This window comes from Lachnellula hyalina (genome assembly GCF_007821495.1).
Source record: "Lachnellula hyalina strain CBS 185.66 chromosome Unknown contig00078, whole genome shotgun sequence".
NCBI lineage: Eukaryota > Fungi > Ascomycota > Leotiomycetes > Helotiales > Lachnaceae > Lachnellula > Lachnellula hyalina.
In genome coordinates this window covers 1-136,085 of record NW_022157192.1, presented here as the reverse complement: position 1 = coordinate 136,085, position 136,085 = coordinate 1, and the positions used below count along the sequence as shown (strand labels likewise).

The following is a 136,085-nucleotide window of genomic DNA, read 5'->3' as shown; positions in this document are numbered from 1 at the left end:
ATTCTTTCAGATGTCTCTTCTCCTCTGCGGGATCTTTGGGTGGGAGCCAGGAAGGACGAGTGCGTGATAGGACGGCTTCTTTTTCTTTTGAAATGGGTAAGGGGTCGATCATTATGTCTGTTCGGCGTAAAGGAGGCAATTCTGCAATGGCAGACTTGACTCGACCCTTTTCCGCAACTGATCGAGTTGGTGGGTTATAACTCCTCCGTGAATTGGGATCTCGTGTTTCCTCTTCTTCAGCATGTGCCTCCAAAGCTTCCGTCAAAGCCTTGGCTTCCTCGCTGAGTTCTGATAAAGCAATATTCCAACTCTTCGTACGCTTTGGAAATCCAGCATGATTGATAGGGAACTGGCCCATACTCGCTCCACGGTTCGCCCCAGGTCTCGGCGTACCAGGAGATCGCAGCTCGCCCTGTTCCGCAGGAATAGGAGATGTGCCATTCCCTAAACTTCTAACCTTCTCCTTGACCGGACGTTCCGGACTCGCAGACGTCGAAGCTGGTCGACTGGCAATCCTTTCCTGCGGCGGCCTTGGGGAAATCGGTACATTCTCAAGCAAACAATCATCTGGTACAGCATCATCGTCATCATCATCATCACACTCCTTCTCCAATTGCTTGGCCGTCTTGCGTTCCCTATTAGCCTGCCAACTACTCCTCCTCGCCTTAAGCGGGGTGACCCCAAGATTATTCGCCGGCATGTTCGGACTTGAGCTTCTATTGCGTGTTATTAATGCTGGACTGCTGGGGCTGGTCAATCCACGTCTGGGCATCATCGAAGAGTTATGAACGGTCAATCCTAGGCCTTCCACGGCAGTAGCGCTCTTGACGTGACTTTGTAGATTTGGATATGAAGGTCTGCCCAAGCCCATCGTCAATTCCCTCTGGCTTCGATTCCCATTCGTAACTTGCATCGGTACATGTTTTCTTTGCTTTGGCGTAACCCTGGGATCATTCGCATACGTAGCATTATACGGATTCGAGTTATTCTTGACCGTAAAGTCCGCAATATCGCTGTCTGCCCTAGACTCATCATCGAGGCCGATATCTTCAAAGTTCCCAACATCGGAGAGGATGGTATTGTCGTCGGACTGGTAGGAGGAGTGAAAAGACGAAGATTTCGAGGACTTGGAGCCTGTCAGGTCGGGTGGGGAGCCGGGCATGGTGCGATTCGAGACCGCATCGTCAGTGCTTGTCATGGCATCTTGGGAGAGCGTCGAGGGCGAGGTGAGGGCTCTTTGTAAAGTAGCTATTTTGGCGGTTTGGGGGGGTTGAGAGTGAGGGCGAGCGAGGTAAATTAAGAGGTGGAAGGCGTTCGGGGTCGGTGGACGGTATGTTTCAAGACCGAGGGGATGGGGGATGGTGTTTTGTTTTATCCTGTCTGATGCTACGCCTTCTTTTTACGAAAATATGCGAGATGTGTTTTCGGATTGGCCGTATTTCGTAGGATTATTGATGGATGAATTAATGGGTGTTCGCGTTCTTGAAGCGCGCGACAATTGGTGAGCTGAAAGAGGATGCTGATGCTGAACGAGCGGTAGAGTACGAAGTATCGTGGAGAAATGGATGCAATCGTATGGGCGGTGAAGGTGTTGATGGAGGTAGATAAGAAAGATTATTATAAAGACCGTGGAATAGTTACTATGGCTATTATTATTGGAACGAACGAGTGGTGCTGTCGAAGCTGTGGGTTTGGGATGATGTTCTGGTTGAGAAGGAAGTCTCTTTCTTTCTCGATGTACGGCAGGGCAGGGCAGGGCAGGGCAGGGCAGGTTCTGGGTATTTTGGTGTTCCTTCGTTCCGCTGGCTCCCCTGAATAGGTAAGCCAACTCCGACAACCAGTGGAGTGAAGAGGATGGGGCGATGCAGATGGAGCGAGATGAGGGACAATTTTATGAATTATAATTCATTGTAGTTTGTGCAACTGTCGTAAGTCGTAAAAGGTAGAGTTAGGATAAGAGTATGTATGAAGTACGGAGTAACATATATTTCTTATCACTAATAATAGCAATAGGAAACATGACATAGACATGCAGGTCAGGTCTCTCTCTCTTTCTCTCTCTCTTATCGCAAAAGCCTATTGTAATACTCTATTATCTAACTATGACGCCTACCAAGCCGTGGTGTGAGTACAATTCCCCCCTACTATACCACACTACTGCATCGATTTCTTGATTTTCCTTCGTTGGCGAGTAAGCATGAATCAATCAACCAACCGTCGTTCGTTAGACTGGCCTGGGCTGGCCTGGGGGGTGCGCTGTGCGGTGTGGATGCGGCGGGGAAAGAAAGGGGAAATGGAACTCACGTGAGGAGATGGATGAATGCGGAGACGTGGACGTGCATAAAACAAGCGTGTAGAGGGATGAACTAATTAGATGCCATTGCTCGTATGTACTATATGACACTATTATCTAGCCTCTCATCGCAAAAGGCACAGTCACGTGTTCCGCCACCACTGGCTGCAACTGACAAAGCCTCGATATAATAGGACTAGGTTTGCAGAAAAGTACCCTAGTAATTATGGAATACGGCAATACTATGTTTGCATCTAACATCCGGCTTAAAGCCAAATCACACAATATCAGAAGTACAGGACACTCCAAGTAACCTAGCCCAGCACCACACAACCCGACATCTCAAATCACCCTCCCATCCCCTTCCCCGCCATATCCCTAATAATCCCATCCATCCTCCTATCCCCCACCCCCATCCTCTCGATCTTCGCATCCAACCAAGCGATTATCTCCCCATACCCACTCTGCCGTTTCCTAAGCACCTTTATAAACGCGTGCATCGCAAGCCTTGATTTGCCGATTTCGGTGATTAGCTTGAGGTCGTTAAGGCCATTTGCGAGAGGACTTTGTGGAGGGAAGAAAGAAGCTTGATGGGAAAGGGTAGGGGAGGGAATTCACTTACCATTCAACCATAACCTTAGTAACTTTACACTTATACCCCACACCCCCCCTATCCTTATTCACCGTAGCATTCCGCCCCTTACTTTTCATCAGCACGAATGCTAGGTCGATTGTATCGATAATCGTGTCTATTTGATGAGAATCAGCAATTGCTTGCTTGCTTGCCATACACAAAAAGTAACAAGGGAAGGAATCAGAGGGAGGGGAGATAATTAATTACTTACTTTTCAACAATCCAGACCTGGGTTTTTTCCCAGGAGGTAGGAGACGGATGTACGTCCATGTTTTCATAGCGGTTTCGAGGAATGCGCTGTGGATGTTGCGTAAGACGGTGCTGAGGGAATTATAAGATGTGTCGAGGAACATGGCGTGGGCTTGGATTTTAAACGTATCTGCTCTCATCAGCACCATAGCTACCTAATACTTTTTCCAAGCCAGATAGCTAAGTCATATATATAAAAAGACCGTGATCATGATTAAAACGACTTGATCAATAGTACGTGTTAATTGTCTGACTTGTGGTATGGGGCATGGACCTCCAAATCAGGAACACCAAAATGTGAATTCCCCATACCAAAAGAATTGGCCTTTGCCTGATAATTTGGTAAAGTAGCAGGAGGAAGAAAAGGAATGTAAGAGTAAGTATAAGAGGGAGAGTAACAAGGTGTAAACCCCACTCCCCCACCCAAAAAAAGGCAAAAACATACAACAGCAGGTATTCGCTGGTGGTCACCCACCCAACTACTAATCTGCCGATCTGAGGCTTGTGTATGGCAGAGCGGACGGGATGCCCAATTCTCCTCAGTCTATGGTCGTATGTACAAGCCCTTTGGTTATTTCTCTACATAACCTGCTCTTGTACACACATTCTGACTTCAGAAAACGGAACGGGTCGGGGTCGGTATTTGGGTTGGGCCACAGGTCGCAGGGCACGAAGCGAGAAAATATTTCTGTGCGATGTGACAGGACAGGAAAAAGAAAACAATGAACCAAACTTACTTAAAATCTTTCTATGGAAAGTCTTTCCTGGGATTTTGGAGAATTCAACGGTCATTGAATCTGCGATCGCTGTATTTGGATTTCGACGTTAGTAAACGGAACGTCGATGGAGGGGAGGAGGGAGGAGGGGAGAAAACTTACAAACATCTTTTCTTCTCTCGCGATCTTTCGTAATATCCAGCGTCTTCGTATCCACAAAACTCCCACAATAAGGGAAACTAGTCGTCCCAAGCAGTCTCTTAATTCTCTTCTCATTAACAGTGACTTCGAAATTCACGAGCGTTTTATCCGGATTAACTTTTACGCCATAGGCAGGGACACCGTCATGCATTATTTGTAGGAATCGTTTGGCATGCGAGCGATTCGTGGTAACGAGCAAGAAATCATCCGTGAGGCGCATTAGCAGATTATCTCCACTGTCGGGGCTTTGGAGGAACGAGAGATGTGTAGATTCTAGATCGGCGTAGAAGTAGTTGCAGAGGAGAGAAGAGAGGACGGATCCTTGAGGTATACCGGCTGCTTGGCGGAAGAACTTCTTCCCTATCTTCACGATGTTCCTTTGGATGTGCTCTTCCAATAAGCGCAAGAGCGCATCTGTGTCTCGGACTTGCGGGACGATGTTTGGGACGAATATAGTGTTTTTCCTGCCTACTGCTAGGTCTGACGAGAGGATTTCGGAGAAGGTTTGGCAGTCGTCGAGAGGGTGTGCTAAGGCGGGGAATTTGCGGGTTGGTTTTGAGGAGGCTGAAAATGGGGCTTTGAATTCGGCGTGTGTGGAGATCAGGTATTCGGATTCCGAGGGTAGGCTGCGCATTAGAGATAAGATGGCGAATTGCGGGATGGTGTCGAATGCTGCCTGTACGTCGACTTTGACAAAGTAGAGGGGTGTCGAGGAGGGTGTGAGTGTGGATTTGAAGGCTTTGAGTTTAGTGTAAAGGTCGCCAACTGACCAGAGGGTTGAACCGAGACGGGTGGGGTTTGTGGCCTGGTATGTGTCAGTAGATCCACGTGTGAGGAAGGAATAAGTACTTTTTCATAGCTGAAGATGTTGTACACTGGCGCAAGAACAGAATTTATGCTCGGCCCAAGCGTATTATTCCAACTCTTCTTAATCATCCTCCGCTTTAGATTCATGATCGGCCGAACCCCAGTTTCCTTCGGTAGTAACCTCACTTGACTGAAACCCAGCGTTCTCGAGTCCAGCAGTTTTCTCGCCTGCCCTGCCTTTACTTCCTTAAACATGGTCAGCTTGAGGGCTGCTATTGCCGGCTCGGCTAGAGATCGCCATACATCGTGGCGGAAGTAGAAAAGGCGGTATTTGTGGATGCCGGATTCGGTGATGTGGAAATTAGCGCGGAGGAGGGGAATAAGAAGGGAATCAAAGAGGTAGTAGATGAACTCGTGGAAAATCTCGAGTCGTTTGGCTAGATCTGATTGGGACATCTTGGCGCCGGTGGTATTTGGAGATTGTAGCCATTCGATATCGGAGATCTGGAATACGATTAGAAGACCTCGATATGGAAGCGTGCGAAACTCACTTGTAGTCCTTGGGATACATCGTGAAGTGTCAAGCTTTCAAATCTTCGAAGCCCGATGAAACGATTAACGTTCTTGAGAAATGTCTTCTCATTGTGGGCCTGTACGTCTCCAGAGCCCCAAAATTCCTTGGGAACGAGCTTCAGAAGAACTGCACGGCAGAAAGCAGAGACCATTGGCTCAGGGGTCGCATAATTCATCATAGATGGTTTTTGAGGAGCAATTTCTTTGGACTTCAAAGGACTCACCATACTGCTGATGGTGCTAGGAGTCATTTGAGTTTTTAGCTGTATTGATGACTCGTTGCTTGGTTTAGGCTGAGACTTTGGGATAGGAAATTGAGGCGATCCATCAACCACCTAAGAAGTCAGCTTGAGATACGAAGTAGGAAAAGAAAACTTACAGGGCAATAGTAATCTATCAGCGCTTTATATGAACATCTGTCGTGTAGAACTTGCAACTTCCGCACCAACTGCGCTGCTTTCCCACGCAGTCTCTTTGGAATCTTGGGTGGTATGGCTGGCGGGTACTTCTGATTCATCTCATCCTCTCGAAGCGTATAGTCCATGAAAGGCTGGACTGTCTTTTTGGAATCAACCTCATTAGTAAAGACGTTATGGAGGCCAAATTGTCTAGGGAATAGGTACATCATCACGTGGATGGTGCTTTGTTCAGTCGAACTTGGTGCATCAGAGGTAGCGCGTTCGAGTGGATAGCGGTTGAGTACATCTAAAACAATTAGAAAGTGTAGATAAGGGCAGGCGCAAGCTTACGAATGTGTCGAAGCCCAAATCGAACCCCCCCTTTTGCGTTAAGAGCAGCTCGAGCATAGAAAATACGGTTTCGTACTAGAGTTATGGATGAGGGACCATGATTCACCACTTTATTCTGCTTAGATTTGAGCACAGGAGACTTTGCGGGTGGATTCTCGGCTGGTAACGTCTGTAGTTCACCCAGTGGAAGTCCTATTGCTCATTAGTCTTACTGTCTCGCCATTGCCAATGGTTGAATAATGTTAAACTAACCACATAATTGATGATATACCCCGCGTCCACTCTCAACTTCCAGAAAAATCCCACAATCAAGAATCAAATCAATCATTGCTCTCTCGCCTTCTTTTCCCATCAGCAACAAGACCTGTGGCCAGGGTGTTGATTTCATAGACGTCACGTGAATATTTGGATACACAGACTGCACTCCTGGTATGCCAGAGATATGATTCTCTTCATGTCTCATGGCACGGGAATAGATATCTTTCTGAAATCCTTGACACAACAAATGTTGAACACGTCCATTTGTTGCATGTTTTTTAGAGAAGAGTAACCAGATGGCAAAGTCAACAATCTGGACACGGTCAGTACGTGACTGCTTCGAGAAAGATTAACGCGTACCTCCGACTGTGAAAAGACTCCTGGCGAGCTCAGATTGATAAATGTCGATGCGGACTCATCAGCTCTTTGTGAGAAAGTAGTCCATTGCTGCCATCGCTCCTTCTGTGATGCCTGTGTACATACAGATACGCCAACCAACGTACTGTCAATGAATGCAGATAAACCCTCCTCTGATGGGTCGCGTCCAACTGATAATATCTTCTTTCTCCGGATTTTGGATGTGTTTGGGAGCCGTTGGAAGAGATATTCGCGCAGAGTGAGGACTTGGGGGTAATATTGGGAGAGCAAGATTTGTTTGATGATGGGGTCTTTGCTGTTTCCGGTGCCTGGGGAAGGCTTTGAGATCTTTTGGCGCTTCTGGTCGTGGTCAGAAGCGCTGTGACGCGTCCGTTTCCTTTTTCCTGCCATGGTGGGCGAGAGCAGTAGGATGAGGGGTTTGGACTCTTGGACCAGAGTTGATGTTGTAGGGATAGGTACCTAGGTACTTTTTCTATAACAAAGAGAGTTGCGGTGTTTGTCTGCCTTGTTGAATATTCGTGATGCGCTCGTCAAATAATTTGCAATGCTCAATTGTATCTTGAAGATCCGTAGCCGAAATGCTGAGACGTGATTCAAGGTTCCCAATCCGATTGCTCTTCGATTCCAGCCTCAATAGTTGGTGTCTCCTGAGTACCAAAGCGACCTAGTCGCGGGCAATCCTGTGAAACCGACTCGTGAAATCAAGCGGTACGTACTTGTAGCAAGCAAATAAAAATATTGGCATGGATGACTGCCGTGGGGGATAAAGTCAAAGTCAAAGTCAGTCCAACGGGTCAAAAGGAAAAGGAGGCGAGAAGCGCGACTCGATAGGCTGACATGATCGTTAACTGCAAACAGAATGTAGATGCCGTGATCTATTAAATTTAGCATCAACATGGGATTATTGAGCTTAAGATTGTCGAAATGAGTAAAGTCATACGATATCCACAGTGTTTTTTGTTTTGGAAGTCAGAGCGATAAGATTAATGTTGCGATAAAGGTAAAGCTCTTGTCTGAGGTGAAGTGGTTATAAAGGGTGTCTATAGGTACCTACCCTACCCTACCCTACCTAGGTACTATAGTACTACGGAGTGAGAGAGAGTTGTGGCAGCGCTGTGGTGTGGCTGAGCACTTGCCTCTCTCCCTCTCTATCTCTCTCTATCTCTCTCTATCTCTCTCTCTCTCTCTCTTAATTTCATGATCTCCCAAGGCACTAGTTGCCCTACGGCCGGCTAAATATGGACGGCGACGGGTTCTAGAGTCAGGTAGGGGTAGCGCAGGGTAGGGTCTGTCAACAATCAGGAAGAGCAGCATAAGGTTGTGGAGAACTCTCTCAATGGATAGATTGGAGTGGAGTAGGTTCTTTGAAGTATCCAGTACCGTCTAGGGAACACAACGTCAAATCATAAATACCATATTTTGTACTCTGTGCAAGTTCAATTTATCCTTATATCGACCATTACTATACTTCGTACTCTGCCATCAAATACCTAGTTCCATCCTGCCAAAACTATATCACTCCCCCCCCCCCCCCCCACTCCAGCAACACTGAACTTTTTCACGACCAGTTCCACGACTTCCAATCTTGCAGGCCCAAGGGACCTAGGTATAGACTGCACACTGCACTGCAGACTGCAGTCCCGTAGACTGACTGCACTAGAGCATACATCAGACACCGGCTCCTCTTACCCTATCAATTCCCGCTCTCCCCCCAAACGCATTGCACCCACCAAGGACCACGTCGATTCCTCAAACGGCCCCTACTTGCGAATCAAATAGCACAGCTCACCGCAGCCCACCCTGACCTGCTGTTACTACGCCACGTACCTTCCCCTACTCAACGCGACCCAGATCGACCTACCAACCCGGCAAGGTGCCGGCCTAATCAATGTTCAGTCATAATGGAGAGCAGTATCAATGGAGCAGATCAGAACTTTTATGCTAGGCGCCCTGTTGCAAATCAACATCATCCTCACTCCACCACTACCACCACCGACTTGCCCTCTCCCGAAAAGCCTCACCTACTTCTCCAACAACGCACCTACGACCCACCACCGCTCCCAGACTTCGACGCACCTTCACCGCAATCTCAATTGCCTCCCGAGCTCCCTTTCCTCACAACTGAGAATCTGCAAGCTGCCACAGCAAATGGATATAACGCTGCAGGTGCCTTGACCGATGGGGATGACCCGGCCGAATTCTACAGAGAATATCGCGGTGTACAGCAGCCTCCGAACGGCTACACAGATACGACAAACGGCATGGCGACTACCGACACGAGACCGACTCCCTCCTCGCTGAGGTCGAATGGGAATGGCACAACTGCGAAACACCCCCCGATCCCCGCACGAGGAGTCAAGACTTCCTATCGTTCCGCATCCTCTCCCCTCGACGACAGAATGCCTTTGAGCTCCGCCAAATCGTCACCAGCCCTGAATGGCATGCCTAGGCATGGGAAGAGTGTTAAGGATCTACTGAGACAATTCGACCAGAATAATGAACCATCGAGCTCAACAGTCCGCAAACCGGCCTCTCGCCTGGTCACGAAGAATGGCGCATCGGGTTCCCCTTACATGAAGGATCGAAATGGAAACGTGAGTCGCACGACGGGCATTTCTCAAAACACATCAATATCATCACGAGCTGGCACGTCTACGAGAGATGGAGCCGGACGAAAATCCCCGGAGAAAACGAGGACGACCCAGAGAACACGATTTGCAACAGAAGACCAAGAATCGAATAATATCCTCTCGGGTGTACCCCGCCCAACTCGTTCGCGCAACCCAGTGTCGGGGAGTAGCTTCCAAGCTTCCAAGTCCATGACCAACCTCTCACCCACCTCGCCAACCTCGCCAGACTCCAACCTCCCCCCACAAACGCCCGCGAGACGACCTCTGTTCGGGGAAGTTCTACCTGCTGGACCGGGTTCAGATGATATTGGTTATGGTATCCCCCATGTCGCAACTCACAGAACTTCTGATTCTAATTTACATCCAAATTCGCAACGCCAACGGAGTCGCTCTGAAGTGGATGTTTCGCCCTCTTCTCCCACTGCTTGGTATCTCGGTGTCACACATACCCTGGACGATGTTGAACCAAACAGACAGCTCCGCCCCTTACACGGTCATAATCGAAACCACAGCGATTTCGCAGACCCCAAGGCAAACCCAATGAATGGCGTGAGTCCAGATTTCGAGAGCCCAGTTATACCAAGTCTCCCGAAACAGTCTAAAAGGCAAAGCTCTCGCTCTCGCTTACCTAAACCCTCCAAGAGACTAAGTAACTCATCCGAATCCTCGAGTCAGACCTCGACTCGGGCTAGCTCGCCTTTGACGACTAAGTCCTACTCGAATGGAAAATTGCGAAAGGCTGAACAGAGACCGTGGAGCCCTGCAACCCACTCGACAAATACACTTACGCAAAGATCTCCCCGGGGCAAGGTAACGAGAGCTGAACCTGCGCCGAGTGGAGCGAGTCTCAATGCTTACATTTCTGCCCCTCCACCCAGAACATCCCCACCTCTGCGAAGCTCTCGGCCACGACAATCAGTCTCGGCAACTAATAATTCAAAGCAAAAAGCAAGCGCCTCACAGCAGGTCCCCACTGGCATGAAAATCACTCGCAGTAATGGCCCACCAGGATTTGATGATCCCCAGCCTCGAAAGATAAGTGTCGGACCAGTTAATTTTGAGGAGCGGAGAATTAAGATAAAAAGAGCTTATACCAAGTCGATCCACGAGAATGAGAAGAACAGAATATGTGCGGAAAACTTAAGGCGTCTGCAGGAGAGAACTGCGCGGGGCTCTCCCGAAGCGGATAATAAGGACTCCAATGTATCACAGTCAAGACCAGAAACTCCTCCACCAGTACCTGCAATAGGCCACCAACCGAACTTTGGAAGCTCACCACCGCCTCTTCAAACATCACCCACGCCTTGTCAAACCTCACAGCAGCCCTTGCAAATAAGTACTACATTCTTCAATGATCCGTCCCCCCTGGAAAGAAACGTCATGGAGTTTCAAGATTCCCCAACACTTGGCATGCCTGGTAGTTTCGTTGATGATGACGAGCCACCACAATCTGCAATATCGAATACGACTGCAATCACCGAAATTGAAAACGAACCCCAGACAGAAGTTGCACGGTTGAGGCGACTACCCTCGAGCAGGCTATCATCTAATGTTCTTTTTGTTCTAGATGATTTAAGCCCAGAGCAGGCTTTATACGGCATCGGTCAGGATGAAAAGATCGACGTTAAACTTGCTACCACTCCTATTGAAGAAGCCGAGTCGACTCCAACAGAAGATGTTGTAACTCGCTATCCTTCGCCGCCGGGTGCTTTCCAGGATGGACTTGATGAGCTAGTACACAAAACTAACTTGCCTAATATGAGTCCGGACGCAACATCAGCTGCGCCGTTGAGACCTGCCCCAATCCTTGAGTCTGCTGATGAGCAAGGGTCCAGCACGGCCGAGCACCCAAAAGAGCCGACTATTGCCGATGAGCCTACCATTCCTCAAATTCAGGGCCCTCCCGAAATTTACTTGCCTGACGAGGCTGGATTCACCAGCGTTGATGACAAGGCTGATCCTCCTCGGCTTCCGCTTCCCGATTTACGGACAGCCTTAGCGCCACCATCAGTAGCCTCAAACGAAGGTGGAAATGACTACTTGAATACACCAGTGACAGATATGGATTATGAGAGCTCGGATGGCGTAGGAGCTACAAATCTGAGCGAGCAAGCGTATCAAACGTCTTACGAAACTAGTCGCGACCCTATTCCATATTCGCGCGGTCATCGTTCAAGCCATCAATCGTCGTGGACGGATTATTCTGTTGACTCGACACTAGATTTTGCTGAACAGGCAGAACGTCAAAAGTCACCGCCACCAGTGAGTGTATTTAACAAAGACCTTCGAGCTGTGTCGCCTATTGTTCCACCAAAGCCCGAGGGCTACAGTCCCCAACCGTCTCCTCGTCCGTCTCCTCGCCCGTCTCCTCGCTTCTCCATCACCTCTCCTTCAATTAGTAGCCCAAATCACGCTCAAGAACCGGCGTTCTCAGCACATGATGACTTTGGTATCGGATTCAAGGAGCCAATCACCAGCGTACCTTTATGGCCAGAGTATGCACCACCTCCAGTCCCACAAAAGTCGTTGCCGTTGCCCCCGAATCGCGAGCCACCTCCTCCAGTTACGCATAACGAACCGCCCCGCGCAAGTGTTGACCACCCCCGTCATATTGATGCTAGCCAATCTCGAAGATCAAGCAATGATATTTACTCGCCGAGACCTTCTATATCCACCCCACGCTCAAGTACGCAAATTTCGACCGAGGATGTTGCGAATGCAGCATTCGGGAAGAAGCATGCAATTCCGGAAACTGAGTCTGAGCGAGAGGCATCCGAAAAGTTGACGAAGCGCTTGTTCCAACGAAGGAAGGCGATGGAAGAATTGATCTTGACGGAGTCTAATTATCTGAAAGACATGAATGTAGTTGAGGAGATATACAAAGGTACGGCTGAAGCGTGTCCGAAATTGGAGCCCGGCGATATCAAAACGATCTTCAGAAATACCGATGAAATTGTCGCATTTACCACTACCTTCCTTGATGAATTAAAAACTGCGGTGGCACCCGTTCTACCTCAGCGTGCGCCCAAGTCGAGATGGAGCAGGGCAGGTAACGCAGAATCGCCCACTCCAACAGCGTCTGATAGATTCTCGGTCGCTGCCACGTTAAATGACTTGAGCGAAGAACAAAAGGACCGGCGGACATCTGTTGGGGCTTGCTTTGGGAGACATCTTAAGAAGATCCAAGCAGTCTACTCTGACTTTTTGAAGAATCAAGAAGTGGCCAGTTCCCGCCTAACAATCCTTCTAACAGATGGCTCGGTTAAAGTCTGGCTGACCGAATGCGACACCGTTGCCAAGGACCTGACAACAGCATGGGATCTAGATGCGCTACTTGTGAAGCCGGTTCAACGAATCACCCGCTACCAGCTTTTTATGGCTCAATTACTTAAAGATACCGATGTCGATCACCCAGACTACCCATATTTGACCGCTGCGAATAGCGACTTATTACTGATAATCAATAACATTAATGAACTCAAGAAGCGGATTCATATGGTCACAGAGATTGTCGGCCGCAAGCGCAAGGAATCCAACGTTCGAAAAATGAGAGGGGTTTGGCCAAAAGGCCCTAAAAAGGATAAGGACGATAACCCAAATCAGCTGACTTCAACTGGGACGGAGGACGATCCAGTCTATCTCAAGCTTCACGAAAGGTATTGTGACAATTATCTTCGCATGCAGGTAGTTCTTCGGGACGTTGAGTTTCATGTACGGCAATGTATCACCAATGTTAGTGATGACCTGAGATATAAATCGGCGATGGAGCTTATTATGCGCTTGAGTGCGAGTCCTTGGCCGGAGATAGAAAGCAAGTGGGCTCGGTTTAACATGTCCATGAGGGATATGGGAACTGTAGCTTTAGACCAACACGTAAGTCGTCCGACCCTTATTTAACATGCCCACTAACAAGGTTTAGACTGGAGCCATCCGAACCCAAGTAATCGAGCCTTTTGAGAAGACTATACAGCTGTACGGACCACCTGGGCTTGCCATGAAGAAACGCACGAAACGACGTGCCGAATACGAGAAGATTTCTGCGGCTAAGAATTCTGGATCCAAGATCACAGAGAAGGACCAAGCCAAACTAGAGCAATACGAAGCACTGAATGAAACGCTCAAACTTGAGTTACCCCAGTTGTTCGAGAAGACCGAGGAGATTGCAAACCTCCTTTTGGGTCATTTCATTTGTATACAAGCGCGGTGGTATGATGTTTGGCAAAAGAAGGTGAGGGTTGTCTTGGAAGAAAGTCAGATCCCCAAGGATATTGCAGAGATTGTTAGTGCATTCAACAGGGACTACAAGTTCGTTGAAAACAAAGCTCAAGCATTGGGCATTGTCAATGGTACCATGAACTTTGAAGAAAGGGTTCCCAGCTCAGGAAAAGCATCGACAGATACAACCGAGAGGAGCAGGAAATATTCGGAAAGGAAGCCACGTCCGTCGGATCTTTCAAGTCGCTCTCGCGGGCTGTCGGTGACTAGCGATCATTCCCCGAGTCTTCCGACTCCAGATTTCGCCAAGCGTCTAAGCGGCAGCCAGTTCACATTCTCCCCAATATCTGCAACTACGCCAAATATTCCTCAGTTTGCATATCAAAACCAATCATACCAAGGCCAGCCGTATTCAACAACTCACTCTCGCCAAGGTTCTGGATCTCCAGCCACCCCTGATGTTCGACCAGGTCTGGGTCGGCCAAGCACGAGCCGTAGCTTTACGTCGGATAATGGTGGCATGCGAATGAGCAATGATTACAACACGCAGTATCGACGGGAATCTGGTTCAACTTCTTACTCCCACCATCAGGATGGACCATCCATCTCATCTCGTCCTTATTCTGGTATCTTCCACTCGGCAATGCCTCTTCCCGATGGCCCTGAAGACAGCGCGCGGTCTTCACGTGCTTCATCACGAGATCGAAATGTCGCAGGTGGCTACAACGTTCTGTACCTCGCCGCCAGTTTGTTCGAATTCAACATTGCTGCCACGAAGTCTGAAGCTGGATACCCTTACTTAACGTATCAGGCGGGCGAGGTTCGTACCCCCACCCTCTTTTTAGTTAGTGTCTCTAACCATGAATGTAGATCTTTGATGTCATCGGCGAAAAAGGCGAACTCTGGCTCGCCAAAAACCAAGACGATCTTTCAGAACAAGTCGGTTGGATCTGGAGTAAACATTTTGCTCGTTTAGCAACTGATTGAAGTTTCTCCTTCATAAAAGCCTTCCCCACTGTCTCTACCTTGACCGAATGTCGAATTGGAACTTTTCTAGTTTGAGTTGTATTTATTGACTGAAATGATAATGGGCGTTTGAGCGATTTAACGGAATGGAATGGCGAAGCAAAGCCGGCAAGCAAAAGATACACCAATACAGGAGTTAGTATATTATGGGGATCGTTGATATGAGGCGTTTTTTAGTTATTTTTAATTTGTCTTTTCTTGAAAGTTCTTTTTTTCATGAGAAATGAGCGGGCAGGCGCGAAAGAGGCGTCAGCTGTTCTTAAATAGAATATTCGATGGATGTTTATTTGTTTGTTTATATTAAGAAAGAATGAGGTATTTGGTATGCAATAGGGGTAGTGGGATGGATGGATCGATGGATGGATTGGTAGGAATGGGGTGAAGCGGAGTTTATATTTGAGATGGATGGATGAGGTGGAATGAAATGGAATGGATCAGAAACATTATTGTCGAAAACTTGGTCTATTATATGATAATACTTGTGCTTTGTGATTGATTAGGCTGCATTCCGATTTCATAACTAATCCTGGGTTGCCCAATACACCAACACCGTCAACTCATAACCCTCGATAAGCTCAGCTGCTTTTCACTCGCGATTGTCAATCTTCAAAAGTTAGAAGTGAAGTTACCGTAGGGTATTTCCCCCTTCCTTTCTCTCTTCATACTTTCTCACTACATTTCTGCATTTCCACTAATCCATCCATCTATCTATCTATTGACACCCTGGGGCAGACGTCACTCTACAGACTATAGTATAGTATTACCCGTGCGCAGAATGGTAGCTCTGTAAGAGGGAGATAATTATATAAGATGAGTTGAGATGAGATAGGAAGTTGGGGCTCTCGGCTGCTTTTCTTCCAGCTGCCAACTTCGAAACTTTCACTTTTATGCTTATTTTCTTAGCCACTTTCTCTTTCTTATCTTGAAGGTCCTAAAACTAATAAAAAAATTCCATCTTGTCAAGTTTGAATACGGCATGGCTCCAAGTAGCCCCCTACATGCGATCCGGACTGCTCATTTTGAGGCACCTGAATACACAATTAAGTCAAAGTATCCAGAGATATTTTCTATCTTCCTCTTAATTTGTTATGATTGAAAGAGCTTGAATTTCTATGATAGATACTGTGTACTTTCGATATCTCAAACTGTGGGAGACTTATTGGTCTCGCCCTCTTTGCTATATTTACCGCTGGACAAGCCCTTCGTCACATCCAATATACGAGGGTCGATGCGGTCAGGTCTGTAGTAGGTTGATGAGCTCATACCTGCAGCACGGCCTTCTTCAGTTTGGCACATATGCCGGCCAATGCCCATGAAGGCATATTTGTTTTGTTTCTATACGGGATTATATCCAATTAGTGAAGCTCAATTGAATGAAGAAAAAGACGGGGAGATTTACATTTATGTAGTCAAGATCCATGTCTTCCCACCGTACGTTGGAGATCATCTCATTGTAGTGGACGGTGGAACCAGCATAAACACCACTGAGGCGACCAGTGTCATTGTCCTTATACCTGTTACCACAGTTAACTTGGCCCTTTACGAAACACTGGATTATTTTACCAAGTGCGACATCCTTTACCCCAGACGACGAGAGGAGCCCATGTCTGGGTATGTTCGTTGTACTGATCAGAAGCTTCCTGCTTAGGACAGAAACTTTTGATTTGATCATTTTGTAACTTCTGTAAGCATCGGATGGCGTAGTCCCCATTAGTATCAAGCCCACCCATGATACTGCCCACAGCAATCGGCCTAGATACAGAACAGGTCAGACGGAATTGGGTTTTTGTAAGGCAGCGGTGGTTCTTTACCAGTTTGGCCCGATGAACGTAAGCCAATTCGGCATATCAGCACATGCGAGTCCGAAATAGGCCTCAGCGGCATATTTCCATTTGTCTTGCAGATTCACTCCTCCACGGCCAACTACGGGGAACCGTGGGCGATATGTAGTGTCAAACCCTAAGGGACCTGTATTAGCTTTATGGTTCGACCAAAGGTTGAGAATGTTTGTATCCTATACCAGTTGCACAAACAATCACATCACACTTGCGTTCTACGCCATCGTCTCCAACTACACCGTCTTCTGTGATACGTGATACTCCCGTGAAGCGGAGATCAACGTTAGGCTCCTGGATTGCTTGCAGATACGGGTCTCCGGGGGTCATCCTCCTACAGTTGACCGGGAAGTCGGGCAATAAACCTAGGTGGCATTTAGCAAGATTGACACCTTTACATCAGTATAAAAGTCGATTACAAACCTTCAAGAATCTTCTCATCTTTGATTATGCTCCGCATGCGTTCTTCAACCAACTTTCTCCACGCAGCCTGTTCGGCACTACCCATAATGTTCTGGTCGAAGCGTCCATTTACCTCATTTTCCAATTCCTTAATGTGGGCAACGAGGAGTTTCGGGTTGTCTCGGTAGAATTGTTGTTCTTCCTCTGTATCTATGCTTATAGTCAGTATAAAACCGTTACTGTCACAAGTGGATTTACACTTATGATTGTTTCCAAAGTTGTTCATGATCTGGACAAACCAAACAGGTGTTCTGACATAAACGTCCATGTGCTTTACATGCGGCTGAAACGTATATGGATGGTTATTACTTGATCGTATGGCATCATATTTGACTTGGAAAAACTACAACGGGGAGGCTGATTTACCTGCATGGTTGGCACCACCTGTATCGAACTTGCACCACTGCCAATGACAACGACCTCCTGGTCCTTCCAAGCTTCAGCCGCGAAATCATCAGGCCAGCCTGCAGTGTGCACTAGCCGTCCCTTGAAGTCCTTCAGTCCAGGGATATCCGGGTAGTCCCATCGGTTCAGAATGCCCGTAGCATGCATGATCATATCTGCCTCGTCCCAGAACTCACTTAAGACCTTGAGCGGCTCGACCGATGACCAGTCCGCCTTGGGTTCAACGATTTGCACCTTGACTCTCCATTTGCCCTTCTCCTCGTCCCACCAGCAACCTGCAACTTGGTGGTTGAGATTGATGTATTTGGCCAGATCGAGTGTATCAACGACCGATTGAAGATATGTTAGGATGTCTTTTGACGTTGCCAGGAAAGCCTTCCAATCAGGGTAGGGCGCCCAGGGGTATGTGTACGAGTGAGACGGGACATCGCAACTGTTCCATTCAAAGTCAACACTTCGTACTCAGTCCCAGATACTTCACACTTCGTAATTCGTAGTGTATCGTCGACGAACAATGTACTTTGTACATTCTTAAAATGAAAGAGTGGAATGCTTACGCGCAACCAGGATAGCGATTTTCAAACCAGCTGCAGTCAACCTTTTAGTTACAGTGCACTTTATTTCTGGGATCTTATATCAACTTACGTGCCTCCAATCATCGGATTGCGTTCATAGATTATATGCTCGACATTCTTCATCCCCTGATCGATTTTGTATGCCATCATGATCCCAGATACGCCACCACCGATAGTGATAACGCGCAATGGGCGGTTGGCTGGATCATTAAGGGTGGTTTTTGGCACCTCATAAATCTTAGAGGCTTGTATCCATTTTGGCTTTTGGACGGTGGGCACAGGGCTATTGTCAACAAGGTCTGCAGTGGATGAAGGACTCATGATGGTGGTATAGTAAGTATATTGCAATACAATCTTGTATCAATGAGAGAAGTTAGATCGAAGATAATGAAGAATTTACTTGATGAGTTTTGTCTTATATCTACATCTAGAGCACCACCCCGATCCGTCCTTGAACTGGGATACCGGACCTCGGGCCTGAGGTGGGGAAGGAATTCTGATATTCCAACCGAATTAAGGCGGGGAACTACCGTGGAGCCCTACTATAATCTCTACGATACTACGTGACTACGGTAGTTCCTATGTGACTACCGTGATTACGATTCAGCTTACCGTGATTTTAGCAAAGAGGAGGCAAATTACAGCTTTAAGTCTCCTTTACTCTTACATTGCTTTACTCTCTTCAATCATCACTCTACTGCAGCTCTTACTTTACTATAGCCCTTACTCTACAGCAGCGGGCGCTCACTCGATCAAGGGTCCCCATGCCATGTGGGGTTGGCACTGTGGGGAAAAAGTTTGGACCACCACTAGGCCTAACCTCCACACTATAAAGGTCAGGGGACACCAATACTACATATCTCGGAACAAGATACTTCTTAATAGTTAGTGATTCTGTATAAAAATTAAGTACCCACTAGTCGAGTAAGACCGGCCGTGCCTGCCGTGCCGTCCTGTTTTTATGCTTCCCCATTTTTACCCTCATATTTCGGACCGGTTGACTTTATACTCCGCATCTAACTAAGTATACCCCGCTTTCCACAAATATATTGCAGCTAAGTTACGATTGATAATTTGCTACTAACGGTCCGGTGGTATCTTTGGCTAATGCCTAAGAAAGCCATGTTTATAGACATGCCCCAGAGGTAGCAGAGTGGATATAAAATATCCCAGACTATCTGTTCTGATCTTGCACCTCATCTTCTTTAAACAAAAAACCACCAGTATTTTCTACAATCATGTCTAACGCCGCATCACAACATGCGGATTTGTCCATTCCGGATCCCGAATGGGTAGAGGTGCGCTTAGATGAGAGCCTACCCTTTCACCCTTCTAATAATAATCGCCCTGTTTAGTTTGCCAGCAGCAATCCTATTCCAAGCCTTGTTGGCTCGGCCACGGAGCTGCGAGCAATGATCAACCAGGTCAAAAAGATGGCTCCTGGTATCAGCCCCGTTGGTTTCACTATCAGCGAGAAAGAGATAACGGTTGATGATGGAAATACCATAACTCTGCGCATATATACACCGGCGCAGCTGCGGGCTGTGTATCCACTGTTGGTGTAGTTAGTCTAACCATTCTGCCAATTTAGTTGTAGTATTAAGTGTTCGACGAAGCTAACGAACGGGCTTGATCAGCTACCATGGAGGTGGCTGGACTGTAGGCAATCTGGACACGGAAGATAATGTCTGCCGGTCGCTCTGCATAGAAACCACGTCTGTGGTTGTGAGTGTCAACTATCGAAAGTTGGTATTGCGAAGATTCGAACAGAAGCTTGCTAACAAAGTTAACAAGGGCGCCGGAGAATCCCTTTCCAATTCCTGTAGAAGATTCGTGGAATGCGTTATGCTGGGTAAGTCTTTGACGATGGTCTAAGTGTCTAATTAATGACATTCAAAGGTTGTCGAACACGCCGAATCGCTGAAAGGGGATCTTGGCTCCCTCATTATTGGTGGCAACAGCGCTGGGGCTAATTTTGTAAGTACGGAAAGAAGGATTCGAAATTCGAATCTTATACAAACTACGCTTCTGACACTTGCTTTTAGACGGCCGTCTTGGCTCAACGAGCAAGAGATACCGGAAAGTTCAAAATCCATGGTCAAATTCTGCGTAATCCATTTGTGTGTCATCCTGATGCTCATCCAACCGGCATGGACTTTTCCAGTTGGAAGCAGAATGCCAACGCTTCCATCCTACCTGCAGAATCTGTACGCCAATTTCTCGGATTCTACAACCCGGACCCAAAGGACATTCGTGTTTCGCCTCTGCTCGCCAAAGATCTAGCTGGACTTCCTCCAGCATACGTACAGATATCCGGTGCCGACGTGCTGCGGGACGAGGGGTTGATATATGCGCAGAAACTCAAGGAGGCTGGGTAAGTCACTTACAACTTTCCAGAAATCTATCTGCATGGTTCTCGTCCTAATTTCAAGCCATTATAATAGAGTGCGGGTGAAAATTGACACCTATCCGGGCTTGCCGCATGGGTTTATGATGTTCCCGCAGCTCCAATCATCACAAAAATGTTCCAAGGAGCTGATTGAAGGGGTGCGTTGGTTGACTAGTTAGAGATGATGCTGTCTAAGTAGGTATTCATAAGCTCAATGAAGACATTTATCAGAGTTATAGTAGTCAGCAGCCCACTCTAAATAGTTTATAAGTTATGTATTTTTCATATACTTGTATACTTTGCATAACTCTTTGCGGTCCGCTTCCGACGGCATTTGTACTTTCCCAAAGAAGTTTGGTACGCCAGAACTAGCATGACACTAGTGGCATTTACGGACTGGTTATTTGCCGATAGTGCGGGGTGGGTGCGGGGGAGATTAAGTTAGACGAAGCTAGATGAGGCTATGTAGACGAAGCTGAAACGACGAACAACACGAAAACCTCTCCTCTACACTTCGATCCAACACATACATTTTATCACCGAACATAGATATATATATATCGACAAAGAAAATTCAAGCATTTTATAGGAGCGTTTGGCCATGTCTTCAGATCAAACGTTCAATCAGGAATCACGGGGCATCAAACGAATACAGCAAGCCTGTGCAAACTGCCGGTAAGGCCGTCGATATCCTTTTATAGTAATCACATTTACAAGAATCCTATCTTTAGGCGGAAGAAGGCAAAGTGTAGTGGCCAACGACCCGTCTGCGAACATTGCAGACGCCTTTCGCAAGAGTGTCTTTGGGAGAGTGCCAGTGCAGCGAAATCAAATAGTGATCAGGGGAGTGTAACTGCATGTTCAGGCACAAAGGAAAGTGGAAGTCAAGTTGATCAGGAGAGCACTAAAAGCAATGTGGGTGACTCTAGCCTCTCAAATGTACACTTTAAGCTAATTAGACTTTCATCTTAGGATGTTTTGTTTGTACGAGTGGCAGCAATCGAGTCGAAACTTGACAATTTAGTCAACACTATGAGCGCGTACTTGTCCCAATCTATGATGAACCTTCCAAAACGTACTCATTATACTATAGAATTATCCCTCAGCTGGTAAATCGACAAAATGCCGACCTACTTTCGTCTCCCAGCAATAATCTACGAAGGTCCACAACCCCTAGCGGACAAGTATTTGTGACAAGTGAAGCGAATGGCTCTTTTAATCCCCAAGCGTGAGTTGCCGAGTCATACATAGAAACTTCTGTTTTCTCATTCAAACAGGTCAAGTCATAGTCTTCCGCCTCCCCACGTCTTATCATCGCTGGTCGATACCTATTTTACCCATGTCCAGAACCAGCCATATTGTTTCTTCCACCCTGGAAGGTTTCGGCAACGACTGAGTGACGGTCTCCTACCCGATTACCTTCTATTTGCTGTCCTAGCTTCTGCATTAAGGTTTTCAAACAATAGTTACTATAACGGCGCTTATGCCGAGGCAACGACTATGTATGCGAGAGAATCTTGGAAACAGATAGTTATGAGTTGGCTTGCGACTGAGAGCGATCCAGATATTTGCCTATGTCAAGCGATAACATTACTTTCGGTTATCGATTTTACAGGTAATAACTCCTCTTGCGCATCTGGCTGTGGCCGATTCCTGCTAAACCTTCGTGATCTAGCTGGCAGAAGACACCAATCTTGGCTCAAAATTGGACTCTCTATTCGGATTGCGCAAGATCTCTGTCTCATGAATGAACCTAACCCTTCACTACCATATGAGGATCAGGAAGAGCGACGCAGAGTGTTTTGGTCTATTTACATCCTCGATAAGCTGTGCTCGTGTGGCAGAGCTAGACCCGCTGCTAGTACGTACTTTTCCGAGCATTCTATCTTTTATCCTAAGGGACCCGTGTTCATCTTTGTGAAGTATCACCTCATCCACTGTTTTACCTCCCTCACAAACAACCTGTTGACTTTTGCCATTCTCGTAGTTGCCGATGCTCATTGCCGTGTCCAGCTTCCCTGCGACGATGCTGCTTTCCAGGATAGTGTCTATAAGACAACATCAACTCTGGACCGGACACTCTGCGCTGGAGACTCCTCCACATACTATCCGGAAGGAGGTTTGGCATTAGTGGTCTTAGTAGCCTGTATTTTGGGAAGATCAGCACAGCACAGCATCCACGAAAGCAGCAATGGCGAGACTTGGCTGCCTCCATGGGATTCAAAATCCGAATTCGCAACAATCTATTCTGTTCTTCTCCAATTGGAAGCACGATTTGAGTTAGGAGGAAGTATCAATGAGGCTATACAGAGGAACTCTCTGCCAGGAGGTGGACCTAACATGCAGGTCGTGGGTTCACTCATTTTTGCAAAGGCCATTTTCCACACCAGCCAATGTATCCTGCATCACCCATTTCTTCTCTCACTCCAGCTGAAGAACAACGGATTGAAAGCACCTGCTAGTTTCCTGAGTAGAGCCTTACAGACTTGCAGAGAACATGCATGTTCAATGTCAGAGCTTGTCAGTGATTCAAGCCGAGCAGGATGCACAGCATTCTACTCTTTCATAGGCTATTGTACAACTGTAGCCAGCGGCATACACACAATGTTTCTTAACAATACCGATGTTTACATCCACCAAAAGGCAGTGGAATGTATAAAATCTGACAAGGTCTTTCTCGGGAAATTTTCTCGTTTTTGGGCCAACGGGAGGATAATGGTAAGCGCAGCAGCCATTCTGGTTTATTGTATTTGCTAACTTGGTGGCACTAGTCTCTGATACTGCAAAATTTGACTGCGCAATCTATATCATCAACATCCTTAGTGACTAGCCCACCAAATACAGCGAATCTGGACCAGAATACGACGGGCAATTTATGGGCTGCGGTTGATTATACCACAATGTGCACCAAGAAACCTGCGCCGGAGCTGGAGCTGGATTTGTTATTTGGAGAGAGCGCTGTGAATGGGCCGTCCAATTCCAACCATTACTTCTCGCCCCCCGTAGCGCTTCTGGACGAGCAATCGCCTTATGCAGATCTGATGTTTGACAGCACGTCCCCCATAACAGCATTCTTAAGGGGCTCGTCGATGAATTTTGGGGGATAGAGGCACACCAGCTGCTCTTGCAAAATATGTTTAAAGTAATTATTATCAATATGTACTATGATACAGTGAACAATACCATGCCTTCTTCCACAGCGTCTCCCTTACTAAAGTTCGCCTTGAATATTCCCTTTGCTGCTGCCAGAACATTCATCTCCATTTTCATGCTCTCAAGAACCATCACATTCTCTCCAAGCTCCACGCCCTCTCCGTCTTTCTTGAGGACGCTCAAAACCTTGCATGGCATTGGAGCCTTTGCGTTGCCGTCTGAAGCTGCATCAGCTGCCCCGGTAGCTGTCCGCAAAGATTCACCGTATGACAGTCGTGAGTACAATTGGTACTCTATATATGTTCCCAAGGATGGTAAGTGAGCGAAAACTTGCTGATGCTTGCCCGCGTCTGACGCTGCCAATACGGGGGCACTGGCAATATAAGCTTGGAATCTTTGAGAGTCGACCTCAATGGAGACATCCTGGAGCTGCCAGTCTCTTGCATTGTATCGGAGAGCCTGAGTTCTGTTGACCTGAAGCTTTACACGATGCGTCTTACCCTTACCCACTTTTGCGAGAGCATGGATCTGGCTGCTGATGTTGTTGTACTTTCGAGCTACCTGAGCACTGGGCTTCATTTTCGTTTGGTGGGGAGTAGATTGTTCGTCACTGTATTCCTTGAGCGGTACGATGTTCACTTCGTGTGATTGGCCTGGAGTTACCATCACTGGCCATTCCACGATGACGGCTTTTGCTTCCCGACCAGGAATCTTCACAATATCTACTTGAGTGCTAGCAGCATCTGCCTTTTGATTTCGGAACCCAAGCGGGAGACTTGAGAATGGCCTCCGAGCCGATGAACTGGCGGTCGCTGTCCTCCAAAGCATGGATGGAAAGAAGGACAGTAATTCCTGGAGCTCCTGGAAGTGTTCTATGTAAGGATTTCTCACCAGAGTTGGCAAGTTGTCTGGGATAAAGCTTGTCGTGTATTGGGGATCGTGAAAAGCCGGATCGTTGAGGCAGGATTGGAGGAAAGACTGATTTGTTCTGATTCCAATACAAACTGTGTGTGCCATGATCTTGAGCATTTTCGCAATGGCAAGGGGTCGCGTTGGAGCCCAAACTATAACTTTTGCAATCAGGGGATCAAAATAAATGGAGACGTGAGAATCCGTTTCGACTGCCGTCTCGTAGCGCACATGTTGAGTTTCAGATGCTGGCAGGATATCGGTTGCAGGAGTCCATCTCCGAATCACTCCTAAATCAGGTACAAAGTCGCGCGATGGGTCCTCGGCGCAGAGCCGACATTCGATAGCATGTCCAACTTGTGCAGCCATCTTATCCTGAAAGTATCCCAGGCTGTCAAGCCGTCCGCCACCAGCAACAAATATCTGCAACGCGACAACATCCACTCCCGTCGTCTCTTCCGTAATTGGGTGCTCTACTTGAATGCGCGTATTAACCTCGAGGAAGTAGAAATTCGCGGTATCAACGTCCACGATGAACTCCACTGTCCCAGCACTCTCGTAGCCTAGCATCTCTCCTATCTCAATTGCTTTCCCGCTCATCTCCTTCCGGAGCTGAGTCGAGAGCCATGGCGACGGTGCTTCCTCGATGACCTTTTGATGGCGCCGCTGAATGGAACATTCTCGATCCATAAGTGATACGACATGACCGTGGGAGTCCCCAAGAATTTGTATCTCAATGTGCTTGCTTCGCTCAATATATCTTTCCAGAATACAATCAGAGGATCCGAACGATCGTTGTGCTTCAGACTGAGCTCTTGCCAACTCGCTTGCCAAGTGTTCCCTTTCGCGTACAATCCTCATGCCTTTCCCCCCACCGCCAGCGGAAGCTTTGATCAGGATTGGGAAGCCTATACGATCGGCTTCGACTACGAGACGGTCTATGCTTTGCTCAGAGCCATTATATCCTGGAATGAGAGGAATAGAGGGTGCATTCTTGAGTAGGTATTGCTTTGCGGATCGTTTGTCTCCGAGTACAGCCATGCTTCTTGGCGAGGGACCAAGAAACACCAATCCTGCTTCCTGCACCTGGTGAGAAAACTCCGCATTCTCACTCAAGTATCCGTATCCAGGATGTACCGCATCTGCTTTGGTTTCGTGAGCGATGCTTATGAGAAGTTGTCCGTTTTGATGTGGATTTCCCTGTGGGCCGTCGATGGGGCCGAGATTAACTGCCTGGTCGGCTTGTTTGACATGCGGCGATAGGGCATCTCTGATTATTTTTATTAGCGAGAGGTTATGGATTAATACTTGGAAGTTGCATCGGATCAAGCTTACTGGTCAGTGAAAACAGCAATCGATACGATGTTCAGCTTCCTGCACGACTCTATGACTCTACATGCGATTTCTCCTCGATTCGCAATAAGAATGCGCTTGATTTTAGGACCGCCAGAAGTCGATATGAGATGAGCGAATGTCTGCAAAGGTAATTTATCAATTGAAGACATGACTAAACAAGTGATTGAACCTGTTTTTGTCTTTGCAAGACTGAGTCGGCTGGGATTCTTCAAGTTTAATAATCTTGCATTAATTGATGTAAGAATATTCTCTTTTACTGGAAACCGGCAAGACTGTGCTCTGTACTTTCCTGATAGATCATTGCGTTAGTATAAGTCGGAACAAACTGCTATAAGATGGGCGCGGGATTGATAGGCTGCCGATCCGCAACCGGTCCGGCCATTCTTACCCGGCGGCAGCTACCTCGGACGAAAGAGATGGCCCTGAAAAAGATCCTTGCCAATACTCAAGTTCACCATATGCGGGCAGTTTAAGTTTGCGCAAGTCACAAATTACTGTGATTATGGGCGATATCACGAAGAATTTCTGAATTTCTCCTATGGCTCCTCGAAGTGTTAAGATTGTCGAGGTCGGTCCCCGCGATGGTCTTCAGAATATCAAGAATATTGTACCAACACATACGAAAATAGAACTTATTCGGAGACTTGCAAAAACTGGATTATCTGTCATCGAGTCCACATCCTTTGTTTCACCGAAATGGGTTCCACAGTTGGCAGATGGGCCCCAAGTCCTGACTGGCCTTCAAGCGATAATCTCAACAAGCGATACTATTTCATTTCCAGTTCTCGTCCCAAATGTGAAAGGACTAGAGCTCGCATGCCATAATGGAGCAAAAGAAATCGCAGTGTTCGTGTCTGCGAGTGAAGGATTCAGCAGGAAGAATATCAATTGCAGTGTTGAGGAGTCTTTGGTCAGAGTTCAAGCCGTGGCCACAAAGGCCAGAATTCTTGGCGTCAAAATCAGAGGGTGAGCAAAGCTTCTTCTACTACTCAGTTATTCAGTGTTCTAAATTTTAATAACAGCTATGTTTCATGTATATTCGCGGACCCTTACGATGGCCCTACAAAGCCATCGCAAGTTATCAAGGTCACACAAGCTCTTTTACAAGCAGGCTGCTATGAAGTCAGCCTTGGAGATACTACCGGGGTTGGGACTGTCGCCGAAGTGGAATTGCTCTTGAATGAGATGCTCAAGGTTGTACCAGCGGATAAGTTAGCAGGGCACTTTCATGATACGTATGGACAGGCAATCGCCAACGTGATCAAAAGCTATGATATGGGACTTCGGACATTTGACAGCAGTGTTGCTGGTCTAGGAGGTTGCCCTTTCGCAAAGGGTGCAAAAGGAAATCTTGCCACAGAGGACCTTGTCTATACCATGGAAAAGCTAGGCATTCAAACAGGCGTTAACTTGGGCCAGGTGGTCGCAATAGGCTCATGGATATCACAAGAGCTTGGTATTCCAAACAGCAGCCGAGCTGGAGCGGCACTTGCGGTACATTTACCCAGCCCCAAAGTTTTGGAAACCGGAAAGAATTCGAAACGCGCCTGGAAGATGTTAGAGTCCTCACCGGGTTACTCTGTATACCAGAGTGGAGCAAACGTCAAAGTTCTCTTGACAAATGAAAAGAGTGGCAACGCGTTGACAAGCTCAATGGTTGAAGCTATCACTCGGCTCTTCAAGCACTTTTCGACTGATGATAGCGTGTTTCGAATCATCCTCACTGGAAAAGGAAAGTACTTTTGCACAGGCATGGATCTCAAAAGCGCTGGAACTCCGGAAGAACAATTTTCTGGTCTCCGTGGTCTCTTTCACACTATCGACACATGCCCCAAGACAACGATTGCAGCTATAAATGGTCCTTGTCTTGGAGGCGGCGTTGGACTTGCATTTGTTTGCGATATACGACTTGCTACCTCTGGGGCTACATTTAAACTTACCGAAGTCCGCCTTGGTCTCTCCCCCGCGACCATCTCGAAATACATCGTTCGCGAATGGGGTTTCGGCTTTGCGCGGTCGGCAATATTGACCGCTCGAAATGTCTCATCATCAGAGCTGGAAGGCCTTAAAATCGTGCACCAAGTCGCGGCAAGCCAAGAAGATTTGGAAGTTAAGCTTGATGACATGTTAGATGAGATGCGCTTCGTAGCGCCAGGAGCATCATCCCTGAGTAAAAGCCTTCTAGGAGCAGCTTGGACCGATGCTGGTGGAGAGTCACAGGCCAAAACTATCGAAAATGTCTTTAAACGCATGATGGCTCAGGATTCGGAGTCTACTTTTGCACGGAAGGAGTTCCGGCGAGGAGTCAAGGGGGTGGATTGGGAGGCATTATTGAAACAACCCAAGTCTAAACTATAGCAAAAGGGAAATGTCAACGATAATTAGTATTGCGTCTTCATCGTGTAATAGTATCTCTCGTATACTAGTATAGGAATCATCTTCATTGAGTTCTTAAGTGGTTACACGTGGTCTAAATCCCGGAATAAAATCTAGCAAGATAGCCCTTGAAAAAACATTGCAGTCTAACTTGCTACTTGGTAGTTCACCTCTTTGTGCCCTCTGCGGGTATGTACTGAGGCAGTGTTATTTCGATTTAAGGTGAAGACTTGATTTTATTAAGTTCTACCGATGCTGCGATGAGATAACCTCAAGCATGACTAAGCTACTCCGATGGTCCGTCCATCACGTGGCCCATAAATTACCTCCACAGTACCTCGGAGTACCTAGGCTAGGTATGGAAAACCGACCGTCGTTAGAGTGATATCGAAGTGGATATCACTCTTTAGGACCGCTGCCGAACCCGACCCCACCCACCCGACGGGACCGGACCGTGTGTTCGAGACAACACATCTTCCACTTCCAGACCAGATCCCGTAAGCTACCTACCTAGGTACCTAGGTAATTATTGTAAAAATCACCCCTCCTTGTAGGCGAGACGGAGTTGCAATTCAAACTCAAATAATTTCCGACGTAAAGTTTTGATTGGTACGTTAAGAGTGCGAAGCCAATGAAGAGTGATCCACTCACATCTACAACGACATAGTTCAATTCGAAAGACACTCACTTCAAGCACCAGTCAATAATTTCAGCATGTCTGCCTTCGACTTGGCATCTGTTACTCCTTTCGCAGAGCCGTTATGGTATTCACGCGGAAAGGGCGTTTATTATGATTCTTCTCATGAGCGTCTTCGCAAAGCCGTTCGAGCTTATATAGACGAGAAGATCACACCGAACTGTGCAGAATGGGAAACGCAAGGATTTGTACCAAAAGAAGTGAGAGTCCAATCCCAAAGCTTCCAAGTCGTATGCTGAGTCCCTAGGTCCTCAAGGAACACTCGAAGCGTGGCTTCACGGCTGTGGCAATCAACCCTGCAGGAGTCTTCAATCACATGGGAAACATAAAGTTACCCGGAGATATTGATCCCCAGAAATGGGATGGATTCCACGATTTGATTTGTATCGACGAAATCGCTCGTTGTGGTTATCTTGGGGTTGTCTGGGCACTTGGTTGTGGCGACTCTATCGGCTGCCCTCCTGTTGTCAACTTTGGCTCGGATGCTCAAAAAAAAGCCTGGCTGCCTTCCGTCATCAACGGCGAGAGCCGGTTTTGCTTAGGTGTTACAGAGGTAGATGGTAAGTTACTTATGAAAAGAACTACGGACCAGTTTAGTGTGTTATTGCTGACGCAAATAGCCGGATCTGATGTTGCCAACATTTCAACGACAGCGGAGCGCAGAGGAAATGTTTATATCGTCAATGGTGCAAAGAAGTGGATTACCAATGGAATGTGGGCAACTCACTGTACAGCAGCAGTCCGTACTGGTCTGCCTGGGAAAAATGGCATTTCTGCTCTTGTAATTCCACTCAACTCTAAAGGAGTTTCCCGACGGAAGATTCTAAATTCCGGGGTTGCAGCAAGTGGTAATTTGAACTCAAGTTCGTTCCGATTTCAAATGGCTAACTATATAGGCTCGACATATCTCGAGTTTGATGACGTGGAAGTTCCGGTTTCTAATCTCCTCGGTGAAGAAAACAAAGGCTTCAAGATCATTATGTCAAGTCAGTTATCTTCGCCTAAAAAATTGATTTCTTTTGCTAATATCTTAAGACTTTAATCATGAGAGGCTCTGGCTTGCATGCACAAGTTTACGCATGGCCCGCATTTGTCTAACAGACGCATACAGCTATGCACTTGAGCGGACTACCTTCGGTAAACATCTCATTGAACATCAAGCTATCAAGACAAAATTCACCACAATCGGGGCCGATATCCTCCCTGCACATGCGTTCATGGAATCCTTAGTCGCAATTAATGACATGAATAGGCAAGCAGAGCCACGATACGGAGGTTTGATTGCTCTTCTCAAGGTTGTTGCCGGAAGAGCTCTGGAGAAAACTGTTAGGGAGACGCAGCAAGTCATGGGTGGACTAGGATATTCGCGCACGGGAAAAGGGGCGCGTATCGAACAGATCAGTCGTGATATGAGGGTTATGGTAATTGGAGGAGGAAGTGAGGAGATTTTGAGTGAACTGGCTTTTATGCAGGAGAAAAAGGACCTTGGTCTTATCGGGGCCGAGAACTTAAGGTCAAGTAAGCTGTAGGAGTATATCATAAGAGGTCATAATAGTATACAGTATTTATATCAGCAATACGGAATTTTATCATGCTTTTATCCAATTTTCCAAATATAGATTTGTTTTACCGGTTTTAAACAGCAAATCCCAAATCATATATCAAGTCTCGCCATTTTGCCTGTTTTAACGTTGCTTCATCTTCTCTTCCTAGCGTTTTAATTGCTCCTATATGGACTGCTTTTATGCGTTAGGGTTTCCTTGCTTGGGTAACAAGAGATTATCCGTGATTCCTCCTACCGAGCTTGATTGTGGCAGAGTATACAAACTTGGGCTAAATATATTAAGAAACCGGTGTTGGAGAATGCTCAGTGATACTCTGGGAATAATGATGATTTCAGGAACTTGTTTCGATCTTCTTGTTTAATAATATGTCTGCCTAGCTAGCTTACTTCTTAGGAAATCTACAGTAAGGAAATGTAACGCTCTAATGAACTTGATTTACAACGCATTTGTCGCAACACGCTTAGAGTTTAGCTGACCGCATGTCTTTCCTGATAAGCTCAGCTCCCTTTTCCTTCAAGACATGTTTCTTGATCTTCCCGCTTCCAGTCTTAGGGAAGTCTTCATCCACGCTTAACCAGAATACGTGCACAGGAGCTTTGTGCCAGCCCAACGTCTCCCTTACAAATTTTGCCAGTTCTTCTTGTGATGGCTGTTCATGTGTTGTTCGATGCTGGAGGAATGCACCCACTGCCTCACCATACTTCGTATCGGCAATCCCAATAACGCTTGCTTGGATAATCGAAGGGTGTTGCACGAGTCGCTCTTCGATTTCCAAGGGAAGAATATTCTCCCCGCCTAAATGTGTGGAACAATTTTCAGCAACAGTCAGCTTGGAAGAGAGAAGATGCCTACCTCGAATGATAATGTCTTTTATCCTCCCGGTGATGCGGCAGTAACCCTCATTGTCGAATACTGCTTCGTCTCCTGTATGCATCCAGCGTATTCCATCCTGATCAGTCCGCATCGCCTCAGCTGTCTTTTGGGGATTGCGCCAGTAACCAAGCTGCAGAGCAAAGCCCGCAACGCAGAGCTCTCCTCTGGCTCCAGTCGGCACGATCTCACCATTCGCATCAATTATTTTTGCTCGCATGTGGGGAAGAAGCTTGCCGACTGTCGATAACCGTTTCTCAACCGGGTCGTCTGTAAATGTCATAAAGCTCGCGGGAGATGTCTCCGTCATACCTTTTCATAAATTAGCCCTTTGCAGATATATGAAATACTGCCAATTTCTACTTACCATATGTATTTGTGATCTCGGACATATTAAAGGTTTTTTGCAAGTCCAACATCATCTTCCGAGGAACTGGAGCCCCTGCAGCAATGCCAGTGCGAAGCCTGGAAAGGTCTGCACCTGGCTGTAAAAGCTCGAGTTCTGCAGAAAACATCGCTGGAACTCCATGGAGAGCCGTGCAACGTTCTTTTGAAAGTGCTTGGAGGACCTTTTGAGCTTGGAATGTCTCGCTAGGAAAAACAATGCTGCTTCCATGGGTCAGGGCTGCTAACAGTCCAAGAACGAGGCCGAAGCAATGAAACAAAGGAGGCGGACAGCATATGATATCTTCTTCAGATAATCTCATCCGATCTCCAATAAATCGACCATTATTGACAAGATTGCTACAGAAGGTCAGCGTGTACTACTTTCACCAGGGGTTCCTAGGCGTACTTATGAGTTAACATAGCTGCTTTTGGCGCAGCAGTTGTTCCACTAGTGAACTGAAGATTGCACATATCATTTGGCTCAACCGTAGACATTCTTGTAGCAATCTGACTATCGCTTATCCCTTCACCTCCACGAACCAAGTCCGCATACTCACGGAAGGCCCATTGACTGCTCTTCTGCAGAAGGATTACTTCCTGCAGCTCAACTAGGCTCGCACAACTATCTTCGCTTTCTAGCATCTTTAGCACCTCTTGGCTGGATATCCTCCCGATCCTTGAACTAATAAACAACAGGCGGCATCCTGGTGTATGAGTTAGTTTGATACCATTGCAAATATTTGGAAGTGCCAACCTGAGTGCTTCAAAGCAAACCTAAGCTCCGAGGGGTTGTAGGTGCAATTTAGAACTACTAGAGCGGCACCAATATGTGAAGCAGCAAAGAAAAGCTCCACATATGGAGGACAGTTGCCAGCGAATATTCCAATATTGTCTCCACGGCGTATTCCAGCTGCCACCAGACCTTTGGCGACAGCAAGTGTACTTTGATAAAGTTGTTGGTATGTTGCTCTATATCCAGCTTCAGGAAAGACAACACATTGACCTGAAGGAGTAGTTTCTGTTTGCTGCTTGAGTAGCTGACTGAGTGTGATATTCCAAAGGGATGGCTCGGTCGGCCCAACAAGAGTAGAGAGCTTTGAGAGGTCATTTATCTCCGTTGAAGTGTTCATGATTGTCAGATGGAAGGTGGTAGGGAAAATATCAGACACAACAATTTCATCAGTTTAGTTCTGCTTAATTGTAAAACGTTATCAAGCATTTGATTCATCATTTTTCACTATTTTACCCATCCCTCTTCTTTTAAAACAAACAAAATGAATACCCGGCAAACAGCATCTACAGAAGCCGTTAGGCTTGATGGGTGGTAAGTGCGACGGTATAATTCGGGATTGTGTATTACTGCAGTCCCGGCCTCGGTCCGCAGACGGCCCCACAGCTTTTGCCCATACAGCCGGCCATTATTCGCAACAATTATCTCCAAGAGGAGAAAGTCACAACTCTTAATAATCAGACTTTTATCTTCCATGGATTTGGATTATGAAGTGTTAAAAAATCTGAAAGCATTCAAACAGCTTCCAATATTATATACTACTCAACCTCTCCGATATGGCGACCTTCCCGCAGTACCCAACTCACATCAGCGACAAGTCTCCCAAATTCCAAGAAACTGCTTCGAAATGGACCAATATTCTTGCAGAATTTGCTGGAGCTTCCTTAGAGGCAGCTTCGGAGAGTAAAACGTTGAGTGCGCTTGAAAAGCATACCGCGGCACAATTGCTTGGTGAGCTCGAAACGAAACTTTACCAAAAAGTACTCTGCTGAAGCACAATTTCTAGCGCGGGATAGGATTGCTCTTCTACGGGATCCAGGAACTCCATTTTTGGAACTTTGTGCTTTTGCGGGGCATAGGCTAAAAGACTCTTCTCCTTCAGCGAGCGTAGTTGCTGGCATTGGCGTCGTAAGGTAGGTTCATGTTCAATGCTTCCAGCCACCTTCAAACGGGACTAATGTATCCATTTATAGTGGCATTATATGTGTGCTTTTCGCACATATCCCTTCGCTCCAAGGAGGAGCCTGGAACGAGTATACGGGTAAAAATCAAACACATCAGCTTCTTTCTCAACTAGGGAACTAACTCATGATTACCTCAGTCCTAAAACAAAACCGTATTACAGCTATCGCCACGGAAAACAACTTGCCTCTGATTGCACTTGTACAGTCTGTGTGTAAACCCTAACAGCCCAGAAGACACTTACTTACAAGTCGTAAACCAGGCTGGTGTCTTTCTTCCACAGCAGTTCAAAGTCTTTCACAAAGGTGGCCAGATCTTCCGGGACCTCGCGCTTCGGTCCAAGAATAAGCAATCAAGTTGTGCGGTCGTCTTTGGCTCATCCACAGCGGGAGGTGCATATCATCCTGCTCTTTCAGATTATACAATTTTTGTTCAGGATCAGGCTCAAGTATTCCTTGGCGGCCCTCCTTTGGTTAAAATGGCTACGGGAGAGGTCATAGGTGCTGAGGAGTTGGGGGGTGCGGATATGCACTCCACTATTACCGGACTTTCAGATCAGCTTGCAGTTGACGAGTATTATTCTCTCTCTCGCTCGTTATTCCTAGGCTTATTTTCTACAGGTTTGATGCAATTCGGAAAGTAAAGGAATGGGTTTTCACGACTTCAGCGGCCCAGGCTCAGCTATCACAGACTAAACTTGTTCGGGAAACTGTCAATCCAAAATACAGTATGGAAAGCCTTTTGGGTATCATTGATCCTGATACGAGACAATCGCTGGATATGATGGAGGTCTTATTGAGAATTGTGGATGACTCGCGCATCGAGATCTTCAAACCCGCATATGGAAAAGGCATGATCACAGCTTGGGCATACATCCATGGTATTAAATTGACAACCTTCTATGTAGGATATTAGCCTGACTAACATTACTAGGCCATTTGACTGGAATCATCGCGAATCAGACTCCGATTATCCTCCCAAACGAGGCGGATAAGGCTACGCAGTTCATCCGTCTGTGCAACCAAGGGTAAGCTGCATTAACATGTCGCAACTGCTGCCACTTAAATGCTAATGAGTTCTGATGCAATAGGCGAAACCCCATTGTTTTCCTTCATAACGTAACGGGGTTCATGGTTGGGCTGAAATCAGAGCGAGCAGGTCTGATCAAGAAAGGTGCCCAACTCGTGAGCGCAGTCAGTACAAGTTCAGTGCCACATATTAGCATTATCTGTGGCGCATCTTACGGCGCTGGAAACTATGCAATGTGCGGACGGGCCTATGCTCCTCGTTTTCTATTCTCTTGGCCAACGAGCAAGTGCTCTGTCATGGGTCCAGACCAGCTAGGGGGAGTGATGGAAACAATAGAACGAGGGGCTGCGGCTCGTGGTGGGCGAATGGTCGATGAGTCTGAACTGAAGGCAAAGGTTGAAAAGTTCAGCGCGCAAGTTCGAAAAGATTCGGAATCTCTCCGGACATCGGCACATTTGCTAGATGATGGAGTGATCGATCCTAGGGATACGAGAGATGTGTTGGGAATGTGTCTAGAAGTCGTCAAACTCGACCCGATAGAAGGCAATGTAGGCTTCCGTGGCCTTGCAAGGATCTAACAGTCTCCAACATCTTTATAGTATCGAGGGTTCTGCTGCGCACACATTTGTAATATAAATAAAAACTTATTTACTAATTACCTCCTTTCCTCTAAGTTGATGCCGTTCTAGGAAAGTTCTTGTATCCAGACGCTTTGCCTCCTTTCTTTTCCGCTGCGCGTAGTAAGCCACAGTGGGTCCCACCTCGTCACGTGGCAAAATAAGCCATCCGCTACGCCGCACCGCATTCTAGGCTAGGTTCAACCTCAAATGTTTTACGGGTAAGCTGGAAATCGTCTTCTATCCTGGACCAAAGCAATTGGCTTTAATATACCTTCCATCATCTACAAAACATAGAAATATGCATGCTAGCATTACCGAGATGTAGATGCATGGATCTGATGCAACCTCGGAATTATTGACATGGAAACCCAGTCCCCACCCAGCTCAATTAAGACCGAACAGGCAGACAATATAGCATCGGGGAAACAAGCAGCATGCTTGAACTGTCGTCGGAGCAAAACTAAGTGTCTCCGTGATCCTGGGGAACTGAAATGTAAGAAATGTACTCAGACTCGGGGAGATTGTGTTGTGCCAGAATATCGGGTTGGCCGAAAGAAAGGAATCAAGAAGTAAATGCCATCGAATGTCAACTAGCAAGTTACTAACACATCCAGTAAACGAGATGGACTCGAAAAGGCTGTTTATCGTATTGAGCAAGCTATCAAAAAGTCCAAGACCGATGGTAGCCAATCTGAGGATGGCGAAAATGTTCACCATCTGAAAAATCTCTTGAATGATGCAAACCACATCTTACCTGGAAGTGCTTCCGGTGGATTGTACAGGTCTTTTAGTGCACGAGGCTCTTCAAGTCAAACGCATCAATCTCCTCGGAATGATTATTTTGTGCCCCCTAAGTCGGAGCCAATACCAGATCAGAATTCGGATGATCAATTCGCTGTTGACGATGCGGAGAATCCTCTTCAACTACTCGCCAGGGCATCAGATCTTTCTGTTCCGTCGAGTGCCCCCACTACCTCTAATTTCGCCTCTCGAGGTCAACGTGGCCATTCGAGAGATCAAGATCTTGAGGCTTTCTTTGGGCCATTTCACCCTAGCTTAGATATCGGGCAAGATATCGACCCAATTGAGATGGGCATTGTGACAGAGGATGAATCAATCGGGTTATTTTCATAGTAAGAACATATCTTCTCCATTCTGCTTCACGCTGACTCTACGAAGCTTCTACGAGAATCTCTCACATACTAGATGGGGACTCGACCCATTGTTACATACCCCTCGTTTCGTCCAACAACGATCAGCATTCCTCTTCACGTCTATTCTGGCTGCTTCAGCTCTATTCATCCCAACAGCTGGCGCTCTCTTTAAGCGTCTGTCAATACATTGCAAGTACCTCTCACGCAAGATCATTGCAAGCCGGAATCGATCGCCAGAAATCGTGTTAGCATACATGATCAATATCCCATGGATGAGTCCCGGAAAACATTGGTCCGATGATGAGACATGCTCGTATATGGCCATGGCTCTCACTATCGCGCTGGATATTTTTCTAGATAAACTCATTGTTCCTTCCCCTAGCGATCCACACGGGAATTTCCAGGCGGGGAGAGCCCAGTCGGATTGCATTACGGCCAAGAAGGCGCTGGAATTGGATGGGTTTGGGGATGTGGATCCGCGTTCGGACTTTGGGAAGAGGCTACTTCGAAGAAGAGAGAGAATCTGGCTTGCTTTGTTTGTGCTTGATAGAGGGTAAGATCACGTGTGGCTTCCGACCGGATTGCGCTAACATTTGCAGTGTATGTCTCGCCAGAGGAAGGAGTTTCATTGTTCCCGTCACGCCCCTCATCGAGACCTGTGATGATTGGCATAGGTGCCAAATTTCGGATGGTTGGGATGGGTCCATCGTATCTTCTGCAATATTACGGAGAGATCTTGTAAGTCGACATATTCATTATGATGTTTACTTGCTAACATGTCCGAGGTCGACCTTATATCTGAAGTGAAAAGAAGCTGCGACAGCAACCGCACGCAAAATGTAAATGGAGAAATGATTGTTCAGTCGTAAGCCCCCATAAAGCCCCCATAAAGCCCCCATACAGCCACCATATCACCTTTCCTGACCATTTTGGGCAGGCTCCAGCAAATGATTGATAACTTCTTTGACCGGTGGTACACAACCTGGACCTTCACCATCGGCGGCACTAAAGGTAATCAACTCCATCCTCCAAATGCGTCTATCCTAATGGGCTGTGCAGGCAACTCCATACCACCCTATGTAGAGATTCTCGTTATGCACGGGCGTCTCTCAATCTACAGCTCCGTCATAAACCACCCCACCGCCCCCGTCGAAGTAAAGCGCTTCTTCCGCGCCGCCGGCCTCTCCTCATCCCTCAACGTCATGCGCGCAGCCGTCCAAGGCGAGTCTCGTCTAAAGTCCATGCCGAACAATACCTGCATCATGATATCCTTCGCAGCATGCTTTGCCATCTACCTGAGCGCCAAAGGAGGAAACGGGACGACCGGGCTGGCGACGAGTATCAAGGTACTCATCGAGGAAAGCGCCGGCGTGCTGGAACGGATCGGCGGCATAACACCACATAGGAATGGAACGAGCCGACTGTATGGGCGGCATTTGAGGGATGTGGTAGGAAGCGAATTAAGCAAAGTCGATGGAGCGCAAAGCGCTCTCACGTTACCGCCGCCTCAAGTCACGCGGCAGCCATACCCAACTGCAGAGCAAAGCTCGCAGCTCCCCCCACATACACAAGCGCAGATGTATCAGCGATCAGCAGAGGTGCCTCGCATGCAGATGCAGTTCTCGGCCATGTCGGACGATCAGATCAACGAGGCGATCAGCAATGCTGGGCCGGAGTTGGATATGAGCCTGTCGAACTTCCAGATGGATGATAGGACGGGGTTGGATTGGTTGAATTGGTTTAATATGGATGTCAATAGCGGGATATGATAATATTAATTCGAGGGCCGACTTATAAGCAAGGATTTCTGTCTATTGTCATGCTTCAACCTTTCCAGTCATCCCCTTACTGCTCATATCTTTTTACTCCACGGAAGGTGCCCAAACGGGAATCGCGAGCAGGCAGACCAGGCAGACTATTCGAATTCTCCGCGTGACCCGTCCCCACCAGCTCAACATACTAAGCGAAGTACAAATTAAAGCCAGCAACACAAACATCCCTCCCTTTTCTGCATTCATCTTCCGTCATGCCATGGTATCAGCATACACTCAAACAAGTAAAACCAAACCCAGCCTCAGTAAACAAAGCGCAAGTCTCGCGATCGTCAATTAATCAAGCCGAATACGCATACGCATATCCAAAAAGCCTAGCTTCCAATATAAACCAAGCAGCTGAGCCCTTCTACAGTACCATCAGATCCGCACACTCTACCTCCACCTATCCCATCTCTTTCCAGATATAACTCTGTAACAACAAGTCCATAGCAAGCTATCTACAATACAATACAATCCTTGGAAAAAGACAACGCATACATAGGATCGTCCGACATGCCTTTATTTTCTCATACTCAGCTTCAGAATAAGAATTATGCACCCCTCATCTCGCATGTCCTAGACACAAACACTCTTTCCTGAACATTTAAGAAGAACCCTTGGAACGAGTTACGTCTATCTGTATAATGCAGTCAAATACAACTTTAATCGCTGTCAATCAATTAACCCGAGATTAACGGATTTCGTTCGTTCGTTAATAAATTATTAACATAGTAAACGAAGTCTACTTAATGCTATCCATTCATGCTCAACAATCCTCGTACTCATCCAGCCAGCGCACGAGAAAGATATTGACGAATCTCCTGCTTAAAGTCATCGAGCAGCAGCCACGAGAGATGTGCGCGGAATAACGGGAATCTGTATTTAAGTTCTGGGGTGCTGGCTATCCTCACAAGAGGAATGCATACAAGGGTGCCGGTCGGGTTAGACTGGTACAGTATTTCCCACACCGTTGAATTATAAGGCTTAAGTCACCTGAAATTGCCTTGATACTCACTCGATCGTAAGTGTATAGATTCATGAACACCGAATTGGTGAGAGATGTTTTTGTTCTTGCCGCTTAGTGAGTGGGTCATAGTGGCATGAGATGAGATGCTTAGTTGTAAATACTATACTATACCATATAAAAACCAACCTCGACTCATAATCTCCACAGCATGTCCCAACCGCATTTCGGAATCCAAGCTTTAGCTCTCGAGTGTGTGCCGCGGCTGCTGTGGGGTGTTTTCAGTAAGTCCACATCCCTTCACTCCAGCAGGGTCTCTTCCCTTACTCCGCTCCGGAATAGTTAATTAAACGTTTCTCGTTTCTCTGCTATATGTATGTATGTATTTAATTTGTCGTTAAAAAGAATCTGCTGTCATTTCCTATGCATGTATCGTCTGATAGATTATCTTGGGTAGGATGGATTTACTTATCACTAGCCGGCGTGGATCGAATAGAGAAAAAGAAAGGAAAGGTATCTCCGTATCTAGGTAGTGTTCGGGGATTTTAGAGGATTATCTATCTTAGCACTATGCTGTTTGGACAGCCACCTATTTAATTTGCGAGGTAGGGCAGGTCAGGGTTGGGTTGTGGGTTATGTTATGTTATATATGTGATGGATGCTATGATACTGGGTACGATTTTTTATATACAGGGGAGTTTGGGGTATGCATATGGAGAGAGAGTATGTAGTATGAATACAAAATTCTTCTATATAACCAAGTTTTCAACCTTTGGATTTCGAGGTTTAAAGGCAGCTACTGCACGGGTATCCAAAATTCCGCCATTTTAGCTGTATTCATCGACTGACATTACACATATGCTCCTCGCATACTAGGATATGCGGTTCAAGCGGAATGCGGGGTAATTATTGTACCACGGGCTTCGATCGGCTCTGGGGATACCTGACGGCTAGGAAAGAGAAGATCGAGATGAGGATCTGTTGACTTGCTTAACTCGGCATCGGCATCTATACTTCTGAGAACACGGAAGTATTTAGTTTCAATAGGATGTTTGGTGGCTCTTTGGATGGATGTCATACCTGGAAGGAAGTGGAAGGCACGTGATAGTTGTTCCTTTTACAAGCAGAAGGTAATCGAATTACGGAGACCTTCGAGTCTGGCTAGCTCCTTTGATGATACTACGCATGTATTTCGTACGTGAATTGGGAGCATGTCGAACTTTCTCATGAAATACGCTTCATCCCATACCATGGTGACCATTATGTGGATAAGGCGGATTAGGAAGAACTTGTCCACGCCCCCTCTGTTGCTGAGAGAAAGGCGTATCGATGGAACCCCAATGCGTATAAGCCGCACCCGGCGGCGGTACCATGAGGTTATTATCAATGATCGGTGGAACACCATTATACGCATTTCCGAAAGCCATGGCCGGTTCTCGGGAAGACGTAGTGGTAACGGGCGCAACATAGCCATCGGCGCCGAAGAAATCTTTCAGATCCCACGGGAGATCAACAGGGGCTCTTTGGAACCACGAGTCGAGTGCATTTACAGCTCCAGGTTGTGTTACTTGGGCGCCATAGTCAAAGGTAAATGTCGTGGATTGCTGCTCCATGTATTGTCTAAACTCCTCGGCTTTCTCATGCTGTTCAGATCGAGCGTCAAAGATGCCGACAATTTTCGCCATCTGTAAAGCGACTTGAGTCAAGATTGTAAAGGTGGGACAGATCTTGACGTTTTCGAGAGCACCCATGACATCACGAACTATTTGTTTGCGAGCCAGATCCTCGTTGTTGTCTTTCTGGTCCCACGGCCGAGCGAAGAAATCTAATGCCAGTAGGAAAATTGATATGAAGACGTAATATCCGTCTAACCATGCCACACCATCAAAACTCCCATCTACCAAAAGTTGGTGGAGAAGTTTGGCGGCTGATTCGGAAAAATTACTGCAGGCGCTGCTCAGTCGCATTTCATCCTTGTCGAGTTCCTGGGAGCGTACATGTCTTCCTAGGTGGCGAGCTAATTGTAATCCAACCTTTCGCAACATGAAAGGTCGCGTAACAAGGGATTGCGCGTGGTGGAGTTGGACGTGTAAGAGAATAACCGCGCGGCGATGTTTTGGCAATGGAGAGAGACTTTCTAAGCGCAACTGCTGTGGTAGGCTATTGTGCCAGGTATCGAGGTCGAGTAGAAACTGTATTGCCATTTGGGCCTTGGGAGAGTCGCCGCGATCCATAGGACTGCTTGAGACGGCATATATCTTGCGTCTGATCTCCGAAAGGAGCTTGACCAAACGCACCAAATGTTCCATATACCCAGGTGGTACCGACTCCCCGCCATCCAACATGATCTCGTCCGGAAAGCTTACATTGACTTCTGCTTCCTCAATTGCACATGGTCTACCAAGGATGGCGCATTGGTATTGCTCAAACACGTATGCTGTCCACCAGACGCGTTTCCGAACTTCCTTTTCCAAGTCATTAAACCCAATAGACGTCCCCTCGCGATGCATGCCTAAAGCCATAGCCATTCGCGAAGCACAGCCCAGTAGCATGAAAGCGCTGTTTCGCTCAGTGCAATGGTGCTGGTAAAGTTGAAGAAGTAAAAGTGCTTGTACATTTATCAGTGTAGTGGCGCTGATAAGTTGGTGCATCCTCGACTGAACAAGATCCAGGTAATGATGCTGGATTTGCTTGGATTGAAACGTATCTTCGTTTTCAAGTGCCTGGGCTCCAAATACTAACATCATGAACAAACAGCAGATCCATCCTGGTTCTGTGTCCCGCATTAGCATGAGGGGTTGGTTCCACATCAATTCATAGCGGGTTTGAAAGGTCGGCTGGTGGAATAGAAGATAGTTCGGATGAACGCGGTTGAAAAAGGCTTCAACAAAAGTATCTGTAAACTCTTTTGTTGGGAGGAAAGATAGCGTGGTGGCTCTTTTCGACCGGCTGGTACTGGAAGGTAGTCTTATGGACCCGGATGGGAGCTGACGACGATTGACAGCCTTTCCGGTACTGCTAGACTCGCTCATTTGTCGGTCAACATTTCCATCAGAAGAGTCTTCGCTCTCTTCTTTTACAATGGGATCAAGTGCTTTGCTCCAAGTTGAGCCAGCAAACTCGTGGGCAACCTTGGACCGTTCATCATCGGGTTGAAAGTTTTTTAAAACTACATTGAACTCTGCAACCATCTTCCGCACTGTGAGAACGAAGCCAAAGGATGAGGATGGCCCAATGTAGTGAGATTTTCCATTATGTCCCTGCGGCATGGGAACAAGCTTCTCCTCAACAGACATGGAGGGCGTTCCATCACGCTGGTTTAGTCCTTCGGACTCTTTGGATGCCACAGATGGAGACTCTGCATCCCCACCAGACTGGGGAGAAAGTGTGGTAGGCTTTGGTGGGTTGCTAAAGACCTCTTCAGCAACATCCTGCTCGTTGAATGCAGGCAGCTGGATATTATGAGCCTTGGCAATATCGTAGAGTTCTTCAATATCGTTGGTATCTCTAGCTGGAAATAATCCCTTGATCAAAGTATCCAGAGCGCGATAACGAACGCTGAGAGTCTCGACGCTCCCGTATATTCGGGTCTTGCGGGGCAGGGTGGATTCGCACTTTGCCCCCACTTCCGAGCAACTTTGACATGCCTCTCGTGTATCTGTGCCACTTGAACGGGAGCAGCGGATTCTCCTCTTCTTGCAACGGTCACAGCTGACCAGAGCTCTCCGACGAAGGTGGTCTGGGATCCGAGGTTTGCCCAACTTTTTTACCTTTGCTGGATGGTCCATTTTGATTGGTGTACGAGGATGACCTCAAGACTATCGGCACCACCACACGTGCCGTCCGTCGTACAGCACAGGACAGTGCAATACCGGTGGACCTGGAATGTCAAGAAGGAACAGTTTCAGATGCACAACTGGAGTCATGTGCAGCGATGAGGATTGGGTTTCTGTGAGAGATTAATGATCAGTAGCAAAGGCTGGCGTTACGGTGAAAAACACGTCGAAGCGGAAGCTGAATGAGTGGCTAGCGGCAAGGGACCTGGTGGACGAGGGGAGGCGTTCTCGGTCTTTGGCTCACCAGGCCAGGCTCCTTGACGACGGAGTATAGAGAGGGGTGTTGATGCAAGAGATACCTTACCTCAGGTGTGATTAATAATTTAATAATAATTTCCCCTATACTTTAGCATATAAAGACCGTATGTACCGTGACGCGCAAGCATATGTGGTGAGCAGCGGGTATTACCAGGTGTTGCTGACTGGAAGCTTTGTATTGCTTTAATAGTACTGTACTGTATGCATCACACACACTACCCCTCCAAATCCGATGATAATAGTAATAATAATAACAATAGCATAAAAGATAGCAGTGTCGGGGAAGCCTTTACACGACTCTATTACAAGATGACACTATTACAAAGAGTTTGGTTTACAACATACAGAAGCTAGCGCATAGACTCGGCCTGGCCATATTCAGCGCTCTGGGCTGACAACGACCTACCCTACCTACCTAAGTAATATTCTTAGGGTCGGTAAATCCCTCAGGGGTCTGCAGGTAGCTAGGAATAGTCTTTCCATCTACTCCGAGAACTTGGTACAGCACATCAAGGCGTATACTGTACGAGCATAATATACCAGACATATAGCCTCTCCAGGGTACTATAATCCTTTCCTAGAAATGTCATCGCGAGTCATGCGTGGCCACCGTTTGTGTTGTGCGCTCTCTTTCTCGTAACCCAGGACCAGGCAGGCAAAAGAATCTTTACCAGTTCACCAGTTCACCAGTTCACCAGTTTACGCTATCAAGAGGTCATTATTAGGTACGAAATTACGATAACCATAACCAAAACCATTCATAGGTACCAGGCAAGTACCGTCTTCTGGGCAGTGGCACAGGCACAGTGCACATCCAATGAGGGGTTCCTAGACCGGTGTCCCGAATCCACGGCTCTTGGCTTGGGGCTTGCTTAGGCTGGCTAGATGCCACAGCACCTTTTTTACTTCTGGGGAACATCGAAGATCTTGCAGCGCTTCTAATAATCATGCCCACGCCTCAGCACGCGTCCCGTCCCTACTGTAAACAATCCACCCCCACAGTCATCCTACGAGTACCTACGAGTACCGACTCCATGCTGATCATTCGAGCACGGGAACATGTCGCGGGCTGGGACTGAGGAGACTGAGACTGAACCCAGAACCAGCACCAGCAATGATTCTCCCGTGGAAAAGCTTGGCGATAGCCCGGATTGGCATCCGAGTACGATTACCGACCCAGAACTGCGGTTCGAAGACAAGGAATCCGAAAGCAACTGCAACTTCAACTGCGACTGCGACTGCAGCCATGCGGCAGAGTTAAAGCGGGATTCGAATGGCTTGCCCCTCGTTCCTCAACCCAGTCAATTCAAGGATGATCCACTGGTCAGTGTTATCAAGCTTATCAACCGTCAATCATCAAGACAATACAATCCCGTCAACCGCATCGTGATTTAATTTATTCATCTCAACTAACACAATCCAATTACCTACAGAATTGGCCAACATGGTTGAAATGGACGGTATTGATCCAAGTCGGCTTCATGGCCTTTCTAGGCATCTACACCTCAGCCCTGATCAACCCCAGTCTCGTCCTCCTATCCAAAGCCATGGAGGTTGACTCTAAAACTGCCGCATACTCTACTACAACTGCTATTATCCTTGGAGGAGTCTCTCCCTTTATCCTAACCCCTATTGCCAACGTCTACGGCCGTCGCCCAACTACTTTATTCGCCATATCCATCACCATGTTGGGAGGCGTCGGCTCGGCCGTGTCGCCCAATTTCTCGGCGCTGTTGGGAACCAGGGCCATGGCGGGGTTTGGAATGGGGGGGATGATGAGTGTGGGGACGGCGTGTGTCAACGACATGTTCTTTTTGCATGAGAGAGGGGAGAAGATGGGAGTTTATTCCATTTTTGTCACGAATGGAGCGCATGTTGCTGCATTGAGTAAGTACTCCCAGCTTCGTATTATATGACTTTCAACTTACAGTATCTTAGTTGGTGGGTTCCTAGGCCAAGCAGCAGGTTGGCAATGGGACTACGGCCTCGGCGCCCTCTCCTGCGCTCTCTCCCTCATCCTCGCTATCTTCCTGTTCCCAGAAACCCTTTTTCCCCGCGACGCCTCCTACCTGGCTTCCCGTACCCACACGCGCACCTACACGCAGCTACTCTTCGACTTCCGCGGCAACGTCCTCCCAACGCGCTCCCTACACGCCCCAGACTTCCTCCAAACCTTCCGCATGCTAAAATACCCTTCCATCCTATTCCCCTTCTGGTACTACACCACGGCCTGGACCTTCTGCAACGTCCTCCCCGCCATCACCCTAGCCACCATCTACACATCCGAGTACCATCTCAAGCCCGGCCCTATCGGTGCCTGTCTCGGAATATCACTTACCATCGGCTCGCTGCTGGGAGAGTTCTTCGCGGGCCGCGCTAGCGACGTCCTTATATTCCGCCTCGCGTTAAGGAATGGGGGTGTGCGAAAGCCGGAGTACAGACTTTACCTATGCACGCTCTCGGTGTTCTTCATGCCGGCCGGGTTACTTATTTTCGGTGCAACGGTGGGGAAAACATATTATATACCTCCTCTTGTCGGACTTGCTATTTGTAAGCAGCAGCAGCTTTCACTCTCCTTTCTCTCCTTTCTCTTCCCTCCCAATAATTAACCCCTCCTACCAAACCCTAATATCCCCTCTAATCCCCTCTAATATCCTCTCCCACCTCCCACCTCCCACCTCCCCAATATCCCCTCCCTAATAGTCCTCCACTAATCCCCACCACAGCAGTATTCGGCCTCCAAATAACAACCACAACCCTTTACACCTACACCACCGACGCGTACCCCACCCTCGCCCCCTCATCCGGTACGCTCTTCAACGCGTCCCGCGGTCTATCCTTCATCGTCGGCTTTTTCGCCCTACCGTACGCCGCAAACATCGGGTATCTAGGGGCGTGGGGCACGTTTGCCGCTGTGGTGGCTGTCAGTTGGGTGCCGGTTGGTGGGTTGATGGTTTGGGGGGAGAGGTGGAGGAGGAGGTGGGGATAGGGAAAATTATTTGTTCCAAATTAATAATCAATAGATCAATAGATAAAGCTACCTAGGTATCTGTGAGGATCTACTTGCATACACCAATCATATGTATATAAAGTTACAACTAGAAATAGAATCAGAATACATGATAATATAATCCGCATAACACACACACACAACCTAAACCACCTGCACCCCACGCCCGGGATTTTCTGCCGGGCTGACCGATGCGGTGATCAAGGGTCGGCTATTCTTTTATGACCCGGGCCTGCCATATACAGCTCCATTCCGTCATACTATACATCCACACATCTCAATTGCCCTTTCCAAAAACTTTTCTATTTTCCAATTAATATTAATCACTCATGTAATCATGGCAACAAGAAGAATAACCCCCATCTACTTAGCAAGAACCTCAATACTATCTCCACTACCCCGCGCTCGACAGGGGCCCCTCACGTGCACCTCCCCACTACATCATCACGCACGCCAGCTACGAACCACGGCTGTTTGCGCTGGCTACGACCAGAAAGCAAATGTAGGCGCAAAGCGCGATGCGGCGCCGGACATAGCCAGGGGGGCTTCGAAGGTGTTTAGGGATGCAGATGCAGCTGTAGCAGATATCCAAAACGGCAGCACGATTCTCAGTGCTGGATTCGGACTATGTGGCACTGCTGGTAAGTACTTTCCCATACATAAATGCATACATACATACCCCCCCAACGATTCGTCCTCTCGTAAATCTCCTCATACTAACGCGCTACTTGTACTAGAAACCATCATAGCAGCTCTCTCTAAACGAGGGAAGAGTGGACTTCACTCTCTCACTGCCGTTTCAAATAACGCGGGCACGACAGCGGGCGGTGGACTCACCCCCCTCGTCAACTCCGGACAAATCGATCGCTTGATCTTGAGTTTTCTAGGCGCGAATAAGGGGTTGGAGAGCAAGTATCTTGGGGGTGAGATTGCTATTGAGCTATGTCCGCAGGGTACGATTGCAGAGAGGATACGTGCTGGTGGGGCGGGCATTCCGGCGTTTTTCACGCCGACTGGGATTAGTACGTATAATGTTGATTGACGCTTTGGAAGGGAGGGAATTCATGCTGATTGTTGTGCGTGCGGGCAGATACGTTACTGCAATCTGGAGAAATCCCAGTGAGGATGGGTCCGGTGGATAAGGCGACGGGGAAAGCTACAGTTCTGGAGGCTGGAAAGCCGAGAGAGACGAGGATTTTTGGGGGCAAGGTTTATGGGATGGAAGAGGCGATTAAGGGCGATGTGGCGATTCTACGAGCGTGGAAGGTAGACGAGGCGGGGAATTGCCAGTTCAGGTATGTTGGATCAATCAAACTCGAGATAGAAGTATGCGAACTGAATCACTTAGATATACCACCAAAGCATTCGGCCAAATCATGGGCAAGGCAGCAACAGTCACCATCGTCGAAGCGGAAAACATAGTTCCAATTGGAGATATCCATCCGGATAGTGTTCATCTTCAAGGAATCTATGTAGATCGTATCGTTCCTGCGACGACAGAAAAGATTATCGAAATAATAAAGCTGAAGGAGAGTCGAGGTCAGCCAAGTGGTGAACAATCGCCATCTCAGGTGCGGCGAGAGAGGATAGCAAAGCGGACTGCGAAGGAACTGAAACATGGATACTACGTGAATCTTGGAGTTGGCATTCCAACTTTAGCGCCTTCGTTCCTGTCTCCTGAGACGAAGGTCTGGATTCAGTCCGAGAACGGACTATTGGGAATGGTGAGCCGAAAGCCCAGGTTCGCTTTGAGAGAAAATGTGCTTACAGTTTCTGTTTCTGTTCAGGGACCATATCCGACCGAGGAAGAAGTCGATGCGTAAGTCTAGTCTCCCTTAACAGTATCTTGCGTGAAGCACCTCGCTGATATATACCTCAGAGATGTCGTCAACGCCGGCAAAGAAACCGTCACGATAGTCCCCGGCGGCTCAACCTTCGACAGCGCGGAATCATTCGCCATGATCCGCGGTGGGCACATTGACGTCTCCGTCCTCGGCGTAAGTACCCATATCCCCCCTCCCCTCTCTCCACCCATCCACTCATACAACCCACCACAGGCCCTCCAAGTAAGTGCCAACGGCGACCTCGCGAACTTCATGATCCCCGGCAAGGTTTTCAAAGGCATGGGCGGCGCCATGGACCTAGTCGGGAACCCAGACCAGACGAAAATCGTCGTTGCCACGGACCATGTGGCCAAAGATGGTAGTTCGAAGATCGTCGAGACTTGTGTGTTGCCGTTGACGGGGGCGAAGGTCGTTAGTACGATTATTACGGATTTGGTAAGTGCTGTGTTTCTTATTGTTACTGTTTTAGGATTCTAGACGCTTTACGGAGTAAGGGTGCCAAATGCTCTCAGGGTGTCAAATGCAAATCCGGTGATTGATTGATTGATTGAATGAATGAATGCTGATTTGGCGGTGATACTATAGTGCGTCTTTGATGTCGATAGGGTGAAGGGCGGCTTGACGCTCATTGAGCTGGCGCCAGGTGTGGATATTGAAGAGGTTAGGAGGAAGACTGATGCGAAGTTTGCGGTTGCGGATGTTGTTGGATCTATGGAATGAATAAATCAAGTGATGAACCTAGTCCTATATGCTGGCTGATTGAGCTTCGATAACGAGGAATGAATTAACTAGAACTAGGGATGAAAGAAGGTTAGGTTAGACTGTGTACAATATGATACCTACCTTATCTACCAGTACTACGTAGGATTTACTATTTCCACGAAAAGAAATATATTCAGACAGTCTCTTCCTCCATCTACAATTTCGCCTTGAACCCCGGCGCGAACGACGTCCCCGCTCCCCCACTCAACGCCTCTACAATCTTATCCACGCCCCCCAAAAGCCAAACACACCCCTCATCACCCGCCAACCACTCTCCGCCCTGCACAACCGCCTCCCCTTGCGCGCCCGCACTCCCATCCTCGTACGCCTTCCGCAGTCCATACACATGGCTCGTGACCTGCGGGCCGACGCCCGTCTGCGCCCTCAGTCCCGCGATGGCCACGATGCTCGTCAGCACGCGGCCCACCTTGGCACCGGGCACGTATTGGACCGAGGGGTCTGCGAACAGAGCCCCGTACTCGTGGTCTACGATGAAGGACGGGAGGTCTGGGTGCGATTGCGCTAGTTTGGCGAAGAGCTTGGAGTCGAAGGGACGGTAGATGGATGTCCAGAGGGAGGCGCCGCGGGCGAGGATGGAGGGGAGGGTGCTGGGGGTGGTGTGTCTGGCGTGAGTGATCAGAGTGAGTTGGAGGATGTGGAGGAAGGTATAAGAGGGGATAGATAGGTAATAAATGGATGGATGGGTTTACCGTGTGGGTGTTGTAGATAGCGAGGAGGCGATTTCACGGGGTAGATTGGCGCGGAAGGCTCCTAGACAGTTGATTGTACGTGGTACCTGTCATGACAGTCACATGATCAGCCTCCTCCGTCCATCCAAGTGCGTGCGTGAGCTGCCGAGTAGGTATACGCACCCCATTGAACCCTATACACTTCAATCCCACCTCCCTCATCAGCTCAGCAGCCAGCACAGACTGTTCTTTATCTCGCGACGACGACGTGGCGATGTTATATAGCTCCGTCAGTCCATCCGGGGAATTCATCGTCATCGTTGTTGCTGTCTACGCTCTTCTTGTCAGAACTGGTTTCACAAGATTTGGAACAGGCGGGTTGTGAGAGTGGGAGGGGGAGAGAGACAAACTGATAATGTAAGCCAGGCCGGCAGTCCTACATTCTGGGCTACTGCTTCTTGTCTTAAGCGCTCGTATACTGAGCGGACGGCGGGCGGCGCGGGGAGTGTGTTTGGGCGGGCGTGTGGTGCGCTGATGAGCACTTTTAGGGTGGGTGAGAGTTTGGACATGTTGGGGGGTAGGTGGGTGGGTGTGTTAGTTTCAAGTTACGCTTGTGTGGGTTTATGGTCCATGTGGATTTAGATATTGGATCTGGTGGATGAGATATGAAGATATTCATGACCGAGTGCAGTATACGGTCGGGATCCAGATGAAAGACCGGTGGACGGTTTCATGGCGCTTACATAATTCTTTACTCCAGTCAGGTACAGACCACGTGATGTATTAGTCTATGGATTATTGGCTATGATCCTTGTGCATCTTGTTCTTAACTACGATTCACGTACCTACACATAGCTTTGAGCAGTTTAGAGCTGGACGAGTTATGATAGTGTTTTGCTTTTCCCTATCCGAATGGAAGATATAAAGAAGAACTACGTGTGTACAGAAGATAAAATAAGGTACCTACTATACAGTACTAGGTAGTATTATATTAAATCTCCCTTATTAGTGCAACTTGTTTCCATATGGAATAATTAGAACGAATTCGGTCTTCAAAAAAAGGTCCGTTGTGGCACAGCCGGACCCCAGATCCGCCGCCTTGGTCGCCTGTTGCGGTAGCGCTCCCCTCTCGCAAACCAACAGCTACCTAGTAAATCCCCACGTTTTTACCCCGGACTCAGGGACCACACTCCATCCTCTCTTCATCTTTTTAGACCTCATTTTTACTCGTATCTTAAAAGATCATGCGCTCTTCAGTCGAAAAGGTTGATATCAACATGGAAGGCAATCACGTTGATGAGAAGCAGCCTGCTCACGATGCTGCGCCTCTTGGCGACAAGGCTTTGACTCGAAGGATACTTCTGAAGCTTGATTTCAGGTATGAATTCCCTCTCTTACCATGGCTTTCGAAGTTAAAGTATTAACGGCAAGATACCAGGATCCTGCCCGTCTTGGCTCTTCTCTTCTTGTGCTCATTCCTGGACCGCACGAATGTCGGAAACGCGAAAACTTATGGGCTGGAAGCCAGCCTCAAGATGACGGATCATCAATACGATACCGGTTTGGCTGTATACTACGCGACGTATATCGCGAGGCAAGTTCTGTTCCATGTTTGGCGACAATCTGTCAGATCTATCACAATATTTGATATGTTGGTCCCGTCTCGATATGGCGCTAACCTTTTTCTTTAAAATATAGTGAGATACCGAGTAATCTTGTTCTGAAGAAAATCAGTCCTAAAATATGGCTGCCGGCTTTAACAGTTATGTGGGGTATTGTGACGATGTGTCTTGGGTTTGTGAGAAATTATTCGGGGTTTCTGGCTGTGAGAGCTGTTTTGGGCATTACTGAAGGTGGACTTTTGCCTGGGATTGTAAGTCTGAAAATAGACATGGGTAGAATAACTTGCTGACTGATTCTAGGTTTTGTATCTGTCGGGAATGTATACAAGAGGAGAAATGGCACTGCGATTGGGACTTTTTTATACCGCTGCTTCTCTCAGTGGTGCCTTTGGTGGCCTTCTCGCACGAGGACTCACAGAGATTGGGAAAGTTGGAGGCCAGGCGAAATGGAGTTGGATTTTCATCATCGAAGGCCTTCTTGTAAGTAATATTCCTAGGAAGTTAAAGATGGAAGCTGACAGTCCTATTGCAGACTGTGGTTGTAGGAGTCATCGCATACTTCCTCCTACCCAATAGCGTAGACACAGCTTCCTTTCTGAAAGAAGATGAGCGTGTATACGCTCGAACACGCCTCCACCTCGATCTCCCATCACGACTTGCTCAGGATGGCAGGTGAGTCCGCACTAAGCGCACGTCTAGTATAGCAAAATAAATGCATGCTAAAAATTAATCCACAGCATGGATCAACACGAAGTCTTTGCGTGGTCCGAAGTATCACGCGGAATCTTCGACCTCTCGACATGGCTGAGCGCCGTCGCGTACTTCGGCATCCTAGCCGGCCTCTACTCATTCGGCCTCTTCCTCCCCACCATAATCGTAGAACTGGGCTACACAGCCAACGAAGCCCAGCTCTGGTCCGTCATCCCCTACGCCGTAGCAACCGTCGTCACGATCTTCGTCTCCTTCATGTCGGACCGCCTGAAACTGCGCGGCGTCGTGATGCTCATCGTGCTCCTCCCCGCCATTGTGGGCTACGCAGTGATTGCCAACATCGGCATCCAGCATCCCAAGGTCAAATACGGCATGACAATTTTAATGGCTACGGGCATGTATGCCAGCGTCCCATGCGTGTTGGTCTGGAATTCCAATAACAGTGCTGGGCATTATAAGCGTGCGACGACGACGGCGCTGCAGCTTATGATTGCGAATAGCGGGGGTTTTGTCGCGACGTTTATTTATCCGTCCAAGGACAAGCCGCAGTTTCACAAGGGCCATACTGTGATCCTTGGGCTTTTGGTGTTTTCTTGGTTCACGTAAGTCAATCTACACTCTAATATTATCTCTCTCTACCTTCACATTTCCTCTCTTCTACACCTCAACATTTTCCCTCTCTTCTCCCCCTCAATCCTCGATAAGATAAAAAATAAACTTAACTTTCATGCTAATGATGCTGGAAAAAAGGGTTGCTCTCAATGTCCTGAATTGCTGGAAGGTTAACCGGGATAAGAAGACCGGCAAGTATGATCAGTATACTGGGTACGCGGATGATAGGGATCCGGATTTCTTGATGGTACTCTGAGATGAGATGAGATGATTGATGCTTTTCAAGCTAAATATCTATTTATTATTTTGCGGGTCCCCTGGCGGAAATTAAGTCGAATGGTAGGAATATACTTAGCTCGCACTTTTCGAGTTGACGAAATGAACTTCTGTAATCTTACATCTGTGTTTTGGGATTTCAAATGTTGTAGAGTACTGGACTAGTAAGTCTTACAAGGAAGTTGGTGCGGGGGCGGGGTAATCGCGGGGTAGAACTGATGAGTAAATAAACGTAAGAGTTCCCTGGAGTCTGGCGATCAACTGCTAATTTATGAAAACTCCTCGCTAGATACCCTACCTAGGTAGTATATAACTGTGTCTTGATTGTTTAGTACATCTGATCTGTTAGGAACCATAACGACTAATACAACCGCGCCGCAGCCTACCTACCGTACATCCTCTCACAACTCCATATATCAACGTTGCAGTGCTGCAGACTGCCTGTTTGCAGACCCTGAAAGCCATAGCATCACAAGACTTCCGCTTCGACTAGACCTATACCTCATGTCAAAGCGCTGTATCTAGTATCCCATAGTTAGAAGCTGCAAATAGAATGTTCCAGACCCCAGAAGCCTCAAACTTGTCCACTTTGTAATGCAATTCATGTTGAGATTTGCGATACTTCCCTTGCCTCCAGAACTATCAAGTACGCTCCTGCAAACACGTGATATTAGATGACAGACGCTTTCATGACAGACCAGACCATACGAACCTCCAGCTCTCCACCTCTGCTCGCCAAAAAACCTCAACGCATCTTTCAATAGCAACAGCGAATCCAACGTCTCCTGCGTCCCATTCTCTCGATACAAGCGCAAGTTTGAAATCGCAGTCTGATACAACAGCGTTGTGAGAAAGGGCGAGGCTTCTTTGACGCACGAGACGAAGGGATGCACATCTTGTCTCTCCGGCCCCTTTTCGCTCGAGATGCGCACGATTTCGGTTGTTTTCGCGCTGAGGTGGACGACGTTGAAATGGTTGGACATGCTGGATTTCCGTGAACAGTGGGCTTCGTGGAGGAGTAACATGGCACTAGATGATCGAACACATCAGACATTTGTGTAATCTTACATGTGCGCCGGTGCGAAGGGGTGCATGTGGTACATACATGGAGCACATGGCTGTCTGGTTCATGATGATCAGACTGTCATAACGGCCTTCGTATGCGAGGACGTTCTCTAATGCCCGGAGCGCGTTGTTCAGAAGCAGGGCTTGTTCGCCGTGCGGGGGCGTGCCGAAGTCGTTTGAGGCCATGTGATCTAGCACTTGTCCGAGGAGTCGCGTTGCTTCTGCTGTCATTGCAAAACGGCCTAGCTTTCCAGGGGAGCGGGAATGAAGGATTCCTAGGCTTGCTGGAGGCATGACCTGCATGCTCACTATCTGTTAGTGAAACCCTGTTTGGGAGAAAGAAAGCAACGCACCCCTTCATCGAAAGCTAGATCATCAGATGGCAAGGGAATATCTGGGGATGGGTGCTCGATCAAGAATTGCCGTCTTTGATAACCTATCTTGATGAACCTGAAGAATATTAGTATGCATTGAAGAATATAGATGGGTGAAGCGGTGTGGCACCACCACGCGCTGCTTCTCACCGGTCCAAGATTACAATTGCCCACCATACTCTATTCTGCTCTTCTATATCTACCCATGAAAACGGTTTCTTTTCTGGAAATTTCGCACCCCAGTTGATGCCTAATTCCTGCCCATACCTGACAGAAGCCTCCACAGAAACGACCGCAGAAGGAAATATAGCATGTCCTAGTTCAAACAGTGCGATTAGTATACCCGCCTGTAATACCTGAATCGAGACGATGCCCTGTATTTCGAGTTCTAGATAAAGCTTCTTCAAGGCCAAGTAAGCCGGCGTGATCGGATCATGCTCGTGGGGCGTAGACATGATGACTTCCATGCCCAGAATCAACAGCGCATAGTCGGAGCGGATTTTACCAGCTGAAGGCCCTAAAACATGCTCCTGGAAACGTTTCTTGGAAACTATGGGGAACCAAGAGTGGATGGTGGAGAAATATTGAGAGCTGATTGATTCCCACTGTAAGGGTCCGCCGATGATCCTAGAGATGGAAGTTTTGACTCCCAAACTCGCCTTGGGGATCTCAACCTGGCACGCCCTAAAGACATCCCACTAGATCAAGGGGGGATTAGCTATTTCCTATTCAAGACGGTTTCGGGAGTAGAGGGAAGCTATGTTTCCAGCTTACAGCTGGAGGTAAAGCACATGAGACGAAACAAAACAAAAAGGGCTGGGGTAACATCAAAGAGCCAGTTATCCTTACGTCCAAGTAAAAAACGGGTGGAAAGCAACTCGGCGCTGCTTGCGGACTTTCAGCACCAACGGTGAGAGATCGACGAAAAGAAGACTGGGACACCCTATGCCGAGCCTGCTGCTCAGACCGTCGAGCTGGAGTTGAGACAGTCGGATATTCACAAATCAAGTGTTTCCTAGCAACGAAGTCAACATACAGCCCTAATAAGCTAAAAGATTAAACCTTCAGACTTCAGTTACACTACATATGCTTACTTTGAACACAAAGAACACTTAGGGAGCCCCTTGTCGCATTTTCTTTTCCGAGCTTTGCATGAGCTGCAGGATAATTGCGAGGACATCAGAGCGTAAGTTCGGTTTGATGTTAAGCTTCGTTATTGTTGTGATACTGTAACGGTTCCCTGCGGAGGCGGCGTGAAAACCGCCCCGCATAGCACGGCGGCCGCCAGATTCGGCGGGCCCGCTGCTCTGCAAGCTGACCCGCTTGTCCAATCAAGACATTGGTTGCCCCATTCCCAGAGAGGCAATCACGAGTTTCAAATCAAATCGCATAATCCACTTTGTTTATTTATAATACAAAGCTGCTGCGTAGAAGGTATAAAGAATACAGATCTCCTCGAAATTATGAAGCCTCCCAGCACAAACTTCCCTAGCCATCGTCAATTTGCCCCGGTGATCAATTTGATCCCTCAGAACTTCACAAGCACTGCTTCGAACAAATGAAACTTACAATACTTAACCTACCTATATAATGGCTCCTCGGATTTTCCTCACTGGAGCTTCTGGATACGTCGGTGGCCAATTCATCCCCAACATGCGAGCAAAGCATCCCTCATATCAAATCATCAGCCTCGTTCGAACCAAAGAGACAGGAGAAAAACTCACCTCCAAATACCCATCTGTACAAATCGTCATCGGTGATCTCGATTCCAGCAGTCTGCTAGTGGAGCAAAGCAAGTTGGCAGATGTGGTGATTCGTATATATGCTCGCTCCTTCATCCAGTCCCCTCTCTACTCGAAAGTAATGTACGTACGAAACGTCTAATACACCCATCTCGGAACCCCAGAAGCCGCAGACTGCGATCACCTCAACGCCATAACGTGCATCATGCGCGGCTTGTCCGCCGGCGCGAGAAACGCACCTCTCATCCAGCTATCCGGCGCAGCCAGCGTCCTAGATATATGCAATGGAGTCGGGCAGCGGAGCCCGAGAGTCTGGGACGATGGCGTGGACTTGGATGAGATCCTCAGCTTCGACGCGACGCATGTGCATCATGCTAGCGACAAGCTTGTGTTCAGCGAAGGCAAGAAGCACGATGTCAGGACCGCGATCGTGGCGCCGCCCATGATATACGGTAGAGGCCACGGGATCAAGGAGTGGAGCATGGGCCTGCCGTGGCTGGTTGGAATGTTTAAGAACCGTGGAAAGGGGTTTGTGGTTGGGGAGGGCAAGACGATTGTCAGTAGTATACATGTGAGGGATATTGCGGATGTGCTGGTGTATTTTGCGGAACAGGCACTGGGTGCGGAAGATGGCGGGAGGGTGGAGTGGGGTGAGAAGGGGTATTATTATTGTGAAGCGGGAGAGTGTACTTTTTTGGACATGTGGATGTTATTGCGAGAGAGATGAAGGGGAAGGGGATGATCGAGACTGCGGAGCTGGATTCGCTGACGTCTGAAGAGGCGGATCAATTGCATCCGTGGGCTACTTTCATGTATGGATCTAATATGAGGATTTGTGCCTCTAGACTGCGGGGTTTGGGATGGACGCCGAAGCAACCGGGGGTCATTGAGACGGTTTTCGAGATGTTAGAATGAACAGGCATGAAGAGGAAAAGAGCTCTGTGTGTCTTGATATTCCAGACAGACAGTCATGTCACTGATGAACATCCAACCTAATAAGTCACAAATTGGAGAGTATGAAATGCATGATATCTACAAAACACAACACGCCACTGCTCTTTCTCAATTGTGTCAATCTAGCCTGCATTGATATACTACTTCCCAGGAATTTAAAGACAGAGAGGCTTGAACGATTATCGATTTGTCTTGCTTTTGCTTCTATGATGATTTCTCTACGTATATTTCGTTTCGTTTCGTTCGTTTCCTCTAATCTCATCTCATCTCATGTCATGTCGTAAAAACTACTACATACGCTAGCCCGCTCGCTTAAAAAGGGGGACGTACAGCATTAAGCTAAGCGTCATCCCACCCCTCCTTCTCAACCTCCCTCTCCCAATCATCCGCCACCTCCTCCTTCTTACTCTCCCTCTTCCTACTCCCCAACACAGTAAAAGAACTCTTATGTCCAACCTCCTTCTCCCTCACCGCAAGCTTCCTCCCCGCCCCCTTCGCAACCTGCGACCAGCCCCCCCCACTCGCATTATCGTCTTCTCTCCTAGCGACGTTGAGACTGCTATCTACGGCGCAGAGAGCCGTGGAAGCAGCAAGCTCGAGAGCTTGGACTTTCTTCACGATCGAGGATTTGGCGGATGAGAGACTGAGTTCTAGTTTGTGCGCTGCAAGGAAATGGCTTGGGAGGGGTTTGAGAACGATGTCGCCGGATGGTAGGAACGCGACGTCGAATGCCTCGAATCCAGCAGCTGAGAATTCCGCGTGCAGGTCCGTGCGCAGTTCATCAATCGTAAGACCAAACTTTGGATTGCTCAATACGAAGGCGTTATATGGCTCCGCACTACTCACCAGTCCCTTGCTCGATGGCTCTGGCGCAGCAACAGGTATAGCCTTGAGCTTGATGCACTGGCTCAAGGTCTTCATAGGCGCCGAGACGAATCGAGGGGTTTTGAAAATAGAAACATGTCGATGAGGCTCCGGATCTTGACTCTCGCTGTCCAACCCAAAATCCTCAGCCAGAGCATGTATGAATGCGCGCTGACTAGGTTGCATTGGTTTAAACCGCAGCCGTTTCTCCTTCTCATCCGCCGCAAAGACGCGGAACTCGCGCTCTTGTACTTGTGCGAATTTTGGGGCCTCGCGAAAGAGATCGAGTGTTGTTTGGGAATAAGGGATATGGTCATTGAGATGTGTGGCGGGGTCGATGTTCAAAGCAGCAGCGAGCTTGGCGTTACGTTGCAGCTTTAAACAGTCGTCTGTGCATTCTAAAACCTTGCCGGTGTTGCCATCGCTTGTCTTTGAAGCGAGACATCTGATGTCTTTCTTCTGGTGTTGACACACGCAAGTGATGAATGTTTTGGCTTGGCAGGGCTGAAGTTCTTTACACGGGTAAGGAGCATGGCAGGGGTCCGAGCAGGAGTGTTCGCAAACTGTCTTCTTGCGGCCGCAAGGCTGGGCGCAGGGTGAAGATGCGTCTTCGCATTGGCCGGGGCGGTGGCAGGGCTTTTGGCAGGTGTGAATTCCGCATTTGAGTTTCTTGCCGCAGGGAAGGCCGCAGCGGACTTCAGTGAACCAGCAGGGTTGGTTTTTGAGGCTCTTCTTGCCACAGATGCAGGGCTTTTCGACCAGAAATGGGCATTTGGGACAGGATTCCGAATCTTGATGGCATTGGTGCTTGACTTGGGGATGGCCACATGTTCGTCGGCGGGTGCAGTCGAAGCGGCATTCAGGGGGTCGAGTTCCACATGGCTGTGGTGGTTGGAGAACAGTTCGACCACAAGCACAGCTGATATCTTCGAATACAGCTTCAAGACAGCTTGAACAAGGACCTTTGTGGCACAGTTCTTGACAAGAGTGGTTGCTACACTTCAGTGGACGGCCACAAACCTTAAGACAGATGTGTTCAGCCTCGATATTTTCATCTCCCCTTGGTGCTGCACTCAAACCTCGATGCTTGCGCTTCAAAGCTTGTCGTTCGCTTGCCTTCTTCTCTCCAGGACAACAGCGTTCCCCACACTCATGTCTGCCACAGTTTAGAGTTGCTCGGCAGATACGCATGCAGGAGGGCGGCTCCTCAGTTCCCTGGTGACATATTGTCTTTGATGTGGTTCTTCCGCATCGACAGGCAATTTGGACTGTTTGCAGACAGGGTCTACATTCGCCCTCATGGCAAGTCTGTTGGCAGATATGTCCACATTGAAGCAAATTCTCGCATTTCTCCTTGCAGTGAGGAATTGGAGCCGAGCAATCTTTTCTGTTTTCTTCCAGTAGACTAGATAATGGTGTCTTTCCACAAGGGCAGTGGGTGACGACATCGGGCGAGTATGGACAGTGTGCAGATTGCAAATCTTGAACGTGACATGCCTTCTCACAAAAGTGATCCGCGTTACCACAATCATAGGGCCTCTTGCACTCAGCACCACAGTCAAAAGATCCCGTCCAGGTCTCATCCTCTGATTGACTCTGCCTCTCCTCATCCCGTTCAGAACAAGCAACAGGCTTCTTCACCTTGCCACAGTAACAGCGAGAATCTATCAGAATCTCACAGCCCCCACATAGGCCTTCATGACATCCTCTCTGACAATTATGTTCCCCACAAGGAAGGACGTCATCGCAAACCTGCCCACAGCTCCATCCACCGTCATAATTCGTATCCTGACATCGCCGCGTCGAGGTCTCCTTCCCACAGAAGCAAGGCAAAGAAGGGCCCATATGGCTACAAGGCAGACAAGGACCAGCATGGCAAATAAGCTCGCAGGGATGCGGACAATGTCCCAGTCTAGGCTTCGAACAGGTCTGTCCGCAAGAATGAGGTGGTAAGCCAGGGAGAGAACGGGGCTCTATCTCCTTGGCACACCAACATGTATATTCATTCGGCAGGCCATCTTTTGGTAGGTTGCAGCCCGGACATCGCCATTGTCTTGGCGGCGGCAGTTCTCCATTATCATTCGCGCGCTGTTGATGTGTAGAAATCTCATTCTTCGACCAGCGCTTCACGCACGTTAGATGTAAAACCGACCAGCACGTCTTGCAACTCCAGATCTTGGAATTGGGCAGGACTTCATTGGTACATATAGCGCATTCGTATTGACCGTTTGTGATGTCTTCGTGTGTTCTGGAAGCGATGTCTGGGGCTTGGGATTTCGACATTCTCCGAGGGCGGGGCACTTGATGTTGTCTTGCACGCGGGGCAACTGGTTGGCCTGGAATGAAAACTGGGGCATCGCCTGCCAATGAGCCTTCTGTTGAGGGGACATTTGAGGTGAGTTGGCCTCCAAATGCTCTTTGGCCATTGACCATAGGTTGTGCGCCACCTCTTCTTCCTCCTCGTCCAAGTCCGCCCCTTCTGCCACGGCCACCTCTGTTTGAATTCGAGGTAGGGGGAAGAGTTGATTCTGGTGCTAAGGAAGCAGGTCGAAGTACGAGTGGAGTATTTGCGGTCTGGGGAGCAGGATTTGGAGCAGTGGCAGTTCCAGTTGCCCCTCCTCGGTTTCCACCTCGTCCGCGACGATTGCGTGGTGGTCTGTTCCGTCCCGCTGGGGGAGGAGCTGTTTCAACAGCGGACATGGTTCGGGTATAAAAAAAGTTGGTGATTGACTGAAAAGCCGTCTTTGCTATGTGAGGGTTGTTAATCAAGATGTGTGTTGATATAATTGCTCGGTGCCTGGCGCTCAATTTATCTGGGGTTTTGTTTTTGGGGTGGTTATTGTTTTCTGTTTTTGTACTTTGAATAGCACAGCGTTGCGCCTTTGAAATACGGCGTCTTCGAAATGTAAAGAAAAACAGGAAGTCGAACGGTCGTGAACCGGTGAGGTTGTCTGTGTATTTACAAAGGAGCACAAGGCTGACCTTTTATCGACTGGTGGCAATTCAAACGATATCTCGAAGAGGTTAGCGGGGACAAGTGAGAAGAGTCACAAACTGAGCTGAGTCACGGTCATACGAAAAATATGTGCAGTCGATGTATCATTTACTGTCGAAGCAGCTACATGGATATCCGTACATAAATACCCATACACCTGCAGCAGGTAGTTCCATCTGCTTGGTCAAAGACAGCCAAGGCTTGAAAGCATGTTCCAATCACCGCAGCCAAAAATCTCATCAACAGCCTCGAGGCGCAAGGCTGGACTGAGTACATTAGGTGTCACAATTCAGAAACGAGGTACAGTAATTGAGTTGTGAAATTCGCAGTCTTTGCTGCAAGACGAGAAGCGCCTTGATTCCAAGTCTAACTATTAAGGTCCAGCTCCAGTAACCAGACAGGAGGTGGAATGCCACACATACATGCAATGCAATGCCAGAGCCAAACCTAGATAAAAAATGGTATCATAGAAACAGAACGATCTCTCCCCGGTCATTCCTCTTCATCCTCAAGCTCCTCCAGAGCTCCTTCTCTTCTTCCCCCTTGCTCAAGCCCACTCCTACGGCATTTCTGTCGCGGTGATATCTCTTGAGCGCCTTGTTCATGCTCACACCTCGCTCGCTGTCTGGGCCCTTGTTGATGTAACTCAGTAACAAGTCTGCGCGTGGCTTGTAAACGACCATTTCGGCGGCAGGGTCGTCTTGAACAGCGCGATCCTCATCCCTCGGATGGTACTCGATCATTTTGGGTCTCTCGGAAGCTTCTCGATGTCGTCTGTGCTTCCTCTTTGGTCTTTCCTCAGATGAGTGCTCACGGGATGGGCGTGTGCTGATCAGTGACATTAAATTGCTGCTTATGGTATCGACACGGCTACGGCCACGCTTGGAATGCTTCGTCTTCTTCAATGGACTCCCAGGGGAGGCATCAGCTACATCGCCGCCAGAATAGTCTGGAGATGGTGGGAATACTGAAGGACGGGAAAGTAATCGATTGAGGCCACCAGTTAACCCGGAATGAAGAACAGGTGGGGCATCAGTCATGACTTCGTCGGTTTCCCCACGTGGTGATAGATCCCGGGTATCGACATGTAGACGTTTGCGCTTCTTATCCTTCTTGTCCTTGCTCGTATGTTCGCGCTCCTTTTTCTCCCTTCGGCGTTCCCTATCCCTTTCTGCCTTGGGCGCTGGGGTTTTGAATTCTTCTGTTGGTATTGGCCCACTTCCATACTCGACGAGTTCCGATATATTGTGGCCTGCGTCCTCGAATCGTACTTTAACTAAACCCTGGTTGTTGTTCTCTTCCGGCGCTTCCTCGATCAGGTTCATCGGCTCGGGCGCAGGTAGTTCGAGTCGCGATGTATTAGGAGTGGCGTCAACAAGAAAATCAAAGACATTGACAGGATCCGAGTTGAATTCAAAACCAGGTGCTGCCGATGGAGGCTCCGGAGCCTCCGGCATAGGAGGGTCGACGATCACGATATGCGAGTTGTGGTGGTACTCATCATCCGCATCCTCGACATAAGCTTTGTGTGGTACGACGGCCCTCGAATTGTTATGGTGACTCTGCTTGTTCTTCCTTTCCTTGTCCGGTCTGTAGAGGGCGCCTTGGTATTTTTGCGCTTCACTGATACAGCTCTTTCAACTGTTAGTTCTATGCAAGACAAGTCGCGCAGTCAACTACGTACGGTATGAGCGCGGTACTCGTTCCCTTGGAAATGTACCATGCAGTCGAGACATGTAAACGATGCGCCGCGACACTGATTGCGATGAGGGTCAAGTTTCTTTTTGGTGAGGACGTCTCCGCAGGACTAGACAAGACAATAGTCAGTAGAGCGCATTTTATCACCAAGATATGTTGGTGGTGTTTCACGGCGCGTAGAGGTGAAAGGGTAAACATACCTCGCAAGAGAAGGATACCATGATGAATTTTTCGTTGGGCTTTGATTTGTGGGTTGGTTCTGGTGGGTTGAATTGGGGATAGAATTTGGGATGATTGAAGTAGAAGGGATGGTCTGACTGCTGGGGACCTCTGGGATATGGCGGGGACGTAAGGGGACGAAGTCTAAGGGGGTTTGCGTGGAAGTTGTAGGAGGATGTTCCAAAGTTCCTTTTACCGAGTAGCCTTCCTGGCGCTATCGCTGTTTATTCCTGGACGGTACCAAGGATTGCGGGCTGTGGCACTGGAACGAGCGCTGCTGCAAGGTCGCGTCGTCGTGTGCATGAGCAGATCAGCCCAACACGGAGAATGGGGGACCTTTGATTTGTTGGTGTAGTGCCAGGGGTGCGTTGCCTTTTCTCTCCTTTTGGGCGAGGGATGTGAGAGGAAGAGATGAAATCTCGGTTGTGAGCGAATGGTAGGATAGAACAGGCCACTCCGAATAATGGCATTCGAACATACGGAGGTACGGAGGAGTAAGGATCAGAACGAGAGGAAGGTCATGTGAGGTGGGGGAGTGGAGTGAAGCTATTCCTGTTGTAGGCAGATGTAGGCAGATATATGATTGCGATGTTCCTCTTATTGGACTGCCCTATCCTTCTAGACTCCTTCCACTTGGAGTGTACACGGGCAACTGCATCATCTTGAACACCTCCAGTCGGTTTCTTACCATCAGCTGGCCCCCTGAACGATGGACAGATCTGGTCATTATCCGGTAATCTATTCGGCACAGGAGAAGTAATACGGAGTATAAGGTAAACAATGCAATATACAGGTATAATGCGAGGTTTTGTGACTTATTGTAAGCATGGATCTGTTGCAGCATATAATATAGGTAATAATATTGTATTATTGTTCCTGTACTCCGTACACCGTGGATAACTCTTTTCGCTCTACAAGTAAACTGCATCGCTCTATTGGGCGCTGTACAATAACGCCGTTGCAATAAGCGGGCTCCCAAAGAGTATTTCAACAAAACTCGTCTCGCGCGTTTCATTCTTCACCTGCATCTCGTTTCTGTCCGCCACTACTCCACCTTCACCAACATATACCTGCCCCCAACAGGCAAAGAAAGGCATAATCCACTATAAGGATCTCCCACCGCCATCATTTCTCGCTGCTCGGCGAATGATGCAGATGCACCGCTGAGACAACTGTCAAGTGCAGCCTATTCGGGCCACGAGACAACATCACCAGGCAACCGAAAAGCGAAACCTGCGAAAACCCCCTTTATCACCAAAATGTCTTCTCCCCAGGACAACTCCAGCTCCTCTCTCCAGCAGATGACCTCGCTCTTCAGCTCCATGGCAAGCTACATGCGTCTGCCGGTTTTGATCTCTTCGGTACCTTTGCCCTCTCACAGTCCTTACCTTACTTATCTAATCACCCAAACCACACCCATCCCATGTCATCACCGTCGTACTTACTCTGGCGACAGGGTGTCGCTGCTGTGCTGAGTTCGTTACTGTATTTCAAGCAAAAGTATGTTTCTACCCCTTAATTCCCCACTTCCTCTCCCGTTATTCTTTGTAAAGCTAATATGCCTCTACCAGAGCCCTCATCTACCCCTCCCATATCCCCAATCTCGCCCGCACCGAAGTCCCCCGGCCCTCGCAATTCGGCATCACCGATTTCGAAGAACTCATGATCCCTACCCCCGATGGCGAAAAACTCTCTGCATTCTACATCCGGGGGCCCAAGGTTCCTTCGAACAAGAATAGGAATACAACGGTGTTGATGTTCCACGGCAATGCAGGAAACATTGGTCACCGAGTGCCCATTGCGCGTATGTTCGTGAAACGCATGGGATGCAACGTATTTATGCTCGAATACCGCGGCTATGGACTTTCAACAGGTTCCCCAGACGAGGTCGGTTTAATGATTGATGCGCAAACGGCGTATGATTATATACGGAAAAGAGCGGAGACCAGGAACCATGATATCGTCGTGTTTGGGCAGAGTTTAGGGGGTGCGGTGTCCATACAGCTGGCGGCGAAGAATCAGCATGATGAGCGGTTCAGTGGGTTGGTGCTTGAAAATACGTTTTTGTCGATGAGGAAGTTGATTCCTTCGTATGTCCACTTCCTTATCCCAAATCCCCTTTGTTTCAACGTGTAGACTGACCAAAACAGCATCATCCCACCAGCTAAATACCTAGCCGTCCTCTGCCATCAAGTCTGGCCATCCGACACCTTCATCCCCTCTATAACCGAACTCCCAATTCTCTTCCTCTCTGGTCTCCAAGATGAAATAGTACCGTATGTCCCCTGTCTCTTTCCCTCCCTCCCTTTTTGAATGATGACCAATTTACATCCACAAAACCTGAAGTCCCTTCTGGGACCTGATTTAACCATTTTTGAAACCTGTCTGACTTTTATACCCCTCCCCGCCCTCACCAATCCCTCTCATAATTGGCTTTGGACTAACCAAAGAAACACAGACCCTCACACATGCGCCGCCTCTTCGAAATCTCCCAATCTCCTACCAAGATCTGGAAGCCTCTGCCAGGCGGAGACCACAATTCCAGCGTACTGGAAGAGGGGTACTTTGAGAGCATAGAAGACTTTGTCGCAAATCTAGAGACGAAAAATGGTTAGATATTGCTTGCTTGCACTTGCTTAGCTTAGCGAGGCGTTTGGGTTGGTGAGGTAGATTGATGTTATAGCTTTCATGATAATGATAGATTGGCTCGGACGGTATTGGAGTTGTATATTATATATAGGATTAGCTGGCTATGTTGGAATAGAGATACACTTGCCCGTGAGGGCTGAATCTTCCGCTCTTTATTACTTTGCTGGAGGAAGTTCCTGCAGACAATACTTATAATACATTGGGCGCAGAATATCTAGCAAGAAATTTAGAGAAGTTGTTAGAGGAATGGCGCGTTCCGCAAGGTTGACTGGATAAATGTTAGAGTAAGCACGCCCTCTCATACAGTAGTTGAATAATATCCCTCCTCAGCGCCTTTCCCGAAATCGATATGCGTCTGATAAATAAACGTGCACAAAAGAACAATGTCCTCGGTCCGCGCAAAAGGCAATCTTCGACACAGATACGCAATACTCAGTTACATCTGGGGATCCAGGCCAGACAGCGGGAAAGTAAGAGAATCGAAATCGACGCAACTGTAGATGTTACTCTAGTGGAAATTGACCTAGCTCTTTATTAAGTACATACAACGAACTTCCGCATACGATCAAGGACGCCGTCACCGCCACGAGAGGGAATGGGGCTCGATTACCTGTGGGCAGATACTCTTTGCATTCAACCGCGTGTTTACGAAAACGAGGCAATGATGACAGCTGATAGGAAAAAGCAATTCGCGGACATGCACACGATCTATGGAGGAGCATGCTTCTGTATTGTCGCAGCAGGAGGTGAATCTGCCTCTAATGGTTATACAGTAGTAGGGCTCCGTCTACCATCTACCAAGGACCGAGAAGCCAAACAGACCGACATCGTGACTCGCTCAAAGTCCTGACCCAATCGGGAAGAAGTTTGTTTCCTAGCCAAGGATTGCGCTCAGCAATGATAGCTCACTAGCCGTACTGTACCGCTTCTATTGCCAAGTAATATCAGCAAAGTCAACTGGGCAACCCGTGCTCGGTGTCCGCAGGAACAGCTGTTCTCAACACGATATCTTATCATTTTAGACAACCAGGTATACTATCCATGTAAGAAAGGCATGTGGTTCGAAGATATGTCTCTGCAAACCAAACAACCCATGTTGCAAGCTCACGGTAATAACGGCCGAAATGATCTACTGCCACTCAGTCAGTCTTTGACAAGTCCAACACATCTTCGTACCTTGACAAGATGTATCACGTCCCTCTCCTTACCACCCACACACTCCACGGCAATTCCCCAATATCTCCTCATCCTCAGTAGACATACTCCGCACATCACTACTATTCTCAACAACGAAGTCATGGCTCGACCAGCAGCCCGGCCCCGTAGCGACTGGCGGAATAGCGCTCGCGCTCTAACGGTAATCCTCAGCACGTAGCACGATATGTCAAAACTCGCCAGCTGAACGAGGACTTGCACGTGTATACCTGGTCTGTATAAGGTACGTTTCGTAGCCTTTCAAATCGCATCGGGACATATGTATGAAGTCGCGTATCGCAAGGGTTTTGAAGGACTGTTGGATGACTGAGGGGGATGCTAAGCTTCGCTTCGGGGTGTGAGCTTGGAGCTTGGTTGGGTTGACGTGAGGGGGTGTCTTCAGGCCCTCAAGGTACTGGACGGAAGGGGAGGTAGAGTTAGTGAAGAGAAGAGCAGAGAAGCTCTATATAGGACAGTTATCTATATACATCACATAGTCAGCGTTCCTGCTTCCTGCAAGGTAAGAACAAGAGCCTAGACGTTCGTTGGTTGGCGGAGCGGAACGGAATGGAATGGATCGGGTTTTTCGAGAGCTGTTTCCATGGTATAGTGGTAATATAAGGTGAGCTTTATAGTCTTGGCTGTGTATTAGCATGGGATGAACAGAGATAGTATAGGAAAGCAGTAAAATATATAGCAGGATGTTGGAGTACTGCTAACTGGGATATATACCCGCGTTTTAGAAGCAATGAATGGCGTGCGATACAGATCTCATCTGACGTGGGCCCGGGCTAGGAAAAAATAACTATGCATTTGAACGACGTTAACAAATATCATATCTACACGACTGGAAAGTCAGCCACCAATTCCAAACACCGCCATCACCATGTTGCCGCTGATCCCAATCTCATCTCATCTCATCGCCATCAATCCATCCCATCTTCATCCTAATCCTTACAATGCCATGGCCTTCTTAATCTCCGCAATCGCATATCCAGGGTTCAAACCCTTCGGGCAAGTTCTCGAGCAGTTCAGAATAGTATGGCATCGGTACAGACTCATGCTGTTATCCAGCTGCGCCTTTCTCTCCTCCGTATGCTCATCTCTGGAATCCGCTATCCATCGGTAACTCTGCATCAGCACAGCCGGTCCAAGGTATTCCTCCGAATTCCACCAGTACGAAGGGCATGATGTCGAGCAGCAGGCGCAGAGAATACATTCGTATAGCCCATCGAGCTTCTTTCGCTCCTCTTTTGATTGTAGGTATTCTTTTCCATCTGGGGCGGGAGTGTTCTTTTGGAGATAGGGCTTGATGGATTTGTATTGCTTGTAGAATTGCGTCAGGTCGGGGACGATGTCCTTGACGACGTAGGTGTGGGGGAGAGGGTAGATTTTGCTTTCTGCCTTGACATCGGTTGGGATACGGCCTGGATGAAATTAGATATTGCTCAACATATCTGATAGGTAGATTGTACTTACACAAGCAAGCAAGAGTGTTAACACCATCAATGTTCATCGCGCAGCTTCCGCAAATACCCTCTCTGCAACTCCGTCTGAATGTGAGGGTGGGGTCGACCTCGTTCTTGATTCTGATCAGGGCATCCAACATCATAGGGCCGGTTTTGTTCAGATCCAGGGTGTAGCTCTGCATGCGTGGCTTGGTGGATGGCTCATCGGGATTCCATCGGTAAATGTGGAATGTCTTGATCTTCGAGTCTGCATCCGCAGCGGGTTCTTTAACTGTCGTGGTCTGCGACGGAGGCACAGCACCAGACGTAGCAGTTCCAGTGACAGTTGCCATGGTCCGCGTCCGTATTTGGGACTTAAAGGCTGGACGTGTTGCCGCGAACAGGCGCGAGGTTGTGCGTAGAGCTGCCATTGTTTGCGGCGGAGGGGAGTGTGGTGTTGTTGACAAATGTGGTGGTTTCTCACTTCAATCAAGAAGTCTAATACCGAATGCTTGGATTGGATTGATCAATCAGTGAAAGAGATATGTGGTTGCCACTCAATGCGAAGCCAAAGACCGTCGTCGTAGAGTCTTCGAAGGTCGTCCGTCGCCCATTGACGGCAAAACGATCGACCTCGGGAATTCAGAATGGCTTACCTCACCATTTCTGACCAATGAGAGCACTGCTGTTGATAATCGCGGGCACCAAACGGAGCTTCTCGGGAACAACCACCAAATAATCACGTGCAAGCTTATATTTTCATCCTTATCATCAGCTCTGACCTTACGACTGAATATATCCATTTTCAACACCTTTTGAGCATGTTAGCTCTTCTTCATGTTTCTGTTATTATCCTGCTTCCGTTAGAACATAAAGTACTTGCATATCTCAGACGCAAATTTGAGAACTTTTCAAGGCTTTTTGCGACTTACAAATAGCTGGTGCTATTGACATCCTCTCTTTCAATAGATATGTTATATAACCAATCTATGGATTCTATTATGTCTCTTATCATATGACCCCCTAAGTTGCTCTTTCTACTTTGTCTCAGCAAGCCGGTATCACCTCAACTCTCTTGCCATACCTCATGTCCGCTCGGATGTCTCGGCAAGAATAGGACATTGCAATGCACTCCTCGGTCAAACTGTCCAAATACTTCATTGCGACAAATGGAAAACCTTTATCCTTCATGAAGGTACTCTCGTGGTTGAACAATTGGCTTGAGGCTAGTGGTAAAGCTTTGTGTTGCCTTTTGTGCAGACTTGGGCCGCATTATACTATGTGTATGGAGACTAATACATAGATACAAGTGGGGAAGACGTTTCTCTTTGCCGGTACAACGCTATGCTCAAGATTCGCTAACAATGTCTCCAAGTTATCACTTTTTGAGTACACAATCGATGATATCGGAGTCAATCGTCTGAATATGTTTCAATATTCTTCCAATGCAGGTTCTTGGTTATTAAGTCAATGAGCGTCTCGGTTCTTGATTTCCCTTTGATCCCTGGGACTCTTGACTTAGACACAACAATATTTAATAACCCTGCATATTCTAACTAAGATCTCGAAACTCACAAAGTGGGGTCTATATTGCAAAGAGCAACATCGTCGTCAATACGATATCTTGAGCAAGTAGCAGATTGTACATCCGAGCTACGGAGTATATAACTTTTTTGCTTGATCGTGGCCAACGTTGCATTAAATCGTCGATGCTTGAGAAGTATCTCACATCGAGCTATACGTGAGGATATGTTGGAAGCCCTCCAATTTCGCAGAGGTAATGTGGCTCAAGTTATGGTCAATGGGGTCGTTAGCAGCTTTCAGCAGAAGCTAGCTCGCACAAATTTAGATTTCACTCATCTTGTTTACTATGAAATCGTTACATATAGATCGACAGCCTCCGTCTATTCGAAGATGGCCTGCGGAATGGCATTCAGTTTAAGAAACATCAGTCTTCACTCGTATTACCCCTAATGGGGAAGATGCCGAACCAGGTCTACACCGTCTTCAGTCCGGTTGTTTTTCCAGTCCTCAGGCAATCGAAGAGAAGAACTCTTACCCGTTGGTCGACGTGTTACAGTTCACTACAACAAAAGGTGGGTGTGGGAGCTCCAAAATTGCAAGAAACGTTTCATATGCTAACCCTTGACAGATTCTAAGAATCGCGAGGATGCCATGTCTTCGTATATGGGTTCAGTCTACTGAAACTGCACAGGTTACATTGCGAGTTGGAGAAACAATATTCTCCTCGAAGACGCAACATTCCTACTAGGTTTACCAGTAGCGGCTTTTTACTTCTACATTCTGTTCATGCAAGCATAATGATACCACCCCACGGCAGAAAGTTGTCTTACTAGGCCTACTATCTTACGCGTAGAAACCCACATCACTAGGTGCGTTGGGCGGCGGCGAATAGTCTTCTATCCAAATAGTTCTTCATGCTGCCGAAATCGTCGAGTGGATTATTCACAAACAAATTAGAGTCATGCTCAATGGACGAAGATTCATACCCAGGAACTACATAAGGAAAATGGGGAATCCTGAGAATTTCAAGCTGAGATTAGAAGCAGCACTGGAGACTGGACCTTTGCTGCACTGCCACATAAGGGCATCTTGAAACACATCACCACCCTATTCAAGTTCCCTAATCTTATTACTCAACCGGCCATGGCGCCTTCAAATCTCAGGACGCATCTTTCTTACGCTGCAGTCATGGACAATGACAGCAAGGTACACTATCACCTCAACAGATGAGCTTTGCAAAACATGCCTATAGACTCGCGACTCTAAACTTTAGGGCAAAGTCTGGCTAGCTGCTTTTCTAGGCCCATATGGAATTGCATCCCTGGAATTCCTGTTCCTGTCTAAGGCCACAGGATTCGTTGAGTCAAAGTTTCGAGATCACAGCAGGACTGTCTTTTTGAGACTCGATTTTCAAAGTGAAGAGGAAGGCGCAAGTGAAAAGATCGGACTTACTTCTTCGTCATGCTCATTACAATAGACGCTGTGGCGCTAATGGGGCTGCTGAAAAGTGAGCATTGAATCGGTCTTCCAAGTCATCATTCGTTTTCAGTTGCTACTCCGGTCCTCAGTGGGGGAGATTATCCTGTTTTAGTTTATCCTGCAAAGATTTCAAGATTCGACATATTATTATTAATTATTGTTTTATCCCGAGACACTACCACCGATTACCCCTTCCACCCATTATAACTTCTACCAGACTACACATATGTTTTCTTCTTCTTTCCTCTCGTTCCCAGCTTATACATTACTATCGCAAGTGTCGACCTGACAGACCAGTTCCCCACCTTTCCCATTTCCATTTCAACTTCCAACCATACCAACCCAAAATTCTTCATCCTTTCCTCCACTCTCTCACCGCACCCACGTTCACGAACTCTTGAAGGCAACCTCTGAGCTCCCAATAACCTGATTGTGATAATCGGGAGACCGAGGCCGAAATCCCATTCCAAACGGCCCTCTCTGTTCTTCAGGATCGGCCTTCCCACATCTATATTGAGTCTTCTTCCTCACGCAGAATTTAATGCACATTATAACGCTCCAAGCCAGCCAATAGCACAATATCAAGGCGAGAAAGCTGAAGAACAGCCCGATAATGATCTTCGTGTGAAGTGGTAGCTCGGGCTCCATTGAGGATGACTCTACGTGCTGGAATTCAAAGGTGCGGTGCTCGTAGCCATTGTTTTCGTCATTGGAAGAATAGTCGTAGGTGATGATACCGTGTGAAGAGTAAAGGAGGGACATTTTGAGGGTTTGTTTGCTTGTTTCAACAAACAAGTGTTTGGTTTGTTTGAGTTTGGAGATGGATGAAGGAGAGGAATTTCTGGATGTGCTCGAAATGTTTTTCGGTGCGTACTATGTCATTGCCATTAGGGTTGAGGTCATGATGGGGCTTCCGGTTGTTCGCCTTGATGAGTTCGGGAAGCACGTGGCCTGTTCTTGAGGTCTCAACTTCTTCCTGTTAGATCCAGGGTACATGATTATCCATTGCTTTGGGCTATATATGTTGAGACCTTTGGTAATTAATTCCTTTCCTTCATCTAATGTTTTATTTTATTTTCCGTTCGTGTTCTTGAAGTTCTCTTTCCTTTGGCTTTTTGTGTAACTATCGTGCCCCAAGTCCCCTCTAGTCGCAAGCGGACTGAAGCTATAGTCTCCAATAGGCAGAGTAGTATCATGGCCCTAACTATTAGTGGTTGTCGCATGAGCTTTGGTGTTTAAAAATCTTGCATGTTTTTCGTCTTTTCCATCAATTTTACGGGCAAGAATCACCCACCCCTTGACTTTCAAATAGCACCGACTTGAACTTCTGTCAGATTCGATTTCACACCTACTAAGAACCCCCTCAAGCTGATTCAACACACCGCAATACAGACATATCATATTTGCCTTCGATTTACCCCAAACGATTCAGTGCTTTTGAAACTCTCACCGGTGTCCTCTCTATTCTCCTTCTCATATTACCAAAGCCTTTTCCCTGCTTATAACAACAAATAGCTCACAGACAACTTTAAGACAATCGGGAACGTGCTCTTATATTGGCGAAAGAAATAGGTCAAGGTTTGATTCCATTCTAAAATAAAGTGGCAAAGTGGGCAACCGAAAGCGGTGGAAGATGAATTCGCTATATTGAGGGATGAGATGGTGGCACATAATAGGGAGATGGAATTGAAGATGTCGAATAGACAATTACCAGCAATATTTCTAAGTATGGCTGTACCTGAAATTTTGCAAAGACAGAGTTTGGGAAAGGCTGTCATTAAAGAGGAGGATGTATTACGAACGCAGGAATCGCGGAGGGAAATTCAAATATGGATGAGGACGTGGATTCGTGATTTCCGAATAACCTCCGCCGACTGGATTCATTCAACTCATGAGTTGCTGAAGCACATTGACAGGTCCATTCGGACACAGCGAAAGAGTCTTAAGAGAGCAGGCAAACCGGTCCCGACTTCGATCCCATGTGACGAGCCGCCACCATATTCATATATGCCAGCTGCTTTGTATACAGAACTGCCACCATACGAGAACTTGGAAAGGACATCTCTGGTATGGGCTCGTGTTCAAAAACTAAGGCATAGAGACCTCTTGAGGATGGGCTACGGTGAACAGATGAAAAAGTAAAAAGCGAGAAAAGACATCACACCTAATATGATTTTACTCGCTTTCTTGGCTATACTTTTTTTCAACAACGCGTTTCTTACCCAACTGTGAAGAATTCACGCGGAATATGAGATTGACAGCAAACATCACCAACTATCGTTTGTATCTCCTCATAGACCCAACTTCCAGTTCAATAAGCCCGGTATTTTCCCGCTATCAAGTTATACCTGGAAACAGCTTAAGTCTGACAGCATGTAGAATTCGGCTATGGACACATCTAAAAACTGAAAGACAGTCCTCCATTAGCACTAACAATACCTCCAGTGCTCCACCCCGCATCCGGATCACAGAGAATAGCAACTATTCCCGCAATCTCATGATCATACGCCGGTCTCCCACCCAAACGATTCCCCAATTCTTTCACCTCAGCACTATCCGTATCCCTCACCGCAGCCAATGGCGTAACCGGGTTCCACACTGCCAGTCCCTGCTTCACTTCTTCCGCAGACGACAAATACATATCCGTCATGACCGGGCCCGGATTGATCGCATTCACAGTAGCATTCTCAGATAATTCTCGACTCCACACGCGGGTCATGGCCTCCATAGCCGCCTTGGTGCCCGAATAAAGCGTCGTATGAGGCGTGCCAATCTTGGGATTGATGCTGGACATCATGACGATACGACCTGAACGGTCGGTTGGGAGATATGGCTTACATGCTGCTGTGAGCAGTGCGGGACCGAGCACGTTGACAGCGTAGATGTGGTGGAACTCCTTCTCAATCACGGATTCAAGGGGCCCGACATAGAGGACTGCAGCATTGTGGACTAGAATGTCGACTTGCAACTTCTCATCTCTAGAGAAGTTCTTCTTTGCGGCAGTGATGATAGCCTCACAGCCTTCAGTCGTGCTGATATCCGCGCGTACTGTAGCGGTCTTCACCGAATAGGTGGACGTAAGCTCAGTCGCTAGGCTAGAAGCTAGGGCATCGGACGATGTGGTCGCGTAATTGATGAGGATATTGCATCCTTTGCTGGCGAGTTTGCGGGCAATGGCTGCTCCGATACCTAGTCAGATTGTGAGCAAGTATTCCAGCATTATCGAAGGGTTATCCCTGGGAAGCTTACTCCTTGCTGAGCCTGTGACAATGGCGAGTTTTCCCTCGTGGACGCGAGATTGAGTTGCTGCCATGTTCACGTTTCTTTGCTGTTGGACAATACCCACGAGTTACAGAATTGGAAGAGAATCAATGTCAAATTAAAAGGAGCTTGTGGTGCCCGTATTTCATCTGGCTTTACGGGTTATATTTCCGATCGGAGCGCCTTGGGAATTGGCAACTTCCCTCCCTCATACGGTGAGGGTCGGGGTATCAGGGTTCCAAGAAGAGGCCCATACTAAGCTACTTCATCGTACTTCGTCGTCTCAGGAGTAACTATTTTGCCAAGAAGACCAGGGTACGTTTCCTACCTTTCCTGTGCTGTAGAATTCTTGGTAGAATAGTTATGCTTGTGACGAAGTAACTCCGCAGAGGTCACATCTTGTAGATCTTAGGAATCTGGTGAGTATTCGCAACACTTAAAAAACTGCACTTAAGTAGTAATAGTGTATGCATCTCACTGTCAACAAGAGGGTCCAAGCAAAGAGCCACAAGACACCAAGTCTAGCGCGACTACTTTACAACTCCCGAACCCTTGTAGGTGCGTTTCGAACTTTCGAGACCCTGTGGCTACCCTAGTAGCTCACCCCTCGCTACGTCTTTATACCGGATGGTTTCCGGCGGGCAACTTGACTAACGTATGCTTGCTTTTTAAGTACAGTAGTGGACTCAGTGGAGACTATTTAGCGTGGATAGAGGCTTGGCCTTCCTTCATATCACTGGCTCTTTGCCGTAGTATACATCAATAATCCGTAGCTTAGCCAAGGTTCTCAATGGAGATATTTCGTGCAGAGCCGTAAGACGTCCTGTATTTATTTTATGGAGTCTGAGCTTTCTAAGTGGCGTGCAATAAATCAATACTGTACGGAGTAAACTCTATTTCTGCTATGGTAATATAGCCGAATTGAAAATTACGACGCGAGTACTTTAGGGAATTTCATGGGTATGCTGAAGATTCCCCAGGAATTACGCTGGGGAAAAGCGGCTCGGGCGCTCAGTACTGTCTTAGGTGTTGCCATTGTTGATCGCCCGATCGTGCGATCCAGCACCATAGAAAAGGGGCCGAACCGGGCGGCCCCAATTGCCGTCAAGGAGCTGGGACCAGGGAGGGACCAGGGAAGGACCCGCGACTCCGGATCCGCAAATCTTTCCTGACTGAGGCTGACTTGCATTGACGTTAAACCAACAGTGGGGACTGCTTAGCGTCTAAGGAATCAAACCGCTCGTTTATACGAAGTATGATTGGGGTTTTACCCTAGACTTAATCTTAATAAGATATTACGGTACGATTCTATTAGTAAGGTATATCTGATGCTGATAATAATCGTTTAATTATTAAAATGATAATGTATAGCTACTGGAATTAGCATAGCCGAGCCTAGCATATCCACGTTTCAAAAGACAGAATTTTTCGAATAGTATTCCCGAACTTTTAGGGAATTGGCATGGCAGATCACTTATTTAGAATTTCAAGCTATATTCGAGTTATCTAAAAGACAATTGTACTGTACCTTCGTATAGGTATGACAAATTCACTGAAAATAAGTTCATATAATTTAGAGATATTAGATCACTTGAGTAGTGGGCTATATACTGTCCGAAATGATGTCTCTTCCAAGTCTCAAATTCTACATTGAACTACGCTCTTCAAGGTGAAATAAGTCTACCCTATTTGGCCGTGAATCCTCCATCAACAGGCAAACAAATTCCAGTGACATAGGACGCATTGTCCGAAGATAACCAGAGCGAGGCTTGTGCAACCTCATGAGGCAGTCCAAATCTATTCAGGTAGCTCACATTCGGAGCAAACTCTTCCACCGTTGTTCCCATAATTTTCAATGCCGCCGCCGACATGTCACTCTTTCACATGTTAGTTGGCACTTTAGGGTATAGTAATTGAGGAAGTCTTACATAGATAGCTCCAGGAGCAATAGTGTTCACACGGATTCCATGTTGTCCACCTTCCATCGCAGCGTGTTTAGTCAACCCAATGATAGCATGCTTTGCGAGCGTATAGGCTGGCATGTTTGGCTGTGGCTTGAAAGCATTGATAGAAGCAATGTTGATGATAGATGCCTTTGTGCCTTGCTTGATCATCTGCTGCATCTCCCACTTGCAACACAAAGCCGAACCTGTCAAGTTGATATCGATGGTCTTCCTGAAATAACCCTCTTCAAAGTCAACAAGTGGCGAGTTGTCTGGTGACAGAGCAGCATTATTGACTGCCACATCAAGTTTTCCAAACTTGGCTACCGTTTGAGCCACGAGGCTCTGAACTTCTTCTGACTTGGAGATGTCGGCTTTGACGAATAGGATTTCCCCATATTGAGACAATTCGGAGACTGTTTTCTGACCCTCTTCCTCTTTGATGTCGGCTATGACGACTTTGGCACCAGCTCTCAAAAATACTGAGGCAGTGGCTTTGCCCATGCCTTGCGAACCGCCCGTCACGATGGCGACTTTGCCCTTCAGCAAAGGGAAAACTTCCGCCTCGGGTACTTCCATATCTGCGGTCTGATATTGCGGTAAAAAAAATAGTTCGTTGCGTTGCACTCTAAAAGAATTGCTTAAATCAAAGGTCTTGAGCTTGAAAGTGAGAGCGAAGTGATTGGATATCAAGGGGTGTTTATTGTTCCCGGTAAATAATCTAGAGGAACACTAAAGCCAACGGAGTGTTTCGGGATTTGAAGAGGAATATTTTTCGCTCCTGAGTCTCACTTTCCCGGTGGTTGGGTTCAAGCCAGGATCAGATATATTGCAGTATTGATCACACCATACGAAGCAAACGATCTACTCGGTATATGATTTTGAGAGGCTGCAGCGGAAAACAGTTTGTTGGCATTCCTTTCTCCTGTAAATCATGATTGGATGTCAAGGAAGTAATAATCACCAATCGGCGAATAGCTACCAACAGCCACTAATGTGAAAGCCGGGGTATGTGTTGGTACAGGGGTTTAGTAAAGTACACTGGCGGGCAGTCCAGCCTCGTCAGTGCACTGCCGTTGTCTCGCGTACGGAGTACTTCTAGTTTTTCCCCGCCTTCCTACTCTTTTGCTGCTATATTGAAGTAAGCCTGTATTCTTTTAGTAATTGATTTTTAAAGCCAATGCTTTTACCGTCTCAACTATTCATGTCTCTAGTGATCTTCAAAAGGGTTTCATCCTTAACTTAACTGATAAGGGATTCAAAGTTGACTACATAGACCCTGGCCCAAACTCTAAGCGAGTTATTAGCCGTTCAAGCAAGCCAGCAGCTGCCAAAGGAGATCATCATGCAGGATATGCAAGAGAAGCTCAGTGCAGTATAGGCCCCCGAGAAGTGGGTCAATATTCTCAATGCAGCATGCATTATCTACGAACCCAAAACACTGTGGAGAGGCAAAATCATTACTTCTTCGGTCCAGCTCGAAAGTTCTTTTAAGCTAACAGGTTACCATTTCTATCTCAGAAACAACTTCAAAGCTTTTCATAGGTCGTCGCTCTTTCCGCACATTTCTCAAGTCGCAGACTGTTACCAACAATTTACTTTAACTTTCATGAGACCCTCGCCATAAGTTTGCATTTCCCACGTGGCCCCGTGGTATATTTCATCAACAAACACCTGTTTACCACGTTTCTGTGACAGTTCCGCCATGACAGAGGTTTCAGATACGAAGATGCAGCTGCCTAGTGAGAAAGACAAGTCCTCGTTCGAGGCTACTGGGGCCAGCGAGTCTCAGTCTGTAGACATTCCAAGGCACACCAGCTTTGTCAATGTTGTGGTATGTTGCCATGTCATTTTCTCTTACAATAATAGCTTAACTTAATCTTCACAGGTCATTGCCACGGCCTGTCTTGGTGGGTTTCTTTATGGATTCTCAGCAAACACTATCTCGGGCACGCTTGCTCAAACCACATTCATCGCCAAGTTTCTCACGGGATCGAATGCTACTCAGATTACAGATGGACTCTTCGGAGGGTAAGAAACTCATTCCTAACACTGTTGACCCTTGCTGAGTTTGTGTTTAGATTCCTCGGTGGAGCAATGGTCGGATCTCTCGTTCAAGCTCCTGTCGCCAACAAATTCGGACGAAAGATCGCAAATGCGTGCGCTTCCATTATCGTGCTTGTCTCGGCAGCACTTCAAGCCGGCTCTGTTAGTATCGAGATGTTCCTGACTGCTCGAGTTCTTTGTGGAATTGGAGCTGGTATGGTGCTCGCAAACACGCCTGTTTACATGAGCGAGGTATCCCCACCTCACAATCGCGGTCTATTGGTAGGACTTCAAGGAGTTGGCATTGTATCTGCATATATCGTTGCCGCTATTTGTGCCCTAGCGTTCAGCTTTGTGAAGTCTGCTATTCAATGGCGGTTGAACTTCATCGTACTCGCCGTTATAGCATGCATCCACCTTGGCTCGCTCTACTTTTTGCCAGAATCCCCTCGCTGGTTGATGGAAAAAGGTCGCGACGAGGAGGCAAAGAAAGTGCTTGAATACCTCCACAATACCGAGAGTGATCCTGATGCGACTTTCGCCCAAGCTGAAGCTGTTCAGATCAAGGCACAGGTTGAAACTGAGAAGCTCCTTCCAAAGGGCTTTATCTATATCTTCAGCACTCCACATCTCAGAAAAAGAGCGTTTTGCTCCATTCTTCTCTGGATTATGGGCCAAGGAACCGGTATCACCGCCATTGCAAACCTGGTTCCGACTTTCATGGCCGGCCTTGGATTTGGCACTACTCTGCAGTTGGGATTGGGTGTTGTCTGGAGTGTGTGCGCGTTGATTGGCTGTGGCTTCAACGTAGTTCTCCTTGATCGTGTGGGCCGAGTCAAACTTCTAGGCAAGTAACTCAAATTCGCGTACGTGCCGTTCTAACATTATTTAGTGGTCGGTGGCTTTGGCAGCGCTGCGATTCTCAGTGTCATGGCAGCACTTGTCAAGTACTATCTAGGATCGACTAACCAGGCTGGAACCAACGCCCTCGTAGCTTTGTACTTCATATTTGGTGCTTTCTTCACTTCGACTGTCGAGTGTACCTCTTATGTCTACGGCTCTGAAATCTGGCCTACGCATCTCCGAAGTGAAGGATCGACTCTCGCCTATGCCAGTTTCTTTGGAAACGCAATCGCATATAGTGCTCCGGTTTCTGTGGCTCTCAAGAACATTGGATGGGAATTCTATATGATTCTCGTCTCAGTTACCGTTGTTAGCGCAATAGGTATTGCGTTTTACTTCCCAGAGGTATGTGGCCGCTCAATTCTATGTTTTGTTCTTTTGACTGACAGTCTTATTAGACCATGGGCCTGTCATTGGAAGAAATCAATCACAAGTTTGGAGATGCGGTGGAGGTTGAGCTCAAGGACGCCTTTGTTACTGAAACTCACGGAGCGGTTTTGGTAAACAGTGTCGAAAGTTCAAAGCCTGAATAGATTGATATCTATCAGCTGACAGTCTTTCAAGTAATGTGGTGGAAATCAAATAGATGGGTGTAGATAAAAGTAGTGTCATTTGTTTGGACGTGTCTATAAGGGCGGAATAGTATTAAAGAAATTGCCGAAACAGGGTTTTGATTCTGGAAGATAGATAGAATAATTATAACTAGACCTTTGTAAACAAGCTGAACCTGTGAACTCAAAATTGTTGTTTAGTAGATTGCTATTCACATGCCCCTTCGCTGCAAGTTGCAATATGCCCACGGCAATATCTAAGAATGCAGGCTTGCAATCAATCGAATTATGCCATCCTCACAACAAGAGTTGATTGGGTAGAGGCAGATTTGTTATTGGGGGTTCATTGGTTAGCTCTGCGCAAGTGCTTCCGCTAAGATTCCGGGGTTAGAGCGCTGGGTCCTCTAATCATCGACACTGACTCGACTGAGCTGTGTTGATTAGGCTAACAGCGCACGAATCCCTGATGGTAATATTCGTCACGCCTTTCGATCCGTAATTAAACACTCTAAACTAAGTATAGGCAACAATCCTCTGTCCTTAGTCTCAGCATACTAATTATTATCTTTCTATTATTGTTTAATTTAAAAAAGGTTTGGAATCTCTGAACAACTCTTCGCTTGCAATATGTAGGGAGGTTTGGCGATAGTAAGTCGATTAGATTCCCCACGTACTATGGAAGGGGCCTCTAAGCGACCTACTTTACGATCATGCCAAGAATTGGTCCACCAGGTCCGTACTTGTTAGTCATTAACGAGAGGATCTTGAAACCCTTACCTTTGCAATTTAGTCTGATTATCCGGGGGACAATACTCGCATCCCGGGCGACCCACTATTTATATTAGCACCGAACTTCAAAAGTAGAGAATATTCAAAGGATCATACAAAGTACAAAGCCAAGATAGCCAATGAAGTATCGGTGCCTTACAGATATTTACTACGGAGCAAGAAACTAATAGGACGGGAACTCTGCAGGGCAGTAAGTATGGCATAGCAATGATAAGGTACAACTTTCCCAGGGAGTCTCCCTGTCAGAATCTCAATGCAACAACGGATTTTTTTTCAATCGGCAGTTGCCAATGAAACGGCCAACTAGGTACCCGTGAATAGAACCGAGGGGCGAGAATATTCCTAGCGTTCTATGCATACCCATGTACTCGTAGCGTGATCCTTTCCCAGCGCCCCGTCCTCCCCGGCGCGAAACAGTGCAAGAAAGCCTTGAGTCTACCAAATGGAGCAATAGCAAGACAAATGCTCTACATTTCTATTTCCTATTCTTAATCTGGTGGCCGGTAGTATATGCCAAACCAACATTCTGGCATCTCCAATTCCCTGGGATTGCTATTGATTTAATGCATGAAGGAGAGAGTGTTCACTTGTCCTCATACATGTTCGCCTGGGAATTCTCCAGAATGTCACGACCCGTTTCATTAGCACCCTGTCCCTGATTCAAGCTAAAGATTCATAAAGGAGTATAGGTATCAACCTGCTCAGAACTCTGTGTATGCAAAGAGACGTGGCTTTGATCAACAAGTTGAACTCTATGATCATTAGTCAAGAGTACTGCCAGAAAGACTTTCAAACTTCGAGGTTCAATTCTGGTCAAGATGGGGAATAGCAAAATTGGCTATAAGGGGCAGCAACTACTCGCTGTTTTGTGGGTTGAGACCATCGTTGCTTGTGCGATTATCAGCTTGCGATGGTATACTCGAACGTTTGTGGGAGGAAGAGTAGGACCGGATGACTTTATTCTGATGGCTGCTTGGGTAAGAGCTCGAAAGTCTAATTGTCGACTGCTTGGCTGACACTCGAGCACCAGGTCCTGATGTGTGCTTTTGCGTGTCTGATCAGTGCCTCGGTCCATTACGGCATGGGCACCCACGTTGACCAGTTGGATATTGAACAGATTACGCATGGAATTCTAATGTTGCTCATCGGGCAATCCTGCATTGCCCTGGCCATGGGGCTTAGCAAGTGTGCAGTTGCTATATTCTTGATGCGGATAGTAAACAAGACTTGGTAAGAAGCATATTACCACTTCATGGAGTCTAAACTAATATTGGCCAAGGCACAAGGCAGTCCTTTGGTTCTGGATAGTTAGCATCATGTTCCTCAGTATCTTTCTTGCTATTGCAGTTTTTGCACAATGCACACCCACTGAGTCTATTTGGGACCCACGAGTCAAGGCTGCTGAGGGACAAGTCTGTCATATGAACTTGGCTCTTGTTGCAGAAATCATGTGCTGTAAGCTATTGCCTCCTTGGTCGTCGATATTATCCGCGCTCACTGATACTGACGACTTTATCAGCATGGTCTGCTGCGATGGACTTTTTCCTCGCTTTCTATCCGTGGTACGTCTTGTGGAAGGTCAATATCAAGAAGAAGGAAAGAATCACTATTTGCGTCTCTCTAAGCCTTGGGATCTTGTAAGTTTACCTTTGCTACAATATTGCAGGCCCTATAGCATAATACTGACTATTTAGTGCTGGAATCTGTGGTGTCGTTCGTACTACTGGCTTGGACGCTCTGAACAAGACTTCCGATTATCTTTGTAAGTCATCTCTACCCCTTTGATAAAAACCCATTATCTAGCTTGTGCTAATACTTTGCTTCTCAGTTGCTGTTAGCGACTCGGTGATGTGGACCATGTCCGAGTTGACCCTTACGATCATCTGCGTTTCAATTCCCGCCCTCCGACCACTCTACAACCGCGTTACGGGAGGAAGCTCTAGCGGAGGCGGAGGGGCAGGCCCCTACTACCAACAAAGCGACGCCAAAGGCACGGGTACCGGTACCGGTACTTACAAGATGAATACCATTAGGCAGGACTTACCAAAACAATACGACATAGAGATTGGTACTGGCCACAACAAGAATGTGGACAATAATAGCGACGACTTCATCCTTCATAGTTCGGACAAGGCCGAGGGTGTTATTCAACGCCATACTGAGATCACAACTACCTATGATGATGCGTTGAGTGCTGTAAGCACTAAGCAACATGTTTAAACAGAGTGGAGTGGCCTGGGAATATGAGATGTAATAGACTATGTATGATACTAGGGTTACCCATTCGTGCTTTCTTACGGCTACAGGCGGCGTTTTTGTTTTGTTTTACACAAGTACAGCATGTAAAAGACGAGAAATGAAAATCATGTTTCAATATTTTCTTTGCTTCCTAGTCATTCTTTGCAAATATGCCTTATAGATACAATACTATTGGAAATCAAGATCCGCTACTCCTTTTCTTTCAGCTCAGAAACACTACCCAATTAGCCCTGATATTTACTGCACCGATCTGTTTTCTATATCAACGGTTATTGCCACATGAACCCCTGATAGCACATGTTCAAGTGACTAATAGAAGTCAAATCTTCTCCCCGTTAAAACCGTCCCATATGGGTATTTCCATGCGCAGGCAGCGTGTGAAATGAGTTAGTCAACTTGAATTAAGTATTTGCTCCGGACGGTTTGGCACGCGTCGAGGAACCTTAGGCACACAAAAGTCGACACACTTGTTTCTGATACCTTCTTTTGTTCACTTCTTCTGCCTGACCGAATTTCTGGGAATGTAACTCGAAGTGTCTCCGGAGTGAGGAACGTTGCCTCTTCCGAAAGCGATCATAACTCATCGACTGCACATGTTATGATTCCTGGAGAACGCCTATTTGCAGAACCGATATGGCCAGCGCTGAGAGTACGGTGTATGCTATTCTCTCATTCCTCTAGTAGTAATTCGCTGGAAATTCTAGTTAGCACTTTAGTAGAAGTAGTAATTAAGTATTCTACTTCTACTATTATTGAAAAATCTTATATCGCGGGCGTAAACAACCTCTTGAATGACCCAGATTCTCAAGAACCATGGCCGGCAAAGGAAAGCTACTAAAGCACTCCATTCTGTGGCGTGGGGTTGAGGCAGCCCGTTAGAGAGGAAGTTCTCCGGCGACTCCGAACGGTCTCCAAACCCTCCGGCGTAACCTGGAAAATGTACCCAAACGTGCTCTGCCGACTTTGCTCCTATTTTTTATTGTAATTTTTTCCTCATTGGAGCAATTCAATATTCTTTGCGCAACATCTGTCTGTCTGAAAGAGTCTTCTCTCCGGAATGGATCAACGTTTCAAGACATTTATAGAGAAAATGGACTGGTCTTCAACTTTAATAGGACCCTTCAAAGCTTCTAGTTCTCTATATGCAAGCCACGCACTCGAATGGCGTCTCTCCTCTCAAACGAGTTCAGATAGCTCGTGTCTAGTCTTAATAACTTTCTTACTAAGCAAGATCCTTATTATAAGACTTTAGTAACTAGTAGTGCTTTAGAAGAAGGAATTGATTATAGTAGCATTTGTTTAGTTTCTGTATCCCAACCAAACTTATCTACATCTGTTGCCCTCGCGCCCACTGACGGCAACGCGCAAACACCAAAGCGATTCGTCCACAAAGAGCCTACAGAGGTAATACTGCGCGGCTTCACCATCCAACTCGTGCAGCTCCGACAAAAATCTAAAAGGAAAGACAAATTTACTAAGAGGGATCATAACATAGAATAATGAGGTAGATTGTAATTTGCTTCGATTCGAATATTTCAAACCCGCCGACAAACTACCCAGTCGGAGAGTTTTAGTTGGCGATCAATGAAGTGGTTATCGTACTACCAGTACTCGTACTAGACTCTCATATAAGTTACGAAGGGTTCTTCACACGCAGTCTTTTTTTGACGCCTACTCTTTGGCAATTCGCTTCTCCTTGGATACCATTAAGTCCGCTTTGCTCGGCGATGATCGCTATCTAGGTACTTGTTAGCCATCTGCTCTCTATACACGCACGTCAATTACGCCCTTCACTACTTATGTATATATTTATGATGATGGAGACATAACACTGTTACTAGAATAACTCGCGCGCATCATAAGCCTCTGCTCCAGCTTCCTTTCCAACTTGCCTTCTCAATCGCATATCTTGCCTCGCCTCGCCTCACTTCACCCGTGACACAACGCATCGACTATCGGAGAACACAACGTTAAACATCCCACAAGCTTTCTTTTTCTTTTGATGCGCAGTGTGATAGCGGGACGTACCTTGCCTGGACCGCAATGCAAGTGCATCGAGTGCTCCGAATCCCTCACTGCTACAGTCGCAGTCGCAGGGGCAAACACGGAGCCTCAAAAACAACCCCGCATTTCAACGTTGACCAGACGTCTCTTTAACCTCACCTCACGTCAACTCGACCCCATGGAAAAGCTTTTAAAACGCACGGTCCAGGAAAAATATCTTTCTTTACCAATGATTATTTTCCCGAGGCTTGAAGTAGGACAAGGTACTATAGGCAGAAATTGCGACATTCAAGGGCTGTCACCTGTGCTTCCAGTTTCCATTACGTTTAGGTTGGCTAGTTTTTTCCCCCTCCGCTTCTACCCTTCTCTTCTCTTCTCTCCAAAAGCACCACATCGCATGGCTGGAATGATGAATTGGCCGTGTTGACAGTCGCTTGGCTCACCGCCTGGATCATGTATTGCTTGCTTGCTTGCGGAAAAGATGGTGTGAGGCAATATGTAAGGGATTCCCAGACTGGGAGGTTGACGTTGCACTAATCAGGTTGCACTAGGAGGCAGGAGGCACAAGAAAGTAGGGTAGGTTGTAGGTACCGCATGCTGCCACATCATAGTGTGAGATTTAGTTACTGTATGGAAAATCCAGGGCTGCTAGTGAGACTTGGCTTTGTGGAGGGGAGAGAAAAAAGAGTCTTGCGTTTGCAATGCACTGTGCAATCCTGCCTTTGTTTATCAAGTGTGACATGCCCGCATTCCTGAGATTCTACACAAACGTCATACTTGGGGCTTCTTTGTGAGACCCATTCAATTTCTCTTTCATTCAACCCAATTCAATTCACAGTAGTCGCTTCAAGTCGAAAACTCCCCCCTCTCCCCCGCAACGCACAAACAACTCAACAATAATCCCAGCACAATCGCAAAGCGCAAAGCGAGAATAAAAAGCCAGCAAAAATGGCAGCAATACCATCAAGCGTCAAGGAGACTGAACGTCGCTCTTCATCCTCCCACCGCCGCGCAAATATGTCCCATGGACGGGGTGGAGCTGGTGAGTGGCCCTTCCCCGCATTCCCCAACATCGGCTACAAATGAACGTATCACTCACATAAGCAAAGGCAACATCGGCAACGCCGACTCGGACCTCGACCCCGTAACGCTCGAGACCCCGACCATCAAGAGCCAGATCTACACCACGGGCCGCGGCGGCAGCGGGAACATGGCCAAGAATGATAATCCGGAGGAGGCGAGACGTGCGCAGGATGTTGTTGGGTATGCCTAGCTCATTCCATTCCGCTATCACTAAGTGCTTGTCACGTTTATACATATATGGGGGCGCCATATACCATATCGGCATCTAGTCTATGTGAAAGCAAGAGGCTGATATAATCTTACAAACAGACACCCGCGCCGAGAATCCACCTCGTCCACACACGTCGGCCGCGGCGGAGCAGCCAACATCTTCAAGCCGTCCGCCGAGGAAATCGCCAAGGCGAAGACCGATAATGCGAAATGGGAGAGTGCACTGGAGGACGAGGAGAAGGATGGCAGCGCCCCGAAGGGGTTGGCGGATCGGGGCAAGGAGTGGTTGATGGGGAAGAAGAAGTGAAGTGAAGTGATGGATTTACACTACACTTGCGGACTGCGAGCTTGGGGCGATGGATGAGCTACGGCATGCAGGGGTGAAGCGGGGTGGGGTACTTGGGAGGCTCATATGATATCCGGCGTTTTTCTTTCGGTGGGTTTGCCTTTGGTTCCCTTTTCCTTTGGGTATGAGATTACGGAATGGGGACTCCTACGTTGATGACAGAAGCAGAAGCAGAAACAGGTATGGCTACGTAGCTAGTCCATGAATACCAGAAAATTCACCTCTCAAATCCGTCTACTTTTAAAACAGCTGCCAGTGCTTCAGTATTCTTGTCCAGGCCCCGAGGATGCAGAAACTCGACATCCAAGATCCAGGATGCAGTATTGCCGACTCAGAGTCAGGGATCATGTTCTACAGGCGATGATATCCTACAATATTCCAGGAACACGCTCCATGCCATGCCATGGTCCCGCAAACCGCAAAATGAAGCTATTTATCGCTTCCCGTTTCAAAAGAGCCTATCTATATACCATTACTTGCCAGCCACCTGCGAGATCTATCTCTTATCATGTAGCGAATTCCCCCTTTCCTTAACACCGTTACATTTCTAGAAGATTGTACCCGCATCACGTGACTGGTCTCGATTGAATCACTGAAACGCGTGGTCTTCTCCTAGGACTGCTCTCCCTACGACGTACCCTATGATCTATCTTTGTTTGTTTGTGTATGCGAATGAATAAATACGATAGGAGTGTGAGGTCAAGCGATCTTATAATCTATTTCTAAGAAATAAATGAAGTCATGGATATTTCATCATAAGTTTTAAATAGGACTGGCACCTCCCCGTTGGCTATCCATCTAGTTGAACACTACGGGCACTATCATTCGCACAGTACTTATTTTTCTCTCTGAATAATCCCAAATCCTTTCTCCATCCCCAATAAAATCCAAATCCAAATCCCCCAAAATCTACACGAAGAACTTGTTTGCGAACCTCCGCATTCCCCGTCCGATATACATCCACCAGCCTGCAATTTTTACCATGTCGAATTTCTTCAACATGTCTTCGAACGAGGACCAGTGGGACGCCTCACCGCTTACCGTGCTCTGCGTCGTCCTCGTGACGGTCACGGTCATGGGGCTCCTGTGTCTCTATCTGCTGTACCTAGCTGGATGGTGTCCCTTCGAATGCCCACAGACACAGACGGAAGCCGGAGAGCCGCCTATAGCTATATAGCGGTTGCGGTTGTGGTTAGGCTATATCGATGGGACGTGTTGTATACCGATTTCGTCCTGGGACTGCCGCCGCGTGAGTATACATCTGGGTTTTGGGGTTGAAGTGAAATGAAGTGGAGGGAGGTGATGCATGGTGTGCACTGTGCCAGCGAAGTGGGGAGAAGGTAGGAGGGGTGCCGAGTTCCAATGAGGGGAGATGTGATGTGCTGATATTCTGGCGCTGGATAGGTGCTTGGGGATAGATGTTTTGTCGATGGATCTGGACTGGGGGGTATTTGGAGACATTTTAGGGTCGAGGAGCTTCAGAGGAAGCTGCTGTACTTGACAAGAAAGCAGGATGGGGATGAGATATATCTGGGCTGTATGTATGCAGTGGATAGGTACGAGCGGGATTACTCGAACGGGGTAGGGGAAGGCTGTCTAGCGAGGTGAACTTTCAACTAAAGGCTGGACTTCTAGTCACTCGGTGAAGAGAGGGCTGGTCCGCATACTGTGGCAATGTGACGCGGGCCGGGCTGGAAACGAATAGGAAAACTAGTAGCACCTCAAGACAAGCTAATCTTTGACTCGAGATATAGCATGAATAACCAACATCCTCACTTGTCAAAATTGAAATAGAGATGTAGCGCGCTCAAGATCCTTTGAGCGTAAAGACCTGCGTCTTGTTATTTGACTTTCCGTATATGTCATGCATGGTTTCTTTCTTTTGCATACCGCTGGCGCGAATTACCTTAATTATACAAGTATAATGCATCCGAGAAAGCGGCCTTCTATCTAAAGTAGTCTTGTTGAGGATGGCTGGAAATTTGTACTCATATCGCCGCGTCACGTCGTCGTTGTTACAGCCACGCGTGCGTACTCTCTCCTCTCTGATAACCTTGAGGATTTTTGAGGAAGAGAAATCAATCTAAATCGAGACATTGGTTTGCTTAGCCTTTGAGATGTGTTTGAGATGTGTTCTAGAAGCGCCAATGGTATTCAAGTGAAAAGTGGCTTTCCGGTCTTGATCCAGCGTCGATAGCAATCCCCATATGGCCAGCGAATAACGTTCCCTACCGGTCGTCCACTCCTCTTTAATGTCTCGTTCAGCTTGAGACATTGAAGCTGTTGGAATTCCTCGAGCGAGTCTTCCCGCTAGTTCCTGCGCCTGAAGGATTCGCGGTGGCGGTGGCCGTGGCTAAAGGGAGGTATATGAGGTTGGGTTCAAGTGACTAGCTGTTGGTCTTTTCCGCATTTGCGCTTCGTCGAGACCACTTGCATCAAGAAAGATCAAGGAACAGAGCTTGCTACAGACGCGGCTGTGCGTGTAGGGCTGCTGTTGGGCTTCAGTTGACCTACTCTAAAAATGGAGTTTGGAACCATTGGCACTCCCGCTCTGGAAGTCAAGAGCACTAGGACGAGCAATCCCGGTTATGTCGGGTTAGTCTCCAAAGCGCAGTCGTATGGGGCTGTAGTTGTGTCTTAGGTTCTGATACGGAGCGTTGGAACTTGCTGCTTGACCGATTATTGGTGTACTGTGCTGTGCGTCTGGTTACACACGCGGAGCAAGAACGCTGGGTGTTGGGTGGGTTGGTACTCCGAAGGCCTACGTGGACACGGCCTTCAGTGTGGCGTCCATCCCGCAACCCGACAGCTTGGATCGGAGTCCCGAGCTGGAAGTTTGGGGTCGGCACTCATGGTGCTGGGATGTTTGTATCCCCAGAAGATGTATTTCTCCGATGGTACTGTTGGCTGTGTTTTATATGACATGATAGACCCCAAGTTTCTCCCGAGAAAGCTCCAAGCCAGTGGAAAGAGCTTCCTTTTGGAGGTGTACCTCCGCACGCAGCTTGGTGCCAAGATGGTTCAATAGTGGCAGTTCTAGTCCTGTGTAACATTGGCAGGTATCTGGCCAGGTCTTCGCCAAAACAAAGCCTGAAATAGGATTCATAGTTTTCACCCGCATTGGGTTCTATCTATTGTTAGACTCATGAGCGATGGAAGCCCAGTTCCTTGGTTTTATATTTTTCAAGACAATTGATACGAGTAAGCTGTCGATCTTGAGCATCTTCGGCTGGTTTACTTGTAACGCTCGACAGCTGAAGCGATATCGGCGTTGCCCCTCAGCGACATCAGGTGTGCTGCAGGTATGACGGCAGCCGGTGGGACGTCCCTCGTTATGCAATCCACATCTCTGGGAATGTAAAGGGGGTGCGGGGTTGGCTGTACTTTATCTAAAGCCGCCCAATCTTTTAGCTTCGCTGTCTGCGTCAAGCTCTCAACTTATCATCAATATTGCAGGGAGGGTGAAGAAAGGCCCTCGTCGCCAGGAAGTAACCCTACATGCTCAATGAAAAAATAAGGAGGAAAGCAAATGAGGACAAAGTAAAAGTAAAATCAAGTACGGTTACAAGACTGTGGTATGGCAGCATCTTTTGATACGGAGTATATATTCGCATCGGTTGTCCGAAACAAGCGTTAACAGGTGCACATATATAAAATACGACTTGCCACTTCGAGACCCAGCCCCGAGCCACTGGGCATCCGGATGACGGCCTGTCACCTCCGGGTCTGTATTCCCGCGGTACAGCTACAGCGTACCGGAGTCGATGTGAGATTGGACAGTTGACACTATAGAGTACCTCGTACTGGTAGGATGCAAACTACCTGCTTTTCCCATGCATTGGAGCCTTTCCGAGCTGGGGTTGACGTGCAGGAGGTGGAACTGCCATTACGCCGGCGCGCCTCCAGGATCCCGATTTAATTCTCCTCACCCCGTAGGCTTTACAACTGCTCATGTTCAAGCATATCGTTTTTGCAAGACAAGTCTCAGGTACTCTTTCTGTACCAATACAGGCGGGATGATGATCAGACAAGGAAGCTCCTCTGATTGTATCCATCCGAGATTGAGGGCGGGGGCGGGAAGACCAAACGCTGGGAAGCAGCGAGTAGTGTCGCATATTAAGAAAAGGAAAGAGAAAATAGTTTGGTGCATGATATTTGCAGCCGGAGAGATTCCGAGAAGGTTATAGCACGACGGAAATATAATAGCAAGGGAATTATATCCGATAGCAACTTTTGAAAGCCAGCTATGTTCCTTCGTACTTCCCATAGTGATCGGGTTCGACGACCCGTCAGTGGAATGGCAGCGGCAGGAAGCAACCCCATACAGTAGTTCTGGACAGTGACAGTGGTAGTGGTATCCCCTCCCCCCACAGGCATCCGCGGGTTGCTTAATACAGTACAGTGAGGCCACACACGTTTTGGAATTGGAGCTTGGCCGCCGTAAAGGTAAGGGCCACAACGCCCCACCTGCCCCGATCGTATATCTTACTCTGTCCGTGTAGGTATTTGTCCCTCTCAGTGTCTCTACGTAGAATTTCACTGCAGCATATATGTCTAGGAATCCAATCCTTCTGCCGTTCGCCACCAACAAAAACAGTTCCACGAAACCGATGGCGCCCAAGACAGGTACAGGCAGGCCATCCATTATTAGCTACCAACAGCTACTTCGTACCTAAGTTTAGTCAACGTAAGCTATTATGGGCGTCATGGCAATACCAATACGGATATAGCGATTTAACGATTCCAATCGGACGTTCTGGTGGGGTATTGCAGCTATCTTTTCCCTTTATGTCCAGCTACTGCACGCACAAAGGCTGCAATCATTCCGCTGCAGAGTCGTGAACCCAAGAGACTGAACTCTCCTGACTCAAACAACCAATCATCCGATACCAATCGAGTAGGTATACACAACAGATCCCCTATCTCGAAAGTCTAACGGCCTTGCAGCGACAGCGGTGTGCGTGATGCATGCATTTCCTGCGTCCATTTTCCCTTCTCCCGCGCGGGTATTCATAGCTTTTCCAAGCTTACGGAACAAGCACCTACCGACTGCGTGTCCACGGTACGAGTACAGGCGTCAGATACAAATATATCAAGACTCACTCACATGCTAGCTGCAGGAGTAGGGGGGTAAAGCTTCGTTTGTCTTTTACTTACTTGTACTTCATTTATACTGTATGCCTAGGGACTTTTCAATATTGCTGGAACGCTGGTGCACAGGACAGGGCGAGAAGCTAGGACCGAGAACCCCTCTCAACCTCTTTTTTAAGGTGCCGGGAGATCGTCATTGCTATCCCCCCCACAAGCCCGGGCTAAGCTACCGAGTGAGGCAATAACCCCCCCCCTAACGCCTAAGCCCCGAAGGCTACTAAGTTCTAAACACGCCCCCCCCCCCACAGCCAGCTACCAGTACGAGGTACTCCCTACAGTGCTGACAGCCTGACATCCAATTATCACGCCCGTCAAGCAGCCAAGTTCCCTGCCCGGTGAACTCGCTGGGCCCTGCCATTCTAGTAGCGCTCCTCACAAGCTTCAGTACTTATTTTATCGAATCGCCCGTCCACCTGTCAAACCTCGAACTTTATCTCACTGCCGATCCCCACTACGTTTATCTTATTAACCTTGCAAGGCTCCAAAGCACACCAAAACCACCAACAACGTCAAACGTCGCACAAGACATTGGGAAGTCGCGGTGCGAAGTATACATTATCTTCTCCAGATTGCGATTCGGCGCTCCCTCGCGACTACTTGACCGAAACTCTAAAGTCTGCGGACTAGCGGCGAGAAAGGAAGCTCGACTGAGGTCTGGTGCTAGTCTCGACGCAAGCTCGTTGGCAGCTTTCTCTCGACTCTCGAGCTCCAAACTCAGTTGACCGCGCTGCGTCTGCGTCTATACCTTCAGCTTCACGAGTCAAGATGAACACGCCGTATGCTCAAGTCACGATGAGCACCGGATATCCTCCACAAGCATCCCCTCCCCACGACATGCATCGCGGGTCGATATCGAACATCCCAGACGCCGCCTACCGTCCTGCGGCGGGCGGCCCTCAGTATCCTATTTCGCAGCACAGTATGCCAGTCCCCCAGCAATCGCAGATCAGCCAGCCCTACGGTGATCCATACAACCCGCTGGCAGTTACAAGAGCGGCTATCCCCGAGAAGATTCACGCAGAGACAGCCCTTGCACCATTACAACCTGGCACGCAACCTGCCTTGATAGATCCATTGCCTAGGTCTTGCGTTGATAATGGATGGAAATACGAGTGAGTTTTTCTTCAAGGGACATAATTCGCTCTTCCTACAGCCTGAAAACCTGCTCATGCGGCTATAGACTCAAGGTAGTACAACAGCCCCAGCGCGCTCGAATGTGCGGTTTTGGAGACAAGGTTAGTGGATGAATATATATATATTGTCTTGTCTTTCCCTGGAATTTGGACTCAGCTCACAATATTACAGGATCGACGTCCTATTACTCCTCCCCCATGTGTTCGACTGATCATATCAGATGTAATCACAGGCAAGGAGATTGACGTGAAGTAAGTCTCGTTGAACCTACAAATCTCGGATTATTGACTTTTCTTGCAGTGACATTGATCATGGCATGTTCGTCTTGAATGTGGATCTTTGGGATCATGCTGGCAACAAAGAGGTGAACCTCGTCCGCCATTCACAGACTTCCCCGTCTATCGCCTTAGGGACACCGGCTTCTTATGCACAAGTAGCACATGAAACTAGTGCACCAGCCTATTGTAGCAACCTACCTGTCCATGGCGGCGCACCGGTCAAATTTGAACATGGTCAAGGACCTTCGTATCAAACCCAAGCTTACAATCCATTCCCTGGGCCCCCACAAGTAACTCCTTACGCACAACCGTCACAAGGCCCTCCCCCTGCATATAATACACAACAACAGTATCATCCTGGCTATCCCCCACCTACCAATGGTCCACCTCCATATCAATCGCAAAACGGTCATGGCCAACCGCAAATGTACTATCAAGGGCCTCCAATCCAAGCAGGCATGGATTATCCCATCGCATCTCAGCCATTACCTTCACAATCATATGGAGGTCGACAATATGCACCTGCTGATATGAATTTGCAACGGATGCCTGTGAACACTACTCCACCGGGAGGCATGTTCACGCGGAATTTGATTGGCAGTTTAGCGGCAAGCGCATTTCGTTTGACGGATCCCGATGATCGGATTGGTATTTGGTTCGTTTTGCAAGACTTGTCTGTCAGGACCGAGGGCACTTTCCGGTATAGCAAATCCAGTCATGTTTTTCAGACGCCTTTTACTGACCTGTTTGCAGTTTACGTTTCTCCTTTGTCAATGTTGGCGTGCCTAGCAGCTCGCCTACATCCGCAACATCTGGAGGCCAGCCAGTTAACGGTCAATCCATGACAATCAACACCGGAAGAGCTCCAGTCCTCGCAGCCTGCTTCTCTGAGTGTTTCACCGTATATTCTGCTAAACGCTTTCCGGGTGTTGTTGAGAGCACGAACCTCAGTAAGTGTTTCGCAACTCAGGGCATCAAGATTCCAATTCGGAAAGACGGACAAGGCCCCGGAAGGGCAAGAGAGGATAAGGAATACGACGAAGATTAGAAGCCTCTATTATCCACCGCTTTTGATCTCTCGTCTCGGCCCTCTACCCCTCCTAAACTTTCAACCCTGGACACTTAGCGCCAGAAGTTCCTCCCTTGCCAGTCTCGCGCTCTTGGGTCAATAGAAGGCTTTGGCCAATCAGTGATCAGTTTCGGCCGCCATGATTCTGTCGCGCGTCTATTTTTATGGGTTTATTTGTACTTGATGACGAGAATCTTGCATTTGAAAGACGGGGTCTCGGCGTTTAGAAGGCGTTTTGCATAGGAGAGGGATACTATTTGTAGCATGGAAGGAAACTGGGAGGGTGAATTGCGGCGGTCCGTAAAGATGTGGCGTTAAGGGTTCTACATAGCTTGGTTCATCATCATCAGAGAATAAATTTACTTTTAGATCTGTATTCACATCAAGTCTAGTCTGGTTCCATGTATAACCGGTGGAAGTTCCAGAATAATCAATACTCGTCTGTCTACTTGTACAAAACAAAACCGGGTATTTGGTTCAATATCAGATCCCTTCTTGTCGCCACATTTCAAACTCCTGATCCCGCTAGCCTATGCACTCGGATGTATCAATCATACAAAAACCCGCCGCCAACACTTCCAAAAACACAAAACCGAGGGCCATTCCTCACTCATCGTCCTCTTTCCCACTCCCGTAATCCCCCAGAAGCACATCATCCTGACCCGGGGCTCCCAGGCCACCACTGCCCATGCCCGTATTCCGCACCCACTCCGTTTCGACGCGGAAGAAGATCCACATCCACCGCCTGCCGACCTCCAGGAACTCCATGAGGAAGATGCCGCTCTCGAAATCGGCAAAGTGGTCTAGGTGCGGGCTTAGCTTCAAGCTCCACGTGCAGCGCAGCAGGAGGTCCGTGACGATGACGGCGTAGTAGAGCTGCGTGCTGGGGAAGTACAGGCGTGCGCGCAGGCCGAAGGGGTGCGAGGCGCTGGCGCGGTGCGCGGAGAAGAGCGTCAGGTCCCAGTCTTTCGCTACGTCCCAGTAGAAGCTGTAGAAGCTGTTCACGACCACGGCGAGGACCCAGAAGCGATATACGGCTGTTTCTGTCAGGCCGATGTTCTCGTGATTGACGCTTAGATGTCTCTGCAGCGCCGAGAGGATGATCACGGGAAAGGCACTGAAATACTTCAACGCGTTGGCCAGATGCTGTCCGCCCCATCCTCCTGCGCCTTGGCCCCCACTCCGCGCATTGCTGGCGCGCACACGCAGGTACTCGATCATGCATTGCCGGAATCGGATGAGTGACGGGATGGCGATGACGATCGGCACGATGTATTGGCCGCCGCAGCCGCGGTCTGGACGTTTGGTCGCGGAGCCGTTGGAGGAGAAGAACATGCAGAGCGCGACGAAGAGATCTGCGATTACTTTCGCGTACGATGTGAGCACATCTGCCAGTAGGATGTCGCCGAATTTCCCTTCGTGCGCGAGTGCGATTCCGCCTATGCTGACGCGGCGCAGGGTGGTGAGGAAGCGCTTTCGCCCGCTGGAGGAGAAGCGGCGCAGGGGGAGGAGGAAGATGGCGGGGATGAGGCAGAGGTAGGATATTGGGAGGAAGTCGTAGTAGATTACTAGGGTTGGGTTGCGGTGCGAGAGGGCCCAGAAGAGGAGCAGCGAGATGGCGAGGGGGATGCTGAGGAGGGTAGCTAGGCGGTAGGTTGAGAGGTGGTGTGGGGTGTCTGTTCGTGGGGAGGGTCGCGCTGGGTATTGCAGGAGGGAGGGGACGTCCTGGGTGAGGTGTTAGATGCTTTGCGCCTGAGGGGGGAAAGGGGGGAGACGCACGATTTTAACGAGCGAGAGATAATGGAGATTTGCGCCCCATGCCCAAACTCCTATTTCCTGTTAGCAGACATACGCAGAAAGAAGAGGAGGAGAGATATACCTAATACTATAATCAACGCAACCCTATAAGGTAGCGGAAGCGTAAGACTGAAAGAGTCCAATTCTGGCTCTACAGCCGGGTCACCGTCCATTGTTACCGTAGGAAGCAACGCCGCATCGAGGGGGCGAATTAATCAAGGAGTGACTGTGGTGAGGTGAAAGAAATAATATGTTGAGTTTTGCTGGTTGTGAGGTGTAGTACATTCCGTTAAGATTCCAGAGGGATACGTAGGTGTTTCGTCAGAAATATATTTGGCTGTCAAGCCACACTTCACTTCGTCAGCCACACTTCTTAGCGCAAGGCTGGAAGGAAATGCCGAGGTCGACCGCTGACAACGACATATACATTATTTCAACAACTCGCTTGAAAGCTGTGTCTTGGTGGGAGGAAAAGCTTCAAACATGGGAGATCTAATATCGGAAAAAGCGGCGGAAGCTCCATCGTACAACTATCCATTCGCAGCAGCGCCCGATATCATCCGCTCCCACCAGAAAGATGCATACTTCGAAGGGGTCTTGCTTAATCACCTGTCGAATCTCCTAAGACGCCTCTATGGAGCACGATTCCTCCACACATATACCTCGGAAGCGCGAACATTTTCCGAGCTCCTATATCTAGGCTTAACGACGCTTATAGGGAACAGGACGTTGGGGGAGGAGTATTGCGATATAATACAAGTCGAAGATGATACGCTCAAGTTGCCTGCTATATCAAGACGCGCAGGGTATATTGTAACCTCAATACTGCTTCCGTACTCTCTAAATCGAGTCCTCCCATCATTCCGTTCACGAATCCGAACGAAACTCGAAAGCAACCTGCGGAGATTATCCCGCCATAAACAACAAAGCTCAACTTCCTTCAGAATCCAATCATACCTTCTAAACCACCTTTCAACCATCACTTCACCCTCGCCAATCCACGCCCTAACACTCACCGTATTCTACTTCACAGGCTCCTATTATCAGCTCTCGAAGCGGATCTGGGGTCTACGCTATATCTTCACCAAGCGAATCGCGCCGTCAGAGGCAAGAGTTGGATATGAAGTGCTAGGGGTGTTGTTGGTATTACAAATCACAGTCCAAACTTGGCTTCATCTACACTCCACCCTCAACACCCCCGCACCGGCAAACCCTCAAGCCATGATAGGAGGAACAGCCGTGGTGTCCGGCGGCGTCGAGATAAACCTAGACTTAAACAGCAATAACGAACTACTGTTCGAATCATCTTTCGCCTCGCCACTGCACCCTAGCGCCGACGTGGGAAAAGTGACACACACAACCGTGTTGAATAACCCGAGATATGATTTAAGAGATGATGGCGTCATGAAGTGGGTCAAAGGAAAGCAGCAACGGAAATGTACGTTGTGTTTGGAGGAGTTGAAGGATCCGAGTGTGGTGGGGTGTGGGCATGTCTTTTGCTGGGCTTGTATTGGGGACTGGGTTAGGGAGAAGCCGGAGTGTCCGCTTTGTAGGAGAGGGGTTCTGGGGCAGCATATTTTGCCGTTGAGGGTTTGATTTGTGGGACTCTCTTATTTGTTCGGTGGAGTCTTTGGGTTGGAATGCCTTTATGTAGGTTGGTGACCAATGAAATTATGATTCGCTATTATATATGAGAAGTTTCTCTGGCTCTGTTGCGCATTTTGTGAGTACCGGCATATTGTCGGGACAATATGGAACTTTGTAGTCATGTGACTTAGCGCAAGGGGCGTAAGCGAAGAGGCCTAACCTAACCTCAACCTCGTCCTTCATCAACAATGCAACAACCGCAGAACCAGTATCAAGTCTTACTAGCTAGTAAGAAGTGATCACCCCTGTGATACCTCAACACATATTCTATCATGGATGGCAAGTAGCTTCTCACAAGAACGCATGTATTGCCGACGAGATATTGTCAACAAGGTGTTGATGGTACAGTCTGGCTAGTCTGATCCTCTTTGACCTCTCATTGCAAAGTTTTCCGGTTTCCGAAAACAGTTTTTCATATATATTTAAGTTCGGGCAAAGTCTCGCCACTAATTTATTATGTGCCAAGTGGCGTGGGACGTTACACGTCGAGAAGAGCATGTGCCGCTTTTTGTGTCTAGCCCAAGGAAGTATCATACTAGGCAAGGCCGTAAAATATTATATGAGTTAAACTTGAGTTGGAATAGGACCTGGCAAGCTTACTCGTCAGAGACCTTTTGTTCTGGGAACTGCACATGCAATCATTCTTAGACGATATCTTATTCTGACATTGTCCTATCTCAGCCGCCTAAACCTTCCGAGAGAATTGTTTCTCCAGCTGTCCATTTCAATTCTGCATTCCACTCATTCAAATCTCCAATATCTAGGACCAAATATCAGTTTCGTTCATAGTGGTTAGAAACAAGGACGTACTTGAGAAGGTTGTCTCTATGTGCTCCATTGAGAAGCGACGCTCATTTCAGCGAACTAGATGTTCATGGAAAGTGTTGCTCCTATCCTTTTGCTTCTTTACAAGTCTGCGTGTGCTAAATCATCTCCTAAACCTTCACCCGCACTGTTATTGTGGTCCTCTTCATCTGTTAACCCAGAAGTCGCCGTCCCTTCCGATGAACTGGCGTTTTCTGTCCTCTCTTCCATCTTTTCAAGAAATCTAGCATACTCCTTCGCGCACTTGATAGTCTCTGGACGCTCTGCCCCCAGCGTGTTCCGGAAACCGCACTTGCACGTTGATACAGAGCATCCGCCCTGGTATATTCCTTCCGTCGTACTTCGAAAATTGCCAAACTCCAGACTATGCTTAAGGTGGTATAATCTTCGCGACCGAGCACTCTTTCCGACCTCTCAAGCGCTCGGAGCAACATCTCCTCCGCGGCTGCATCCTTTCCCTGGTCCCCAAGTATACGTCCGAGGTCGCTGAGTACGCCAAGAGTTTCGGGATCTTCCTTACCGAGCTTCCTTTCCATTCCAACTAATGCACGGCGCGTCATCGATTCTGTGTCATGCAGTCTGGCTTGGCGGAAAAGTATTCCTCTAAGTGTTTTTATAGCCTCAGGCCCTGGCAGCTTTTCGTAGCCTTCTAGTACCTGACGAGCAATTGGCTCTGCTTCCTCGAACTTATTTTGGCACTCGAGAATTTCAGCTAGAATTTGCAGATAAATAAGCGTATCTCGATGTGTTAGACCAAAACGCTCTTCACGCTTTACCAACGCACGGCGAAACATGTTTTCGGCGGCCTCGTAGTTTCCGGCATCACGAATCGGATTTGCTAAATTGTGAATAGTAAGAAGGGTTTCTGGGTGATCTGGACTGAGGGTTCTTTCCTGACTCTCCGCTAGTTCCAAACTACCCAGTTCAGAATAAGTGCTTGCAAGGTTGTTCATATAGAGTAACGTTTCGGAGTTCTCGGGTCCGAGGTCGCGTAACACCACGTGATGAGGGCCTGGGCTTGACGGGAAAGAGGCGTCGATCTTCCCTAAGGTGTCTTCTCGACCCACGAAATTACGGATCTGGCGATTGGGAACATGGTAGAAAGGATGCCGAGGGTCAAGTACATCGATGTCTTCTTTTTTCTCTAGCCTTGTGTCTAATCTGGACGTTACTGCCGCAAGACTTTCATAGACTATACACGATCAGGAACTCGATATTGTATTGATACGATAGCCAAGGATTACTGACCACTAGAAAGAACATCTCCAATCTTCTTCTCAGCTTCGATCTTATTCGGAGCAATCCGTTTTAGGAGATCCTTTGTATATGCCGCCGCCACCATCGCTGCATAGCCTTGCCACTCCTCATTCTTGTGTGTGTCTCCATAGTCGCATATACCCTGGATGACTAGGCATGGAAAGTGGTTCATCAACCCTGCCGCTTCCATTTCGAAACACAAAACATCCTTCTCCTTTGCCAGTATATCCCGAACCGAAGCGTCCTGCATCGACTGGCTTGCCGAAGCGATCAAGCCGTAATGAATTGTCGGATCATCTTCCTCTTCGGTCCGATCGGGTCGTAACACCAAACGCGATGGATCATCTCCGCAGGACTTAGCACAACTTTCTTCGCTGTTATGTGTTACGTCGCTTCGATATAATATATCGTTACTTCGGTCAGGTTGCTGGTATGTCTTCCGCAGTCTAGGCTTCTTCTCGAAAACCTCACTGATTGCTTCTTTCAGCTGGTGCCCGTCGCTCTTATACTGAATGTCGAGTCCATTCGTCGCCGCCCGCAGGACCGAAGGTGGCTGATTCAAAAACCCCGTATGTTGAAAGCTCCGGTCTTGTATTGTCTTCCCAAAATCGTACTGTAATACGCCACCCTTTCCATTCAGAGGAGCGCTGACCACGACATCGCCTAGACGGATATCGTTCTTTTGACTGGGTGCACCGCTGCCGACGCCGACCATCAGACCTATTCTGATATTGGGAAAGCTGCTTAACATATGGCTTGCGACGGTTGATGCAGAAGATATGCCGCATTCCCCGCCAGGCAAGACTGCCATGACAACATTGTGTCTTCCAACTCTGCCTAGTGTGTAGTCGTTGCTATCATGCATTGACAGACAGTCAGCCCCGTCGTGCTTCTCGTCGAGAAAAGCTTGTGCGGCTGCATATTCCGTACTGATTGCAGAAATCCAGCCGACAGTATAGTCATTGGGATTTGACATACTCACTGGTGGGCAGTCTCCAAGGCAGATTGAATGCGTGTGCTTCAGCGACGGAATCCAATACTTGGGTCAGTCCTTTCACTTTTGTTCGTGAGAGGATATGGTAGGGCGAAAGTATACTCGGGTGAGGTTGTCGTCTCGATCGCGTAAGAGCTGTCAGGGATGGGAGCAAGTGCAATGTAGCACGCTGATATCTCAGCTCACGTACAAATGGAAAACGGGAAATGGCGACCGAAAACAAGGTCGGGGCAGCTATAAGTCATCGAGATTCAGCCTCACGAGGCTGGGCGTCTACAGTACCTAGGTATGTTGTCTTATATGCATGAGAGGTTTCGGATGAAACCTAACACCGCTGATCAGGCAGAACTGGGTTCGTGCATTGGCTGTATCAACCTTGCGTACTGGGTTATGAACCAATTGATCCTGGTACATTTAATATGGTTGGGGATGGGTGTGAGCTTTTAGGCTCAATAGCTTTTAAGCATACCATCTTAGGCAGCACCCTCAGTGATTTTATGAGGCTGTGGTTTTATATCACTAGCATTACATACTTCTGAGGCTGGGAATGAACTTTAAACATAAAGGGTCTGGTATTTTAAGTACTGTTGGTATTTATACGACATGGTAGGATACTCTAAATGGTATCTGTGAAATTTACCTGTGCCTTATTCGTGAGTGTATAGCTCTGAGGCTGCGACGCCCTGTCACCTTGGCTGGGCTCTTTCAGTCTCAGCTGCGTTGATAAAGCTTGGGTGTGGCGGAGTGCATTTAGACCCACTCGGCCTTGCGCACCGCACCTGCCCCTGCATACGGAGGTACGGCGGTTAAGTACGGAGGTACAGCGGTTAAGTATTGTTACAATTCTAAATTAGTGCTTTCACCCCTCGATTCGTAATTGGGAACTTATGGTAATTACGGCCCCTGTAAGTATTGCCTTTAGAGGCTTAGAGCTTACACTAAGGCTCTATAAGCACTACCCTAAGAGGCTTAAAGTGCGCTCTAAAACCCCTGTTATTTTCGAATTGTAACAATACTTAAGCGCTGTACTTCCGTAGTTAAGCGCTGTACCTCCGTATGTATATTAATAGAAAATCGTTCTCTGACGACCTTCATTATGATATTTTGCTATCTGAGAGAAACAAAAATTTATGCATTAAAGTAAGATCATACAGAAAGAAGATTAAATCAGCGCGCCATCCTCTGTGAAATGTCCTTGCGTACATATGGCAAAGATGAAACTTCATTTTCAACATGCGATGATAACCGGCTAAGTGGCGCCGAGCCCCTAGCATATGAATCGACTCAATACGGTTCAGCCCTAATACTCGATATATTGAATCTTATCTGACCCGGGTAGGAAACAATAGCTGGATTCCGGGACAGCTCTCCGTAGAGGAACTTTGCAATGTAAGATAACTCCGCGATTCGTCGGACGCTGGCTGCTGCTAAACGGACAAAGCTAGTTACTATACCCAAGACACTTGTTATGTAAGTTTATATAACGATCTACTATAACATCAACTAATCTAAGTAGTTTCTTTCCCGAGGTCCCGGAACTTGCTACAGAAGACACTCAGAAGCTCTCAGGACGATTCAAGGTCCCTTTAGTCTTCTGGAAGTCCTTATCGGAAGCTGCAAGTGGTTTCTTTGGGTGTCAAGAAACAAGAGACTCTAATGGAGCGTTGGAACATTTTAGTAAGGCGAAGTCACGAGAAAGCTGTATATACTAATAAGTAGGCTGCCAATTTCGATTTCTTATCAAAGAACCTGTCAAACAAAATCCACGACTGTTTTATCCACAAGATGGTATATCCTACGGCTGGCATAAACTAGCGTTCTTCACATATTGGACACCCTCAAATACAACTCTCATTCTATGCTTTGGGCTCCCGCGGTGTATGCGGCAATCAATACTGCTATCTCACCCCCCAAGCCTTGGGAATCCTTTCTGGTTCCACGTCGTATTGATCGAAAATATCATTGATCTCTATGATAAGACAGTATGGGCATGGCGTGATCTTGTGAGAGGTCTTGAGCAGGTAAGTGTTAATCAGATTTAATATTAACGGAAAACGCTTATTATTAGAATCGCACCTGTCCTGAAGATCCGCGACCAGATTATATCAACATGCATGAGATTGCTCGACATGTGCTTCATTCCTCCGAGACTATAGCGATGGCTATAGAAACAATGACAGATATTACTCAAGAACACAAATTGTTCTACAAAGAGAACGAGTCACTTTCACCAGCAACAAGGGTAGCTTCCAGACAAACTAGCATGGCTTTCCGCTCACAGGTTTCAATACTCAAGTGTTTAAGCTTAAGATCAAAAGCCCTTGAAGAACGGCTGAAGAACGAGATCAATCTAGTTGTATTCCCATCCAAGATAACGCTTATACAGCACTAATGCTTCACTAGGCATTCAACACTGTTGCTCAGCACGACAGTCGCATAGCCGTGCGTATCGGAGAATCTACACAAGTAGACAGTGCATCCATGAAGACCATCTCAATCCTAGGACTTGTATTCCTGCCCGGGACGTTCATTTGCGTTAGTCGTACGTCCATCCTTATCACCACCTTGCTAATTCCTCTTAGGCATTATTCAGCACCAGCTTTTTCAACTTCTCGCCGGCAACCAGTACCGAGCCACAGCATTGGAGAGTTTCTGAGCAGTTCTGGGTTTATTGGGCTGTGGCGCTTCCTCTTACGCTAGTAACGGTCGCTGGTGTGCTCTTTTGGCAACGTGTATATACCAAGGAAACGCTGAATCGCCGGTGAGTGTTAGCCTGGAGTTAAGCGGGGCTTTGGTAGTAATGAGCGACAATTTGACACTGTTAGTAAGAAAGTTGAGGTATAAGATAAGTCTTGATCAAGTTTGCTTATATAAAGGACGAGAATATTAGAATATAATCTCAAGTCTTGCAGATGCTCCTATGATCCCATAGGATTTATGTGTAGTGTACCTAGGTAGTAACGGTAACCTAACCCCTTAAACTTATGCGATATGGCCCGTGCACACATATTATATTCCCTTTGGATAGGGGGGTAAGGCGGGTCAGTGAGTCACCAGGCATGTGACTACCAACTTATTGAACTGACAGGATCTCTAATTCGGACGCGACTAGTATATATAATGACGAATTCTTATAGTAGTAGCCGTATTAAACACTTTAATCAAAATGAGGACAAGTCACGAAAATTCAAGTCATCAAGTTTCGGCACTTGCGCTATTGTCTCTTGTGGTAAATGTACTGAAAGAACCGCCTTTCATCGGATTTAGCCTTGTTCATTCGAGGTAGAGTATTATGAGTTACTAGATGTAGCTTATGCGAAATTACCAGCAAGGCTTTTTTTAAACTTGCAACCGCAAACTCCAACGCTACCAAGAACCATCTAGGCCGTCTATATTCTTCATATCACATGGACCGTTAAAACGCAATCCCACTCTCCCACCAATGCTCCCCCGTATACCAACCAACTCCAATATGGCCCCAGCACCACCAGCCATCTCCTTCAACCCCGTAGCCTAAGCCTCTCAATGGACTGATGGGAACAGGCTCGAACAACCACACCCCGCCTCTTGCAAAGTCATCGCCCATCAACCAGCAGGTTGAGAAGAGGAAGAGTACTGTATACAAGAGATTTCCTACTTGTCTACACGCTTTCGGGAACCTTTCGATGAAGGGGCGTAGATATGAGCAGGCGGTGGCTTGCATCAAGATGCCGAACGGCTGGAGCAGAAATAGGGTCATCGAATTCCAAGGATAAGTCTGCGGCAGCTGAGAGACGGATCCAGCGAGATGTAGGAATCCTGATATCCCAAACGCAAAGAAGAGACCCAAAATCTTAGCGGCGGCCGATCGTGCTTCGATATATTTGTTCTTGATAAGGAAGTTCGTAGGAGCAGCGAATGCGAAGCGAAAGGTCTGGTGCCAGAAGCTGCCCCAAAAGCCATTCAGACCCTTGTTCAAGACGTTGCTTACAGATCCCCAGTTCGTCGAGTATTGCCACGCATGGCCTCTGAGACCTAATACTTTGGGCCCGAGGAGAAGACAGTGCATAATTGATCCGGTCAAGAACGCCACCTCAAGGGCCAAGATGAGCGCAAACCCGGTGGTAGTTTGACGGATGATCCACAATGCGGACGGAGAGAGGTTTTGAAAATACAGTGGTGGATCATAGGTAGTAGGGCCGAAGATAAAATACGGATCTTTCATCAAGAATGTCTTCGTAGCATCAAGGAGGAAATAGCCTGCTACAAAGCGCGGAACTACGGCCAGTTAGCTTTGCTGTTAATGTCCCAAAAGTAGTGCGGCATTCTTGCCTCGATCCCAGAAGAGCTGTTTACGTGTATCGAGACGTTTGAATCCAATTCTAGATACTCCAGTCCTAGATTCAACGCTGGGATTCTCTCCAAGTGCCTGCTTCACAGAGGGAGGATACGTAGGCAGGATTGGTATTGCCCAATTCCATCCTGGCCCACGGAAATTGAGTAAATGGTCCATGACCCAATCTATACGTTCACTGAGCTGTAGACGTTAGCTAGTGAAATGTACAAGAATGACCTGGGACCCATAAGACATCCTTGAAGTGGCGCTCCAGAGAGGTCCCGCGCCAATATCATACCTTGTCAGGGTACGACTGCCAATAGTACTCCGAGAGGTGAAGTGACCCTGTCTTTGGTGCCTCTTCTAGAAAACAGAAGTAAGCTTTACAATGTCTCGGCAGAAATGAGACAGTCTTGTACTCAGAATTTGCTAATCTTACCATGTACTCCCTCCTTCGCCTCTCCGTTTGTATATCCATTTGCCCCTTTCCGTCGCCGAAGATGCGAGTTTTTGACAAACACAGCGTCTCTATACGTATCAGCTTGTTCACCATCTCCTTCTGCCCTTCTGCCTCCATTGCCAAACCCACTCTCCATCCTGAATTCCACCCTCATTGAGTCGAATTGCGGCCTGTAGAACACCAACCACGTAACACTTAACACAAGCACCCATGCAGAGACCAGACCAGCCCCAAATGCCGTAGTAATACTAGCACTGCTGGTATCACACAATGTCTTGCACTGAAATGCTGCAATGGCCCCGAGAACCAACCATCTCGCCTTGTACAGGTATGGACGCTTCGTATGTGGTATGCAGAGGTAGGTGAGGAGTAAGAGGAGGCCGTAGAGGTGGTAGGGGAAGACTATAGGGCGGAGAGAGCCTTCTGCGACTTGCTTATAGAATTCTTGTCGATATACAGCAGCGACTTCGAGGTAAGTAGGCGCGGGGCCTGTGGCAGAGAGATGCGTGAACGCTGCCATTTTGGCTGAGAGTTATCGTTCTTGACAGGAGTAGGAGGGGAGAGACCATTTTATAGAACAATACAGACAATCCATTGTGTTGCGTTGTGTTGCGTGGCACAACTAATAGCCTTGTCGAGTCAGTCGACAGTGAAGTTTGTTCTTTACATTTCCAGGTACGAGGTGTCTTGACGTCACCCCGTGAACAGTACGATCTAATCTTATCTTATCTAATCTATAAACATATCTCAAGTGCTTGAACTCGGGCGAAGATTATATAAAATATACAATTGTATCACAGAACAGTGTTTCTGATACCAAAGTCCTATGCTTCCCCTTCTTATACTCTTACTAGACAGAGGTGGTGGACCCCTATTCTAAGCGGCAAACCGCTCTAGACAGCAAAGAAAACACAAAAAATGATGAACTATTTATATGGGGGAGAAGAAGAAGATACTATGGTAGGTATAAGTGCTGCTTATTATGTATTTTTGGCATATACTATCATGTTAAACTAATAGCTATATGTAGAAGTAGCAATGCCCATTACCAAAACAGGAAGGTGGGGCATCTTTGGGGGCCATGCACAGGCAACTTCGATCTTCGGAGTTGGCAGCTCAACTAGCCTAATCTACGTTTATAAGAATACACACGCAAAGAGATGCCTCTTCTCAACTTCTCAGTACCCTGAGCACCGTCAGTTGCTTGATAGCTCGGTGCAAAGATCCTACACCGGCAACCACACCATATTTCACCATGGACGAGCAGATTACAAGGCTGAGCCTCGGATCTATTCGATCGACAGGCTTGAATGTGCGCTCAAACAATGATATGTGGGCTCAAGCTGTCGAGCATTTAAGTGCTGAAGATAAAGCAAACATAAACTTTAGCTACGATAAGCTGGAAACTTTATCTAGCCTCCATACAGACGCCAAAGACGCCCAGAAGAAATGCGAGGACAACCGATTGCATTTCAAACGAAGAAGTGGAGAGAAAGTTATTTTGCGAGACTTGTTTGGCAAGGTCGTCAAATGGATCGATCTATTTAAACAGGTTGGAGACACAGCTGTGCAGTATGACCCTGGCCATGCTGCTCTACCTTGGGCACTGGTTCGATTTCTCCTCCAGGTGTGCCCCTCTTGTCATATAGACTTTACAACATTTTAACTTTAGTTTACAACAGGCAACAGTCAATGATATTGAGAAATACGAGTTCGTGGCTGAGAGCATTGAAGTTGTGTCAAGGTGTTTGTGCCGTTGCAGGATCCTCGAGCAGCTTTACGTCGACGGAACTGCTGCTGCCGTGGAACAACTCGAATCGGCACTCGTTCGACTGTACAGCGCCATTCTTCTTTGCTTGTCAAAGCTTAAAAGTTATCTTAATCGAAGAAAAGCAGGTTCGTGATTCGGTGCCCCTTTCTTCTCAGGTCATAAAGTTAAGGATACGTACCCTACCCATAGTTCGATTGATGTCCAGCACCTTCCGGGACAAGAGGGAATTCCAAGGACTTTTGAATGATATAATTAGGGATCAAGATGATGTTAATCAATGTGCCGTATTGATCTGTAGGGAAGGTAAATGCCACTGATCCTTTGATTTAAGACTAGAAAGAAGATAGAGACTGATTGCTACAGATGAATGCTCTCGATATCAAGAATTGAAACAGGCATTGGGAGAATTTAACAAACCATTACAGCGAATACATATACAGCTGCAGAATATCCAAGATAACCTCGAAGGTATCAATTCGCTTTTCTCAACCACAAAGGCAATGCTGATGTTAACTATGCTGCACAGATTCGAAGAGACAGAAAATTCTTAAATGGATGTCGGATATCGAGAAAATACCCTACTTGAAGCATCACAAGGAGAATAAGAGGCAAATGCTGTCTGGTACCGGTCATTGGCTACTTGAAGACAGAACATTCAAGGATTGGAAGGATGATAGCGCTTCTTCATTACTTTGGCTGCATGGTATCCCTGGGTCTGGAAAGAGCAAACTAACGTAAGTAATTAGCAATCCATATCACTGTTTTGGCTAACGTCAAAGAATAGATCACTTGTTATCGAGGACACTGTGAAATGCGCTATCCAGGATCAAATCCCTCGCCCGGCATACTTTTACTGCTCACGGAACTCAGCGGAGCCACTTCGATCAGACTCTAATGCAATACTTGGCAGCATAGCACGACAACTTGCTAGTGTCAATCCAATATCCCCACTATTACCACCAGCTGTTCAGAAGTACGCCGAGGAGGAAGTTCAAGGCGCGACATCTACCTCACTGGACGTCCAAGACAGCAGTGAGTTGATATCTGGACTTCTTGACCTCTACCCAACAGCGTTTATCATAATTGATGCCCTTGATGAATGTACTCCAGAGACTCGAATCGACCTTCTCGACTTCATTAAAGCCACACTTGACACTTCTGCGTGTAAGCCATTATTTATTCTTTTTTGATTCGTCTTTAGACTATTGAGAAGCCTTACTCGGCCTTGGACTTAAAAAACTTTTAGTGCCATCAGATTTTTAAATGATGCAACAAACCTGAAAACCAATATTGACTCGCCTTTTTTTATAGGTCTGGTAAAGTTCTTCATATCTAGTCGAGAGGACGGGGAGATCATGTATCAGTTGAACAAGTTTCCAAATGTTGAAATCTCTTCCACGAAAAACCAAGGTGACATTGAAGCGTTCGTGGAGAGCGAAACGACGAATCTTGTGAAAAGGGGGACGTTATTGAGAAACAGCCGGGGAAAGAAAGCACTCGAAGCAGAGATAACAAAAAAGTTGTCAAGAGATGCAGGAGGGATGTAAGTACACCATCTTGAATCTCAGGTCTATTGCTAATCAGACTCTCAAGGTTTCGGTGGGCTAGCATGCAGCTTCAACATTTGACAACCCTAAAAACGGACGAGGATATCCTACACCATCTAGGCAAAATTCCACCAAGCTTGGAAGTGCTATACAAAGATATATATGAGCGCATAGCGGCAAATCACGGCAGTATCTCTAAGGTATTAGCGCGGAATACATTCAGCTTACTTTTGCGTCTAAAAGAAAATCTCCTGCTTTCGGAATTTATAAAGTTAGTCCAGGACAACGAGGAAGGATTCTCTTCCGCCATGCCCTCGAATACAATTCTGGATATATGCTGTAACCTTGTGGTTTTGGACAAGACTCTCGATATATTTCGGTTTGCGCATCTTAGTGTTCGGGAGTTTTTCGAAAAATTACCTGAATTCAACCATGAGAGCACCCACTCTACTATCGCAATATGTTGCATGAAACACATCGACATGGCGGAGAGAAGCAAGCCCTATGAGTGGTGGAATCAATATGGGCCGAAACCCATAAAAATGATTGGGGACTACATTGACCTTTGGCTACTCCATCATTTACATTCGACTAGCTGTGATGAGCGAATGAAGGCTCAGTTCTTGAAACATACTACTCGCCTACTGTCCCGAGCAGACTTCTCGAGTTTGTTTCAAAATCCGTCATTAGACAAGATTTTACCAGTACCGAGGACCATCAACTCGAATCTATCATCTCTCTTTAATGCTTGCGCAGGAGGATTTTCAGAAATCCTCAAACTGACTATCTTTTATATGCAAGACTCGGGGCGCCTTCCATCGAGTATGCAGTTATCCGCAAAGTCGATACTTCCCCAGGACCTTGAAAGCTTGAAACGCACAGGGGAGCTCTTTTTGCCAGAAGGCACCCAGAACTTGGCACCGGACGTCGTTACGCTATTAGCAAAACATGCAATTTCCCACGGGAGTTTCGTTGTATTGCATTTTCTCTTACACGAGAATCTTTGTACAGTGACTGAGGAAATGCTATTACAAGCCGTTAATGCTTACTGCATTCGGAAGACTTCTGGGTCTGAATGGAGAGAACCTGCAGTTATAGTGGACCTTATGTTACAGTGCGTACCTCTTCAAGAGTCAGAATCTATTCAAGGCTAACCTTTTCGACAGCAATGCCGTCCGCCAGAAAGTTTCAGGGTAAATTCACTTAACCATCTAGTGTTTGCTTGACTAATATGGAATAGACTACTAAAACCCTACCCAATGGTGGCCTTTGATAAAGAATTCTTCCCAGGAAAGACTAGAGTTTCGAATGGAGCTGAGCGCCACATAAAGCATCTCTTGACACCCGCTGTGATAGAGAAAGCGGTGGCGACCATACGCTTAGCCTCTACCAGTGGAATACAGGTTCTTGTCACTCATGTTCTGATTAAATGGGGAGCTAAGATCCTCCTGACGAAGAGTCTCGATGATTCCATCTTGCGGTGGAGTCCTGACGAATCGGAAACGATCTTTCTGTTCTTAAAATCCCATGATGATTTGCATATTTCATGGGATTTCTTGGAACATATCGGGAGAAGACCTGGAGATTGGTTTCAAAATGATTCAGATTGTTTACGTTTAATTCGGAATTGTGCTCCAGCCGAAATAACTCAAGAAGTATTGTAAGTCCACCCTTACCCGTGTAAGGGTTCTGTTTCAGAAGTTCAAGCAGTTCTGACTTAGGGAACTTAAATCTAGACAACGTTTCATGGTGACATTAGGAGCCCTTCACCCTATAACGAAGACTTTGATGCAGCTAAATCCACAGCTGGTCATCAACGAACGGATCCTTATTTCAGCTGCAGCCTCAAGGAGCGACATTTTCTATCTGCTAGAAAGGTTCCACAGTAAGGATGACAAGAAACTACAACTCACACAGAGATTATTGCTAGCTGTTGCTAGAGCGTCTCCAGAAAGCCATATTATCATACATGTTCTGGAACATGGTGATAAACCTCTTAAAGTGACCACGAAATTTCTAATAACCGTGGTCGACAATCCTGTACTGTGGCCCTCCGAACTCATGAAAGTACTCTATCACATAAAGCAGAAACGCATGAAGCAGAAAGTGGGATTTCGTGTCACCAAAGAGTTGATCAACAGAGTCGCCTTTCAAGACAATTCATTGTATCCTTCTACATATAGCAGAGAAAATCGTCTTAACATACTTCTCTGGCTTATACAAAACAGTATAAATATCCAGATCAAGCTGGCTAAGAGAATAGTGATCAAATTGATCGAGGTGAATACTAAGGAGAGACACCTGAACACGGTAATCGAGTTGCTCCAAGCTATAAAAGAAAAATCGCGTTTTCGTTTTACCTCAAAAATGCTAGAAGCTTATCTCAGGACTCGAGAGTCGTTTGAAGGACCTTTGTTAGACTGGTTTCTGGATAATGTTAAGTGTTCACAGGACGGACAACAGATGATGGATAGAATGGTAATGACAAGGGATCCGCAGTGGGCGTTGGCAATAGCGCTACGCAAGCAGAAACAGCTGGATGGGTTGAAATATGACTCGAAATAAGCTTGATGACAGTCGCTCCGATGTATTATCCCAATAACATGATTTATCAGAAACCTCTATTTACTAATGATTCAATATATTTCCAGGAGAAACAGGAATCTGGAGAGCTAACATATAATGAATATCAAGCTGACTTCATGTTTTTTACCATCAATGACATATATTAGTCCTAATCTTTGATTCAGATGGATCTTCCCAAGCTTGCAGCACCTGTAGAACATTACGGTAATATTATCCTTCTTCATGATGGTTGGAATTATATAGCCTCCGATTAAAAACCCTGAAGGAAAGTACAGTTTCTACAAAGACAACTATTCCAGATCGCAGTATTCTGTCCTATGGTATACAATAAGAGAGAATATTTAAAAGTCAACGGAGATTTAGGGGTAGCCCTCGCTTAAGCTCGCTTACACTGGAAAGATGCATGGTAAGCACTTCTGCATTAGCGCATAAGCATAATCACCCCTTTTTGTAAGCCTCCATACGATTATTACCACAGAACCCTGTTGGATTGTTTTAATCCACGTACTATTACCCGTCAAACTTCTACTTACTCCGCCTTTAGTGTCGCAAAATATCTCATCCAACCTCCTATAATGAAACAGGCCCATAAAACCAAAAGGGGGTTCAAACCCCGTAACCAAGCCTGCCGAAACGTACGTAGGTAGAAGACATGCAAAGTAAGCATTATATGCCATGATTGTTATATATCTTCTTCGATACTTCCTTTATTTTCTTCCTCTTCGATACATATTCCTTTTCTTCATAAAGACTACAGTTACGAGATGAAAATGGCACCAACAATCGTTCTCATCACCGGCGCAAACAGAGGAATTGGCAAAGGCCTTCTCGAATTGTACTTACTCAAACCGAACCATCTAGTTATTGCTGTGAACCGCAATCCTGAAGGCCCTACATCTAAGGCACTTGCTGAGTTGCCTACAGCCAATGGCACGAGTTTGTTGGTGGTTAAGAATGATGCTACGGTACGTACTGTATAGCGACAGTGGAATTTCAAGCTTCCTTGCTACTTACACGGATATCCTTGAGTCTTTGTATATCCTCTATGTCCTGTAGCAATTCTAGAGTTCGTGCGATTTGTCACACGGCGTGAGAGATAACAAGGCTACTTACAAGATCTGCGAAAGAAAACCATGCTCAGAAGACACGTTGATAGCTTCCAGCCTATTCCTGCTAATTCGGTTATAGGTTCCAACCGATGCAGCAGCTGCAGTCAAGCTTCTCGCCTCGAAAGACATCCATCATATCGATATCGTCATTGCCAATGCTGGCGTAGCCTATGTATGGCCGAAGGTCTCGGAATTGAAGACCGAGGACATGCAGCGCCATATTGTGCCGAATGTGTATGGAAATGTCTGGCTGTATCAGGCAGTGCTTCCATTGCTGAAGAAGAGCGAGAAGAAGATGTGGGTTAGCATAGGATCTAGTGCAGGGTACCTTACGGTTGGTAGTCTCTGTCTCCTGAATTGTTAGGCTTGGCTAACTGTTTTCTAGTGAGTACCAGCAGTTTTATATCCTTTCATAAAGCCAGTTCTTTGAACTCCCTTGCAGTTTGAAATTCTCCCATTGTTATGATGGTACACTGACTAATGAGTCTTGTTTGTTTAGGAACATGCTTCCTATGCAAAATGCAGCATATGGCCCAACCAAGCTTGTTCTTCATTTCCTCACCAAGGCCATGCATATAGAAGAGCCCGAACTTGCTGCATTTCCAATTGACCCAGGATGGGTTCAGACTGACATGGGTATGTGTACTACTAGGCTGTTTATGCCCGAGCACTACTAATATTACATACAGGCAACCGCGGCGCGCATGCATTCGACATAAATGAGGCCAATATTACCACTGAGGATAGTGTTAACGGGATGATCAAAATCATCGATGTAGCGACTAGGGATACTCATGGTGGCAAGTTGTGGGAATACAATGGAAGCCAGGTGCCATGGTAGATGGCTCTAATCAGATGGTCCCAATCACGAATCATACTCCGTATTGTGCTGCCTTTTTTCTATGATGGATGCTATTGAAATACCAGGTTTGGCCACAATGCTGGATTCCGTTGACAATCATCGTCATTATTTCAGTCGCTTTTCAAAGTATGTGTTCTTTAAACGGAGTTGGTTTTATTGTGCTATAGGCTGTGAGTTTACTATATATTTGCTTTGTTCCATTTGCGCCTTCAAAAGAGTATGATCCATCCCATTAGTTGGTGTGCACTAAAACCCATGATATATTTCTAACATGTACCTGCAGTAACAAGTAATTGGCGCTAGCATTTTAACCTGTGAAATGGGTGGTTCAGAGGTCCTCGGAAGCTCGCTTAAAGCTGTAAGTGGAGCGCTCCTTGACGTACCTTTTCCTTGCAACTTATCTGATAAAAAAGAAGCTAGAATATGATAATATACGTTAAGTCTCTTCTTCTTGAACAATAGATTTAGCTCTTTTCTTAATTTTGACCCTTCTAAAGGACGCCATGTGAGAGAAGAACAATTCGTCGCTAAACTGCTAGCGCCAACCACATCTCAGCTAAGCTGAGTCAGCTGTGCGGTGAATTTCCGCTGCATTACTAATAGATGTTTTCACAATCTCATGTCATATGAATGTTCCCCAGAGCAAATAGAAATAACACAATACTGTAGCCTGTCTAAAGAGCTTCGGAATCTCGAACAAATTTCCCTCTAGGGTATCCCACCTTTCCTATTCCAGCTAGCCAGAACAAGTCAAATCGAGCATTAGCATTAGCATTGAACCAAAACTCAGAGTAATGGACCAGAGCATCCAGCTGCAGCTCCCAACTGACACCATCGAACGTCGTCGACTGCAAAATCGAATTGCCCAGCGGAAATTCCGTCGTAAGTCCTGTGCTCGCTGCCATTAGACTATCGTCACATTCTTATAGGATTTTATAGAAAAAAGACAACATAACTCCGCTGATGCTGTTGGCAGATCTGAGCTAGCTTTCCATCAGGGCATTAACACCATCGATACTCCAATTTCCATTGATTCGGGGTTATTTCCCTCTACCGAGGCCTTTACTTCCGAGAGTAATGCCCCTCATGTTGACACTGCCAATCCCGATCTAGAGAATGTTGATTTCGGAGAATGGAGCCTTGATGCCATGGACAGCATTTTCCCTAGCAATGACATCTCATTCTCAACAACTGATGCTTCGCCTTTCCACTCCTCGCCAGCTGCTAATCACACCTCCATAAACCCCCCAATCACTAGCACTATTACTCCCCGTCCTCATCCACGTGCACTCATCTCAGCGCAGCCCGCCGAGCTTGCCAACATTCCACCCGCACCCACCCAAGGCAATGGCTGGCTAAGCGCCGTACACATCGCCGCGCGCAACGGCAACAACCTCATCCTCAACATCCTCATTCAGCAAAACGCCGACCTACACGAGAAAGACAATGACGGGCGCACCCCGCTCATCTACGCCGTGATCGAGGGCCACCTCAGCACCGTCGCCTCGCTATTAGCCCATGGAGCACGCATAGACGAGGTGGACTGTGATGATCGGTCCGCGTTGCATTGGGCTGTGTTGCACCAGAGACAGGAGATACTCAAAATGCTCCTGGAACGGAAACAGGAACAGGGGCTGGATGTTGATGCGTATGATTTTAGCAGCTGGACGCCTATGCACATGGCTATTTACCTCGAGTTTGAAGAGGGTGTCAAGATGCTTCTGGAATATGGAGCGAATATCACAATCAAGGCGCGCAAGTGTCCGTATGCTGAGAAAGTGCTCCCGGGGGTACTGACGAGGAGAGTGGTCTGATTATCAGGCGAAGGCCTGGTTTGTTCACTTGATGTTTTAGCTTGCTGGCTCTCACATGACCGAATTGCAGTTGTAGGATCAAAACATTGATTTACTAAAAGTCCATGCCAGTACTAATGAAGTGTTGCTTAACTAGTTCAAACCACCTCCAGAAATTTTCGGGTATGGCCCTGGCCTCCAACTCGAGCTGAAAATCAAATAGTCATCTGGCTCAGTTGGTATGCCTAGTCGACATACCGCCCGGTAACTCTGCACGCTTATACCCATGTCTCTGCAAAAGCCTTCCATTGTAAAAGGACCATACCAGTAATCGGACGCAAAGCCACTTTCCTGATTGTCAACGTTGTAATCCATGTAGCAAACTCTCGTGTAGCATTCTGAAAGGCCTGCTGCAATCGAGTCGTCGCTGACGAAATCGCCCCTACCGGTGCATCTGTAACCTTCAATTTTACCAGTTGTCCAACAGATCGAGTCTCTTTCCCACCCGTAGCCATGGCAACAGGATCCGGCACCTTGTTTGAGTTGATTTAAAGCCCAGGTGTGCTGCTCTTGGCGATCTCTCCCAAATAAGGTATCGATGCGTGTCTGGCGACTTGCCATTTGCTGGTCATAGCTGCTGATGCATCTGGAGGCTACCCGTAGGCTTGAATCATACGTTGGTATTCTAGATGGTTCGACTGTCTGCGTGCGACTACTTTCTCCATATATTGTGCGAGAATGATTGACTTGAGACTTTTCCATGGGTCTCAACGTACTCGAAGAATCCTGTCGAGGCATCTGACTGCTTTGTCCGTGTGTCCTGCGAGAAGGATCAATTTTGGACACCAAGATGGGCTCTAACTTGCTCGAAGAATCCTGTTGAGGCGTTCGGTTTGATCGAGAGAGCTCAGTGACCTTTGGCTTACTCGCAAAATCGAGCAGAGGCATGCGACTACCATTCTCCGTTTGGGAGTCTTCATCGACTTTCGGTTTGCCAGAAGGGCGGGAAGTTGAGCCGCTTTCCTTTCGGCTAGTGGAGTGCTTTCGCGATGTTGATATCCGGCGGTCAGACATGATGAGTTGTTTGTGGTGGTATCTTAGTGATAAGCGTCTGAAAATAATATTGTGTTGATGCAGAGAAAGATGGGAAGGTTAAGTTGGAGCCACTTTTGTAGACGGTTCTATGGGTTTTGAGATGTTATTGTGAAGAGTTGATATTGTGATTATCAGCACAAATACACTTGTGAATAGCTAATAACAGGACGGATTCACCACAATCACTTAATCATCTTGCCCCCTTCTGATGATGGAAAGTTTGAAGATAGTGGCCAATAATATCATATCGTAGTACTTACCCACGGAGGGAAACTAAAACAGAAATAAATTTATATAGCTCATGTAGCAAAAGAGAGGGTCGAGTATGATTATACTAGTCATCACAAGATCTGAACTCTATTATCAACTTGGCTGTGGCGTGGAACTGGGAATGACATGTCTTACACTTTTGAAGTTGACCCCGAGAGACATGCAAGATTCTAGTGATTGATAAAATGCTCGAGGAGAGGCTTAGCTAAAGCTAGGCGCTAATCTCAAAACAGATCCCAATAGATCTTCTGGGTTAGTATATGCAAGTAATCCAACGCCACTTTATTAGATGCTTTCAAGTTAGGGTTTGAGATCTCTTCTTGGCAGGCACTAGAAGTGAAAATTTATAGATGCTATAAAGTGAAATTCACACCAAAAAAAACTTTAGAAGTAAAATAATGGACAAAGAGTTGCCAAATTCAAGCTATGTAGACTATGCTTTTATCATCTATGCACGCATGTCTTCATAACGCATTAACCACCAGGCTTTTATTGCCCTATGTATCTATGCAATTGACAACTCCAACCACCAAAATAAACGAAAATGTATCATTTAACAAGACTTTATCCCACAATCTCCTCGGTCTCCTCAACAATCTCCTCCACAATCTCCTCAATAACCTGGTCTTCGCTCTCATCAGTCTTCTTGATCAGGTGCTCAACAGGATCCGCCGGCAAGCCCAAGGCTTCACGCTCATCCTCGAGATCTTGCTCAACAGAATGTCTCCACGCCATCCACTCCTCCAGCAAGCGTCTCCTGTGCTCAACGACAGCGAGATCAGCGGAAGCGCCGCGGTCGGCATCTTCTTGCTCGAAGACTTTGCTGTATTCGCGGAGGTTCTTGCGGACTAGCTTTTGCTCTTCCTTGGTGAGCATAGTTGGTGGACGTGGGCGCCAGAGGAATTGCTTAATCTTCTCGACGGGCTCTTCGCGCAGTTGTTCACCCTTGAAGTCGTACATGTGGAAACCGTTTTCCATCTATCACACGGGTTAGCTTGATTTATTAAAGTAAGTATTGGGCAGGACTTACGGGAACTTTCCACACACTACTTGAGGTAGCGACGAATCGTCCGGTAGGGTCCCACTCAATGTCGGTAACACCGTAATGCTCAGCAGTGTTCATGAGTTGCAAGTTGGCAGTCAAGTCCTTGTCGCTTTCTGGCTTCTCGCCCTCAAAGTCCATGTCATAAAACTCCAACTCGAAGCTTTGCTGAGAAGAAACGGTGGCTACAACAACGAATCGGCCTTTGGGTGACCAGTAGATGGCATTGCTGTTCTTTTTATCGTAAGTTCTGATGTGCTTGAAGTTGCCTACACCAGCACCCTTAACTTTCTCGGGGCAGTAGAATGCAACTGATGTCTTTGGGGGAACAGCAGATGGCGCAGCAACCTCAGCCGTAGTGATGATGACGAAACGGTCACCCTTTGGCTCCCACGCAAAATTGACGACAGTGTCTTTAATACCTTCAACCACTTCGACGGGTACACCCTTCTCCTTGACACGGAAGATCTCGAGACTGGTGGCCAGCGATTTCTTCGATTTCGAGTGACGATCGACCTTGACACACAGGTACGATGCATCTGATTGCCAGTGAAGTCGAGCATCAGTGACACTGAAGAGGTTCAAGGTTCTGACGACTTCCTTTGAAGGGATGCTCATCAAGCCGACCTTTGCAGGATTGCTACCAATTTCAGGAGTCCAGTAACAGAACAGTTGCTCATAAGTCTTTACACCATCTCTCCGGGGGGTTGCTGGAGCCCATTCGAACTCCATAACACCCTCAATCTTGATGACCTTTTTGTCTACAAGTAACATGGTAGGTAGATCGTAGACAGAGATTGATTGACCTTGAGTCAACCGAGCAACATACTTGTCATCGGCTGACCACTTGAAAGCTGGCCACTGCATCTTCCTTTTGATGGGGTTACCAGCCTCGTCATTACCAGCACTTGGGACTTCAGCGTTCGGGAAAGAGCGGAGGGGTTTGCCTGTTTCAATATCCCAGATGACAAAGTGCTTACCATCGTCTTCAGCAGCCAGCTGTGGGTGGCCCTCTTCGCCAATAGAGATTGGACGATGGGACCAGGTGGTGAGGTATTTCTCCCCAGGCGAGAAATCGACTAGGTTGACGAAAGGATGCGCAAATCGCTTTTGTCGAAGCCAAGATGGCCCGCCCCAGAGTTGAACACCTTGAGCGTGAACGGAAGTAAGAAAAGTGCCTTGTGGTGACCATTGAATAAACGACTCGGTCCAATTTGGACGCTCGACGATTGTTTCAGGGGTGTCCTTCTCGTTGTTCCAGTCTATTAAGACGTTGTTGTCCTTGTACATAGCGAATTGGTCTCGACCACGGCCGCTGGGATCTGCAAGCCATGACCTCAGGTGTTCCTTTTCGGTGAACTCTTCGAGTTTTGGGGGTGTGTAATGCTCGTCGATGCGTCCTTCTCGGCCATAACGCTCGATATCTGTCAACTTGTTGACCTCCATCTTGTGCTTCTTGTCCAGGGAGACGCCATCGAGTGTCTTGCATGCGAGGGCAGCTTCAAGAGGGGTGGCGTATTCAACGAAGGCAAACCTAGCAGGAGATTAGGACAGATAAATGTGTTTAGAGGTTGCGCGACATACCTGTGTGATTTGCCATCCTCGCCCAATGGCATGTGTACTGAATCCTCCCGGACCTTGCCAACACCGTTCAACTTTCGTAGCAGAAACTTGATCAACTTCGGTCTCGTCTCCTCGGTGACTTCTGGCAAGCCGTCGATGACCACGAAAGTATCCAGTCCTTGCTCAAGCTGGACTTCGTATCGCTCGCGCAGGTCGGAGAAGTCCAGTTCCTCATCCTCATCGTAGTCATCCTCCTCTGGGTCTGGTAAATGGTCGAAACTCGGCGCCATGATTGCGGTTTGATTCTTGAGCGTGCGCTCTTATAGGTGGTCTTGATGCCTTCGGTGGGCTTTTGTAAATTTTTACCCCACTTGCCTTGCGGATGGGGGCCTGGGTGTGGGATTTGCGTGCTTTTGGAATCCTACGATGTATCGGTAAATGGCTCAGAATATTCTGCTGGTGTGGGTGTAGGGGCAGAAAAGAGAGTCCCGATAAAAGAAAAGGTGGTGGTTTGCGGTATTGTTGAGTTTCTGCGACTTTTTTTGATGTTCGATGTGGGAATCGCACGGGCCTAGCGTGGTTCGCTAGTGCCTTGAAAATCGCGTCTGCCAGTGCGCGACGATGAGGTTGCCATCCGACTTTTTTACACCACATAAATTACCCATCATGGCGTCCTTTAACCCTACCCAAATCTTCGACGATGGTACTACAGAGGAGAAAGGAGAGAATGCTCGTCTCTCGGCGTTCGTTGGAGCTATTGCTGTTGGAGATTTAGGTATTTGAGCTTGCCTTGTTGATTTATAAAATCATCAACAGCTAACAGGATCCAGTAAAATCCACCTTGGGACCCAAGGGTATGGACAAGATCTTACAGTCTGCTTCTACGGGTGAGATTATGGTCACAAACGATGGTGCTACGATCCTTAAATCTATCGCTCTCGACAACGCAGCTGCCAAAGTTCTCGTCAACATCTCGAAAGTTCAGGACGACGAGGTTGGAGATGGAACTACATCTGTTACCGTATTAGCTGCAGAGCTGCTACGGGAGGCCGAGAAGTTGGTTGATAAGAAGATTCATCCCCAGACTATCATCGAAGGCTACAGAATAGCCAGTCACGCAGCCCTTGCAGCATTAGAGAAATCTGCGGTGGATCACAGTAGTGAACCCGAAGCTTTTAAAAAGGATCTTCTGGCCATTGCACGGACGACTCTGAGCTCTAAAGTTCTGTCCCAAGATCGAAATCACTTTTCGGAGCTCGCATGCGATGCTGTACTCAGGATGAAGGGTTCTGCGGATCTCAGTCATATCCAAATAATCAAGAAGGCCGGTGGAAAGCTCAGCGACTCATATCTTGATGAAGGGTTCATTCTCGACAAGAAGATTGGTGTGAACCAGCCAAAGAGACTTGAAAAGGCCAAGATTCTGGTAGCAAACACTGCTATGGATACCGACAAGATCAAGATCTTCGGAGCCCGTGTCAAGGTTGGATCTACTGGAAAGCTTGCAGATTTGGAGAAGGCAGAGAAGGAAAAGATGAAGGCAAAGGTAGACAAGATCAAGGCACACGGCATCAACTGCTTCATCAACCGACAACTCATCTATAATTGGCCCGAACAACTTTTCTCCGATGCTGGAATCATGTCCATTGAACATGCGGACTTTGACGGTATTGAGAGACTGGCCTTAGTTACTGGCGGAGAGATCACATCGACATTTGAGCACCCAGACCAGGTCAAGCTTGGACACTGTGATTTGATTGAGGAAGTGATCATTGGCGAAGATACTTTGATCAAATTCTCTGGGGTAGCAGCTGGCCAGGCTTGCACTATCGTCCTAAGAGGAGCTACAGAGCAGCTACTTGATGAAGCCGAGCGGTCGCTCCATGATGCTCTTGCAGTGCTATCACAAACCGTCAAGGAGCCAAGAACCACTTTGGGAGGAGGCTGTGCGGAGATGTTGATGGCTAAGGCAGTTGAGGGTGCTGCGTTGAAGGTCGATGGAAAGAAACAGATTGCTGTTGGAGCTTTCGCGATTGCTCTTCGACAACTGCCGACCATCTTGGCCGACAATGCTGGTTACGACTCTAGTGAACTTGTCGCCAAGCTCCGAACTGCAATCTACGATGGCATGACTAATTATGGTTTGGATCTGCTCACCCCTGGGGGTGGTATCACAGATATGAGAGAGTTGGGCGTCATTGAGAGCTACAAGCTTAAAAAGGCGGTCGTGTCATCTGCTTCCGAGGCAGCAGAAGTAAGTCTATTGTTGAACAAGAGTGATTTTGTGCACTTACTAATATCTTCTAGCTTCTCCTGAGAGTAGACAACATTATCCGAAGCGCACCAAGGAAACGTGAGAGGTGATTGGGAAACTGAAAATGCTTGTGTATTATGAAAGCGGAAAAGACTGGGTAATCTGTACCATACCATAGATCAAGTTGCAGCGACAATAATGGATGAATGGGTATGACACGGAGATAACCAAGATGTGTCTGACTGTGATACAAAACTATTGCCGAATTGATCCACAAACGCGGGTTCGTCCAACATTTTACTTGGCGTGTACTGGAACTACAGTAGAGCAATGAAGCTGCGTGGAGCTTAGAAGGGCTCAACGAGTCATCTCGAAACAATTGTACAGGACAGGTCCTCTATGAGGGCCGCGCCGCTTAGCAGGAGTACGTGTACCCGAGTTGGACAGCCCAAGCCCCTTGCCAACATCTCATCCCCGACATCAGGATCGCCAGACTGTGTGGAACACTAATGTTCAGGCAGGTGGATTCTTTTCTGAAACGCTTTGCCGCTAAGGCAACAGTTGTTTAGGAGTTTCTTGAACATCTCATATGCATGCAATGTTGGACTTTGCAAGCCAACCATAACCTCCTTGCTTGAGTGATCAATACTTTGTACTTGGCAATCTGCAGTGCGCTGGTACTTCGTACATTGGGGGATGGTTGGACGATCCAACCAATCAGCCAGGGGACTTGGCTACTCGAGTCTCGAAGGCAGAGTAAGCTGACTGCACTCACTGCTACTAAGCCAAGTCAAGGATTGAATAACACTCCAACCCAGCCCTAGCGTATCCCATTTCTTGTTGCAATAATCCTGCCAAAGCCGTTGATTTTATAGACGTAAGATACTTGCTTGTAGAATATTGCAGATGCATCTATTGTTCCAGCCAGCCTAGTCCAGCCCTCTTCTTTTGTGGAGGAGACGGACAAACCGGGGCAGTAGGGCACCGCACCGCACCACCACACCCCTCCTAGTTTAGCTTCGGCTCGCATCCCTACAGTAGCCATTTCTAAAACGAGAACGAGTGCCTACGCAAAGCCAAGGCCAAGTCCTCACTCAGCCATAAGACAAAACTTTCTCCCCCTTCATCAATCAGTTCACCTTCCAGCTCACCCTCGAAAGAATTTCTGCAACTTCAGAACTTGCTTTGGCCACGAATTTATACAAACGACGCACTCCCTCCAAACGTCCTTCAGCGCCCAAAGACTTCGCTCAGGCGACGTCTCAACCACCCAGCAACGTTGACGCTCCAAAATGCCGCGACGGCGGCCACCTCGAGAAGGTCACGTCGTGAATAATTTCAATCTGGTCATCGTATTCGCAGTAGCCATATTAATTTTACCATGGCTCGCCGATGCTCAGCAGCAGCAACAGCGATCCGCAGTCCGGCAGCGACACGAATCACCCCACGAGAACCGAGAGCCTGAAGTGTTACACACCCTCGAAGCTACAAAGGTACCTCCGACCATCGAGACGCCCCTCAATCAAGGACGTCGCAAGTATACACAAAACGATAGCAAACATGAACGACCGAGAAACGATGCGAGCGCCATCGCAACTTTGGCTCCGGCGGATCCCGCCGTTGCAGCACCTCCTGCAAGACGGTCCAGCATTTCCAGTGCTGGGCTCTCCTCGCCGCATTCTGCGCGGAGTCTTGAGGATTGGGAAGTAGAAGACTTCGTGCTTCTGGCGACCGTCGATGGCAAGCTACATGCCCGGGATAGGAGGACGGGCGAGGAGAAGTGGGAATTATCTTATGAGAAACCAATGGTGGAGACAAAGTACCATCGACGAAATCGGTCAGAAGTAGAGGAAGACTACGAGTCCATACCAATTGATGACTTCATATGGGTGGTGGAACCTAGTCAGGATGGAAGCCTTTACATCTACAGACCGCCCGGAGGACCGCATGCCGGCCTAGTTAATACTGGTCTAACAATGAAGAAGCTCGTCGAAGAAATGGCCCCATACGGAAACGAGGACCCACCAGTCATGTATACCGGCGAGAAGAAGACAGACATGATAACTGTTGATGCCAATACGGGCAAAGTCATTAAATATTTCGGGCCCCAAGGCGCAATCGTCGACGGCGAAGGGAATTGCATCAACCGAGCGTTTCCAAGTGAAGAATGCATGAACCCGACGCTGACAATTGGACGCACAGAATACAAAGTTGGTATACAATCAAGGAAAGATGGCCACCAAATTGCGACCCTGAGTTTCTTCGAGTGGACACCAAATACTTTTGATCAAGATCTCCAACGCCAATATCGCAGCACACCAGATAATCAATACATCTACACAAGCCATGACGGGGGTATTATGGGTCTCGACCATGGGCGTAGCTCCACGGGTGAGCAAGGTCAATTCGAACCAGGACGGCTTTTCCGGAAGAAGTTTTCATCCCCAGTGGTTAGAGTTTTCGACGTAGCAAGACCCTGGAGTTCGGAAAAGAACAATCCCGAGCTCATCATTCTCCCACAACCAATGCCACCACATGATGATGACGACGTGGCAGCAACAATGCACCGTACCAGCAGTATCTTTCTCAATCATACCGAAGATGGCAGTTGGTACGCTATGTCTGGCACGTCATATCCTCTAGTTGTACAAGGAAGTAAAGAGGCAGAGTGTATGCAACGAGGTTGGAAACAACATCGACCTGCATCCGACATTTTGAGTGATTGGCATTTATCTGAGGCGCTTGTTGGCCTGCATTCCATCGACCAAAGGACCGAACAACAGTTGACTCTCTCCTCTGGGTTTTCAGACCAGAAGCATTCTGATGAGCTATATCCTAATCAAGAAATTGATCTAATCGACGACCCAACTCTCATTCAACGACTTGGAACACTACCTGAAATAGCAGCAAGAAGTCTCAAGGACTTTATTACAAATCCACTTTGGTTTCTTCTTCTGCTTGGATTCATAGTCAGCAACCAACGACAAATTCGTGCTTGGGTCGGTCGTGTTTCTGGAAACAAAAAGCTCTCCAAGGTACTTGGCAAGCCAATCAACAAGGAAGTTCCTGAAGCCGGTCAGCTTCCTAAAATTGCAGAGAATGAAGTCGTCGAGATACCAGCCGCCCAGGAAGCGGTTAATATCCCACCTGTTAAGGATCAAGATGGGGAGACACCGAATGCCGAGATTCCTGTCCAGAAAGAGACAGCAACGGCCCTCGAGACGCCTTCACCAGATGATGCAGCACCCACACCAAAGAAGAAGTCTCATAGAGGCACTCGTGGGGGCGTTAAACATAAGAAGAAAAAGGCCGCCGCGAAGGATGAGTCTTCTCAAGACGGGAATCCACCCAAGGCTCAACCCTCTATTGAAGATGCCGTTCGCGATGCCCAGAAGATGGGCGAACAGACGAAACTCGAACCTGATATTAGAACCGTACCGAATGACCCTTCGGAGGTATCTGGGCCTACAATTAGTATTGGGGCGCTCACGGTTGACACCGAAAAGCTCATTGGCACTGGTAGCAACGGTACCATGGTTTTTGAGGGCCAATTCGATGGACGTGAAGTTGCTGTAAAAAGAATGCTCATGCAGTTCTTTGACATTGCTTCGCAGGAAACGAAGCTTCTTAGAGAAAGTGACGATCATCCAAATGGTACGTTCCCCTAATTCCCGCAAATGAAATTATACTAACTGATATAGTTATCCGATACTTTGCCCAGCAACAAGCTGCTGGGTTCCTATACATCGCACTTGAGCTATGTCCAGCATCCCTTGCAGAGGTTGTGGAAAAGCCACACTTGCATCGTGACCTAGCGCAAGGTGGCGAGCAAGATCTTCCAAATGTTCTTTACCAGATCACGAATGGTCTTCAGCATCTGCACACCCTTCGAATTGTACACCGTGATCTGAAGCCCCAGAATATTTTGGTTGCGATGGGCAAGGATAAAAGACCCCGTCTTCTGGTGTCGGATTTCGGTCTATGCAAGAAGTTGGAGGGAGAGCAATCTTCATTCCGTGCAACAACGGCCCACGCCGCTGGTACATCTGGATGGCGCGCACCGGAACTGCTCTTAGATGACGATGTCCACCAAGGGACGTCAATGGTTGACGCAAGCACTGATGGCAATTCGGGCTCAATTCTTGTCAGCTCAGGCCTAATGCCCGGTAACAGAAGGGCTACACGAGCCATTGACATCTTCTCCCTTGGCTTAGTCTTCTTCTATGTGCTCACCAAAGGTTCCCATCCTTTTGACTGCGGCGACAGATACATGCGAGAAGTCAACATTCGCAAAGGCAAATTTGATCTTAGCACTCTTAGTGTGTATGGGAATTACGGATTCGAAGCAGAGGAACTAATCAGCTCTATGCTCTCCCCCGAGCCCAAAGCACGTCCCACAGCCCTTCAAGTAATGGCCCATCCGTTTTTCTGGTCCGCTAAGAAGCGTCTCAACTTTCTTTGTGACGTCTCAGATCACTTCGAGAAGGAGAAACGTGATCCTCCTTCCGAAGCCCTACTTGAGCTTGAGAAATGCGCTCCCAATACCGTTAGATATGACTTTTTAAAGCATCTCGGTAAAGATTTTGTTGAGTCGATGGGCAAGCAGAGGAAGTATACTGGAAGCCGACTTTTGGATTTGCTTCGCGCTTTGCGTAACAAGAAGAATCATTATGAGGATATGTCTGATAAGTTGAAGAAGGAGGTCGGGCCTCTGCCTGAAGGGTATTTGAACTTTTGGACCCACAGGTTTCCGAATCTTTTGATTAATTGCTGGAACTTGGTTTATGTTCTGGAGTGGGATGAGACGGACCGATTCCACGAGTATTACACGCCGGTTGGGCTTTGAACATTGGAGGGAAAAGTCGTTTGGATATATGGCGTTTGGAAATCATTTATGTATTCCTATAGGTTGGATAGGAACTGAAGCATTCAGATGACTTATGATGATTATATATGCGCTATACCTAGACATCTCATGCTTGATTGATAGTTGCTCTACTCATATCTATGACCCATGCGTCCGTCTCATCAGCTTTTCTCCAATTTGACACTCTTTCTATCAACCTAAGAAAAACATGTAAAACTATATCTCAACCAACTCTTTTCCCCGAGAGAAAGAGGATCAATTGCTGAAGAAGGGTGCGGCTGAATAATATGGTGTGCTGTGGCTTGAGCCGATTCCAGCCACCCAACACGCATCACACGCGGGCGCTTCCCGCTCCGGGCTGTATAGCTTCTCACAGGAGCGGAGCTACTGACACCATCTACCTACCTACCTACTTTACATAGCGCCGCTGTACATACATACAGTATCTTACCTTACCTTGCCTTGCCTTGCCTACCTACACATTCTCGCAATCGTTCTTTTTCTTCCAGCTTTGTTGGAAGGAAGCATACTGGTATTATTTCTTGCTTGCCATGCGAATGCGCATGCGATAGGAACGAACGAACAAACGGACGGACGGACGGACGGTTACTGGGAAAGTACCTTAGGTAGGCAGCGCAGCGCATCGCATCTCATTCAGCTCAGAGCTTTCTTTAGCTTGAGCAAGAGAGCGGGTATTCACTTGCGCGAACAAGGAAACGAAACAAGCAAAGGAAGCTTTCTATCATCAACTACCTACTTCCCTACCTGCCTCCTCGTCTCGCACTTTTCCAACCAGAGCGCTTCGATCGCATCACCGATACCATGACTACCCCACGTAACCTCCCCCCTGGCGGCTTCTGCAAGAAGAGAAGAGGGGCTAATTGATGATATAATAGTCTCACCTGCGGAGCGCGCGCAGTATACGGCGACTGTCGATAGTATACTTGCATCTGCGGATCTGCAGACGATTTCTTCGAAGCAGATACGGAAGGGGTTGGTTGCGAAGTTTGGGGTTGAGTTGGGGGATAAGAAGGTTTGTTTTTGTGGTGTTTTTTTTATCCTTTCTTTTGCTGTTTGTTGTGCGTAGAGAGGGGATGGGCGCAAGGGGAGAGGGGGTATGGTTTAGTGTTGGTGTTGGTATTGATATTTTGCTGATATTTATGGGGTTACTAGGCAGCGATTCATGAGTTGATTATGCAGAGATTTGACCTTGCGCATAAGGCTATTGATGTCCCTGTCCTTTCGACGGAAGTGGAGGAGAATAAAGATGGTGGAGATGGTGGTGGGGAGAAGGCGAATGGATATCATACACCATCGCGTAGCACTTCCGACATCTCGACACCGTTCATAAAAGAAGCATCTGATTCCGACGAGCCGCCTACCAAGAAGCGGAAAGCGACTTCTGGAGCTGGACGCAGTGGAAGTGGGACTAAGAAGGAGGTTGACGATGCGAAGTTGGCGGCTAGGTTGCAGGCACAGGAAGATAGAGGAGCGAGGCCTACGAGGAGGGGTGTAGCGACGCCGAAGAGGAAGAGGGTGGTGAAGAAGAAGCAGAAGAGTGACAAGAAGGTTAAGGATGAGGATGATAGTGACGTGGTGGGCAGTGATGGTGTGGTTAGAGAGAAGGTCAAGAAGGGTGGTTTCCATGTTGGTTTTCCCTTTCGTCATCCCCTCCTCTTCGCTGTTTTGGATTTGGGAGTCGGAGTGCTAATATAGGATTGGATGATAGAAACAATACCACCTTTCTGCGCCACTGGCAGACTTGGTTGGGGAGGTTACTGTAAGTCGCACCACTTCCCTCTTCCAAGCTTTTAGCAAAGGGCATGTACTAATGATCGTGAAAACCAGCTTTCACGCCCACAAGTCGTCAAGAAGTTATGGGAGTATATCAAAGGACACGACCTGCAAGACCCATCTGATAAACGCCAAATCCTTTGCGATGATAGGCTACAGCTGGTGTTTAAGCAGGAAAAGGTGCATATGTTTACTATGAACAAGCTTCTGGGAAAGCAGCTTTATGATGTTGAGGAGGAATGATTAAGATGCTTAGATCTGGCATTCAAGCGGGAGGCGGTGGAGGAGGGGATATGATTATGAACTTGGGATGGCGTTTATGGGACGGAAGGGCTTTTACGGCATTGTACGGCTTGGTATATGGTGGGATATCCAATGATGTGATTGAAATGAGATGATGATCCTTGAAACCATCTGATTGTCTGCCTATGTGATTTGGTGGTACAGTAAAGGGAGCGTATCTGAAACCCAGAGTCTATTGATCAATAACACGAAAATGTTTCCAGAGACTGAAGAAAGCTCGTGTTTCCTATGAATTGCAATAGCAACTTGAGCAGAATAGTCGCTGCATAAGCAACTACACAAGTGACTCCTCGCCATGCCACCAAATTGTTTTGTCAGTGAAGACTCACAATGGCTCACGCCCGAATCAGTCAGAATCAGCCTTGCCGCGGGGTTACCTCGCTTGATTTCGCCCCACTAGGTGACCTCCCCCAAAATAATTCGTCTTCTTAGATGACCTTGACAAACAAAAACAAAGGCTACACAACTGTCTGGCGATCAACAGTAACAAACAGTTCCCACCATTACAACAACGGATAGGCCATTGGGATACTCAATATCACAGGACGAAAAAGCAATGGCTTCCGAAGAACCGGCAAATGCGCCACGACGAGGGGGCGGTAGAGGTAGAGGACGGGGTAGAGGACGTGGGGATTCAATGAGCAATGAGACTAGATCGCCGGCACAAGGTGGACGTCGAGGAGGAAGGGGGGGTTTTTCGAGGCCGCCGCAATCACAACGCCAAGTGCAAGCAGAGCCAACGGCACCACCGCCACAAGTCGCGGTGGAGTCGAAGGGAAAGGAGGTTGCAGAAGGAGAGGAAGAGGTAGAAGTATGCTGGATTTGCGCCAGTCATATCGATCACTACGCTGTTCCCCCGTGCAATCACCGGACATGTCATATTTGTTCGCTCCGGTTGAGAGCGCTGTATGGTTCTAAGCATTGTCCACATTGTCGAGTAAGCCCCTTCATTCTCCCACCAGCCCCGAAATCATATATATATATATATACTAACAAGAATTCCAGACTGAAGCAGCAGATGTAATCTTTACAGACGATGCTACGAAACTATATGAAGATTTCAAGGACTCGGATATCGCAAGCACAGGGAATTTCGGCATCCGTTACGAAACTCCCGATATGATGGAAGATACCAGGCTCCTCCTGCAATACAATTGCCCGGATAATGACTGCGATGTTGCATGTCTGAGTTGGCCGGATCTTCATAAGCATGTTAGGACTCAACACCACAAGAAGATCTGCGATTTATGTTCACGGCATAAGAAAGTCTTTACGCACGAGCACGAACTTCTCACGGATGCGGAACTACAAAAACATAATCGCAAGGGAGATGATAATCCCGGTGCTATTGACCAGAGCGGTTTCAAGGGCCATCCTATGTGCGATATTTGCAAGACGAGGTATTATAGTGATGATGAGCTATTTGTTCATTGCAGGGATAGTCATGAGAAGTGCTTTATCTGTGAGAGAACATCAGGAATACCTCAGTATTATAAGGATTATAATGAGCTGCAGCTCCACTTCCGGAAAGATCACTTTATGTGTCCGCATAAGGACTGTATGGAGCAGAAGTTCATTGTTTTCCCGACTGAGCTTGATCTAAAGGCTCATCAGCTGTCAGAGCATGGGAGTGAGTTGTCGAAGGATGTTAGGAGAGATGCGAGGACGGTTGATATGTCGACTCTTGCGTATCGCGATGCGTATGTTGAGCCGAGGAGGGGAGGTGGAAGTCAGAGAGAGCAGAGGGATGGTAGGGGACGGGGAAGAGGAAGGGATCCCAATACAGAAGCTATTCCCGCTTCTACTGCGCAGCCACTGAGGCGAGATGAACAGGCATTTCAGCGGCAAATGGCTATTCAGACGGCACAATCGATACAACCCAGGACGTTTGGAGGCCAGCTGACTTCCGCACCAACACCTGCTGCCGCTCGAGCGCCCCCAGGAACTCGCTCACCACAAAGCACCAGCGTCCAGCCACCAGCAAATGTAGATGCCGCATCACATGTCCAAATCCCACCTCAAACACCACAAGAACAAGCGCGCGCCCTGCGACACGCAACAGTAATCGAACGCGCCAACACGCTCCTCCAAAACGACGACCTAAAAATGACACAATTCCGCAACAGCATCGCTTCCTACAAACGCGGCGCTATCAAAGCCCAAGCCCTAATCGACACCTTCTTCACACTCTTCTCATCCACTTCGCCCAAGTCCCTCGGTACACTAATCAACGAAGTCGCAGATCTATATGAAGATGAGAGTAAAACGACGGCCCTGCGAACGGCGTGGAATAATTGGAAGGCAATTAATGATGATTATCCTTCTCTGCCAGTAACGAGCAACAGCAGCAGTTCCATCCCCCTCAACTGGGCATCCTCATCTCGTCCCTCCAACGCCAGCAAATCCAACCGCGTGCTGAAACTGAAATCATCGACCGTGCAATCTAGTCGCAGCAGTGTGTCTCAAACGCGATCATGGGGCACTGCATCCGGACTCGCGAGTTCCAGTAATCCCTTCCCAGGCCTCCCAACTCCCACTGCATCGAGGGGCAAAGTCTCCACAACCTCCTGGGTCCCTCAAGCATCCACCTCCGCATCTTCATCTGCTCCTACGTCCCGCCCAGCTTCTACGGCTCCTCCTTCCCGCGCGGGCAGAGGTGCAAATGATGCATTCCCGTCTCTTCCTCGCGCCCCTAAACCGCAGACTTCGCTCTTTGGCTATGGCAGTGGCATGGTCAAGCGTGATGGCGGTTCTGGTGCTGGTGCTGGCAGGGGAGGCAATGCGTGGTCGCCGAGTCCGACGCCTGCGGAGAGTGAAGTGGACGGTGAGGCTGGCGAGGGCGCTGGCAGGGGCCCGGGGAAGAAGAAGGGGAATAAGGGCAAGAAACAGGTTTTGAATCTCTGGGCTTGAGCTTATCTTGGGTAGATCAGATTAGCTGGATGGTGTATTATGTGTTGATTTTGATGGGGGAGCGAAAATTAAAAGGCTTATGATTGTGATTGTATGGCGTTTTTTGTTACATCAAAAGATGAAAATAGACATCCTCAGCGTACGTACGTATATAAAATAAACCGTACCTATGCATCAGAATAAGAATTACCTAGTCGGGAACCCCCACAACCTCGTGAAGTTACCCACTAAAGGTATCATATCATATTTTAACCGGTCCTTAAGTAAGTAGCGTCGCGTTGACCGTGAGATATGTAACGGTAACAAGCATTCTTAACGGGGTAGACATTATGCAGACCGATATGACTGAGAAACTATTGAGTGATAGATGTTACTCCGGATCCGGAGTACCTAGATGCTATATATAATCTTTGATTTGGATCGATTCGAATCATACCGTAATGCGATTGAGTATTAATCATACTACCGATGCACGTATGTACGGATTACTTGTAGCTTATATAGTATGGGGATGTAAGATTATATGAGGATCGAATTCACGTGATTGATTGATTAATGGATGATTATCTGGCGGGTTACTAACTATAGAGAATGCAGTATGAGTATAAGTATGAGGATGAGGATTTGAACGTCTAGTTTTTTAATCACTAAATACGTACTAGGTGATATCTATGTACAGAGAGTACTTTATTATAGGCCTGGAAATAGCTTAGCTCTGAGGCCCTGGCCCTAACCACGAATGCTTAAGCGAGGAGAATAGGGGGGTTGGGGGCTTTTTATCCCGCAGCTTCCTATATACTCGTAGATGTAAAGAAGTATTACATATTAGTGTAAAGTTATAGACAGTTAAGAAAATAATTACCTCGAATGTCTAAGCTTTATTATCTAGAGAAGTTATATGAATTTTATTTTAATATTTGAGGTAAATACTTATAGCATCTAATTCATATATGCGAGCTCGAGTAGTTGAAATGCTTAGCTGAGAAAGTAAGAAAGAAGGTAATGAGTAGTATTTTTTTATCTTAGGTAAGCTAGTAAATGTATATTGCATGAACGTAATTAGTCAGTATGATAATGAGATTATACGGAGTAAGCATATGATATCTAAAGGACGAAATGAAAGTTTTCTTTTTGTATTTTACACATCTTAGTCGATCTTACAATTCTTTTTTCTTTCTTCTTTTTTTGCCCCCTAGGGCCTACCCTATCTATCGTATCTTCATTATCTGGTTATACGTTTCATTTCATTCTCATCTCATCTTATCACATCTCCCTTCCTCCATCCTCAGTTTCCCCAATCCCTCATCCACACTCATAACCCCTCTTTCCGCATCTGAGTCCCCCTCTACCTCTCCTTACGCAACCGCAGTAGATTCTCCTCCGCCATCTGCAGCGAGCTGCCATTATGCGTCGTCGGCCGCCCAGTATCCGCCTCTGGGAGGGCATGGGAGATAGCGAGACCGGCTGGGGTAGAGCTCGAGACAGCGATGGGGCGCTCGGCGGGTAGTTCGAAGACGTCGCGATCGGGGAGGTGCGTCGTGGGTAGTGCGGGGGATGCAGCGGTCAGGGTTGGTGTGGGTGATGTTATGGTCATTGTTGGTGTCTGTGTCTGTGACATGGCTGTTGAAGAGCGCGGGGATACTGCTGAGAGGGTTTTTGTGTGCGTAGGGCTTTGCTGCTGGTTCTGGTCCTGATGCTGAGGTGGAGAGGAGCGAGGAGAGACGGCTGGAGATGCTGTTGCGGTGGGGCTTTGGTGGAGAGGCCATACATATGTACCGTAGGACGGCACGGGTGAATTGGTATTTGTATTTTCCAATTCCTGAGGATACTGATTCTGGTTTTCCGGCGCTCCTGTGAGTGGCGTGTACATGTGCTGGTGCTGTAGCACGTTCGTCTGCCGGGAACTGTTCTGGTCCATTTCCACGGGCATGTTGTCGCTGCCCTTTAGTTCATGTGGAAGATCGGCCTGGGGATCTCCGTCTGCTGAGGTGTTAGAGGCGTATTGAACGGTTTTGCTTTGTTTGCGGTGGCGGAATAGGAGGCAGTATATGAGTAATGCAACGGCGATGATTGCTGTTACTCCTGCGACGACACCAATGGCGATCTTTTTGCCTGTCGAGAGACCATTTGAGGGATTCGGTGTTGGTTCTGGTGCTGGTACTGGTGCTGGTGCTAGATTATTGAGACTAGGGGCAGCTGAAGGAGCACTGAAGATGGGGCCTTTAGAAGAGCTTGTCCTCGACGAAGGTGTGAAGGAGCCCAAATTTGTTGGACTTGTCGTAGAGCTTGTCGTAGAGCTTGTCGTAGAACTTGCTGCAAAAGAAGTCCGAGCCACGGTACTTTCGCCGTCGCCTGTTTCAGAAGCAAAGGCTTCAGAAGTACTTTGTTCGTGATTTCTGCCTGTTGATGTAGAAGAACTTGCGGCAGCTCCAGCTCCAGAACCTTCGGTATACGTGATATAAATCGAGAACTGGGGATTGATACCCGAGAAAGACGTAACGACTGTTTGGCCCGTCGACGTACTCCCACATCCATACTGATAGAAGGAATTCGGAAACGAATTGCGATAACAGTGCTGATCGCTCGTGCTGCAAACATGTTAAAACCAACTTGACACTTCCAGGTTGGATGCATATTACCAAGTCTTGGCTCCAGGATCCGAAGAGCTCTGTCGAGCATCAGGTCCCTCTCTACAAGACGTATACACCGCATCACACGACCCCCCAATCGAACAACATCCCACAACACTGATATCCGTAAACCAAGCACACGAGGAATCAGATCCGCAGTATGCGCCTTGATAGGTAGGGCCTTGCCTACATAACATAACACAACACAAAGTTAGCATCAATGAATCAATTCAATAATTAGGAGAATCGGGACGGGTTCTAAGCATGCAACTTAACGCACCACCCACAAAGATTCGGCGGATAACTATCTCTGCCGAAGAGCTCACGTATACCTACTCCGTTCGTGGGCGCTGGAGTCCAATCCGCCGTCGCGGTCGCAGTATACGTCTGCGCCGGGCCAATCCACGGTAGAGCTGAGACTGAAACCGAGGTGTAGGTATGGGTGTAGAGGATGCACCACCCCCATAGCCAAAGGGGACGAGCCATGGGTGTAAAAACGAGACAAGACAAGACAAGGCGCAGTAGTTGAGAGGTGATTAACGACCGTGGATGATTGAAGAATCTGTATGGTATGATGAAATCAAATCAAAAAGAATATCTAGCGAGGGAACTAGGACAAGCCATCAACAATCAAACGAATGGAAAAGATGCTGTTGACGAGGCTATGCTGTGGTGGTTGAGGTAGGTAGCTTTTGCCGGCAATCGTCAGTGTGAATGTGTGAATGTGTGAATAGGTCCATGTTCTACCTGCTTAGGAACGTACTGTACCTGAATTCTACCTTGATCAAGATAAAAGGCAAGAGCCTGGATGCAGTGCAGTAGTGTACGTCCACTGCATCCAAACTCCCCATTAATCCATGCATGCATGGCTATTATTTTCCTTCCCCCCCATATCCCTCTCCCTCTCCTTATTTCGAGCCTCATCCAGCCCAATGTGCATGTACTCTCTCCACCCCTCTTCTCACCTCTGCATCTAGCCGTCTGAAACCCGTCACCACCTTATATTATCCTCCCCAAACCCCCAGAATAGCTCGCTCCGCCTTCTAGAAGTCGCCCAACGTAGTACACGACCTCCTAGAATACCAACTATACCATACCATATTATATTCAACCACTCCAATTTCCAGCAGAGAATATATGCCGTGCCTGTGTCATAGGATTTCGGTTTCCTAAAAGGGTACATCCAGGTATCCAGGTCTGTAGTTCCACAATACATGTACCCTCTCTCCAATTCCGAAATTCAAATATATACCCATCTCCTTCATTCAGGTTATTACTCCTCGCAGTGGTGTCGAGGATTTCTTGAATGCGGTTCCCCGCTCGAGTATAGTGGCACCACGCTACACCAATTATCCATGATTGGCTGAAACCTTTCTTTTTTGTTCTTTTTGATCCTTACGGAATAAGCGTGTACTCTGCAAATCTCCACATACAGTACACGACTTTTCGCAAAGGTCTAGACTCTAGCTCCTATATGGAGTAAGTGTCTGGTCTCTTGTACTGTACCGTACTGTACTACCACATGTGGAGGGACATGCATAGCACAGAATATCCCCAGGCCTGGAACAGATGCGATCTGCCTGAAACTCTTCACATATACCGTACTCATCACAAAGACTGTGGTTTCGCTCACAGAAATCCTTGACTTGGCCGTAAATTTCACTGACGCTCAATATATATGCCAGTCTACCCAGGAACACTCGAGGTGCTCATGAATTCTTGAGAGCCTGCCTCTCCTTGTCCAAATATTCCCTCCCCAGATAGATACTCACTTCCCCCTCCCCCCGCTCGCGCTGAAACACAATAAACTTCAACTCAAACTCCCTCTCCGCACTCAGATCCCATTTCCCATCCAAGTCCAAACCCAAATACAACTCCCCAATCGTGCACACCACCTTAATCTCCCTCATACTCTTCTCTCGCTGACCATCTCCATACGTGATCCACGGCCCCGCATCCAGATCACTGGTATCGTAGCGCATGCGCGCAGCGAGGTCCTGGTGGATGAGACAGCGCTCGAGGTTGGGGATCGGGAGCGCAGAGATAAAGATCACGCGGTCGAGCGTTTGGACGCGCACTTGCACTTGCATGTGCTCGGTTGTGGGGTGGGTGGTGTGGGGTAGGTGAAGACTGTAGGTACTATGGTTGCGGTTGGTATCGGTCTTGGTGTTGCTGTTGAGGGGTGCGAGTTCGAGGGCACGGCTCGGTCCAGGTGCCACGGGTGAGGGTGAGCGGGAAGTGTGTGCGGTGGGCCGTGAATCGACACCGACCGTCACGGGGT

The 136,085-nt window shown here is 47.5% G+C and overlaps 40 protein-coding genes across 40 annotated transcripts in view; 24 read left to right on the top strand and 16 right to left on the bottom strand.

The window, feature by feature from the left end:
- Positions 1-1,198, bottom strand: part of LHYA1_G004310 (TBC domain-containing protein) — a gene marked incomplete at both ends in the record, with an annotated part of 2,221 nt that extends 1,023 nt beyond the window's left edge. The window contains one exon of the mRNA XM_031149272.1: positions 1-1,198. This exon is cut by the window's left edge and continues 494 nt beyond it. Coding sequence (XP_031004868.1) covers positions 1-1,198 — 1,198 coding nt within the window.
- A 1,442-nt stretch (positions 1,199-2,640) lies between these two features.
- Positions 2,641-7,248, bottom strand: trt1 (Telomerase reverse transcriptase; the record flags this gene model as incomplete). Its single annotated transcript, XM_031149271.1, has 11 exons — positions 2,641-2,857; positions 2,916-3,042; positions 3,139-3,306; positions 3,914-3,982; positions 4,055-4,898; positions 4,943-5,404; positions 5,452-5,808; positions 5,853-6,178; positions 6,223-6,414; positions 6,475-6,793; positions 6,841-7,248. 11 exons carry the CDS (start codon positions 7,246-7,248, stop codon positions 2,641-2,643), a joined length of 3,489 nt encoding a protein of 1,162 aa, XP_031004847.1.
- A 1,511-nt stretch (positions 7,249-8,759) lies between these two features.
- gef1 (Rho guanine nucleotide exchange factor) lies at positions 8,760-14,690 on the top strand (the record flags this gene model as incomplete). Its single annotated transcript, XM_031149270.1, has 3 exons — positions 8,760-13,361; positions 13,408-14,523; positions 14,574-14,690. 3 exons carry the CDS (start codon positions 8,760-8,762, stop codon positions 14,688-14,690), a joined length of 5,835 nt encoding a protein of 1,944 aa, XP_031004848.1.
- A 1,846-nt stretch (positions 14,691-16,536) lies between these two features.
- aflW_0 (FAD-binding monooxygenase) lies at positions 16,537-18,327 on the bottom strand (the record flags this gene model as incomplete). The annotated part of the gene is made up of 7 exons (XM_031149269.1): positions 16,537-16,697; positions 16,750-16,929; positions 16,988-17,176; positions 17,225-17,309; positions 17,393-17,864; positions 17,894-17,950; positions 18,077-18,327. The coding sequence occupies 7 exons, from the start codon at positions 18,325-18,327 to the stop codon at positions 16,537-16,539; spliced, it is 1,395 nt and encodes a 464-aa protein (XP_031004839.1).
- A 3,190-nt stretch (positions 18,328-21,517) lies between these two features.
- Positions 21,518-23,502, top strand: LHYA1_G004306 (putative transcriptional regulatory protein; the record flags this gene model as incomplete). The annotated part of the gene is made up of 3 exons (XM_031149268.1): positions 21,518-21,579; positions 21,673-23,113; positions 23,167-23,502. 3 exons carry the CDS (start codon positions 21,518-21,520, stop codon positions 23,500-23,502), a joined length of 1,839 nt encoding a protein of 612 aa, XP_031004840.1.
- Positions 23,503-23,557: 55 nt separating this feature from the next.
- MCCA (Methylcrotonoyl-CoA carboxylase subunit alpha, mitochondrial) lies at positions 23,558-25,962 on the bottom strand (the record flags this gene model as incomplete). Its single annotated transcript, XM_031149267.1, has 2 exons — positions 23,558-25,727; positions 25,793-25,962. The coding sequence occupies 2 exons, from the start codon at positions 25,960-25,962 to the stop codon at positions 23,558-23,560; spliced, it is 2,340 nt and encodes a 779-aa protein (XP_031004841.1).
- Positions 25,963-26,351: 389 nt separating this feature from the next.
- On the top strand, positions 26,352-28,171 carry HMGCL (Hydroxymethylglutaryl-CoA lyase, mitochondrial; the record flags this gene model as incomplete). Its single annotated transcript, XM_031149266.1, has 2 exons — positions 26,352-26,779; positions 26,836-28,171. The coding sequence occupies 2 exons, from the start codon at positions 26,352-26,354 to the stop codon at positions 28,169-28,171; spliced, it is 1,764 nt and encodes a 587-aa protein (XP_031004842.1).
- A 732-nt stretch (positions 28,172-28,903) lies between these two features.
- Positions 28,904-30,415, top strand: apdG_2 (Acyl-CoA dehydrogenase; the record flags this gene model as incomplete). The annotated part of the gene is given in 5 exon segments (XM_031149265.1): positions 28,904-29,116; positions 29,134-29,446; positions 29,507-29,734; positions 29,783-29,872; positions 29,922-30,415. The coding sequence occupies 5 exon segments, from the start codon at positions 28,904-28,906 to the stop codon at positions 30,413-30,415; spliced, it is 1,338 nt and encodes a 445-aa protein (XP_031004843.1).
- A 496-nt stretch (positions 30,416-30,911) lies between these two features.
- yngI_1 (putative acyl-CoA synthetase) lies at positions 30,912-32,838 on the bottom strand (the record flags this gene model as incomplete). The annotated part of the gene is made up of 5 exons (XM_031149264.1): positions 30,912-31,246; positions 31,304-31,633; positions 31,689-32,065; positions 32,115-32,412; positions 32,463-32,838. The coding sequence occupies 5 exons, from the start codon at positions 32,836-32,838 to the stop codon at positions 30,912-30,914; spliced, it is 1,716 nt and encodes a 571-aa protein (XP_031004844.1).
- A 436-nt stretch (positions 32,839-33,274) lies between these two features.
- LHYA1_G004301 (putative methylcrotonoyl-CoA carboxylase beta chain, mitochondrial) lies at positions 33,275-35,287 on the top strand (the record flags this gene model as incomplete). The annotated part of the gene is made up of 8 exons (XM_031149263.1): positions 33,275-33,449; positions 33,505-33,631; positions 33,692-33,759; positions 33,820-33,890; positions 33,943-34,253; positions 34,301-34,560; positions 34,614-34,707; positions 34,771-35,287. 8 exons carry the CDS (start codon positions 33,275-33,277, stop codon positions 35,285-35,287), a joined length of 1,623 nt encoding a protein of 540 aa, XP_031004845.1.
- Positions 35,288-35,689: 402 nt separating this feature from the next.
- Positions 35,690-38,252, top strand: SAT9 (Satratoxin biosynthesis SC1 cluster transcription factor SAT9; the record flags this gene model as incomplete). The annotated part of the gene is made up of 6 exons (XM_031149262.1): positions 35,690-35,898; positions 35,944-36,450; positions 36,536-37,036; positions 37,083-37,221; positions 37,269-37,348; positions 37,421-38,252. 6 exons carry the CDS (start codon positions 35,690-35,692, stop codon positions 38,250-38,252), a joined length of 2,268 nt encoding a protein of 755 aa, XP_031004846.1.
- Positions 38,253-40,499: 2,247 nt separating this feature from the next.
- LHYA1_G004299 (putative transcriptional regulatory protein) lies at positions 40,500-43,049 on the bottom strand (the record flags this gene model as incomplete). Its single annotated transcript, XM_031149261.1, has 1 exon — positions 40,500-43,049. One exon carries the CDS (start codon positions 43,047-43,049, stop codon positions 40,500-40,502), a length of 2,550 nt encoding a protein of 849 aa, XP_031004866.1.
- A 1,365-nt stretch (positions 43,050-44,414) lies between these two features.
- Positions 44,415-46,344, top strand: vrtL_2 (Efflux pump; the record flags this gene model as incomplete). Its single annotated transcript, XM_031149260.1, has 4 exons — positions 44,415-44,741; positions 44,789-45,242; positions 45,294-45,905; positions 46,082-46,344. 4 exons carry the CDS (start codon positions 44,415-44,417, stop codon positions 46,342-46,344), a joined length of 1,656 nt encoding a protein of 551 aa, XP_031004867.1.
- Positions 46,345-46,702: 358 nt separating this feature from the next.
- Positions 46,703-48,929, top strand: OXCT1_1 (Succinyl-CoA:3-ketoacid coenzyme A transferase, mitochondrial; the record flags this gene model as incomplete). The annotated part of the gene is made up of 7 exons (XM_031149259.1): positions 46,703-47,006; positions 47,103-47,387; positions 47,456-47,660; positions 47,714-48,184; positions 48,245-48,362; positions 48,423-48,644; positions 48,795-48,929. The coding sequence occupies 7 exons, from the start codon at positions 46,703-46,705 to the stop codon at positions 48,927-48,929; spliced, it is 1,740 nt and encodes a 579-aa protein (XP_031004860.1).
- Positions 48,930-49,125: 196 nt separating this feature from the next.
- ALG3 (Dol-P-Man:Man(5)GlcNAc(2)-PP-Dol alpha-1,3-mannosyltransferase) lies at positions 49,126-50,229 on the bottom strand (the record flags this gene model as incomplete). Its single annotated transcript, XM_031149258.1, has 4 exons — positions 49,126-49,594; positions 49,682-49,742; positions 49,768-49,990; positions 50,071-50,229. 4 exons carry the CDS (start codon positions 50,227-50,229, stop codon positions 49,126-49,128), a joined length of 912 nt encoding a protein of 303 aa, XP_031004861.1.
- Positions 50,230-50,904: 675 nt separating this feature from the next.
- LHYA1_G004295 (putative transporter) lies at positions 50,905-52,861 on the top strand (the record flags this gene model as incomplete). Its single annotated transcript, XM_031149257.1, has 7 exons — positions 50,905-51,038; positions 51,099-51,311; positions 51,359-51,533; positions 51,583-51,762; positions 51,815-51,954; positions 52,020-52,595; positions 52,744-52,861. The coding sequence occupies 7 exons, from the start codon at positions 50,905-50,907 to the stop codon at positions 52,859-52,861; spliced, it is 1,536 nt and encodes a 511-aa protein (XP_031004858.1).
- A 621-nt stretch (positions 52,862-53,482) lies between these two features.
- On the bottom strand, positions 53,483-54,775 carry LHYA1_G004294 (uncharacterized protein; the record flags this gene model as incomplete). The annotated part of the gene is made up of 5 exons (XM_031149256.1): positions 53,483-53,535; positions 53,594-53,910; positions 53,987-54,243; positions 54,300-54,396; positions 54,471-54,775. The coding sequence occupies 5 exons, from the start codon at positions 54,773-54,775 to the stop codon at positions 53,483-53,485; spliced, it is 1,029 nt and encodes a 342-aa protein (XP_031004859.1).
- A 1,135-nt stretch (positions 54,776-55,910) lies between these two features.
- Positions 55,911-56,977, top strand: LHYA1_G004293 (uncharacterized protein; the record flags this gene model as incomplete). Its single annotated transcript, XM_031149255.1, is given in 3 exon segments — positions 55,911-56,136; positions 56,227-56,722; positions 56,740-56,977. 3 exon segments carry the CDS (start codon positions 55,911-55,913, stop codon positions 56,975-56,977), a joined length of 960 nt encoding a protein of 319 aa, XP_031004864.1.
- Positions 56,978-57,355: 378 nt separating this feature from the next.
- Positions 57,356-60,580, bottom strand: fap1_2 (FKBP12-associated protein 1-like protein; the record flags this gene model as incomplete). Its single annotated transcript, XM_031149254.1, has 5 exons — positions 57,356-58,304; positions 58,355-58,842; positions 58,901-59,521; positions 59,560-59,792; positions 59,875-60,580. 5 exons carry the CDS (start codon positions 60,578-60,580, stop codon positions 57,356-57,358), a joined length of 2,997 nt encoding a protein of 998 aa, XP_031004865.1.
- Positions 60,581-61,339: 759 nt separating this feature from the next.
- LHYA1_G004291 (UPF0743 protein) lies at positions 61,340-62,794 on the bottom strand (the record flags this gene model as incomplete). Its single annotated transcript, XM_031149253.1, has 3 exons — positions 61,340-62,509; positions 62,560-62,682; positions 62,774-62,794. The coding sequence occupies 3 exons, from the start codon at positions 62,792-62,794 to the stop codon at positions 61,340-61,342; spliced, it is 1,314 nt and encodes a 437-aa protein (XP_031004862.1).
- A 1,257-nt stretch (positions 62,795-64,051) lies between these two features.
- On the top strand, positions 64,052-65,407 carry bem46 (the record flags this gene model as incomplete). Its single annotated transcript, XM_031149252.1, has 5 exons — positions 64,052-64,153; positions 64,249-64,292; positions 64,364-64,882; positions 64,943-65,068; positions 65,251-65,407. The coding sequence occupies 5 exons, from the start codon at positions 64,052-64,054 to the stop codon at positions 65,405-65,407; spliced, it is 948 nt and encodes a 315-aa protein (XP_031004863.1).
- A 2,182-nt stretch (positions 65,408-67,589) lies between these two features.
- SDH2 (Succinate dehydrogenase [ubiquinone] iron-sulfur subunit, mitochondrial) lies at positions 67,590-68,514 on the bottom strand (the record flags this gene model as incomplete). The annotated part of the gene is made up of 2 exons (XM_031149251.1): positions 67,590-68,062; positions 68,115-68,514. The coding sequence occupies 2 exons, from the start codon at positions 68,512-68,514 to the stop codon at positions 67,590-67,592; spliced, it is 873 nt and encodes a 290-aa protein (XP_031004880.1).
- A 4,970-nt stretch (positions 68,515-73,484) lies between these two features.
- lxr4 (L-xylo-3-hexulose reductase) lies at positions 73,485-74,399 on the bottom strand (the record flags this gene model as incomplete). Its single annotated transcript, XM_031149250.1, has 2 exons — positions 73,485-74,275; positions 74,336-74,399. The coding sequence occupies 2 exons, from the start codon at positions 74,397-74,399 to the stop codon at positions 73,485-73,487; spliced, it is 855 nt and encodes a 284-aa protein (XP_031004879.1).
- A 1,633-nt stretch (positions 74,400-76,032) lies between these two features.
- On the bottom strand, positions 76,033-76,869 carry linC_1 (2,5-dichloro-2,5-cyclohexadiene-1,4-diol dehydrogenase; the record flags this gene model as incomplete). The annotated part of the gene is made up of 2 exons (XM_031149249.1): positions 76,033-76,224; positions 76,276-76,869. 2 exons carry the CDS (start codon positions 76,867-76,869, stop codon positions 76,033-76,035), a joined length of 786 nt encoding a protein of 261 aa, XP_031004872.1.
- Positions 76,870-77,995: 1,126 nt separating this feature from the next.
- HGT1_2 (High-affinity glucose transporter) lies at positions 77,996-79,772 on the top strand (the record flags this gene model as incomplete). The annotated part of the gene is made up of 5 exons (XM_031149248.1): positions 77,996-78,124; positions 78,179-78,321; positions 78,372-79,159; positions 79,229-79,584; positions 79,638-79,772. 5 exons carry the CDS (start codon positions 77,996-77,998, stop codon positions 79,770-79,772), a joined length of 1,551 nt encoding a protein of 516 aa, XP_031004871.1.
- Positions 79,773-81,397: 1,625 nt separating this feature from the next.
- LHYA1_G004285 (uncharacterized protein) lies at positions 81,398-82,799 on the top strand (the record flags this gene model as incomplete). Its single annotated transcript, XM_031149247.1, has 6 exons — positions 81,398-81,556; positions 81,610-81,809; positions 81,859-82,034; positions 82,099-82,216; positions 82,274-82,341; positions 82,408-82,799. The coding sequence occupies 6 exons, from the start codon at positions 81,398-81,400 to the stop codon at positions 82,797-82,799; spliced, it is 1,113 nt and encodes a 370-aa protein (XP_031004874.1).
- A 2,991-nt stretch (positions 82,800-85,790) lies between these two features.
- On the top strand, positions 85,791-86,442 carry LHYA1_G004284 (uncharacterized protein; the record flags this gene model as incomplete). The annotated part of the gene is made up of 3 exons (XM_031149246.1): positions 85,791-85,884; positions 85,952-86,105; positions 86,235-86,442. The coding sequence occupies 3 exons, from the start codon at positions 85,791-85,793 to the stop codon at positions 86,440-86,442; spliced, it is 456 nt and encodes a 151-aa protein (XP_031004873.1).
- Positions 86,443-92,397: 5,955 nt separating this feature from the next.
- VEL2 (Velvet complex subunit) lies at positions 92,398-94,092 on the top strand (the record flags this gene model as incomplete). Its single annotated transcript, XM_031149245.1, has 5 exons — positions 92,398-92,744; positions 92,786-92,867; positions 92,938-93,017; positions 93,067-93,744; positions 93,798-94,092. The coding sequence occupies 5 exons, from the start codon at positions 92,398-92,400 to the stop codon at positions 94,090-94,092; spliced, it is 1,482 nt and encodes a 493-aa protein (XP_031004876.1).
- A 627-nt stretch (positions 94,093-94,719) lies between these two features.
- On the bottom strand, positions 94,720-96,083 carry erd1 (ERD1-like protein; the record flags this gene model as incomplete). The annotated part of the gene is made up of 3 exons (XM_031149244.1): positions 94,720-95,838; positions 95,893-95,942; positions 95,993-96,083. The coding sequence occupies 3 exons, from the start codon at positions 96,081-96,083 to the stop codon at positions 94,720-94,722; spliced, it is 1,260 nt and encodes a 419-aa protein (XP_031004875.1).
- Positions 96,084-96,393: 310 nt separating this feature from the next.
- On the top strand, positions 96,394-97,506 carry PEX10 (Peroxisome biogenesis factor; the record flags this gene model as incomplete). The annotated part of the gene is made up of 1 exon (XM_031149243.1): positions 96,394-97,506. The coding sequence occupies one exon, from the start codon at positions 96,394-96,396 to the stop codon at positions 97,504-97,506; it is 1,113 nt and encodes a 370-aa protein (XP_031004878.1).
- Positions 97,507-101,822: 4,316 nt separating this feature from the next.
- On the top strand, positions 101,823-103,398 carry LHYA1_G004280 (uncharacterized protein; the record flags this gene model as incomplete). The annotated part of the gene is made up of 8 exons (XM_031149242.1): positions 101,823-101,925; positions 101,973-102,022; positions 102,075-102,103; positions 102,150-102,310; positions 102,353-102,654; positions 102,702-102,989; positions 103,037-103,168; positions 103,216-103,398. The coding sequence occupies 8 exons, from the start codon at positions 101,823-101,825 to the stop codon at positions 103,396-103,398; spliced, it is 1,248 nt and encodes a 415-aa protein (XP_031004877.1).
- Positions 103,399-104,048: 650 nt separating this feature from the next.
- On the bottom strand, positions 104,049-105,928 carry LHYA1_G004279 (uncharacterized protein; the record flags this gene model as incomplete). The annotated part of the gene is made up of 4 exons (XM_031149241.1): positions 104,049-104,890; positions 104,969-105,149; positions 105,247-105,311; positions 105,388-105,928. 4 exons carry the CDS (start codon positions 105,926-105,928, stop codon positions 104,049-104,051), a joined length of 1,629 nt encoding a protein of 542 aa, XP_031004849.1.
- A 735-nt stretch (positions 105,929-106,663) lies between these two features.
- HET-E1_9 (Vegetative incompatibility protein HET-E-1) lies at positions 106,664-110,390 on the top strand (the record flags this gene model as incomplete). The annotated part of the gene is made up of 9 exons (XM_031149240.1): positions 106,664-107,035; positions 107,091-107,119; positions 107,171-107,304; positions 107,706-107,913; positions 107,964-108,343; positions 108,491-108,722; positions 108,773-109,840; positions 109,893-109,919; positions 109,967-110,390. The coding sequence occupies 9 exons, from the start codon at positions 106,664-106,666 to the stop codon at positions 110,388-110,390; spliced, it is 2,874 nt and encodes a 957-aa protein (XP_031004850.1).
- Positions 110,391-112,076: 1,686 nt separating this feature from the next.
- On the top strand, positions 112,077-113,262 carry aflD_3 (Norsolorinic acid ketoreductase; the record flags this gene model as incomplete). Its single annotated transcript, XM_031149239.1, has 4 exons — positions 112,077-112,277; positions 112,501-112,745; positions 112,864-113,057; positions 113,111-113,262. 4 exons carry the CDS (start codon positions 112,077-112,079, stop codon positions 113,260-113,262), a joined length of 792 nt encoding a protein of 263 aa, XP_031004851.1.
- An 815-nt stretch (positions 113,263-114,077) lies between these two features.
- On the top strand, positions 114,078-115,097 carry Tanc1 (the record flags this gene model as incomplete). The annotated part of the gene is made up of 2 exons (XM_031149238.1): positions 114,078-114,165; positions 114,223-115,097. 2 exons carry the CDS (start codon positions 114,078-114,080, stop codon positions 115,095-115,097), a joined length of 963 nt encoding a protein of 320 aa, XP_031004852.1.
- A 1,908-nt stretch (positions 115,098-117,005) lies between these two features.
- prt1 (Eukaryotic translation initiation factor 3 subunit B) lies at positions 117,006-119,336 on the bottom strand (the record flags this gene model as incomplete). The annotated part of the gene is made up of 3 exons (XM_031149237.1): positions 117,006-117,419; positions 117,472-119,017; positions 119,068-119,336. The coding sequence occupies 3 exons, from the start codon at positions 119,334-119,336 to the stop codon at positions 117,006-117,008; spliced, it is 2,229 nt and encodes a 742-aa protein (XP_031004853.1).
- Positions 119,337-119,712: 376 nt separating this feature from the next.
- On the top strand, positions 119,713-121,410 carry cct2 (putative T-complex protein subunit beta; the record flags this gene model as incomplete). Its single annotated transcript, XM_031149236.1, has 3 exons — positions 119,713-119,821; positions 119,877-121,300; positions 121,354-121,410. 3 exons carry the CDS (start codon positions 119,713-119,715, stop codon positions 121,408-121,410), a joined length of 1,590 nt encoding a protein of 529 aa, XP_031004854.1.
- A 1,182-nt stretch (positions 121,411-122,592) lies between these two features.
- IRE1 (Serine/threonine-protein kinase/endoribonuclease) lies at positions 122,593-126,146 on the top strand (the record flags this gene model as incomplete). Its single annotated transcript, XM_031149235.1, has 2 exons — positions 122,593-124,954; positions 125,002-126,146. The coding sequence occupies 2 exons, from the start codon at positions 122,593-122,595 to the stop codon at positions 126,144-126,146; spliced, it is 3,507 nt and encodes a 1,168-aa protein (XP_031004855.1).
- An 843-nt stretch (positions 126,147-126,989) lies between these two features.
- Positions 126,990-128,204, top strand: spp27 (Upstream activation factor subunit; the record flags this gene model as incomplete). The annotated part of the gene is made up of 5 exons (XM_031149234.1): positions 126,990-127,002; positions 127,064-127,200; positions 127,341-127,814; positions 127,897-127,947; positions 128,016-128,204. 5 exons carry the CDS (start codon positions 126,990-126,992, stop codon positions 128,202-128,204), a joined length of 864 nt encoding a protein of 287 aa, XP_031004856.1.
- Positions 128,205-128,820: 616 nt separating this feature from the next.
- LHYA1_G004271 (E3 ubiquitin-protein ligase) lies at positions 128,821-131,174 on the top strand (the record flags this gene model as incomplete). The annotated part of the gene is made up of 2 exons (XM_031149233.1): positions 128,821-129,201; positions 129,270-131,174. 2 exons carry the CDS (start codon positions 128,821-128,823, stop codon positions 131,172-131,174), a joined length of 2,286 nt encoding a protein of 761 aa, XP_031004857.1.
- Positions 131,175-136,085: the final 4,911 nt, after the last annotated feature.